General features: G+C 34.4%; 2 protein-coding genes across 3 annotated transcripts; one reads left to right on the top strand and one right to left on the bottom strand.

Moving 5' to 3' along the window:
* Positions 1–14,624: 14,624 nt before the first annotated feature.
* Positions 14,625–94,855, bottom strand: MICU3 (mitochondrial calcium uptake family member 3). Of its 2 annotated transcripts, XM_081047209.1 has the most exons (16): positions 94,191–94,640; positions 68,638–68,791; positions 65,677–65,708; positions 60,322–60,400; positions 56,778–56,825; positions 56,110–56,205; positions 54,137–54,219; positions 51,479–51,550; positions 48,084–48,122; positions 39,379–39,474; positions 34,088–34,188; positions 33,423–33,594; positions 21,940–22,048; positions 19,787–19,944; positions 18,650–18,718; positions 14,625–16,929 (listed from the first exon to the last, which is right to left on the bottom strand). In XM_081047209.1, exons 1-15 carry the CDS (start codon positions 94,578–94,580, stop codon positions 18,650–18,652), a joined length of 1,698 nt encoding a protein of 565 aa, XP_080903335.1. In that variant the 5' UTR covers positions 94,581–94,640; the 3' UTR covers positions 14,625–16,929. The 2 variants fall into 2 exon arrangements, with proteins under 2 accessions (XP_080903335.1, XP_080903336.1); XM_081047210.1 differs by lacking the exon at positions 56,110–56,205 and having other exon boundaries at positions 94,191–94,855.
* Positions 94,856–117,737: 22,882 nt separating this feature from the next.
* FGF20 (fibroblast growth factor 20) lies at positions 117,738–125,508 on the top strand (the record flags this gene model as incomplete). The annotated part of the gene is made up of 3 exons (XM_081046391.1): positions 117,738–118,023; positions 123,420–123,523; positions 125,263–125,508. 3 exons carry the CDS (start codon positions 117,738–117,740, stop codon positions 125,506–125,508), a joined length of 636 nt encoding a protein of 211 aa, XP_080902517.1.
* Between the last annotated feature and the right edge of the window lie 18,671 nt (positions 125,509–144,179).

The raw sequence follows: 144,179 nt of genomic DNA on the forward strand, positions 1-144,179 counted from the left end.
GCCATTTCCTAGCTCTTTCATCTTAAGCAAGTTACTTAAATTTTCTGGCATTTCTTGAGGATATTTCTTGTTTCCTCAACAAATAAGCTGGGAAAGCAACATATGAAAGTCCTTTAATAAATCCATTCATCCATCCATTCAACACATTTCAATGACTTCCTGTGTTTGAGTTATTATGATGGATGATAGATAATAAGCAAAAAACCAAACCAAACCAAACACAAGGAGCATGCCTTAGTGAAGTTGACTGTATAGTTTAAAAAAAAGTCCACTTTTACATCTTTTTTTTGAATTGGGATAAGTTTATTAGGAGGTTCACTGGTGTGGTAGTCATCAAAAATGTCCTCCTGGTTTGTGTACTGTCTATACTTACATAAAACCTGGTATGAGACATGTACATCCAGATGCAGTATTTAGCTTGAATTGCCATGATCTGAAGTGCAGGCAGCCTGTGTTTGAAAGTGAAAATGTCCATAACTAGTGTGATATCGGGACATGTTTGTATGAACAATTCAATGCTGAAATGTATATTCCTCATACATTGCTGATGTCATTTTTTAGTATAAAAGATATAAATTGTTTGCAAGAGCCTTGAATCTCCTCACTAAAGCAGAGCATCCCCACAGCATTTGAAATTATCCACTCTGTTGAAAATTTCCATTTGTTTTTCCAGATCCATTCTCTACCCTTCTTTGTTATAGGAGGCTCACCTTTTAAGATCTACATCAAAGGACTGTCTTACACTCTGGATTCTGGTTGGTTCAATTAATGGCAGGAGAGCAGGTGATCTACAGGACCAGAAAATAACCAGGGAGAGTTTGTTTCACCTCCCCCAGGCTCATCAGTGACGATCATATCTTCTGTGAGCTACAGCTACTCTCTCCCTTTGCCTCTTTCAGGGTGGAGCTTTGCAAGTACCTAATTCCTGAGGCTGCTCCACCGTACCCTGTTAGTTTCCTTTAATTAAATTCTTCTCAATTACCACTTCTGGGTGTGTCATCTCTTCCCTACCTCCTCCATCACTAATGTAACCCCTAACAAATCTAGTGCAGTCTATTTTTTGCGACATAGCATAGAAGAAAAAACCCACAAATGCCTACTGAATCTTTATTTAGAAAGTCAGTATTATCTTTAATTATCTCTTTTAAAATAAAAGAATCATAACATAATTATACATTACAGAACAATTCATAACAGACATTTTAGAAGCAGCTACATAACAGAAATTTTGGAAACAGAGAAAGATAAAAACCTATGATTTCACCAATTAACACCACCATTGTTTTAGTATGTTCCCATCTGGTCTTTTTGTGCATATTTTTTCAACATACAATTTTGTGTTCTCCCATAAATATTTCATCACAAATTTTTTTTCATATTACTATACTGGCTTCAGAATAATTTTAAATATTGCACAATATTCCATTCTGTAGAAGTACTGGAATTCATTAAACTATTATTCTACTGCTAGATATTTTGGTGTGTTTTTTAATTTTTCACTAGTATAACATAACATATTTACCTCAGATTTTGTTTTCCTTGGATAAAGTCCCAGAGATAAAATTAAATCAAAGAGTCAAAGTTTGAAAAAGTTATGCAGACGTAGTGAGTTGAAATATGTCCACAAAATCTTTGATATGATTTCTTTCAAGAAGTGGAGGCTAATTCTCCTTTCCTTGAGTGAGGACTGGACTAAATGACTTACTGCTAATAAATAGAACAAAATAGAACTCATGGTGGATGACTTAGCTAAGCTGCTCCTGATTCCTGACGCTCAGGAACTATGTGAGATAATAAATGTTTTCTTAGGCCACTGCCTTTTGGTCTAATTTGGTATGCAATAGACGAATGATACAGCAGCAAAGGAAATATTGTATTGTAGCATTATTCTAAATAATTTTGAATATGAGGGCCTCAGTGAGCACCCCAATTCCCCGGCAATCATGGCAAATTATTGCCTCTCAAGGTAAGAGGAAAGAGTCAGTGAGAGACATACATACATAATATATCTGATGAATATATGTTAACTACTCTCAGCATTTACTATCACAGAAGGCAAAATCACCTCATTGAGGCTGAGGGATTTTAGCTGTTGGGACATTTTACTGGGAAACTCTCAAGTATGTGATTAATTGTATTCATTAGTTTTAATATTGGAAGGCAGAGCCATAGTTTAGGAAATGTGTTAAGAATAAAGTAAAAACCAGGCAATGACTATGTTTGCTCTTCAGGCTTGATATGCTGTACTTTGTTTATTCATTCACGTATTCAGGCATTCATTCACTAGGTACCAAGCACTCTGCTAATCACAGGCTGGAGCAATGCTTTTCAATAAGAATAAAGCTTTATTTCCACTTCTTCAAGAAAGATAGGACACTTAAGAAATAAAAGAGGTGTTGTGTGGGAATGTGAGTGAGTAGGGATCTGAAGCATATAAAAAACATATACCCAGTTTCCGCGAAAATAAGACCTAGCCAGACAATCAGCTCTAATGAGTCTTTTGAAGCAAAAATTAATATAAGACCCGGTATTATATTATATTATGTTATGTTATGTTATGTTATGTTATAATATTATAATATTATTCTATTCTATTCTATTCTATTCTATTCTATTCTATTCTATTCTATTCTATTCTATTCTATTCTATTCTATTCTAATGTGCCCCGGTCTTATATTGTATGATATAACACCTGGTATTTTATTATATTATGTCATATTATATTATATTATATTATACCCAGTCTTATAGTAAAATAAGACCGGGTCTTATATTAATTTTTGTTCCAAAAGACGCATTGTCCAGCTCGGTCTTATTTTGGGGGAAACAAGATATATATATATAAAATGGCCAAAAATGTATACACATTTTAAGAAAGGAAAAAAACTGTATTAAAATTGTAATACTCAATACATACCAATAACAAAAGATGAATGAGTACAAGTCATGTTTGACTTTTGCAATTACAAGAGGTGCTCAAAGTGGTTACCATCAATGTCCAGACACTTCTGATTATGGCGAACTACTGCTTGAACAACAGGTACCAAGTGTCCATTGTATACATTTTTTGGCACCCCCAGTATATTTCAGGATGACTGGATTTTATTTTAAATTAGCTTTGAGCAATAGAAACAATTTTCTGCTATAAAATGAATGTATTTTAGCTTTTGACTTTACTTGATTTTTTTTAACTAAGTGGGAAAATGCTAATTATGTGACTATATAATTAGGAGTCCTTGAAATATCAGTCAAAGGAGCTAAGAGGAAAGTGGATTTTTTTTTTCTGTAGGCATTCCTCTATTCTTTTTTAAGGAACAAGGAAAACTAGTAGACAGAAATAGTTCTAGGTACATGCACTATATATTTCACATGCACAGCATAAAATATTCAATAAAATATTCAGAGTTAAGTAGGTGCCTGAAAACCAAGAGAATTCAGTAGATAAAGATGGTGCCAATTAAAATAGAAAATATATACAGAATAGGCTTATAGTATTTGGTAATATTTACCAAAAGAAGTTTTTAAAAATGTTTTCTTTTTCCTATTTTCAATCCACTTTAATAATGAGCGCCACTTTACATTTTCCAATAGCCCATGAATTTCTACCTTTGTGTTAATCTTCAAGGTCACATGTATGAACATGATTACAAATAAACTGACTCTAAATGAACAGGGATATTATTTTAGGAATAATAATAACTAATACTTATTGTTTGCTGAGCTCAGTGCTTTACAGGCAATTTCCCACTGAATTTTCATAACAACACTAAGACTCAGTTGTTATCATTATCTCATCTTACGCATGAGAAAGCTGAGGCATAGACAATGTAAGAATCTTGCTTAATTACGAAGGCAGGGAGTGACAGAGTGAGGGTTTGAACTCAGGAAGTCTGACTGGAGAGCCTATGCTTAACCATGCTATCTGAATAGATGGGACAAGTGTATTTCACCTGTTATGCATATTTCTCAATTTGTCCTTTTAAAAATCATTGTCTTCTTGGATTCTGCTTTTCATCCTTGCCATTTTCTCAGTTCTATCCAAGGAACATTTAACTTTATAATTATGCAAGTCCACACCTGTCTGAAGGATACACTGACTCATTTATGTAGTTGAAAGGTAGAAACCAAATTGATTTTTAAAAATACCACAGGAATCTAATTGAAAATTTTCATGAATCACTTTAATGAGAAATTGCATCAGGGTCTCAAGTAAAGAGAACCTCAGACAATTGCTTTTTCAAAAGTGCTAATCAACTATACAGTCATCTTGAACAAAAATGCCTCTAGCAAGGTATTGTACGACAGCAGTAATCATTAAAGTTTAGGATATGAAAACTATTGTAGTAGCTTTTAAAGAATTGTTCCTCATTCTTTTGTGTTTGATGATGATCTGTCTATTTATTACTACAATATGAGGTGACCAGGATTCTTTCTAGCATTGGGTAAGTTAAAGACAAAATTGGTATCATTACTTGCTAGTTCTTGCGTTTTTTCGTCACAGTTGTTATTCGTCATTTCCTTGCCTAATCTGTCCCCGGACTAGGTTTTCTGTCACTGTCCTTTGCCCAACTTCTTCAGCTGTGCTGTAACAGTTGAGGGTATGTTCTGTGTGTCCTTTAAATCCCCATTTTCATCCAAATAGCTTCTCCCTCATGTAAAATAAAAAATGTTATAACATCTTGCTATCATTCTTCGTAAATTTACATTATACTGGAGTTCTGAGGTTAACTTTGTACCTTTTTAAAAAGTGAATACATTTGGAATTTTTAAAGTATAGCTCCTAAATCATACTGATGAAACTTACTGATGAAGCAGTCAGTTTAGACAGTTCATCATAACTGTTCTCCAGACATCACATTCTCCTAGAGCTTAATACTTTGTTGTTGGCCATATACTTTGGGTGTCATGAGCAACATACTTACCATCTTAATATTCTTTTCTCTTATTTTTCTAATACAAAAACTGTTTTCTCCATTGTAATTTTGAGAAAATCCATATCCATTTCCAAATAGCTGGCCTAAATTTCCATATCCCAGGGAAAGACTGCCTGCATAATTTTTGGAAGCTGGTGCAAAATGGAAACACAGGGCTCTTTGTTCAAAAAGAGCAGGAAAAAGTGCTAAGATATTAAAATATTAAGTTTTTTTCTTTTTTCCACATGGTCTCTTTTTCAACTTGCCTTGACGTTTTTTTGCTATTTAATGTCATTTTAAATAGAAATTTTAAATTATTAGCATAACTTTTACCATTTGTTATATTGTGCGAACCAGTTTTAAATGCAAATATCAGAGCCTTTAACTCCCATGTGGCATCACTAAAAATTACATAATTCACATGTCGTGGGCACAGCTGCTAAGAGTGCTTCCAGTTGGTCAGAAGACTCTACACAAGTCAAACTCCTGAACATTGGGAGGAGGAAGAGAATTCATCCAGTACAAAGGAAGCGAGGTACGTTCCTTTGGCCATGGGGATACTTGCAAGGTGAGTGTGGACAGTCCTAGGTGCCTCGGGAATCCCATCCCGTGACTCAGGATGCATTTGCTCAGGTCTGACAGCTGCCAGGTTGCCTCTTGTGTCAGCTGCTGAAATGATGCACCGTGTTCCAGCTAGTGGAACACCCTGGGGAAGTCATCTCTGCTTTCCACAGGCCTGATACCCCAACTCACAGTGGATGGGCAACTCCTTAGGGTATTGCAACATCTGTGTCAGAATGCTCTAAGTACTTGGCTCAGGAATTGGGTGGAAGGCTCATCTCCACGAAGCTGTGGCCTCTGGCTGGCTGCCAGCTGATGCAGCATAGCATTGCCAGTCTACGGCAAGATGACCTCCACTACGCTCTGTGGGTTGTGGGTACTTGGCCCCATTCCTATCAATAACTGCACCCAGGCCCCTGCAAGGGGTTGGAGGGTGGAGGTGGTCGCTGTGCAGGGATGGGGAAGGTGAGACCAGGCAAGGCAAAAGGTAGCCAAGAACTCGTCCGAGGGAATGGTAAGAACTGTGTGTGAGTAGAGAGACTCCAAGCCCTTGCACAAGCTCCACTGTCCCACTGACTTCATTTACAAAACTTCAAAGACAATATTATTAAGAATTTCAAGATGGCGACTGCAGAACATTAAACCACACACGTGGGGACCTTCTGTTGTGGGGCTTTGTGCAACTGTACTGGTCAGATAACCACGAAGGCAGCCCTTCCCAGGAATGTTTTGAGGGAGTTAGTATTTGACCTTGAAGGGGGTAGGTGTAAACAGACAACATGGCTTTAAAATGAGAGAATAACTATTTTTATTGTTCCTTCCCATGATTCATACATAAAATTTTTAAAATGCTTATTTTGTTTTCTTTAAGAAAGAAAATATTTTTTAAGAAAGAAAATAAAATATTTTCTTTAATATTGCACTCATGAATACAAGAAAAAATCCTATGAGAAATACAACCTTCCCCATTCAACCATATTCAAGCCTCTTGGTTAATAACAATAATGGTACTATTTGCTGAAATAGCCTGTATGCCAGACATCGTGCTCGGCACTTAATTCATATATAAATGTACTTTATGTGAATCATCTAATCCCTGTAACATGGTAAAGATACAATTTTTTAGCCCCAATTTAGAGATAAGGAACCTGAAGTAAGGAAGATAACTTGTGTAAAACCAGGAAATGAAAAGAATGTGCTGCCATGATCAGCCTTTATTATAATAATGTAGAGTCATTTAATATTGGGAAGTCTATAAAAAAGATATATCACATCTGGAGGTCAAATTGAAAAAATGGTATAACCATGTCAGTGGAAGCTGAAAAGGCATTTGAGATGATTCAACACTCATTTCTTTTTCCAAACTTCCAAATGCAGGAAACAAAGGAATCTCTCTTAACAAGATAAAGTATTTATCTCAAATCAACAGCAAAATAGTAAGATTAATTTGAAACATTAGAGATAATCCTATTACAACAGAAAACCAAAATATTCCTGCTATTGGTGTTAATATTTCACATTGTTCTGGAAGCTATGATTAATGCAATAATACAGGTAATAGAAATAAGAGCAATAATGTAGGGATGTCAAGGGCACATTTACCATCATTTGCATGTAATATAATTGTCCACCAGAAAACTCAAGAAAATCAATTGAAAAAATATTAGAACTACTAAAAGTTCAGTTAAGTGGCTGAATATACCAACTGCTCTTCTATATACCAATGGTAATCAGATAGAAAATCTAATGGGAAAAATTCTGATTCTTAAAAGCAACGAAATATATGTAGGATCTAGAAAACACCCTATGAAAAGTAGTATGACCTCAATAATGACAGCCATAAGTCTTGAGAATAACTGGAATAATTGTTCCTGGATAGGATGAAAATATCACAAAGGTAATAATGATGGTTAATTTTTGTGTCATCTTGACTGGACCATGGAGTACCCAGATATTTGGTCAAGCATTACTCTGGGTGTTTTTGTGAAGGTGTTTTGGATGAGATTAACATTTAAATCAGCAGACTGAGTAAAGCAGATTGCCCTCTCTAATGTGGGTGGGCCTCATCCAATCAGTTGAAGGCCTGAATAGAACAATAAGGCTGATTCTCCCCTAAGTAAAAAACAAAACAACAAAAAAAAAAACACAAAAAAAAACCCACAAAAATAAATGTTCCTCCTGCCTGACTGCCTTTGAACTGAAACGTCAGTTCTTCCCAGTGTTGAGCCTGCCAGCCTTCAGACTGGAAGTACACCATTGGTTCTCCTGAGTCTCCAGCTTGCTGACTCCCCCTGCAGATCCTGGGACTTGTCAGCCTCCATAATCTCGTGAGCCAATTCCTGATAAATAATCTCTTTCTATGTGTGCATCCTATTGATTTTGTTTCTGTGGAGAGCCCTAACATGTGTCACTTCTTTCCAAATTAATTCATACTTTTAAAGTGGTTGCAATAAAAACCCTATTTGGAGGAGCTATGATAAAACAATTCTAGAGTTCATCAGGAAGGATAAACAAGAAGAGTTAAGAAAAAGTCTAAAAACAAGAGGAATTTAAGTGTGACTATTGAGGGGGGAGACAGACTATAATGAAATATGAACACATATTATAAAGCTAAAATAATTAAAATAATGTGGTTACAAGAATAGCCAGAAAATCCAAGGGAAGAGAATAATATCTTTAAAACAAATTAAAGTTTGTAAAATATTTAAAATACAATTTGCATTATATTAGGTAGCAAAAAGGAAGAATTATATTGTAAACAGTGCTGGATAAATTGGTTAGAAATGTGCAGGGAAATTTAGAGTTAGGCCCTCATTTTTCTTTTCTTTTTTTTTTTACCATGTAACAAAATTAATCTTAGGTGAGTTTTTTTTTATTTAAATGCAAAGAAAATATAAACTATAAAAATATATGATAGACTATCCAATTGAGAGAATAATTTCTAAGTGTAAAAACAATGGAGAAAATGGCAAATAAAAAATCATTTAAATACATTAAAATTAAAACCGTTGATATATAGATATATACATGTCCTATATAACTCAAACAATACATTGAAAGAATATTTGTAATTTATATGACAGTCAAATGATCCATATATTTAATATACAAAGAGACTGGATGAATAGATTTTAAAAAGCTAAAGACCTTATTACATGGGAAAAAGAATAGGAACAATCTACAAATGATGCATTGTTGCCCTTACTCTAGAGTAGCTTTATTAAGGCATGTCCTTAATTTAATTCTGGGACTGTTTAGGGAGGCCTTACACTCTGGCTGATCCCAATTCCGAATCTCCCAGCACTGTGTCACCTTCACTAGCTGTTTCCTGCCAGACCTCCTGAAGCCTCACCCGGCTCATGTGCAGTTTAGTATTTAGCCAAAGACTTCAGAGTATTCTTATGCAGATTTCTGGTGCCCCTTTTCTGCATAGCTCTGTCTTCTCTGGTACTCTGTCCACAGATTCCAGCCACTTGAGCTATGCTTAACTCTTCTCTCATTTCTTCCGTCTCATGGAACTTTTTTTTTCTCCCCCGTTTGGGCTTCCCTTCCCTCTGCTGCAGTCTGCAAAGTGCTGCCAGGCAGAAAGCCAGACTGAATGTAGAGGTCACATCAATTTCCTTTCTCTCAAGAATCAAAGCCCTGAAGTGTTTGTTGTATAATGTAGTTGTTTATGATAAAGGATGAGTCAGTTACTCAGACATGGCTGTGTCCCAAACTCTCCATTGAGGTTTTGATTTTAGCAATTACATTTTTTTTTTCTAGAAATTCTGTCTGGTAAGTCTCTATAATTTTTTTGAATTTTTCTGGTTTAGTCTCTATAATTTTTTTGAAGTTCATTTTTGTAATTTCATAGTTCATTTCATATGCATTCTGTATTCAGTTCCAACATCTTCATTCTTTGGGGTCTAAATTTATTGTCTCTGTTAACTCTCACTGATAGTGGCTGGCCTTAACGGGATTTGGTAGTCTTTATATAATAGGTTATGCTTGATTGTTACCTGAGTCTTGTGGGGTGATTTCTTCTGCTTCAGCCAGTCCTGTGTGTGTGTGTGTGTGTGTGTGTGTGTGCACACTTGTCCTAGGACCCTTCAGGATCTCCTTGAAGATTTTAGCTCAGAGGGGAGGGTCTTGGATTCAATGTGCTAACATTTGTAACAGTAGAGAACTCTGGCCTCAGCCATCCTGCCCCTCCACATCCTGCAGGCTCCCTCTTGTTCTAATTTCAAGGACCTTTGAACTCTGGTGCTCTGGCCTGAGATCCTCACCTATGTTCCTTGTTATTTCCTGCAAGACCAATTCAGGTTCCCAGCTACCTAGTCTTCACCCCTGGCTACTTGGGGCTCAGCTCTTGGGTATTTTAAACTTTATTTTACACTTTCTTCTTTCATTTTGATGGGAGAAATCCCTGGAGATTAGAAATGTTCCAATGTATGTTATATTTGGGGGTCTAGCTATTGTGGAGAAGTTAACCTCTGAGCTTTCAAAACCTCAAGTATCAAGGAGTGAAAGCACACGTATTAATTGCATAATCAGAAAAATAACAAAAAAGGCAACAAATATCTGTATCTGAATTACTGATGCACATATTTATGTGGTCATTAATCACTATGAGAAGCTGAATTATTAGTATAATCTATTTAGCATTTTCATGTTGCTTAATTTATTTCTCAAGTCCAAATACTGCACTAGCTAAAGGATACTTTCCATAGACTTAATCTGTATAAATTTTAGAAAAATATTTAAGCTGACAAATGAAAGCTAACAATTGGTTATGCCTTAATAGGCTGAACACCAAGCAAATCCTAGTCTTTTATTTGTTCATTTTGCAATAAGTCTTGACATCATCTTCTCCTCTTTCTTAAATTTGCTTATTTAGCAGGGCACAATGCAGTTTTGATGTGCAATCTGGTTTCAAAAGACTCTTTGAGACAGCTAATCTTCTGTACACTCACTGTAATTAAATATTACAGCACAACGGGTATATAAGATATGCACTTTCTTGAGAACCTCTTAGCACTGAAGAGCAATGACATAAAAAAGTATAGATTTTCAGAGTGTTTTGCAGATTTTTCAGCTTGAACTTTTAACTCTTATAGCACCTAGAGCTTTCAGAAAGCAAAGTATTATATACCATAGACTGGAAATGTCTTTATTAATTGTCTTTCATTCTGTCCTAAACTCTCGTTTCACTTCAGTTTAAAATCTGCTAGTAGACTTACCTTCACACTTGCTTCATCCTAGAAAATACCATATGCAACAGGAAATGTCGTAGTGAATTAGACTAATAGTCACGCTCAGTTCTTTGTGTCTTACAGTAAATGCCACCAAAATATGTTTTGTAAGAAAGTATGACTGCTATCTTTGACTGTTAAATCTAGTGATTTCCACTGATGTCCCTTTATCAATTAATCCCCTTCCCATCCTTATCAGCCAAACTAAATCATGTGATAGTTCCATAAATTCACAATCACAATTATACTTTTATTTTTCTTAAAATCATCTCTATCTTCTTCAAGAAGATGCGAGCTAACTCTGGATTTGGTGAGTAAGTCCACCCAACTCATGACCTTCAAGATTTATTCCCGCTTTTTCCAGACTGAGATCCTAAGTTTAAAAAACGTGCTTTTCTTAAAAAAGTAAACAAAGACATGGCATAAACAGTCAAACAGTTCAATAATAGCTCATTAAATATATCAGCTTATAGCCCCCTTCATTAAATATACCTGTGGCCCCATCTTCAAAGGGCATTCTGAACAAAATAGCAGCTAGGCTTTGAATTACCAGGCAGGAGAAATCTGACCAAAGAGAAAAGACCTATCAATACCGAAAGTCAAGATCTCTCCTGTGAAATGGCCCAGCCAGAACAGGAATGAGTGAAACCTATCAGTCAAAAGCTCATTCCATGCACACGGAGCTTCCACTTTTTTAAAGATATAAACATACAGCGAAAGATTACCAGACAGTTGAGGAAAGCCTCAACTAATGTGAGACACTCAAAATACATATAGAGGAAAGGAATGAGGCAATGAAGGGAGCAGAAGAAAACTTTAAAGAAACTAAAGTTAATAATCAGAGAGAGAATAAAAGCTGCTGAATACATGAAACAAAAACAGGAGACAATAAGAAAATAAAAATCAGAGAAAAATTAAAAAAAGAAACGTATGATGGAATAAATAAACTGGAGAATGGATAGAAGGTAAGAAAGTCCTCAACAAATTCATAAAAATCTTTAAGAAAGGTACAATAAAAAGACAAAGAGATGAACACTAAGAAAGAAGAAAAGGAAAATTCCAGGATGAGTATAGAAGACTCGGCATCTAAATGCAGGTATCCTCCACTTCTTGAGTTTGCATTTTGCTACTTCACTTTTACCAAAGACCTATATTAGTACCATCACAGCTTTTGTCAAGAAAGCAAAAATCCTCTTTGGATTTCTTTTGGTAACTGAAAACTGGTACTAATATAGGTTTTCATAAAAGCGAAGTGAAGTAATGTGAACTTTTGGAAAGCAGGGTGAGAAGGGGGGTACTCTTAGCAAAGCGGGAGAATCCTGTAATAGAAATTCCAGAAAAATGGGACTGAGAATTCAAAAGGGAAGGAAGTTCTCAAAGAAATAATTACTTTTTTTTTCTAGAACTAAATGCTGTAAGTTTTTAGATTAAAAGGACTATTGAGTGCTTAGCAAAATCAATGAGTAAAAGATCTTTACCAAGTTATATTAATGTGAAATTTTAGAACAGTGGGGACAAAAGAAGATTCTACTAAATTCCAGAAGGAGAAAAAAAAAAAAAACAGGTCAAGAATCAGACAACTGATTTCCTGAGAACAACATTAAAAGTTGGAAAACAGTGGGGCAATGCTTTCCAAATTCTGAAGGAAAAGGCATCATTTTAGGTTTGTACCCCTGGACAAATTGTTGCCCAAGCATGAGGGTAGAATCAAGGCAATTTTAGGCATACAAGATCAACATTTATTTACCACGTAGCCTTTCTCAGGAAATATGGAGGATTGTGCTCCACATCAAGAATGGAAAAGATAAGAAAGGGGAAGACCTGGGAGATGGAGAGGGTAAAATAGAATGTTTGAGAGATGGAGAAGGGAGATCGATCCTGTGACAGCTCTGCACCAGGACTAGGAACCACCACTTTAGGTGGGAAAGTCAGATGGAGAGCTCCAGGAGGCATGTCCAAAATTACAATAGAAATTGACACATTACTTGATGTGTTAGAATGTATTAACAATATATGTTTAGTTCGGGAGATGAGTCTGGGGATGAATTAATGATAGGTAAATGAGTAGTACACAAAAATTAAGCTAACTGAAAGGGAGAAACTTGTTAATCTAGGGAAAGTAAGAAGATGTATAAGGAAGGAAACAATGATGTGATAATTGATTTAACAAATTATGTTCTAACTATACTGAAAGGATGGGAAAGTGTGTGTGTGTGTGTGTGTGTGTGTGTGCGTGTGTGTCTTGGAGGAGGGTTTGTGTAATAGAGTCAAATCCTCATCTTCTATTATAAGAAGTCAACAGTTAATAATCTAAAAATTAAATTAATCAAGAAATATTGGTATACGCATGTTTTCTTGAAATATGAGAGCAGATACCAAAAGAAAGTGCTAAGAGATTTGAAAGGGATTGTCTCTGAGGAGCAGAAATGAGGGAAGAAGGATGCTGTATTTTATTTAAACCCTCTAGAGTTCTTTGATTTTTAACAAGTTGTACACATATAACTTTGATAAAGATATATTAAAATATAATTCTATGCAGTGAAAGTGTGTTTGGAACACGATCAGTAGCGTATTTTGCTGTGTTCTCATAAAAATATCTTGTAGATCATCTCAGATCTGCATGATAAATGGACTTCATTCTTTTTCATAGTTACATACTGTTTCATTGATGACATAAACTTATAAATATATGGATTAGGGTATTACAATCCCAGAAGTAAAATCCTAGGTCAAAACTTTGACATACTTCTATTTCCCTCCAAAGACGTTACACCCAAATTTACAGCCTCCCCAGCAATTGACTCATACATTTACCAATACCATATACTACAGAACCATTCTATCTTTTCAATCTGGTATGTGAAAGGACGTATTGACAGTATTATCATCAAGAATTTAACTTACATTTCTTTAAATTTATTTTTTTAAAACTGTCTACTCAATCCCATCTTAAAAATGTCTTCATTCAGATTCTTTCTCCATTCTCTTCTTATTTTCTCTATTCTATTTCTAAAAAAAACCACTGTCTTTCTCTTCCTTTACAATACTGCACAAAATTTATCTTTTTCAGAAAACTTCTATAATAATGCTTTTACTTCCTCTGAGCATCGTGTATTTATATGAATACAGTCACAATTATAAATACGAGTATATTCCTTAGTTTAAGATGTGTGCCAAAAATACTGATTGTGATGTATAAAGAGAATTATAAATATATAAAGATGTAAAGAGAATTACATCTTGGCATTGATTTTCATCTTGTGATATTTCACAGAATTTAAAATGTGATTGATTGCAAAATGTACCATTATTTCATGAGCTACTAAGTAAAAATACTGCCAATTAAAAGAAAAAAAACCATAATGCTTTTTTAGCACTTAAAATTTTTATCTTGTTGAATATTATATAATTCATATTTTCACATTCTTTGGAAGTAAAAGTAGCATGTAAAATGTTAATTTATTGTATGGCTATAAAAAGTAGGATAATTACTGAATTTTGAAAACTGGTCAATTTCTAGGAGTTGCCATAGTAAGAGGATGCCTACAAAATACCCAACGTTAGTACAAAAGGGGCTGCTGCAGTGGTGGTTTAATTATCTTAAGCCATTTAAGCAATCAGGTCTGTAAAGCAAAACTGATATTCCATTAAGTCACATGTAAACTTTCTGAAAAGCTTCCCAGTACCAATGACTATAATTGTACCAAGTATGAATTCCTATTATACACTGACAGGCTTTATGGCTGTGATTTATTTACCTACAAAGGTGCTGATGAGATTAATTTCACTGGCATGTATTGTTATGGCATGTATAAAATCAATGGAGGTTTGGTAACCAAAAACGAGTCCCAAAGTTTGGAGGTGACGTTTCAGAAAGACATTAGTCCACAGATATACATAAAAGCAAAGTTTCTTGATACAGAGCAGGTATATTTATTTAAGATAATGTAAGAATGGTAGACAGGTTGCTTTATAATTACATTTTACAAAAAAGAACAATAAACTGGAATTTCAGTTAAATGAATTTCTTAATATGAAATGATTCTGAGAAGTATCACAAGACTTTTATCATGTAGACTGCAAAGAGTATGATACTAAAATTTTATGTATAGCTTTATCTTTCTAAAGAATAGCTTATAGAAGAAAATAAAAGGGAATAATAGCATACATGTATATAGTACATACATTATTATTTTAATACATTCAACATGTTTTCAATTGATGTAAACAACAATCCAGTGCATTATTTTTACTTCTCATTTTATAGAGCATAAAGTTCAAGAGTAATAGTATGTAGGGAATCATTGTAATTTACTACTCTTTTCCATTTTTATTGACCAGAATATTTTATTTATTACCATTTCAATATGCTGCAGTCTTATAAACAGATGACTGTCCATTTATTCTGCTAATAAGGAAAAAAGATTGCACATGTAGTATTCCTTGGGAGAATAGCAGAATTATAAATAATTTTAATGAGCTAATTCAGTTTTTAATGTACATTTATAGGATTGTTCTAATATAACTTACAGTCAAAGATAAAAGTACATTTCATTTTTTTCAAGTATTTTAGATAGCAAATAATATTGAGAACATTCAGTGTATGGTAAAACAGACCTGGGGTATGTTAAATGAGTTGGGAGGCATTTTCATTTAGTCAATCAATTGAATCAACCTTGAAAACAGGTGAAATTAAATTAGTATACTATGTGGGATCCCCAAATTATGAATCCTATATATCAATGTAATAAATAATAATCAGATAAAGAATGTAAAAACGTATAGTTAATGCTAATAAAAACATTTTCTTGGAAATAACACTTTTATAAATAGGCTGATGCACAGCTATCAATTTCACATTTAATAACTTATAAAAACAAAGTCAGTATTTCCTATTTTCATATGCAAAAGCAAGGTAATGGAGTGTGTGCGATTTACATTAAATACTTCTTGGAAAAGAAGATACATGAACACATCTTCCACATACAATACATTGATATGTTAAATTCACTGTTCTACTTTTGTACAGTATCCTTTTATACAGTAACTTTTTTAATTGAACAGACTTAACCATTAAGTACTAGTACATTATTTTCTCCATGTGAAAATCTAATTTTGTTTTCAATAGAAAGTGTTTTTTTCCCTCTTTTAAGACATTATTTTGAAATACTAAATTATATTTAAATTATGATTATCGGCTGTTTGGCATCACTTTTGCATGTGGTCCTTTTGCAAGAAACAAAATATTAACTTCTACTAATGTTTACATCATTCTTCTAAAGCATTTTCTATTAGTCTGTTAGAGTACTCATTTTGATGCTCCAGGCATTTACTAACAATATGAGTAAGGTACAGGTGCTAAGATATTATTGTGACTAGTGTTATTAACATATACCACTTACAATCAGGAGCAGCATCATGTTAAAACAAGGATGACGACTCTGCTTCAACTACCACTATTTTACCATCACTACGGGACAGTTTTTGAGAAAAACAAATCTGCATTTTAAATTTCTTTGTTGTATACATAAAAGAATACCAGACATTCTGTTGACTTTGGTAAATGAACACAGACTTTTAAAAACCTGATTCAAGTGATTCAAACAATGTATGTTAATTATGTACTTTTAAAAGTTAAAAGAATAATGTAAACCATCGTGTTGTATAGTAGCTTAATTCTATTTGTTTTTCAAAACAATTTCAATATAATTAAAAACCAGATAAGTAATAGAGATTTATCAACAATTCTAGGGCCCTAAGATAGATAAATCTTAGGGAATATTAATTTTCTTAAAGTAAGTTCACAGTCTAAAACCAAAGAAAATATGTCGTTCTTCATTTTTAAGTGACCTAGATTCCAGAAGCCATACATTAATTCAAAGTTAGGCAAATTTCTAATAAAATTTTTAAAATATTTAAAATACATTCTTATATAGTCAGTGGAGGTATCTATATACTTCTGAAAGGAATGAAGAAGTGCAGAGTTCAGCAAATCAAGGCAAAAGCTCAAAGTGATAACACATAATTTTTGTAGTTAGTAAGAAGATGCATTTTATCTGTCTTACATTCAAGAATTCAGTTCAAGAAAAAAATTTTAGTGTTTCACCTTCTCCTTCATTTCTACAATTTCTGATCTCAAACCTGCTTCTGTTCTCTGAAATTTTTGCTTCTTGCATTTGTCATGTAGATAATAATCCTTTAATGTTTGCTTTACAAGTACCTAGTCAAAAAAATGTATATATATATAAAACATATACACACAAACACACATACATGCATACATATATGCAATATTTATTTAGGATGAAATACAGAGGTAATGGTATGTCAAATAGTATTATGATAATAATATGAAACAGTAAGGTACATAATAAAAAAACCAACAGAAAACATAAGAATCAAAGACTTAATCATAAAACATTTCCTTTAAAGTTCAGTGTTTTGTTTGGTAACTTGGCTAACCCTTAGTCTTACAAAGGTTTAGAATAAATGTAGTCATTTTTATCTGTGGGTCTATGTACTACTACATAGAATCAAGTGTCAGTGTGACACCACTATATGACGAATTAGTTGGGAACACTATTTATATGGACACATTAGACAGTACGGTCTTACTTTTTAATGCTTAGTTTAAGTTCTTACAGGGTTGTATAAAGTTCTTCAAGAGATTAGGAAGACCTGACTTCTTTTGTTAGCTTAATCACAACTGTTACCACCTTAGATAAATAAATAAGCCTACTTGCTGCTAAACATTTTAGATCAACATTGCCCAAAATGGGTTCCGTAAAACATTAGGCCTCAAAGCTATTTTGGAAAATACTGAATACTGCGCTTTTCTTTATGAGAGACAAATAAATAAATAGAGCCATATTAAGATCTCATAAGTTCTAAGAAACCTAATTTAACATTTTTTATTATGGTATTTTTCAAACTTATTTGACTAAGCAGTTTCGTTTTTTTGTTTTTAGAATAATATGCATTGATATCCCTTGGGACTACTTTGGTAATAATGCTATAGACTGATATAAATGTTTCAACCTTGAGAAAAACAGCAAGAAATATATATTTGCAAACATGTAGAAATGAATAAAACCTTCAAGTAGAGACTTATTTAATTGGAACCCATAATAAACCATAATTTCATAGTCCCAGTTGACTTTCTTTTTAAAAGAAAAGAGAAAAAATAAAACCTTCATTTTGGAGATCAGCAACAAGTTTGAGGCATTTCTTTGGGTTGATACAAATTGAATGGATCTCCTGTATCTTCCTCAACTACAGTGATAGTTAATAAATAAGATGGCTTTCCCATTAGACAGAATGAGGCTCGATCCTAATTTGCGACTTACTATCAAGCTATCTTGAGCAAATTATTCACTAAGCCTCTCTTTTCCCTGCTGTTAAACGGGATTTCTGTCAGTGAGGATTAAATGAGATACCGCATGTGGAAGCACCCCTAATATAGTGCCAGCACTTCAAATAACTGAAAAAATTAGCTGCTATTATTGTAGCAGATGTTTGGAATCACGATCCTAAAAAATAGTAGCAAATACTCCTTAGACATTAATAATCCTAGATTATAAAAATCCAATCTAGAGTCATTATTTTGTATCTGCTCAGGTGCAAAGCTGCAAGTTAAAAAAAAAATTTTCAATCAAGGCACTCCAAGAGAATTTCAGTCGGATGACTATTTATTCCAGTTCATTTTTATGTTATAACTTAATTACAACAAAGTAGTCCTTTGCTATAATGATTAATTCTTAAATTGAATTACTGGTCTAAAATAAAATCATTAAAAGAGTAATTCTTAAATCGAACTAGTGACCGACCTAAAAATTAAAAATAAATTCTATTTCTTAAATGTCATAACAAAAAATAAATAAATAAATTGCGACTCTTCCTTTACTGATACTGAACAAATTTAGACAGCGAAGCTTACATACTTATCTGCTATGAAGTTCCTTCTTCAGACAGGATTTGAAAGTGGTATACTTCTGAATTGTTTTATAACCCTGTGAAACAGAGGATTAAAAATGCAAATGTAAATAAAATGTTATAGGGCCACAGGTATGCAATAAAGAAAGCAAAAATAGAAACACATAACACCCAAGAGAGAAATACAGTGTCAGAGGTTTATAGCATAGTTTATATTTTAATTTTATCTTGTTACTCTAGAATTTTTGAGGAAGAATAAATGATTTTCAATATACGTATGCCCTTTCAGGTATTTGTGCCATCATCCCAAATGTTACCAATTAACCACTAGATGGCAGTTAAGTACACAGTATCTTATTAAGACAGCTTGGCTTTAAAAACGTAATTACAAAAATCTTTAAAAACATTTTCTAACATGAATCTTGATTCGTTTGTATGTGTAATTTTTTCTCTTTTTAAATGTACTATACTTAGGGGTATTCTTACCAAAGAGGGAAGATTGAATACTCCAGCTGTCATTAGCAATTTTTTTTCCTTTTTCCATTTGTGGTACCATCCACAAATGTTAGATGTGTAAACACTTACTGATTCACGTTATATTTCATTCTTTAAAATGTTCTTCTGAGGAAAAAAATCACTGAATTTCTCATAATTACTTTTCAGTGTAAGATGTTAGGAGGAAAAATGGTTCAACATACAAAAAGTTTTTTATTTTATTTTCCATACAAAAAGTACTGAATATGCAGTGACTTAAGTGTCTCAAGCTGCCTTGTGGAAATCAGCATCATATAAAATGAGAAACAGTGATATTTCTTTGTATACTAACAAGTTTGGCACTCAGTGTGCAGACTGAATTAATCGAAAATATTTGGCATTTCCCCCCACAAATTGGGATGAAGACATTAAACTAATGGAGTATAAAAATAAGTTATTAAAATTCAAATTGGTTTTATATTTTTAAAAAGCCTTATATTTTATTACTTCAAATTGTTTTTGAAAGTATGTAGGGCCTTATATTTTTCCTTTTCAAATATAACATTTCATGTTTATATCTGTAAAAATTTATATTATTTCTGAAACTTAGATGGATTTTTTCTTTCAGTTTTTAAAAAGGATAACAATAGGCTTGAAATTTATAGGTTTACCCGGAATCCTCTATGGAGTCTGTCTTTCATAATTCCAATAAATTCTTTGTAACTTAATTGATCATCTTTGTCAACGTCAAAAATCTTGAAGACTGTGTTCACTAAATGTGGTGACAGTTTGAGGCCAGTAGCTACATAGACGGCACGTTTAAATTCATCTAGATAAATGTTACAGAAAAGGAGTAAACCATTAACATTACTTTTATAATATGTATTCATTACTAGCAAGGTTATAAAAGCTTTTTCCTAAACATGGGTCATTACTTATGTAACTTGACTTTCCATTAATCATGCTATCTTCTAGGGAACAAAATATTTTTGTAGTTTTAATTTAAGGGACCAAGGATAACTGTATCTTAGTTTAACAATACATTCATATTCACTGAATGTTTAATGAGCACCTACTATCAAAGACAGATACTTCAGAGGTTATTAAGATGAGCAAGTTCTCAGGAAACCTACAGTTCATATGGGAGATGAGACAAGTGCCCTGTATTACACAGGATCATACAAAAAGTACCAACCAAGAGCTACGAGAATTTCGAAACGAGTGATGCCTTGTCTGTGTACGGAGAAGAGCGAGAGGAGCAGTGACTAGGAAAGGCTGTGACTTTGTATTTGAGCTGAGCTCTGAAGGTAGATGATGTCAGCTTGTAGAGATGAGAGAAATGGCAGATGATACGACATGAATGAACAAAGGCGTGGAGGGAACAGAAAAGTATAAGGCACGTTCTGAAAACAATGAGCCATCTGGACACATAGGAGCTGGAGCTTGTACAGGGACTTGGAGGTGAGGAACCTGTGCATTCTTCAACATGCAGTTGGGGAACTGAAGAGTTTTCCGAAGCAGGTGTGTTGTAGATATATAATCTGTGTTTTGAAAGAATATTCTGTGAGTTGTCTAGGAAACATCAAAGAGGAAGGTGGGTAATGGCAGGAATACCACTGAGGTGGCTACTGCAGTAGTCCTTTTGAGAGGTAATAGTAGTGGCAACAGAAAAGGAAGAGTTATATTCCTAGCACCTCCAAGAGTACACAACTGATTTTTTCCATTTCCCAGTTCCACAAAGTAAAAGAGCAACTTCCATTCTGAACTAAGTTAACAGATATTGAGGGTTTTTTTTTCTTTTTCTTTTTTTCTTGGTTGATTAGGTTTATCATGGTAGTAAACACTGGTCTGGGAAGGCAGGGTTCCTAAAGGTTCTGGTTTTAAAACACTAAAATGGGTTGAGTTGAGAAGATGGCTTATCTGAACACCTAGACGAGACAAAGGGTGAAATATGACACATTTTTGGGTTTCTCTTCCTCAATGAATGAATGAAGCAAGGAGGAAGTCAATCTCTATGTTTTTGGGAAAGATATAATTACTTAGATGCTGCAGATTGGCTTCTCTTAGAACTTGGCAATAAAATAATGACTGTCCTCTGAGATTATGTTTGGGAAATAACATCTAATAGATTATGACAGACACAGGTCAAATCACCTTAGAGACATGAACAGAAAATCCTCATATGTCAAGAATACTTAAAAAGGATATCACCATGAGGGAAGAAGGCATAGCAGTCATAGCCACGGAATCCTAGAAAAAGGACTTGACTTGTTAGTCTACCTACAGGGAAAGAAGGAGCTAGTCCTGAGGTCAACAGCATTCTGAGTTCTATAACAATTATACTGTTCTGTAAATTAAGCAAAATCGGCATTCAATTTTATTTATCGTTCCTAAAACTCAGTTAATTTAAGTCTATGGCTAAGAGGTGATTCTGTTGACACAATTCAGGTTGCTGAGCCAGCAACTGATTGTGGGTAAAATCAGTAATATAAATATCATTCTATGATGTTTGAGGCATGACTAGCTGGTTCTTCTATAGGTAGACACACAGCCCTCAATGTTACCAAGAGGTTTCCTCCTCTTTGAACCTTTACAAACATCATTAGCTTTTCCCCATAATATGAAACGGGGATAATGAGTTTAATACAAAAATTTAGTATATTTCCCTAAACTTCCCTTAGGGAAAGCAGATTTCCCATTGAATTACATAACAAACTTTCAAGCCAGATGATGGCTAATATGCTATATCTAATTTGCTGTCAAAGTCCCTAGAAACAATGTAGAATTATTTTTTGCTTTTAAGTTTTAAAAGATGATTACTTACCTTGCCCTATAGAACGACTTGCAAAGTTATACATATTCAAGGCTATTGCAAAGTCTTCTAGGTTGTTCAAAAACTGGAAAAATGACCTGAATTCATCAAATGTGATGCCCTATATTGGGAGAATATATGTAAATATATTTAGTAGTGCCAAACTTATTAAAATAAGTATTTCTACTTACTAGAAGTAAATAGATTAAGCATGTGTAATATGTCTTGTAAGTAAACATTTCAGGGGTACATTCTGAAACCTTCTTTCTCCAAATGGAGTGTAAAATTCACTCTCATTTTTTTCCACTGGGCAGTGTTGCTACCATTACAATGACAAGTGAAAATATTTTTAAAACACTATTATATCAGCACAAAGTTTTTTAAAAAACATGCTAAAATAAAAATGGATAAATAAGCTGCAATTTTGTACTCTGTATTTCAGGCCGGAGTTTTTTAAACCTTGAAAGTAAATACAAGGATGAAGAAAAAAAAAAAAAGGATGAAAAACAAAAACCCACCTAAAAAAATCATTCTCCTGTACATGTACTCCTTAAGTATAATTAAGCATTAGGTCATTAATGTCTTTATAATGACAAAGCTAAATCAAAATGTTGAATAAGGCAACAGTAATGCATTTTCACTTATTTCTGCCATGATAACGTTGCTAGGACAGCAGGAGGAAGTACAATGACGGGGGGTGTCACTGAACTTCCAACACAGGGTCTGGTGTGGAACCACTGGAAAGGACTCTGAAATGTCATTTACATAAACTGCACTTATGATCACTGCTATTATTTCAGTTAAACAGGAAAGTTATTTAAACCAAGCGCAATGTAGCTCCGATAATACAAATTTGGATATGAAAAGTTGCATTTAATTAATGAGTTCTCTTCTGCAAAATAAAAGTGATTGGAAAAAAAAAAGTAAACAGAAAAGAGCAGAGGGCCATATTAAGAGCTTATGCTTAACAAGGCCCTAATGTAGTATTAAAAATGGAAAGGAAATTAACAAGGCAGCACTGGAAAGACAGGGAGAGAACCAAGGGCGTCTATTTTCATAAAAATCAACTATTGATTGATTTATAATCAAAATAATATTAATTATCAATTTATTATCAAAGTAATAATATCCAATTTTGGTATACATTATTTCCACTTCAATTACAACCCTTCTTTACTTGCAAGGAGAATCCTCACTGTCCTTTCTCTTCACATTTTTCTTTCTCTTTGATAGCTATTCCAACCCTAGATTCTGCCTGGGGACACGATCCCACCTGCTATGGTATGTATTCCGGAGAGGACTGTTTGAATCAGTTAGGGAGACCAAGCCAGAAGACAAACCTCTTCTGGTTTGTCTTGAGGTGGAGAGCTTGTTGCCTGGGAAACTGGTCACTGTTCTAGTTCTGTACTAGTTTATGTGACCCATTGCCACAGCAACAGTCTCTGTCTTAGGGTGACAGGTTAATGCTGGTAAAAGTGAAAAATAGGAGGATGAGATATTTTTAAGCAAAGTGTAAACAAAATTGTTATTACTTTTACAAAGCATAAAGTTAAAAAGCAAAGCAAAGAATGACAGGATACAACGTTCACCCTCTGAACCTTTAGATTTTCAAAGCAGGGTTCTCATGTTTAGAAAGAGAAATTAGAAACCATACAATAATTATCTTGTGTAGATTAAACTTTTTTGTGTCTGGAAATATAGAATTATAAGTTGAAAAACAGGACAAGCATATTGATGGACAAGCAATCCATTCTTAACAGCAGTGAGGAAAAGGGTCTGGGGAAGTGGTGGAGAGAGGGGATATAGACATTTCTTCTTTTCACTCTCACCCCCAGATTTACTTCTGTAATGAACCACTGGGACTTGAATAAAATGTGTCCTAATTGTTAGAAGTGGAATGAAAAGAAGTAGGTTACATTTTAACAAAAATAAAATGATAATAACTGAAAATTTTAAAACATCAAAAATACATACATATTGAGAGTCCAGAAAGAAACCCAAATATCTGTGGTCAACTGATTTTCAATAAGGGTGCCAAGATCACTTATTGGAGAAAGAAGAGTTCCTTTAACAAATGGTGCTAAGACAACTGGATATCCACATGTAAAAGAAAGAAGTTTGACTCCTATTTCACTCCATATATAAAAATTAACTCAAAATTGCTCAAAGACCTATATTTAATAGCTAAAATTAAAAACCTGCATGCAATGAAGGATACTATCAAGAAAGTAAAAAGACAATTGACGGAATGGGATAAAATATTTATAAATTGTGTATCTCATAAGAGTCTAGCATCTAGAATATACAAAGAACTCTTGCAAATCAATAACAAAAAGACAACCCAATTAAATCATGGAGAAGGACTTGAATAGATATTTCTTCAAAAAAGATATACAAATGGCCAACAAATAAACACAGGAAAAGATATTCAACATTGCTATTCACTGGGGAAATGCAAATCAAAACCACAGTGATACCACTCCGCACACACTAGGATGGCAACAATTAAAAAGGCAGACAATAGCAAGTGTTGGTGAGGATGCGGTAGAAATTAGAAACAATACATTGTTAATGGGACTGCAAAACGCTGCAGCTACTTTAAAAACAGTTTGGCAGTTTTTCAAAATGTTAAACATTATGGTAGCCATGTGACCGAGCTATACACTCTGAGTATATCTAATTCTTTGGAATTTAAAACGTGTCCACACAAAAAAATTATACACAAATATTATAAAAGCATTATTAAAATAGCCAAAATTGGAAACAACTCAATGTTCACCAACTAACTAATAGATAAAATGTGGTGTATCTATGAGGTGTTATCAAACAATACAGTGAACGTTTAAATTAAAAAACAATTATTATAGTAAAAGACACATTGCCATTAATCCCCCTCAAATTACTCCCTCTCGCTTTGAACACACTTATCCCATCATTCTTGCCACTTTCTGAAGCAGTTCTGGAAGTCTTCTTTTGTGAGTATCTTGAGTTGTGCTGTCGTGGCTGCCTTGATGCCCTGAATCATTCTGACTTTGGGGAAGAGCCAGAAGTCTCACGGTGCCAGATCTCACGAATACAGTGGATGAGAACACCCCATAATGTTTTTATCTGACAGAAATGGCTGTATACCAGGAGCAATGTGTGACATGGAGCGTTGTCATGATGGAGGATGATTTATGGCACACTTTAAAACACACCTTCTCTCAACCGTAGCTCACACTCAACTGACTGCACCAAACAAGTTGAAACTTGTCACATACTGTTACTAAGGTTTGAAGCGCTGCTTATCATATTGAAGATCGCTGCCTTTTTGTTGGATGGCACTTGGCAGCAGCATTCACAATATTGTATGGTCACAATGGAAAGTCTCCATGTTACACATCGCTCTGGTATGGCAATTTCTGTCAAATAAAAACATTAAGGTGTGTCCTCATCCACCTTATTCGCTGGATCTGGCACCGTGCGACTTCTGGATCTTCCCCAAAGTCAAAATGAACATGAAAGGTTAACAGTTTTGAATTGATTCAGGAGCAGCCAAGACAGTGCAGCTAAAGACACTTGCGAAAGAAGACTTCCAGAACTGCTTCAGAAAGTAGCAAGAATGATGTGATAAGTGTGTTTGAAGTGAGGGGGAGTATTTTGAGGAGGATTAATGACAATGTATCTTTACTGTAATCTTTTTTAATTTAAACATTCACCGTTTTTTGTGATCATACCTCATATATAATGCAGAATTATTTGGCAATAAAAAGGAATGAAGTGGTGATTATTTGCTACAACATGGATGAACCTTGAAAAAATTATGTTTAGTTAAAGAAGCCAGACACAAAAATTTACATGTTATATAATTCCACTGATATAAAATGTCCAGAATAAACAAATCTACAGAGATAGAGGCAGACTAGTGGTTGCCAGGGGCTGAAGGGAAGGGAAAAAGGGAGTGACTCTCTTTAATGTCTATGAGGTTTCTGTTTGCGATGATGAAAAAGTTCTGGAACTAGCTGTGATGGTTACACAACACTGTGAAGAGGCTTAATGCCACCGAATTTTACTCTTTAAAATATTTAAAATGGTAAACTATATGTTATGTGTATTTTACCACAATAAAAAAATTACATATGCTTACTGAAATATGTCATTGAAGATGTAACCCTGCATATATAGTTGCACTTGAACTGAACTATGGCAAGGCATAAATGGACAAAACTGAGATAGTTAATAAGACATAATTCAATAAAAAGACAAACCAGAAAATGTTGTACATATCAAACTGCAACTGTAATTACACTGGTTGTACAGGTTGGCAATGTACTCCATCTGTAGCCATGACAGTGCTCCCAATGTGTGCACTTGTTTATTAACTTTGGTTAAAGTACATAAGCCTGAAACAATTAGATTAGGAAGAGAATGGGGCAGTAATGTCATGGACAATGGTGGAGTAGGGTGCTTGAAGATTTCATCCCTCCAGCAAAACAACTAAAAGCTGGGAAATACTGATAGAATCAACTTTGTGGAACTCTAGATTCTAATCCAAAGTTTACAGCAAGTAGTAGGGACTGATTAATAAAGAGAAGGGTGCCTGAAATTCAGTGAGAGAGTATTGTGGTGTTTTAGTCTATTGAACTACCATTTTTATCTTTCAATGCTGTGACAGCTTTTATGATGGTAGCTGGTGTTCGTCGTTTGGCTTCCTGGTGAAAGAGGGCTAATACGGGCCAATTCTTAAATGTTGTGGCGTGCAATTTGACTTGTCTAGGGGTTCCCTGAGGGATCAGCACAGAGGCTGACTTTTGTTTCATGCCCTTCTCCTCGGACTGGAGTGGCTTTCCTGGTAACATGGTATCTAGCAAAAGATTTAAAGACATACACACTCTGTGCCAGTCTGAAGCAAGGAGTGACAGAAGGAACAAGCGCAGACAAAATACAAAAGCCTGGAAGAGGCTAACAAGAATGGTATTGAGAGAATAGGGGCTCAAAGGGCCACTACATATACCCGAGAAATTGGACATGCCCAGGAACTGATGCATGCTTTGAAAAAACCTGAGAGGACACTAGCTTACCACCTCTGGCAGGTCTATAGGCTCTGTGGAAGCAGGAGGTGAAAGCAAATGAAGAGGCTTAGGTAGCTTGGCTTAGTGTTAAAGGAGTGCTCCAACAAGGAGCTGAGCTGCAAATACTGGGAGAGTACTGTATTTTTTTCTTTCTGGCTCTAGGCATTGAAGGAAATTTTTGTCAGTTATCTGTCTAACTACTAAGATAATGGAACAGAATATTTGCGACTGTACACAACAAGGAATACAGTCTTTCCCATTTGTATAGTGACTTTTCCTAGCTACTTTACAAACTAACAACTGTAGGGGAGAATCTGATTTCCAGAGTTACTACACTGTAATATTCAAAATGCTTATTTTTTAGTAAAAAATCACAATGCTGCAAAGAATTAGGAAAATATAGCCCATTCACTGGAAAAAATAAATCCACATAAACCATTCCTGAGGAAGCCTAGACACTGGACTAAAAAGACAAAGACTTTAAATCAACTGTCTTAAATATGCCCAAAGAACTAAAGGAAACCATGGATGAAAAACTAAAGGGAATCAGGAAAACTATGTGTGAACAAACTGAGAATATCAATAAAGAGACAGAAATTGTAAGAGAGAATAAAATACAAATTCTGGACCTGAAAATATAATAACTGAAATGAGAAAACTAGCTAGAGTTTTTCTGGTTCAACAACAGATTTGAGCAGGTAGAACAAAGAAACAGTGAACTTAAAGATAAGATAATTGAAATTATTCAATCTGAGGAGGAGAAAGAAGAAAGAATGAAGAAAAGTGAACAGAGCCTAAGGGACCTGGGGACATCATAATGTGTATCAATATATACATTATAGGACTTCTGGAAATAAGAGAGAGACTGAGAAATAAAGGAACAGAGAGAACTATTTAAAGAAATAATGATTGAACACAAACATCCCAAATTCAAATTTGAAAGACATAAGACTATTCACCTAAGAAGCTCAATGAACTCCAAGTATGATAAAGTGAAAAAGACCCACACCAACACACATTATACTCAAACTGTCAAAAGACAAAGACAAAGATAATCTTGAAAGCAGCGGGAGAAAAGAAACTCTTCACATGAAAGATCCCCATAAAATTAACAGTTGATTTTTCATCAGAAACCATGGAGGCCAGAAATTAGTAGGATACAGTATTTCAAGTGCTGAGAGAAAAAAAAATCTGTCAACCAAGAAATCTATATGTGCAAAACTATCCTCAAAAAGGAAGAAATTAAGACATTCTCAGATAAACAAAAGTTAAGTGAGTTTATTATTAGCAGATCTGTCCTACGAGAAATGCTAAAGAGAGTCCTTCAGGCTTAAAAGAAAGGAAACTAGACAGTAACTCAAAGCCATATGAAGAAATAATTTTGGTTAAGGTAAAGGTAATTACAATGATACCACTTCACATTCACTATAATAGCTATAAAAAAGGGGTGGTGGTGGAATATATACACTATACATATCCCAGCAATTATACGCTAGGTATATACCCCAAAGGACTGAAAAATGGTACTGAAACAAATACATATACACACATATTCATAGCAGCACAATTCGCAATAACCAAAGGGTGGAGAAAAGCTCAGATGTCCATGGCCAGATAAACAAATAATGGTATACACATACAATGGAATGTTACGCAGCTATAACAAGACGTAATGTACTGATCCACACTACGATGTAGAGGAACCTCAAAAATATTACCAAAGAAGCTAAACATGAAAGGTCATATATTACATGATTATATTTATATAAAATAGCCATAATAGGTAAATCCACCAAGACAGAAAGCAGACTGATGATTACCAGGGATTGTGAGGGCAGGGAACACTTATTAAGTATAGGGTTTACTTTGGTATAATGAAATGTTTTGGAAATAGGTAGAGATGGTGGTTTCACAACACTATATACTAAATGCCACAGATTGTTCAGTTTAAAATGGTTAATTTTATGTTACATGCATTTTACCTTAAAAAAATGATTAACTCGAAAAATCCAAACAAATGATCAGAACACATTATCATCCAAGTAAAAACAACCATCTAGAAAACATGGTCTTATGAGCACCTCAAGTGTATAAACCATACTTGTTCTCAACTCAAAATTCATGCTCATCTCATAAATTAAGTATGTCACTATTTATACTAAAGTTATACTAAAGTTAAAGTTATATAGGTAACTGATCTAAATGGCAACTATATATTAACTTTTAGAAATATAAACAACTTTAAAAGGTAGAGAGAAATGTACCATTCTGGAATAAACAGAAAATTCAAACTGAAATTTACTGGCTGAATGAAGATAAGTCACTTAAATCTTTCTGAACATCAGTTTCCTCAAAGCTTAATAATGATAATTTTATTACTTTCTTGTTAATATTTACATTATATGGCTACTCTGACAAGCCCTTTCCCTTCCCTTCTACAGTCGCTATCTACATTCTCTCCTAGAAAAGTTCACCTGGTCCCATAGCCTTAAAAAAAATAAATTATTTATTTTATATGGCAATGTATTCTATTCACCTGTACAAGATTCAAAAGGCACGAGAGTGGAAAACACAAATCTCCCTCTCCCCCCTCCTTGTCCTCAGCCATGTAGTTCCCTTCTTTGGAGGAACCAATGTTTTTCTAGTTCTGTGGGTCCTTCCAGAACTAGCATAGGCTATTTTTGTAAATAAGTAGTAGTATACTATATACATTGTTCTACATTGTGCTCTTTTTTACGTACTATATCTTAGAGGTTGTTCTATATTAGTACCCAAAGAATTTTCTTGGTCTTTTTTTCAGCTTCACCTTTTTCCATTCTATAGATATGTTACAATTTATTTAACCAGTGACTTACTGAAAGACATTTAGGTAGTTTACAACTTTTTGCTATTGCTAACAACACTAATTATAACACATAATTTTGTAAATCTGCCATTTCATATAAGTGAATATATCTGTAGGTAAAATTCACAAAAATAGAAAAGCTTTAAGTTCTACATCTTTAAATAATATCTATCAATTCATTCAATAGGGGTTCCAGATACTTGGATATAGCAGCAAATAATAAAGACAAAAATACGAGCCTTCCTGGAGCTTTCATTATAGTTGGGGAAGACAGACAAAAAATAATAATAAAAATAAGTATATTCTATTGTTTACCGAGATAAAAAATAAAAATAAGCAAATTATATAGTGTGTTAGAAGACGGTAATGCTAAGGAAATAAAAATGGATTAAGGCAAGAAGGAATAGGGAATGCCAAGGGAGAGGATTATAATTTACATAATAAGCTATTATATTACAGGTTATATATTATGTGTATAATAGGTCATTATTTATATATTAGATTGGAAGAGTAGAAATCATTGAGAAATTACATAGTAAGCTATGTGGTTATCTAAGAGAAGAGCATTCAGGGCAGAGAAAAGAACATATACTAAACCCCTGAGATTTAAGATTACCTGGTATTGAGAAACAGTAAAACGGCCTGTGTGCCTGGAGCAGAGTGAGCAAGAGGGAGAATGATAGGAAATGAGGTCAAAGGTAAGGAGCGAACAGCCTCTGTAGGCTCTGTAGGCCACCAAAAATTTTGGCTTTTACTTTGAGAAAAATGAGGAGATACTATGATAAAATCTGAATCATGGTATAAAGCATTTCCTTAAATGTGAAATGGAGAACAGGTTGTAAGAAAGCACAGTTGGAAGCAGAGAGATGATTTGGGAGGCAACTACAATAATCCAGGCAAGAGAGAATGATGACTTGGGTGGTAGCAATGGAGACGGCAAGAAGTGGTCAAATTCTGATAGAGACGGTGTCAAGAAGATTTGCTGATGAAGTGTATGTAGAATGTGAGGGGAAGGAGTCTGAAAATTTTGGCTGGAACAACTAGGAATATAGTTTCCAGTCATTGAAACAGGGAAGATGGTGTGTGGAGCAAGATTTGTTGGGATGACCAGGAGTTTAGTTTTGAAACTATTAAGCCTGCGGTATGTATTACATAGCCAAGTGGAGAGGCGCAGCAGGCTGTATGATGTAAAAGTTTGAAATTCAGGGGAGAAGTTTAAGCTGGAGACACAGCTTAAGCACTAATGATTACGAAAAGTAGCCCTGGTTTGTACCCTGATTGCGATAGTCAAACATCCGATTGCCTGCATAATTTCTGAACTCAGGTATCTCATAGGAATCTCAAACTTAACTTGTCCAAAATAAAAGTATTGATTCTTCCCTAACCCCAAACTTGTAGTCTTCTTAGCTCAGTAAATAGCACCTGTGGTTCAGGCCAAAACCTAGGAGTTCTTGATTCCTCATTTTCCTTTATATTAAAGTCTGATCCAGCAGACTTTAATATAAGAGCTGATCAGCTCTAGTTTTTAAAGGATCCAGTATCTGACCATGTATCTCTTTCCTGCCCTCCTATAACAACATCCAAATTTGTCTTTTTCTTTCAAAGTGGGTCTAACTAAAGTCTATTCTGTACCAGCCAAGACGATCTTTTGAAACATGAATGAATCAAATCATATCTAGCACATGAGTCAGATCACATTTGAATGTCACGGTGTACAGAAAACACTTGCTAAATAAATACTTGCTCAGTGAACAAACATCACACCTATGCTCTAAAGCAAGGTTGGCAAACTTCGGTATTTGCTGTTTGCGTTGCTCCTCATCCAGGTCTTTGCACAAGTCACTCCTCACCGTCTTTCCTCAAAAGCTACCACTTCAGAAAAGCTTTCCCTAACAGTGCATCTTCTTTCCCACTGCCCACAACTTTTGGTCCTCCTCAGAATATTTATCATTATCTGAAAAAAGGTCATTTACTTATCTTTTTGCTTACTTGTTTATTGTATCTCTCCACTAAGTAATTCAATGACAGGAATATTACGTATCTTCTCACTTGTTCCACAGTGGCTAGAATAAGGCCTCTAGTAAATAGTAGATGCTTAATATCTAGTAGACAAATGAGTGAAAATTAAAGTATTTTTGAAATGTAAAATGGAATCTATTGAAAGAGTAGCAGTTGTTATTGTTTTGGAGAGAAGGGGATGAGGGGTGAAAGGAAGGGAAAGACAAAAGCAGGGTGTGATAGCAATATCATTGGCTTAGGGTCTTGGGTTTGAAACCCTGGGCAAGGGTTTAAGTATCGGAGAGCCTCAGTTTCCCCTTTTATAAAAGAAAGATGTCAATATCTGGAAAGTGTTTTAAGGATTGATGAGACAGCGCAAAAAAAAAAAAAAAAAAAAAAAACCAAATCAATGAGAATCAATGCTGGTTCACTTGCTAAATTTTCCCATTTTTATTGTAATGATTTGTAGTGCTTATGATACCTCTATCAAGTTTTTAAAAGCTGAATTTAACTTGAAAGAAAACTTTTTATTTTGAAATAATTTTTGATGTGGAAAAAAGTTCCAAAAACAGTACAAAGAGGTCCCATATGCTCTTTACCCTGGAATTAAACTTTTTGAGTTACAGATTTCTATAAATTTCCACATGATGAAAGAATAAAAAGATTCTTTAAGGTCCTAAAAATACCCAAGTAGTTTGACATAGTATAGTTATTATAACTAGTATAATTTCCACTATTTTCCAATTTATGAATTGAAAAAATCCAGTTTAACATGTAAAACAGACAAAAATAGATTATGTAAACTAACGGCCAAATGCATCAAGTTCTGTTTTCTCATTCGGTAGGGGATGTGGAGAATTGTTAGCACTGTCGGTGTATCCATCTTAAACAAAGTCAAACTATTTGCAAGTTTTTCTTGGATACATTAACTTGATCCTTCTGCAAACACAAATATAAGGCAATATATCCAAAACATCCCATGCCTGAGGGGGTACTTTTAACACCAGTTCCATTTGGTTGCAATGATGCATTTAAATACCACTAGATAATGCACAACTGATCAGAATTGCTGACAAAACACTTTACTAAACAAACAGACAATCAGTTGTCCCAGGTTCTTAAACACTCACACCATCCAAACTCTGAAAAAAAAACCTCACTTCAACTGCTGATAAGATCACTCACTCATCAAGTTGAAGGCCATCTTCAAATGACCTTTTATTAAGTGTATTATAGAAATGAATAAAGTATAACTGAAATGATGTCAATATAAAGTGCTTTATATCAGGTGATGTTAATATAGTAGTAAAAGCACAGAGGTCAACAGAATTCTCTTGGAAAATGATATTCATAATCCAAGTAAAACAAGTGCTCACAACCTTAAAGTTTTTAGAATATCTCAGAAAAATATGGATTATCTACCCAGAATATTAATCAATTTTTAAAATTTTGCCAGGGCACTTAGGATACATAGGAAAAAAGAATGAAATATATCCAAATATCTCTATTAATCCACAGAGCAAAAGAACTAACAAAAGGACAAAATATTTTTTTTGACCTACATAACATGTTAACAAAATAAATAATGGAGGATTAGATACCTTTTCTTCGGGTATACTGTAACGCACATTTTCCAAAAATACTGATGTATTTTCCACATTTGTATATCGTAAAAGAATATGAGCAAAATCTTCTTCACTGATAGTATTCATCCCATTCGAGTAGGAAAGGAATTCTATTTCTAGAACTTCTGTTTGGAGGTTATCCATGAATCTATGACAAAAATATATAAAGAATGAATAAGACAAATGAAGAGTGACAGTAACAGATGGTACTTAGCCTCTCAGGGTTTTGGCTTCCTCATCTGTAAAACGGGGATAATAAAAATACCCTAGTGATGAGATTTAAAGGAGTTAATGTGTAGTGTCTAGTGTTTCCTGTAGTAAACAGTATATACATGATTATTATTATTTATTACTTTGGCTTATTGAGGCTAAGAAATTGGTAATATACTTTCTTCTGAATGTATAGGAAATAACAATCCAGCTAGTCAGACATTTTATTTATCATTCAGTAATTTCCTATTACACTTATCAATATAAACACTGGTATACAGAACTGATAAAAGTGGGTATTTGTTATACATAGTACCTTCAGTTGAGATAAAAGCAGAAAAAGGTGTGTATCACTGCACTGGATAATTTTAAGGACCTTTCTCACTTTAGCATGTTAACATTTTTCAATACAAATAAAAAAGTAAGCTCACCTATAAAAATCTTCAAAGTTGAGCTCAGCTTTTCCTTTTTTTCCAAAAAAGTGTACAAGAAGTGTAGTATCTGTTACTAAACTTGTAATGTCATCAGCACGCTTAAAAAAAATCACAATTTAAAAGTTAGCAACAAAACAGAATAGGGATACCCAATATCCCTCAAAGAATTTTATCAACACATAAATATCAAGAAGGTAATATATTAACATTAGAATGAAAAGCATAAGGCTGTATTAATAAATGCCATTATAGTTAAAATGAAGTTCAAAATTAGATAATAGAAATATGAATAAAATCTATCTTTATCTTCAAAAAAAAATTTAAAGATATGTTAGGAAGTTTTCAACCTCAAATTGTGCATTTAGAATATCTATATTTAAATTATCTACAATAGTTGAACTCCTTTAGTAATCATGTAAATATTTTATTTTTATTTCAGTAATTTACAGTATAAATTTTCCTAATCAACCTGAAAATTCCATTTTTTCAGGAATTTCAAACGAGGTAAATTCTTCAGATGTATTGAACATATGGGCTGACAAAAGAATGGTCTCAAGTTTTACAAAGCAACTTCTTTTAACCATGGTTCTTTTCTATTCTATTCCATATTTATGATACTTTAAATAGAAGATACTATATTCTGAAAGAGAAACTACAATGGTATTACTTTGTAATTCACATCATCTATACTTTTTTTCAAGGAAAAGTCTAACATTCTTTTTTGAATGGATAAGAATTCATTCCAGTGGGTTTTTCCTTCCCCACTCAACTTGATAAACCAAGTTCCAACAAGTGTATTCTTAAAATAGCTTAATTATAGTCCTTTCAAAGTTCATCGCCTATGGAAATCTTCCTTTCATGTAGTTTTAGAGATTTTTCCTGTCTTTCCCTCCCTCAATTCCCTTCATTTGCCTAATCTTTCTGTCTTTTTTGAGTTGGCCATTAACTCATACCTATCTTATAAACTCGAGCACAATAACGTTCACATGATTATAATTCTCCCATATACTCCATAGGAAGCATCAGAAACAGAAAGCATATACTTCTCTACAAGGGATCAGTTGTCTTACCCCTCTTTCATACACTAAACTTTGGTAATCCTTTGATTCCTCATAGCCTCTTCCCAATCTTTCATGAAGATAGCTATTTCCTAACTTTTATAGGATCTTTATTTTTTCCTAAACCAAATATTATTCTTTTTTAATGATTAGTATGGGGTTATAGAGACTACGTCTTTTGATTGGTCTTTTTCCCTCCAACATGTGCTTTTTTAATTCATGACACTTTTTCTAAGGTAATCTCTCTGCTACATTGACTAACTCATGTCTCTCTTAAGAACTCCAACGTGTAGGGTATCTTGTACTTTAAATATCTAAAACTGTTGAAATTCTTAGTTATCTTTTAAATACTCTATATTTAAGTAATTTAGCTTGGATTTTTCTAAATAACCTTTAGCATACAGCCTCCTTATAACGGGTTTAGAAGATCTCTACTATTTCTCAGTTTAGTTTGCTGACAAGTCCCAAGTATTCTCAGGAGTTGGAATAACCAAGGAGTTCCCTGTAATGTAACCAACTTCTTTGAAGATCTGATTGCTGGTGGGGGTGGGGGACAATAACAGGGAGGAAGCCAGGTGTCATCTTTTAAATATACCTTCTTGAACAAGCCTATTATGGATGTTGAGGAATATGGTGGTGCTAGTGTTTCATATGACAGTAGACTCATGTAATGTTAAGTCGTGCTAAAAAGGCACCACTACCTTTACCAGTAGCTTAAGGTTGAGGAGGGAGGCTGCTGTAACAGAATCAGGGGAGGATTTAAAATCAGAAGACCTAGGTTCACTGACTTTTTTGACCTTCAGCTACCTTATCTGTAAAATGGGAATAACCCTATCTATAACAACAATTTTGAGGATAAGATTAGAATATGATGTAAATGAAGTATACAAATGTTCTTATTGGTAGTCATAAGATGCTTTGAAAAAAAGCATAAAACCTTTGGGGAGGGGTAAGATATTTCATTTTAATTATAAACATTCTTTTGTGATTGTATATAATTAAGTCTAATCAGTCTATCATGCATGGAACAGCTTAAATTAGTAGGGAAAGGAAATATTTGAGAAGGCGTGCTTAAATGGGGCATAAAGGTGGACACTCTAGACAATCAGAAGTCAGCATGAAGAACTGGGGTATCCATTTGGAAGCTAGAGAAATGGAATGTGGAGGAGGGACAAAATGGGTGAGAGGAGAGGGATGATGTTTCAGAAAAAGTTGCTTACTTTTGTAAGCAGTAGTGTGGTGAGCAAATAAGATGATGACCTTGAGAGTCAGACTTCTGGCTTTGAATTCTAACTTTTTTCCGTATTAGTTAAGCGACTTTGGGGAAGTTAATTTCTCTGAGGATATTATTATCCTCAGGAATAACAACAGTACCTACTCTAAAAGGTTGTTGTAAGCATTAGGTAACACATTTGTAAATCACTTAGCACTATAACTGGCACATTTTAATGCCTAATAAATGTCAGCTATTATTACTTTTTTTGCTGTGTCAAAATATATTAAAAAGTTGAAAAAGGACCAACAAGATAGAAAATAATGGTGAAGATTATTGAGAAAAAAAGATTTTTAAGTGGTGCATTTTTACTTCTGTTATTGAAACTACACGTTACATGGATCTGAAAAAAAAAAGTCTTAAAATGAGAGGTTACAGGACAACAAAAAGTTAGTGAACTCAGATACCGTAATTACGGCATGTTCTCTCTAATGCTGTGATGTCCTTTACCTCAAGACATACACACGGAAATAAGATGGCTTTGTTTTACACAGGTTTTAAATAATGACCTCATTCAGCCAGTTTTTCTCATGCCCACTGAGCAGAGCAGATCTTCATTTAGTCTTTCATCATCAAAATCTTATTAGACTTAGGTTGCACTTATCCAGATAATCCAGACTCACAGAGGCATAACCAACAGTTTGACATTAGAGAGAAAAAATTAGAAAATGGAAATGGTGAAAACTTCTCTCCCCATTCAGTGAAACACAGTACTGTTGGGAATCATTGAAAACTATACCACTGTTCCTGGTATCCAAACAGTGTTATATAACTTAACTCACAGGACAATTGAGACAAAAATAGACTTTATCCCTTTGATTCTTACGCTCATTGTTAAAATAAAATGAATTCAGGTATTTTCATAACAAAGCCAGAAAACGACACAAAAGAACCCCATGGGTCATTTACATGAAAGGCCATTATCTAACTTTGTTTTGATTAGAATTTATTTTAAATGATTTAATCAAAATTGAAATAAACAAATTAGTAAATTTGCATGAAATGAAAATATGTCCAACTATTAAAATAAAAAGTTTTAAGGATATTATTTCAACATATTTTTATTGATTACAATGTGGTAATTTTATGAAGCTCTATTCAAGGGCTGGAGGAAATCTTCAAACTCTTGATTTGTTAGTGAAGTTTCTGAATAATTGAAATTTATTAAGGACAGTAAGGTAGCAAGTAAAAAATTTTTAATTTGATCTATAAAACTCAAAACAGTTTCTATAATCTGATACTCAGACTGTATTCAAGTTATATGAGAGGTTTATATTGTACTATGAATTTATTATCTATTATTTTAATTAGAAAGTGGTATCAGCTGTGGCATATTCAAATTTTCATTATAACATGGTTTTACCATAACTGAAAAAAATCTATTGTTAGAAACAGCCTTGGAATAAGAATGAGAGGCTAATCAAGTTTACCTACAGTATTTAAACAGAAGTGCTTTATCTCAATATTTACATTTTAAATATATAAGAAACAAAGACGTACAAATATATTTCCAAGCTTTCTTTCCTAACCAAGTTGAATCCTGAAATACTGATACTCTATAAACATTTCAGTTTTACACTGGCATCAGTAGTAACCTATAAGGAAGTAGAATAAATTGTAACTTAACTACAGTCAATTTTCCATTATTGAATTAAGTTCCATTAATGAATTAAATTAATTTAGCAGCTTATGATGATGGTGTGGATTGATTACAGCCAATGGTGTGCTAGTAAACTGGCAATCGGGGGTGGGGGTGTGTGAGGGAGGGGAATAGCCTGATCTGTAGTGTTTGCCAATTTCTGTGGTATTCTAAGAATGTGTGAAATAAAAATTCTATTCACACCTTATGTGAATTCATTTGTAGAAGATTTTGGTGATTTTGTAGCAACCTAAAAAATCCTGCTTAATTTAAAAATGAATTATTGTTGGCTAGCATACATTGTGTTAGTGCATCCAAGAATCTAAATGATTATAGCCACACTAGAGAAAGAAAATTTAAATCTATCATAGCCACTATCGTAGCCACTTCCAAGGTACCAAAGGGATGTTACAGAATGATGAGTTGAGAAGAGATGTGCAGAATTAGCTATGTGACGCTATAAAAGCCAGCTCCAGCACACGTCCGACAGAGTGATAAACGTGTTCAAAAGGTCTTATCATCATATCATATAAACTTTGAGTGTGATAACTGACTTGTCTTCTGATATCAAACCTCTCAAGATTTAAATTAAATTCAACATCTAATTAGCAGATTGTGTCTTATTGTGAGAATTTCTAGCAGAGTTAAATGAGAGTAAAGACAGGTTGGAGGCTAAGAGGTGGATGGGGAGAAACAAGTGACATGACTTAAATTGAAGCTAGGCCACGGTGGCTTACTGTGGAGACTTTAAGGGCCAGTGTCCCCAGTTATGCACTGGCAATTCTAAACAATGTCAAGGAGAAATGTTCCTCCCTTCCTTGAAAAGGATACTGCTCCATACCCCACTCTTGGTAAGCGACTCACCATTAATTATTAGGAAATTTAATGGTTTAAATCTACTATAACTGTAAAGCATTAGCTATCTTTTACCAAGTTAAAAGTTTCAGCATTTCATGTATCACTGAAAATTGTAAGGTTAAAAAAGTCAGTGAAACTATATACTAAAACAGTATTTTCAAATTTTCTGAAAGTGATCTTTAAGTAAAAAATATTTCCTTTTAATTAACTTGGAAAGCTGTGCTTTCTACAATAAGCATGTTGATTTAATATAGACTATTATAGGTAACCCTGCAGCCCCTGCCAGCGCAGTTGACATATTCAAATACACCATTTATATAGAGAAATTATTGCTTTACTGGATTAAAAGGAAAACCATAAAGTATATTTTTGGTTTCATCATTGTGACTCTCAAATGAAATGAGGACTAGATTAACAATATGGCAAATAGTACAATGACCTGGTTGAGGTTTAATTATACCTCTGCGAGGTCTGAAAAGAGTGCTTGGCTTGTATTACGTCTCAGTGTATCCCAATAGCTTCTGGAGACAAGTTCCTCAGCATCTGTTTTAAGTACCTGTAGAAGTTTTAAGAAGCACAACTGAAATCTAAAGAATAGTCACAAAGAATGATAATTTATACACTTTAAATCTCTTCTAGCCAACCTTGAAAAGAAAACACATTAGCTTACCTTTTTTGTTTTCTGCCGCACACAACAGTATTATATTACATTGCTGGTAAACCCAGGGTATTTTCAAAGGTGTAATGGTATATAACCACTATTTCTAAGTACAATGTGGCTTTGTCAAAGAGAAGCATAGTCTTCACCCCCACCCCCATGTCATTCTACTGAAACATGCGTAACTTCTAAGAATGTGTGAAATAAAAATTCTATTCACACCTTATGTGAATTCATTTGTAGAAGATTTTGGTGATTTTGTAGCAACCTAAAAAATCCTGCTTAATTTAAAAATGAATTATTGTTGGCTAACATACATTGTGTTAGTGCATCCAAGAATCAAAATGATTATAGCCACACTAGAGAAAGAAAATTTAAATTAATCCAAAACTTGTCAAGAAGAAACATGCCAGTTTAAGTCACTCAAAACTACTCAGGGATTTGATAGGTGTGTCTGTTGTGAATAGATAAGGTATATCTAATCTATTACCTGACAGAACACTAGTTTTAATCTCAGTACTGTCTAGTCTGAAAAATGTGGTATCAAGATTAAGAAGTGTAGTGTAATCTTGATATGAAAACACAGAACTACAAACTTAAGAGTTTGTAGACAGTCTATAAACTTACAAGTTTATAAAGACTTGGGTCTCTATAAACAAAAATAAGTAAATGCAGTTTCTGTCAGGATTTATCAGGGAAGATTTCATAGGTTCTCGGGCTTGGTGTTCTTATGGTTAACGTGAGAAGAAAACACTGCATAATATACTTAGGAATGAGTGGCTGATGATGAGAGAACTTTTATTTCTGTGTGTGTGTTAATTTTTTAAAAGTCCAATGCCACTAATAAAATTATAATGCACTTGAGAATTATTTTAAATATTTTTAAATTCATTATTAACTAGAAAATTCTGCCTACCGCCCGTATTTTAATAAAATCTTTTAAAAAAGTCAATAATACAGTAATTTAGCAGGAATCACTTATATGACATAGACATATTTAATATCATAAATGTAAATGTAGCAATATGACAGAGAATCTGCTCATCACTTCCTTTAGTAACTAAATAAGCTTTGACTGAACAGTTATAAACTAAATAAGTAAAATGAGCTGAGTATAGAATAAAGTTCATTTTCTTTACACAGGAATGGTAGAACCTCAATAAATGGTAGCTAGATTATAAATACTCTGCGAATATTATGTAAATAGTTCGAATGTGGATATATTTTTAAATTATAATTTAGAAAGTTAGTATATGATAAGGAAAGGAATTATCAAACCTATCAAACTAGAAAATAAGGCTTACTACACTAGTATTAGGAGGGTAACGACAATGATTTGCTATGTGAAGCCATGCCTCTTGCCTACTTTCAAACACTGGTCACCATCTCTCTCTAATCTTTCTATTTCTCTCTCTCTCTCTCTCTCTCTCTCACACACACACACACACACACACACACACACACAGATGACATTAGAAAAATATTTACAACATATTAAGGGATAAAATTAGTTTGACAAACTATATTGACATAGATCTCTACAGAAAAAATGTATTTTTGAACATAGAAAAGAGGTAAGTATGCTCAAACATACTGATTGAATGGAGGCATTAGAATATTTTTTTCTTCTTTTTACTCACTTATACTTTAAAATATTTTAAGAATGTATATTTATCACGATAATATACAACTTTTTACATAAAAAAGTCTTATTTAGAACATAACAACTTACTAGTCCCCTCCTACAGAAAGTTATCCCACTCTTTCTTTAGCTGCAAAGATGGAATTGTGATAGGATAAATAACTGAATTCCTGCAAGTGGCTATATTCGTTTTTGTTTTATCTTATACAGTCTTTTAAATTATAATGTTTCTGAAAGAAGGACATATTCTCACAGCAACTATGTCATGCCTTGTGTTAAATAAATACGTGATACATAATTAACAGGAAAAAATAGCCAATATATCAGTGATTTTCCTGGCAATGTCGTAGATTCCTATATGAGTGACTGCTAAGGAACAAATATTTAATTTTTAATGACTTGGATTGATGAAATTAAGAGTAAATTTTCATAACATGCAAAATTAGTAGAAAACTTTAACATCAGAAAAATAGGATATTTAAAATAAACTTAAAGTAGCCATAAAAATCAGAATAGATTGCGATAGCAAGAAATGCAAAGCAAATACAAAACCACAACATATGCATACAGGTTAAGGAAAGACTGATAGGGGAAAATGCCCAAATATAACTGAGCACTGTGATGGCTACAAAACAGGTATTAGAATGTTTGACATAAAAATAGTAAGAAAATTTGCGAAGACTTCTTGAAGACTTCTTCGTGTCCTTGATTACCATATGAGCTTTAAGCCTCCTTATCAGAGTATAAATCAGGTGTAGACCTTCATTAAAAGAGGTAAAAGAAGAGATGTCCAGAAGGACTTTAAAATAGATGGGACAGGTAAAATGATGTCCCGAATGTACTGTCTCCTATAAATATATATATTTTTAGCCTAAGTTTAGTCTGTTAATCGTAGAACTTCCCTAAACTTTGAAGGTTTGGTCAAGTATTCCCTATTGCACTTTTGGCTGACCCAAAGTAGGATCTTATCCAAGACATTCCATGATACTTACGATAGGAAGGAAGGAAGGAAGGCAGGGAGGGAGGGAGGAAAACACACCCTTAAACCAGTTCTTAAATAATCCACACAGATGCATTACAACCAATATATGCTCACAATATAAAATTACTAAACACAAAGAACATAAACTACCAAAGGTGAGAAGCAGCAAAAACAACAAACAATAGAACCAGACATGTAGACTTCAGATATTCAAATTATTAGATATGCAATACAAAATAAGTTTGTTAAGTTTAAAGAATATGAAGCTGTATTTGAAAGATTTTTCAGGAAAAACTGACAATCAATAATTATTAGGCTGATTAGAAAAAAACAAACAAATAAAACTTCTAGAAATAAAAAAATGGAACCACCAAAATTTAATACCATATTAAATATAGCTAGAGAGAGAGTTAGTGAACCAGACAATAATATGAATAAATTATACAGAATACAATGTGAAAAGATAAAAGTATGTCAAATTATTAAAGAGAAGTTTAGAGACATAGAAGAGAGCATGAATATTTATGAAAATAATAATAGAGAAAATGGGAAGAAACAATATTCAGAGGTACTGGCAGTGAATATTCAGGAATTAATGAAAGAAAATAATCATATTATTTGAGAAGCTAATAAATTTCATGGTAAGAGCAAAAAGAGACATACTACAGTAAAATTGTAGAATACCAAAGGCAAACAGAATCTTAAAAGTAGCAGAAAGATTAACTACAAAAGAATAATTAGACTCAGCTGACTTTTCAACTTCAGCAATGGAAACCAGAGGACTGGTATGATATAATTTGCTGAGAATAAATGTCAACATACAATAGTATATCTAATAAAACTATCTTTCAAAATAAGGACATGTACATATATTGAATCACTATGTTGTACACTTGAAACTAGTATGTTATATGTCAATTATATCTCAATTCTTAAAAGTAATAAAAATTTTAAAACCCAAATTCATAGAATCAAAACAGATTGGTGATTGTCAGAGGCAGTTGGGGGTGGTGGTGGGAGTGGGGAAATGGGTAAAGATGGTTAAAAGGTACCAACTTTCAGTTATAAGATAAATATGCCCTGGGGAATGCAATGTACAGCCTGGTGATTATTGTTAACAATACTGTATTGTATATTAGGAGCTGTTAAGAGAGTAGATCTTAAAAATTCTCATCACAAGAAAAAATATGTGTAACTATTTGAGGTGATGGATGTTAACTAAACTTACTGTGGTGATCATTTTACAATACATACATATATGAAGTTATGTTGTACACCTTAAACAAATACCATGTTATATGTCAATCACAGCTCAATAAAACTGGGGAGAAATAAGGGCAAAATAAGAGGGTTTTTAAATAAGGGCAAAATAAGAGGGTTTTTAAAAAAATTTACCAGTGGACACTCACTTGAGTATATACTTTGTGAGTATAAGCTTATGAGATTTAGGAAAGGTTGAGACTAAAGAGGGAATTAGTGAGTAAAGAATGGCAAATATATAAGTAATTATAAATAAACACTGATGGTATATATTTAAGAAGCCTAATTTGTGGATTAAAAGAAAGATAAACATTGTGCAATTTCAAGTACTCATGCCAGGAAGGGAATGAAAGATATTATAAGTAAAGCACTTTAAGACTCTATTTTTAAGAAAGAGAGTAAAGATATGGCCCAATTTAAAATTTTATTATTTTAAGTATACTTATTAAAATTTCCAAGAATAACTACATAGAGAATAGAAATATGATGAATGTCTTCTAAACTAATATAGAGGAAAGTAAAGAGAAAAATAATCTTCAGTTAATTCAGAAGAAGGTAGGAAAGAAGCATATAGAACAGGTAAAATAAACCCAAGTAAATTAGTAATCGCATTCATGTAAATTGACTAAATTTTCCAATTAAAAAGCAATATTATCAACCCAGATAGAAACAAAAACAAATATGCATAATATGCTTATAAAAAAGAGAAACCTAAAGATATAAAGAAAAAGAGAGGTTGAAAAATATGTACTAGGTTTCTTTTAACAAAAGGCTAGTAAATATCACCAATCTTCTCTGAGAATAACTGAAAAAGCTGCAATAATATAAAACAGATATATCTTCTTAATAGCATCTTCAAGACATTATTTTGTCTTTGATACTGTGTTGCACAATGGTGCAAAAGCAATGGTGGGTAAAACTGTTGGAAGCCTTAGACCAAAGCCATTATCTTCTTCAGTTCCACATAACCATATTAAAAAAAAAAATAAGCTTCACTTAAGAATGTACTTGCTGAAGAATAAACTTATAATTTTGTTAAACTGACTTTTGAGCACACATCTTTTTAATATTTGGTGGATGAAACTGGAAGTATGCAGAAGGCACTTCTGCCTACTGAAGTAATATAGTTGTCTTTAAAAAAAACATTTGTGTGACGGTTTGTATTGCTAAATGAAGTAGCCACTTTTTTCATGAGTAATCATTTTTACTTGAAAGAACAACAAATAGAGAAACCATGGTTGTTCAGACTTTGGTATTTGGCAGACATTATTTTGAAAATGAGCCAAGTGCGCCTGTCACTCCAAGGGAAATGACTGATCGTATTTGTTGCCAAAATAACATACTGCAACAGATTGAATGCAGAAGTATCTATGAGGAACCTGCTGTCCTTTATTATGCCAGACATTAAAGAGATTTGCAAAGAATGTAAAATTCCACTCTCCTCACTACATTTTTAAGTTACTTTTTATAAAAAAATGTTTATGTTAACGTGAGTTTTTAACTTTAACAATGAATATAAAAAATAAAAAATAAATATTTTTTTAATTTCTTGGTTTTATTTTCTAATATGGTAAACACAGATAGGTAAAACCAACATAATAAGCAAAAGCTCTTTTGGGTCCTCAATAATTTTCAACAATGTAAAGGCATCTGGAGACCAAAATGTTTGAGAACTGTTGCTTTACAGCAATAAAAGCAAATAAACTAGAACTAGATATAATAATGAAAATAGAATTGATAATCATAATGTTGAGCCAAAGAAGCAAGACACAGAAAACCTCATAATGTGATCTCATTAATATGAAGTACAAAAATGGGTAAAACTATGTTGCTTGTGATGCGTAAGTAGGTGGTAAAATTTAAAGCAAAGAAGTGATTTACATAAAAGTTATGCTTGTAGTTACCATTTAGGAGACAGGGAAGGATTATGATTGGAGAGACGTAAGAAGGGGCTTCTTATGGTATGACAATGGTTATTTTTGATCTATATGGTGGTTAAACTTTTATTATTTATTTTATTTACATTTTATCAACAGTAAATTTCTGAACTAAAATATATATTTTAAAAATCAGGGAACACTTCATCATCAGTAGATAAAAAAACAAAATAAAAAAACGTAAATTAGAAAAATAACACAAAATTTTAGTAAAAATAAAGGTAATATATTTATTCTAACAACAAAATAGATTTTAAGGCAAGAACATTTCTAGAGATCTAGGGATAATATATAATAGAAGATTCAATGCATTAAAAATATAAATATATTTTTATATAGCCAATAATGCTTCAAAATATACAAATTAAAAAAATAACAGAATTACAAGTAGAAATTGACAAGTCTATCACTGTAATGTATAATTTAACATACTAATTGACAGATCAAGCAGACAAAAACATTAGTAATGATATTTAAAACGTATAATTATCATGTTTGATCTAATATATATATAGATATATAGATATGTATCCTCTATCTTAGAAATATAATCTATATCCCAAGTTGGAAAATAAACAACTTTTCAAACACAGATCATTTAAGAATATTGACATTGTTTTAGTCCACAGAACAAGTCTCAACACATGTCAAAAATTAGTATAAAAATTGGTACATTTTCTGACTACAGTGGAAATAGGGTAACTAAGATAATCTTTATAAAACTTTAAAAAGTCACATAAGGCATGCCAGAATCAAATATAATTGACTTTTACATTATTTATTCTTTTGAATTTTTTGTATTTCTTTTCATTACTTTGGAAAGATAATCAAAGTTGGCTTTATGAAAAATATGGAAAAAATCAGAATTGCTTGTAACAGAAAAGATTATCAGGTAACTATCTTCATGAATACTAAAGCAAGAAATGTAACAAGAAATAATTTGACAGAACACTGGCAGAACCTACTTACTGTACGAGTGATTAAATTTTGGAACAGGTTATTACAGAAGCCACAAAATCTCTCCAGTATAAGTCAAGAGGGGCTCTGCCTTTCCTGAGAACTTCTTCCTAAAGGCAGCATCTTAGGTTATATTCAGCTCCATGAACTGGACTCAAATTAGATACTTTTTCATTCCAGTTGATCTACAACTCTAGGAACTAGCAGATAATTGCCAGTTAATGCATATTATACTGATATATTTGTGCAATAACATACATCAATGATATTTCATATAAATTTTCAGGTTGTCTGAATTGTTTTCTAATTTTAAATAAAATTTCCTTTTTTGCTTCATTTTTTTGGAAAATCATTTATGAGTTTAAAGGAAAAATATAAATTGCCACAATTGGAAAATAGCTCATACAATGACATATTAAATTAACAAAATAAATAATGAAGTCATAAGAATGAACATTTATTAAGTTTCACAGGGCATATGGCGTTATAATTTATGAGATTTTTCATCTTGCACATTCTTATAAATTTCTGAATTAAAAGAGAAATCTTTTTAAAATTTGAAGAAAATGGTAGACTTTATTTAAGGGGAAACAGTAGTAAATATTGTAGAAAAATTTAAAGTATCTCATAAGGGATCAAAACGATTAGTCCATCCTATGGGTCCCATGGACTTGGCTTGTTTTCCAACCCATTCCATGTCCAGTCCTTGTGACTTGGGCAAGAAGATATCTTAGGTTTATTTTAGGCTGAATCGGCGTCCAGCATGGGTTCAAATCTAGAACAGAATTAGGTTTTATAGTTTGGACTTTTGATTATCCAATACAGGAAGCAGCACAGCCACTTTTAGAGTTGTACAGTATAACTGGAACACTTTCAGCAGGATAATACTGAGTCAGTCACCCTGAATTCAAGGGCTTCCCTCAGGCAGAATTTGTATAATTTGAGGGATCCTTCTAACCTTGGAGAAATTAAATGAACTGTGCATGTTTACGAGTACATTCCAATGGAGTCATGGCCTATTCTTAGTTGTTTAATAGCCGGGATAATGAACAAGCTCCAACTTTCCCGGAGAAAGCAAAGAAGAAAGCTTAGCATGAAGAGAGTACATTTTGAAGATCATTTGCAGGAACTCTCAATTTTTTCAGGACAAGAAGAGTCTGCAAATCATAATCCTCTTTGAGAAATAACACGATACATAGATATATTAAACATATCAAATGTCATCTTACACCAGACTTTTGTATAGGCCATAAGCAGTGCCAGGCATCAAGGTTTTAGAAAAAACTGGGTAGAAATACTGAAAACTAAGAAGTCTATCCATTAATATACCTCTTCACTAGAATTGAGAAAAGAAAGTATCGGATGGGTAGATTTAGTTCTTAAAATATCTGAGTTCTGCAGGAGCATGGCCTGAAAATCTGCTCCATGATTTATATTTAACTCTTCCAATACTGCTGAAAATATAAAATTTCAATTGTTCTACGAGAGTTTTTGGTTGTTGTTCACTCATCTTTTCCTTATTTCAATCTGAATTTAAAGATATACAATTGCTCTGTAAATTTTAGTTGTCTCATAAATCTAGGAAGGAAATACAAAATTCACCTTATTATATTCAATAAATTCCTAAACATTTTCAACAGCAGATACAGCACTATATTACGAAATAACATTATCAAGTACAACCAGTGAGGGTTATTTACATAAAGAACATTTAAAGTATTGTACATACACTATTAGTAGGTGAATGGTATCCATAAAGTTGAACACGCTGACATAGAGCACAAAGGGCCAAATGAAGTGTCACATTTCAGAATGAACCCAAGTATCGCAAAAGAAAAAAAAGAAAAAGAGGACAAAATCATCAATTAGGAAGGGCAAATCATTATGTTACAGTCTATATAGAGCACACACACAATACAAGTGGGATAAATGTTAAAGATGAGCAGCAAAGTTTTAAAAATCTCATATAACTACACATTAAATGAATCTGTGCTCATTTCAACCATTTTCATTATAACTTTCTGATAGAACTATTGCTTCAAATAATATGCTCCTCAGAAGTATGCCATTTTATTTAGAGATGCTTCAGCAATTCTATATGGGATAGGGGGGAAATCTGGATATAGCAGCATGGCAGTGGAAATGGTATGAGAGACCTGTGGTGGAATCCTGTTCTCTTCTTATTAGTGCCATCACCACAGGCGAGTTAATGAATCTAAGATTTTCTCTTCTGTAAATAGGTCTGATACTTACCTGGGAGAAACATAATGAGGACTACATGGGAGTAACATTTATAGTGGCTATAGCAGAGAGCTCAGCACATAAATGTTACAAGAAATGTTATGTTCATTTCCCCATTTCCTTTTGAAGCAGTTTTAGTTTGGTATATAAATTTTTTAAATTTAGTTTTGATTTAATTTTGATGTAAATATTCAATTCAAAGTAGCTATGTGGTTCTACTAATTAAAAGAGAACTTTAGGTTTTACAATTAGCTAAACTTTTTGAATGTTTATTATATTTCAAGTACTGTTAAGTGACTACATTTTAGCTCATTTAAGCCCATAACAATCACATGTGGTCATTACTCCTATTATTCCCACGTACAAATGAAGAAACTGAGGCACAGCGAGGTTAAGGGCCTTGCTCAAGGTCACCTAGATAACAATGAATCAGCAGAGCTAATATTCAAACCCTGAAAATCTGGCTCCTGAGCCTGTGCTACCCTGTCTCTCTAATGAAATCCATACATTTTCACTCTAAATTTCAGTTTCAAAACTCAAAAATCTCATCAGTTCATACTTGCAAGTATTCAAAATGTGACTATTACTAACAAGTTACCACTAATTGTCATGATTGTTAAACATAGTACAAATATTAGGAATGAGCTCTCTTGTCCTAGAGTGCTGAGGCTGTACTAGCGATTATTTCTGAATTGTTTTCAGGAATAGTCTGATAGCTAACTTATGTAAATGATATTTCAGGAGCACTAATTAAACTATGTAAGATAAACACACCTCATGTACCTGTGGAGGTCAATGATTAAGCATTCCTTTACATAAAACAAGTTATATATTATTTGTAAGTTATTTTTATCTATACTTTAAAACAAGTCTCCTTCTCCATATATTTGCTAGGGAATGCTTCATTGACCTATAGGCATACAAAATATACAATTCAGTATATTGATATGTAAGATTTCACAATTCAAATAGACTTTCTCCAGTTAATCCAAGTTAATGAGGTTTTACTCCATCACTATTATAACTATTTGCATTAAATCACTGTTAAATTTACTTTACTTGGGCTACAAGGAATCTCAGAGTCAATTTTTGCGCTGACACTGTAGGTTTTCCCAGTGTGGGTTATCTGCTATTATTTCTCCCTTTCCCCTCCCTTTGTCACTTGACTTATGCATTTTAGTAAATATTAATGAATAGAATAGTATTGTATTTTTACTGGAAGATCCATAAATCCTTTCTGGAAGTAGTATAAATAAACAAATAAAACAAATTTCTATCCACTGAAATATGATCTACTTTATTACTAAGGTTTATGAAGATTAATTAACATAATTCAACCTCTTAAATGATATTTATGAACAACTTGTCTATCCAGTTAATTATAGTTAATCTATCAAAATTAAAATAACTGTTTGCTCTTTCAATATATTACATTATCTACAGAAAATAAAATTTATGAAGGTATTTAATTCTCTAGTGTTATTTGCTAATACTCTAAAAAATTGCAATTACGGGGCTAATTCGTATAGGATTTATTGATTACAATTTGAAAACCACGGGACCTGAATTAGAAAACTCTTTAATGCCCCTTTAATACTTGGCTAACATTACAATCAGCTCTTTGAGTTTTTTAAGTGTCTTCCATAACCTTTGCCAATTAGTATACTGAGTGGTTAAAAAAATACTGATCATGTATCAGTCAAATATCCTATGAAATAATACGTAGTGCATAATCCCAATACTCTGCTTTTATTAATATAAATATAAATACACATTTCAAAAATCTATCGGGATTGAATGTGGCACCCATCTGCTACAGATAATGTTTTTTTTAAAAAAACTAATACATATCCTTATAACAATGAGAATAAGAAAAAAATGTAACTCTCTGACATTAATTATTTAATTTCTGGTAGACCAATGCAAACCACTAATTTGCAAATGAAATAATTATTATTTACATGCCAAGAAAATTCACCATGTTTCTGCTATTTAAGTATTAGATAAAAAAATATGCTATAGTGGGTAAAAGTGCAGATTTTGGAGCTGGCCAGCCATAGGTTAAAATCTTGGCTTGCCGTTTAAAAGCTATGTAATTTTGGACAAGATACTTAACCTTTCCAACTATTAGTTTCCTCATCTATAATTACAGCTAATAAGAGAACTTGGGTAGTTTAATTGAGAAATTGCATGCAAAGCATCTAGGATAGCGCCTGATAGTAAGGTCTAGTAAAGTGTCAGTACCTGGTTGTTATTTTTTATTATGTGAACCTAGAATATTGTTAGGCTGAAGTACTTGGGACAAGCAAAAAAGATATCTGGTAGGAAAACGGAGTGAAATGTTGCTTAACTCTACCTTCAGAATTAGATGAAAACATCACTATCTCAGAAGAAGAATCTATAATCTATATTTCTAAGATGAAAACATCACTATCCCAGAAGAAGAATCGATAATCTATATTTCTAAGAATGCAAAAATACGTATCATTTCCTTGTTTTCGCTTCAACATTCATATTGTTATAGTACCATTAAATTCACTCACATGTGTAATTAAATCTTTGCAATTCGTCTTTAAATTTTTACATGCATAATGATCTGCATTAATCTATTATATGATATACCCTTCAAATCTCATGGGTAACAACAATATGAATAAAAATGATTTAATGAATGTAATATGGATACAGATGTTTAATATCAATAGTTGATATAAATATTGATATTGATGCATATAAATACTGAAGCAATTTTTCTACATAAGAACTTTAGAAAGTTTTCAAGGGACAGCTCCAAAGCTACAGACTTTGTTCACTGTTTTTCAACATGAATAAAGTAATTCTTACCTAGAAAACCCACCTGAAACTACTATAAATTATTCTTACCAGTATTGCACGCTTTTCTTCATCTCCTTTAGTTTCCCTCTTTTCATTCTTTTTCCTGAATATCTCTTGAAGCTGGAAATGAAACCAATCAAGAATCAAATATCAAACATGAATTTCTGGGTACATATCTACCGTGCTATGCTAGGTATGTTCAAAAAACAAAGAAAACTGCGTTATCCATGAATGACATTAAAATTACTGTCAGATATATTTTCAGATATATTTTCTGATACCAATTTTCTTTCTGAGAAAAAGAAAATACATCCTTTGTTATTAGCAACCCATGGTTAAGTTAAATGTACAAAATTACAGTTTTACTTTATCTCTAAGACACAAAGCCATGGAGCCTGTGACATACACATAGAAAGGGATGAAGCCCACTGAGGTATAAAGTCACTGGAATAGAATTCAGGGTCTCTGGCTTCAAGCTCATCGTTAGTCACACATGAATTTTATGGTGGTGAAGTGGTCACTCAACCCTCTCTTGGCTCCAATTTGCTCATAAATGAAATGAGGATGGGCCAGATGACCTCTAAGGTCTTTTTAAGGTAACTGAGCATTGTGGTGGGAACATGGATTCTGCACATATAGCCCCTTGAGCAAGTTACTCCAATTATTTAAGGATTGTTTTCCACATCAGGAACATGGAGATAATGCCTTACCTTATAGGAAATTTTTTTTTCTCCAGCTTTATTGAGGCATAATAGACAGGTCTTATAAGAATGTTGTGCAGAGTAAATATTACAAGTAATTATGTAGCATACTGCCTGTTATATAGTAACTTCTCAGTAAATGTTAGCTATTATTATAAATGGTATTATTCCTTCTTTAAAATCCTACTTTACAAATGGAAACCTAATCCTACCTCTATTAAGTTTTCTGACGAGGTCATTGTATAATATGAACAGCTATGTCAACTCTTCATTTCATTTTGTATGGCAATAATTGAAAGTCAAATAAAATGCTATTACCTCCCAAAATGTGCAATAACAATTAAAAATACAGTATAAAATATACATTTATTAACACATAAATTTATTTCCAATTTTTCTTAGTGAACAGAGTTTTTTTTAGCAAAGGTTGTTACTAATTACTTATAAACAGGCATGAGAAGCATAGATTTTAGACCTCTAGAAATAATTTAGCAGAACTCCTCCTTTTGCTTTCAGGGACTCTTTGCTATTTACAAACAAAAAACAAACAAACACAAAACATGACATATGAGGCAGCAGTACAGCCATTGCAAAGAGTAAACCACTGCTTTAAAGCAAGGGCAGCTTTTATAAGAGTGTCCAACAGTATTCCAAAAGATATCTATATAGGCAACTATCAAAAGTTGAGTGAGTTCCTTCCAAGTCAGTCGTTAAACCAGTGGGGTGGAACTTGGCAGTGTTGCCATAGAAAATTTACTGAAAATCATTTTGCTTTCTAGGACCATTACAAGAGTCGTAAAATACAGGTGTGCACTACCAAAACAAAACTGTGTTAAACTAAATCTGTCCACTCAAGGACGTGAGGAACATACTTCTGTGATTCCAGTGAACTGAAAACTCTCACCCTCTACCATCCTGAAAGTCACTAGAATGAGGGGTCCTTCATTGTTCCAGCTCCAATGGCTTGGCCCAGGTACTGTACACAGCTAAGGGCTACGTGGGTATGAGATTAGGTATGAGATTACTCTGCTTGCTTCCTTTTGAATGACTACTAATTAGCTTTTGACAAGGATTTTTTATCTCTTCTCTTTCCTACCATGGAAAAGAAGATTTCATAGTTTCTCTGAAAAAAATACTATGCTGTTGAAGAGGTTTTCTGAGGGATTTTTAATGGCTTGCTACAAAGGAGAAATAGAAAACAAAATGGCTACTTATGTCATCTTTCCCTTTTCTTTTTACTAGGAGAGTATACGTGAATATAGAGTTGAACATAAATGCTAAGATTAGACCTTGTTAATAGAAGGAATAAACTAATGTTAATCTCTATTTTGGAGGAAAAAAACAGAATAGGTCTTTTGCTTCAGAAGTAGATGCAGGATACATGGGTAAAAAGAAATAGAAACATTCTGAAAGGCGGGCTCAGGGGATATGATGAATGAGCAGCTGATGAAGTGGCCAGGCCAGTACCAACATTGGACCAATCAGGTGAAAAAGATGGAAAGGCAAATACCTAAGAGCAGTCTTACTACTCCCACTTTAGATCACCCTTTGGTCAAAGACAGATGGGAATAGAAAAATGGGAACAAGACTGGAATACAAAGCAGTAATGAGTGAAAGAAAAAAGTTGGAACAAAAATCATAAATTCTATAATGAGAAGGAAGGGAAATTCCTGTGGCTGAGTTATGATTAGGTGGCTGAAATGATGGGGACTGACTATTAACGGGGCAGGATTGCCTGTTATCCACCCAATGTGAAATTTTTGACACATGTTAAACTTTCAGAAAATGTGTAAACGACTAAAATCATCTTTATATACTGAATATAATTTATATTTTTATAATGTAAAGATTATTTAAAGTATGTAAGAATACACTTATTTATTAAATTAAGGTGAAAGCATAAAATTTTCACTTTCTTCTACAAAAATATTCAAAATAATGTAAAAATATAAAAATATAAGCAATATTTAATTATTGTTAAAAATGCAGTATAGAATATACATACCACCAAAAATTCCTTTTTATCCACCATCTCATTGCCATCCGTGTCAAACATGTTGAAAGCTATTCTAAAGCCTGCATGTGGCTCTGCCAGAAAAAAAAGAAAAGTATTTGTGCAGTGTGAAAATGTTTTTAAAGAACAAAATCTGTATTAGCTATAAAGTTATTCATAGTTTATACAGAAATACTTTCTTTAACAAAAAAATTAAAAGGAATATGTTACTATTAGTTAAATGTAATAAAAGTTGTATATAAGTACACATATTGCTGCTTCATATATTAGAAACAGAATTGATAATACACTTCAAAAGTACTTGTGTGATACTTGTTGCATAGCATTGAAAGTAAAATTTGACTACCTTCCTTTCAAAAATAAATATTTCTTTTCCTTATCCAAAGTCTGTCAGTTTGTTTAAAAGGAACGTATCAGCTCATCACATATGAAATATTTTCAGTATGTTCAACTACTAAGAACAGAAGAAAAAATGAAAATACGACACAATGGACCATCCAAATTTTTGAGAAAATTATAATGGACATGACCTATGAAAATAAATGTCAAGCATGAGAGATTACATATTTGAGTTTAAACTTCTAGAGGCTTCAAAAACAGAAATATGAAAGTTTGAATAATTAATTCCCAATTTCCCCCAGAATACAAGAAAGTATTGTTTTTCTGAGAAAGACAAACTTTCAAACCCTATGAACTGCTTTAATTTTATGAACTCCAGAATGAGGTTCAATCCCTTTCCTTTTTTCACTTCTAAAGCATAAAGAAGAAAATCTGGACAAAAGTAAACTTGAATGTGTCCTTCAAAGAGCAGCTCAGTGTACATGATTTTTTCCCCCCCAAACAGTTGACCTACTCTTTTGAGATGACTGGCAAAACATTAAAAATGGGACCTCCCACAGATACACTTGCTACTAACTGTTTGGAAGTCTTAACCTTGCAAAAGAGAAGCATACAGACATACTTTATTAACCAGTAACAGCTGTCTTTGAAAATAGAGAAAACGGAAGCCAGTCTTTTATGCAAGTTCATCTCTTGCATGTATTTTAGGAATCTAAACTTACTATCATGATTATTCACTTGAGAAAGAAACAAAAAATTATAACATTTTTGATAATCAAGTTTTAAGCTTTAAACAGATCTTGAAAATACACATAGAAAGGAAGTCCTTAAAAACATCATTTGGAAGGAAAAATGAAGTTAAAATAATAAAAAGTAAAGAGAAAACCATAGACAGGTAACAGATTATCTAACTCACTTCCTGCCAGCCCTCTATTCACATTTTTCTTGGTTTTAACCTAAACACATCCATAATTTTAAAATTCAAGCTTACAGAAGTTTCTAAGATGGGTCCAAAAGAAGATTCACAGCATCCAAAGATTCTAACTTTTCCACAGCAAGCAAAACCCACTATATGTGTTTTTTCCAACACCCTTAAATCATATCCTGTCCTGCCTGAACAAGCGGCTTTCTTAACCAGTTCTATTTTACTCTAACATATCACTCTGCTGGTTTAGATACTTATAACTTCTAATTTTGCATCCAACGTTGTTCTGACTAACACGGTAAGTTTTAACAAGTCTCTGAGGCACTCTTTGGCAACCACTCCAATAACTTTCATTTATCATTGATTAGATTTGAATCATCATAATTTTTGTTTCCATACATCTCCACAATTGTTAATTCCACTAGGGATATTTTCATCCATTCCTTTTTTCACTCATTCACCAACTATGTTTGGAGAGGCTACCATGTGTCAGAGACCATTCTTAATACAGAAATGGACAAAAAAGATAAAATCTTTACCATCATGGGCCTTGCATTCAAGTGTGGTGAGACAGACAAGAATGTGTAAACCAATAAACAAACACTTTCAAATAATTTAAGTGCTATGAAGAAAATAAAACATTGTGGAGGGATAAAAAGAGAGAGATGGGAGAGGGAGCTATATTAGGGAAGATGCTCACGTAAGGATTCTCTAAGAATTCTCATTTCAAAGGAAAGCTGAATGATGTTTATTATCATGAGGCTGTTGATGCAGAGGGAGCAGAAAGTACAATTTCCTGAGGTGGGAATAAAGGCACAGAAAGGTCAGGTGGCTGGAGTGCAGTGAACTATAGCAGGCAAGTTCCACCATTACGCGCAATGCAATTTAATTGAAAACCTTAGTAAACTCTTTACATAGTTCATAAAAACTACTGCATATGAAAGGAAGAGAATCACAAAACTGTTTTAGGATGCAGGAAAGGTATTCTGATAGACTCACTAGTTAAAAGCCTCCTTCTTTCACACTAGTCTTGTTGAGAATGTGATTTGAATGAATAGAGCAGGAAATTTACAAATCATTCCATGTCCTGAACTTTAGTCTCTCATGTAGATTAAACCACAGGGATTGATAAATGATTATTAAATTGACAATTTATGAGCATTTTACTACTGTATTGTAAGCCATAATATTTATAGTTTTGACTCTTGTTATGCCATGCTTAGCATTTTCCGTGGGCATTTAGACAAAACTGCATGGATTGATCTAAAGTGATTTTCAATAGTAAGAGAATCTAACAATGACTTGTTTTCCAAGATTCTGATTAAAAAAGAAACTTGCATCCAAAATATATTTAATGAGGACACTTACTTGTTAAAATACATAAAAGAAAAAGATATTCTGTGTAAGAAATCACACCTAGAAGAAAAAATGTATTAGTTATGCCATATATATTACTTTTTCTTATCAAGTAAAATATTCTTATAACAGTAATAAGTAATATTAATAAAGGACTTACAGTTTTAAAGAATATGTTAAGTATTGTTTTAAATGATACTAAACTATTATCATAAATGATAGCAAAAGAAGCAACAAAATTAATTTTACTTTGTTTCACGTTTTTATAGAAACCCATATAAAATTTCCATTAATGATTCCAGAGATAGTGGCAAAAAAATATCAAAATTATAATGTTTACTTATGGCTGTAACTTTTAAACTTGTTGCTAGTTTTCAGTACACAAATCTAACAAAATAAAAAACTTGGAAATGGTTAACACTGTAAAGTACTTAATTACCTCTTAGTAATACTTGAATGAAACATTTAGATATTCATGCTTAGAATTTTAATTTTTGTATTACATTAAAAAAACAAAATTCTGCAGTTGTCCCTTTTCTGCTTTCAAGTCATTATTATTGATGAATTTAATGCTTCTTAAATGTAATCTAAGAAGATTTTATTTCAATTGAACTGAATGGCTGATACTTTCTGTATATTGCAACCTGAGATTTCTGTCACCCCAGAATTACAAACTTTAAAAGGAGTTTGAAGTAAATAAAAATATACATTCTGTCACTCAAATTCTTGTTTTTGGAGTTAATACACCAAATTAGAATTAATGCCTTAATTGACTTGCCAAGTGGATCCTGAGAAAATTAAAATCAGAAATAAGCCAATAACAATTATCCAGACATCAGATAGTCCTGATATTTGGGAAGAGGGTATAAAAAATCCTTACATAATCAGATTGTGAACTTTAAACCTCCATTTTACCTGATGCTCTTTGAGGCTACCCTCTTTGTTACAGAACAAAGAGGAGTCACTGTCAGGCAGTTTGTCAGAAGGGAACAAGCTAGGAGGCCCTGAAAGCATTCCCTTCTTTTGTTTATACTAGAATATTGTGACCTATAGACATAGTTCTGGTTGATTGCCATGAATGTTATGGGAGAAAGATTCTGGAACGGTCAATGCATATAAAGATACAATACTTAGATTCCATGGGGATCCCTCAAAAAAAAAAAAAAGAAAAAAGAAAAAAGAAAGCATAAATGCAGGAAGAAAAAACGGAAACTGGATGAGGAATAGGCTGTCTGTTTCCACAATCCCATTTTACTGACTTGTTCTATTTGATTTGGTGGAATACACCAAAGAGATGTTGGTTGGTATAAAAAAGTTTAATAACTGCTACACATCTTTTATTTGATAATTAACTCAAGATTTTGTTCATTGAAGGATTACTTAACATAATTACTTAACGTGATCATAATTATCATGGTAGGCACTTGTCTGTAGGACTAAATGGTTTTTGAAGTTGTGTAATTCACAGGGAAGGAGACAAAGTAACACATGATATAATCAGTAAAAATGGTTCAGGAAAAGAGAAAATACTATACTAAATATACACTGTGGATTCTTAAAGCTTTCCAAAAAAATACGTAAAACTGTTAAACTAACTCTTTAATTTCTGTTAAGGCCACTTAGGGTTAAAAACAAAACAGCAATAAATGCTAAGCATATAGTTATGTTGCAATCTTTAGAAAAAAAGGATGCCAAGATGCTAACTAGGTTTCTTTTGAAAATTCAATTTTAAAAAATTCTAAGGGAAGTCCTTTAAAAGCATTACACTACTTAGTTCCTATATTATGATATATTACAGTTGGCTGTTATAACTAAGACGATGGTTTCATAAATGTTGAATACCAATTAATTTTTTGTAAAATTGAATAACATTTTCTTGCTAGGTAATATTTTAAGCAGATAAAATTCATCTGTAAATTAATCTTAAATAGCTCAAAAGATTTAGCTTTAAAATTCCTCTGCCACCGAATCCGTTATAAAAAAAGCAAGGGCTCTCTGTAACTCTCTACTTTACCTAATCTAGTGGTTCTGAAACTTTTTGGGTACATGGATTACCTAGATAAGCCAATCAGTATGACAGATCTGCACTGTCTTACAGGGTAGCCATTGGCTATACATAGCTATTTAAGATTAAAATAATTAAAATAAAATAAAATTTAAAAATTAATTCCCCAGTTACAGTTTCAATATTTCAGGTCCTTAACTTAATAGCCACATTAGGCTACCGGTTACCATATGAGACAATACAGAAATACAACACGTACATTACTGCAGACAGTTCTTCTGAATAACACTGAATAGATCATCTTCCTCGAAAAAAAACATGTATATAATTTAAGGAGAATCGAGAGAAACCTAAACCCAAGGTTTCCAGATTTAACCCTCCCTTTAACTAAAAAGAATTTCCTTCTTCCATGCATTTCTTTTTCTCAGATTATATTTGATCTAATTTGCATTGCCCATGATAGGTATTAAGGAAATATTTTTTTAAATTGACCAATTTACCTAATCGGTCTGAGCTTTAAATTTTCCTGATCTTATCATCCCCCTCTAAAATTTGAATTGCAATCTTTAAGACAATTTCCAGGAAAAAATTTCTAAGAGCTTTAAAGATACATTGGCCCAGATTTCACAAAGATTTTAAAACCCTAGTTATGAAAAGCCTCCAATAAAAGATAAGGTGTCTCTTCCTTTCAGATTCCATGAGAACCATGTGGAAGCAATTTGAATTTCTAATTCTTCTTAGATAAGACGTATGGATTATAACTACTCCTTTAAAGTATTTGTCTTCATGCCAAATGTATTTTCAAACCAATGTCAGTTAAAATGGATGAAAAAGAAAAAGGTAACTTTATGTAATTCAGTATTTTTATTCTGTCTATTCTCATACTTGAGAATATAAAAAGGTATACTTCAAAGAAACATTCCTTTTTAAGATTAAATGAATCTTAAATATTTTATTAATTAGGTTTTGCTATAAATATGTACAAAAAGTACACTGTAAAAGAAAATTGCAATAAGAGTCATATAATTTGATTGCAAGGAAATTACGAATTAATGAAATAAGTTAGATATATAGATATGGATACTAGAGCAAGTTGAAAAAGGTGAATTTTGCAGTGAGCATTATTTTTAAAAGAAACGTGTTCAAATTGAGTAGCCAAAGACATATATATTCAGTAAGTTTTCATATTGATTAAATTAAAGCTGTAATTCCCTAGAAATAAAATGGACATTTGAGATCAATATTTTTGAAAAATGCTTTCTGTGGGTAAATATAGCCTATGGTTATCAATATGGTTAAAAATGTTTTTATGTATAAAAGTTCACTTTGTCGTAAAATATTTGGAATATATAAATAATATATATAAAAAGTAAAATAACAACCACCTTTAATCCCATTACCTAGAAACTATTAATATTTTGGTGTTTTTCTCTATGCACACATACACACAGTTGTAAAATTATTTTTAAGTATTAGGAAAATATGTATATGTGAATAGTACAAGTAATTTGTGTCAATATTAAAATGCGTTAAGTACTCATGTTAACTTACCTCTTTCTTTAAGATTTCGAAAGAGCTTTGATGATCCTTTCCAAACTGGTGGTGTTTCTGAGAGCATCTGATTTAACTCCTATGACATAAGGTACCAAGATACTGATTGATAGGTAAACCGGTGCTTATAAAATAGATCAAAAATATTTAAATGCCTATGCAAAAAAAATTATCCACTCAGAGGACCAGAGACATGGCTATTTTTATCCTATTCTATACCTGTGGTTCATTCAACCACAAACCCAATATTTGCTCATAGTCCAAACATAAACTAAACAATAAAGATGCTACATGAAATTCAATTAGACTACCAAAAATTTCAGATAAATTTTATAATTGGAATAACATATATATGATGTTTAAATTAAGATACAACTGAATTTAAGTTCTGGAATCAGTTAGAAAAGGACAGTTTCATGAAAGATTTCCTAATTAAGGTTGGAGATGATTACCTGGCTTCACTCACTGTCCATTCTCTGTAACCCTCTTGGCTTAAGGGGCCTTTGTGGTAGAAGTAAATGGACAAAAGATTATATTGGGAAGGAATGAAAAGTATTTTAATAGTGACTCAAAGAATGATGACATGAGATGAAGTGGGAGGACAGGGGTATGGAGTTATTGTGGACACTGTTTCAATGTTTTTTTCTTTTTTCCTAATTTCAACTTGAACATTCAGTACAGAACACAGACTTCAATTACTGATTAGTCAGTTTCCTTTTTAATCAAAGTATCACAGTTGGGAGGGGGGAACTATTTTGGATAATTTTAAACATTTGAATCACTGCTCAGATACTATAACAATTTTGAATTTATTATACATGCTGTATTAAAAATAAGTGAAAATTATAATTTGGTTAAATGTGAAGGAAATTATTAAAGGATTTGGTGAGATAACTTGAAATAACTTGAAATTCAAAAATTAGTCTACTAGACTGGATTAAGAAACTGGTACATTTATACAATGGAGCATTACTCAGCCATAAAGAATGAAATCTTACCATTTGCAATGATATGGATGGACCTACAGAACATTATGCTAAGTGAAATAAGTCAGTCGGAGAAAGACAAATACCATATGATCTCACTTATATGTGGAATCTAAAGATCTGAATAAACAGGCAAAGTAAACAGAAATAGTTTCGGAAATATAGAGGAAAAACTGATGGTTGCTAGATGGGAGGGGGGTCGGGATAAGGAAGAAGGGGAAGGGATTAGACAGCATAAATTTGTAACTACAATATTGCCACGGGGATATGAAAGACAATTTGGGGAATATAATCAATAATGTTGTAAAGATTTTGTAAGGTGTCACATGTCTTATTAGGGAGACCACTTCATAGACGATGTAGATGCTTGACCACTGGGCTGTACACCTGAAGCTGAAGCTAAATAATATTGTATGTCAACTATAATGTAATATATATATAGTCATGGGATATGGAGTACAGCATAGGGAATAGAGTCAATGGAATTGTAATAGATACCATGTTTCCCCGAAAATAAGACCTAGCTAGACAATCAGCTAATGTGTCTTTTGGAGCAAAAATTAATATAAGACCTGGTATTATATATTATATTATGTATCATATCATATCATATGATGTCATACGACCCACTCTTATATTATAGTAAAATAAGACCGGGTCTTATATTAATTTTTGCTCCAAAAGACGCAGTAGGTCTGGCTAGGTCTTATTTTTGGGGAAACACAGTATATACAATGTCAGAAGCATAGTAGCTTGGGGGAAGGGGTTATCTCTTTGTGAGGGGTGAAATGTCTATTATTTGTTTTGTACACTTGAAACTAATAATAAAAAAATAAAATTAAAATTAAAAATATTAGTCTACTAAATAACACACTGTAAAAAAACTAGAAACCACTTCTATTTAGTGGTTTGCTTCTTGCTACTCAAAATGTGGTTCCCCAATAGCCCAGGCATCATTACTAAGGAGCTTGTTAAAAATGCAGAATCTCAATTCCCATCCCAGAACTGCTGAATCAGAAACTGTATTTTTAACAAGACCTGTGGGTGATTTTTATGCACATTCAAGATTGAGAAATACTTTAGACAAACCCTTCCTGATGCAGCTGTACCTAAAAATGTTCTGTGATATTTATAAACTATCTTTTCCATTATAAGGCAGAATTGCCATGCAAATAAGGAATCCTTGTATGCCAAAGGCAAGAGAGGTATTTTTAGGGGATTTATGGACTCCCTGAATCCCATCTGTGAATCCTGGCTTTCATTTCTTTCACAGTGTTATCTCTGCACTGCAGGTAACAGATGCCACCAGGCAATGGGTAGCAATGGCACAGACGTAAAAATTCACGTATGAATAATGAGAAGCTGTGATATTTATTGTCTAAACAACAGTAAACTCATAAATATTTCTGTTAGAGCAATAGATTAAATAAAACATTTTGAATGCATTTTATATACTTTAATTTATACCATCTCTATTATGTAAATATTAACAAAGAGATGTTAATATTTTAAATGTTTCCATGTATTCGACTTAAACTCAGTTACAGTTTACGACCAAAAAGTCCTAGCTACCTTTTATTAAATGCCCTCTATGTGGCTGGTAGTGGGCTAATAACAATATCTCATTTCATTTTAGTAGACAATCATTATTATGTATATTTCACTGTCATAAAGAAGATAAGTAACTCACCCACGGTCACACAACTAGTGAATGACTGGCCAGATTCTTACTGATTCTAAGCACTTTATTTTAGTAATAATTTAGTTTCCTCTGGTCTAGATCATCCAACTGACACACTGATTTTCTCTGTCTTCTGTTAACTTTAAGGACTTTTACATTTTATTAAAATCTGTATTTCCACTCACGCTGGGAATCTCTCCCCACCGCCAGTGCCTATCTTTGTCTCTCATATGCGTACATATACTGGCCAATCTATTAATAACTATGTTTGTCCATTTTTTTCTTATTGAGCTGATCAACTTTTCTATATTGGTTTACCAGAGTTTTATATAACTACAAGATACTTCAGCTTTTCCGTTAATATCTTGCAATTCTCCCATCTGTCATACATTTTTTAATATTGTTGATACTGTCTTTTGGAGTGCCAAAGGTTTTGATATTTAACTTAGTAAAATTTGCACTAATTTCCTTGAGTTTTGCGTTATGTGTACTGTCTAACAAAACCTCCCAGGCCCCTCAGTTTGCTTTTAATATATCAGAATTATTGTTTGCCCAAAATCAGAACTTAATCCATCTGAAATTTGCTGTTGTATAGGGTTGTCAGTTTGAGATCTAATTTTACCTGCCCCCATGTTGGAAAGACTATTGTTCCAATACCTAAAGGCCAATCCTTTCTCCAATGATTTATAGATCTTCTCACACATGCCTGGATCTGTTTCTGGACTCTGAGTCTGTTACTTTGATCTAATTAAAAAAATTCTTATACTGATACAATACTATTTTAATTATTATAATACTATTATCAATCTTATATGGAACAAACAAACCCAATTGTTTTCATCCCAATTTCTCCCCACTTCTTCCTTTTCAGAGTTGTTCTGAAAATTCTGGGTCCTTACTCCTCTAAATGAATGTTTATAAACATGATATATTTCTGTGTTTACTCATATCTTTTTAAAAATATGATAACATTTTTCACCTTCGTTAGGAATCTAAGTATCTAATAATTTTTGTTGCTATTATAAAATGTATCTTATTTGATAGTAGTTTCAAATTGCTATTGCTGGTACAGAAACATTTTATTAACTTTGGTTCACAGATGTTACATCCAGAAGCAACCTTGCTAAACTTTTACTAAATTTGAATAAATTTGAAATCTATGTATTTTTACATTTTTCTCTCAATCGTGTTGTTTGCTACTGTTCCAGTCCTTTTTTTTTCCGTCATACTACAAGGTATAGGCTGAATTGTGTCTGCCTCAACGTCACACTTGAAGTCATAACTCTCCGTACCGCAGAATGCGACTGTACTTGGAGATAGGGCCTTTAAAAAGATAATTCAGGTTATTAAATGAGGCCATTATGGTGGGCCCTAATTCAATGACTGGTCTCTATAGTAAAAAGAGATTATGAAATAGACACGCACAGAGGAAACATGTGAAAATGGCAGTGGGAGAAAACGGCCATCTACGCCAAGGAGAGAGACCTCAGAAGAAACCAACCCTACAACACCTTGTTCTTAGACTTCCAACCTCCTGCACTATGAAAAAATAAATTTGTGCTGTTTAAGCCACTCAGACTGTTTAGTTGTTATGGCAGCCCTAGCAAATTAATGCACTACAATGGCTTACACCTGTAGGAAAAGAGTTGAGTAGTAGTTGTGAGAGCTGACTATATGGATTATATCTAATTTTATAGAGTACCTCAAGTTTCACAAGTAAATTGGATGTTTGCTGTAGGCTTTTGGAGGATTCTTTTTAACTGGTTAAGGAAGTTCCCTAGGTTACTAGGCTAATACTGCTTCCTCTTTTTACATTGAAGTTTATAATACATATAAAAGTACAAAAAAGAATATAATACATATAAAAGTACAAAAAAGAATATATGTAAAATTTAAAGTTAGAAATTGTTAAGAAATAGAAAATAACCAGTACATTAGAAGCCTCTTTGCACCCCTCACTGATGATGTTCCCCTCCATCTCCCCAGAGGTAAATACTATCTTGAGTTTTATATTTCTCATTCCTTAGTTTTCCTACCTATGAATGTATCCTTAACAATATGGTTTCATTTCCTCAGTTTTGGACTTTATATAAGTGGAATTATACTTTATCTATTTTTGAATTGCTTATTTTGTCGCTATATTTCTAAGACTCATCTAGTTAAAGCATTGCTATAATTCATTTCTTTTCACTGTTCATAGTATTCACTGTACAAATATATCAAAACTTATTTTTCAATTCTACTATTGCTAATGCATCATAGTCTTACACTGTATTAGTTCTTTTTGACCATCATTTTGAACAATCTATGGGCATTCCTGTGAATCTCTCCTGTATATAAGAGTTTCTCTGGGTATATACACTGGTGTGAAACTAGTAGATCATAGGGCATATTCAAATTTAACTTTACTAGGTGCATATGCATGCACTGTTGTACAATTTAAAGCCAAGACTAGACCTGCTAGATATAGCATATGTGTATTTTTAATTTTAGTAGATATTGCCAAATTGTTTTCCAAAGCAGATTTACTAATTTACCTTTGCCATGAGAGTTACCATTGATCCACATATTCAAATGGCACTTTGATGTGATTTAATTTGCAGAAAAATTACATATATCACATTATATATATATGTATACAGAGAGAGAGAGAGGGAATTTATCTGTTCACCAAGAGCTTTATCTTACCTGTTTGGAAAGTGACTTCCATATTTTAGCAACTATAATAAAAAAACATAAAAGAATCAGACAATAAATATTTCATGTAATATATATCCAAATTCAGTAACTATCTATAACCATTATTCATAACACCAAGCTTTTATGTCTAAAAGGCAAAGTTTCTTTAACCTTAAGACTTGGATCTATGATATGATTTTATTTATGTTATGCATTTTTTTCATGTACTATACACTATTTATAATATATAAGTGGAATAGGAAACACATTTTCCATAATCATCATCTTATTTTGGGGATTTCTGAATGTTAGTTAACTTACTGCATGTCAAATAGCCTATGGGCTTAAAACACAAATAATGATATTTATTAAATATTCATACTAGGATATACAATATTAACAATTACAATTTTACTTTATTGTAATAAATTACAATAATTACAATTTTAAGGTATTACTAATGATCTCTGCTCTATCAATTACTCATGATCTCTGATTATAATTCAAAGGTCAGCTCTCTGTAGGGTAAATGGGAAGGATGGGAGCAAAGGGAAAAAGGGATGAAGGAGAAAGCAAGTAATGTAAGATGGAAAGTCTCATCCTGTTTTCCACTGTTTTCCTCTAAGAATGTTACAGTTGAATAAAATACCAGGGATCAGTTTCTTTTTCTGATTCCTCTTCACATCCCTTAAGATCTCAAAAACTATAAATCTTGTAATATTAAAATAAATGTGAGTCATATTGCTGTTTACTTTGCTCAGGTTTGAACACTGAATATCTAATGACTGCCCAAGAATTATCTCCAGGCTTATATGTGATTAAGTCCTATAAGACATCTGCATTAAAGAACTGCTAAATTATTTCATCTACATTACAATGACAACCAATAATATTTCTACATGGCAATGTGGTTATTTCTGTATAATTAACCACAGTTAAGGTAAACAATAAATCAAATTGAAGATTTTAAGATAGGCATTTTTTGCTGTATAACTAACTCTCTTTTTAAAGCAATATGTCATTTTAAGATCAAAAGAAGTATGTTCTAAAATTTAGCAAACTGATTTTAATGCAGATAGATTTCTTTACCAGGTAGCAACAACATCCTTACTTTACCCAAGATAGTTTATACAAATGTGTAATCAGTGATTAAAATCACAGGCCTATAAAGCAGAATTTAGCATTTAACCTTAATTATGATAACTGCATATATTCATTTTTAAAGACATCCTCCTTCCTCACGAACAGAACAATGCAAATAATATTTATATTCTGTTGCTTTTAAAAGATATCAGTACGAAGAAAAATAAATGGTACAGAAGTACATGCACGTGCTCTTATGCAATGTTCAGGGGCTATTTATCAAAAGAGGAAGTTAGACACGCTCTTGAGTTTTGTAGGGTTTACGAGATTTCCAGGGTAAATTATTCACAAAAGACATATTCATTCTTCCAGATATGTCTCCATGTTCAATATTATTAGCTTTTTTTTTATAAAGACTAAAGAGCCATTAAGATTGTTCTTCAAAGGATTTTCTGATTTTCTAAATTCCTTATTTCATATGAAGTTACTCCATATATAAATATAACTTGGGTCAAGAGGGACTTCAATTCTATTGGATATATTTTATTTCTTAAGCTATAGATTGATGTTCATTATATTTTTAATATTTCTATGTAGATCTGAAATTTTTTAATACATTTCTGAAACAAATTAAAATAATATTTGAAGCTATATGAGAATAATCAGTTATTATTTTAGTTCTGTAAGGGAAATTCACCTTTTAGGTTCTATTTAAGTAGGTAACATAAGAAATTTTTTTGATTTCAAACACAAAGTTATAATCAACAATGAGACGTATACCTCAATTAACATTTATTTAAACTACATATAATTATTAAGCAAATGTTTACACAGCACACCATTTTTGTTTTCTGTTGAGGTCACCATAAAATTATATCAAAGATTGTTTAAAACCTTGGTTATGAATTCAAATGATAATGATGATGATGAGAGCTAGCCACATTTATTAAGTGATTATTGTGTGTCAGGTACTACGCTAAACAGTCAATCCTCACCTGATATATTCAATCCTTAAAAAACTTCATGAGGCTGTTATTACTTTTTTATAAATGTGGAAACAAAAAAATTAAATAAATTAACCAAGTTCCCAATGCTAACTGAATTCCAAGGTTTTAACACAAGTATGTCTAATTTTAATATACTTTCCCTAATTTTCTACCTGTGAGGCATATTTTGTTCATATACTTCATGAAAAACAACATATTATAAGAGATTGAAAACAAAAGCAGATATGAGAATCCAACTGTCTTCTATTAAGTGAGACATTAAAGAGATTTGCAAGAATGTACATAATGCCCAAAAGTTTGAGAACCACTGCTCTAACATATGGGAAGGTGAGAAACAATTAGCCTATATTTACACAGCAAGAGCCATGAGAAATACAGAAGAAATACAGGCAGAACCTTTGCTCAGGTCTAACGTCAAAGCTGGTCCTCTGAATTACTCTGTTCAAGATGAATATAAAAATGGAGCAGGCAGGATATGAGTCTATTATAAAGAATATCAAGCATAAGGTGGTGTTTAAGTTTAATGTACTGAGAAACGGGACAACAGGAAGTTTCTGAAAAGAGAAGAGATAGTAGTAGGAGTTTATAAGAAATATTAATCTGGTAACACTGTATAACATAATGTCTTCCAAAATACTGTACTACTTGTTTAGTTGTTCTGAAAAACTTAAACAGCTCCACACTGTTACAAACTAGAGATAAAGAAAACAATCTTAAAAATTATTAAGAGAACTGACTCTGGGTAGTGAACACACAATGTGACATATAGAGATGATGTATTACAGAATTGTACACCTGACATCTATGTAACTTTGCTAACAATTGTTACCCCACTAACATTAATTTAAAAAAAAATAAGATAATTAAAAAATATACTTACATTTGGGCTCATCTGTTGTAACAGCCAAAATAAAATCATATGGAGTCATGAATAACTGCCCTTCACATTCTACAGAAGCAAACAAACGAAATCGCCTTTCCCGAGACGTAGCATAGAGGTCTAAGTCTTCAATGTCTGTTCTGCCAATAGCAACCTAAAGTTAAGAAAGCACATAAATTTGAACTGTGTGAAATAATATCTCCTTTTAGGATATAAATGCTTTTAATTATGTTAAAAGTGAATTAACAAAGTAAATGAAAATTTGAAAATATTGTCTTCTAAAGAACTCAATCATTTTATAAATTACCCAGATGAAATACCATGAATCAAGATTTGAAAGCTTCTACAATGAATATTATTAAGGGCCTGAAGATTTTAATCTGATATTTTGAAGTACTTGTAATCTATTTCTTCAGTTTTAGTCTTGGAGAACATAAAATTTCTGAGCTAGAAGTTTCTTTAAAAGGAACACTAACACTTGCTAAATGCCTACTATGCACCCTCTATATAGGCTTATTTATTTAATTACAAGTCTATTCACTATAGTTTATTAATTTTCTAAAGGAAGAAGTGAAACCACGATAGACTGTTCATGGCTACCACTGAGGAAACTGTTTAGTGGCAGTGTCAGAACTAAAGTTGCTAACTCTATATCAGTATATAGTACCCACCAGTAGTTATTCTGACTTCTACCTAAGGTTACGATGAACAGAATTAGAAGGAGAGTGTATATGAAGAGCAGCAAGTCTCTTTTGCTTTCCTTAGTTTCAAGAACTTTCTGTATAAATAATTTTTCACTATTATTTTTTCTTTCTAAACTATTACAAATTTATTTTTAATATGATTTTTTCTGAATACAAAAGTAACAGTTATTGTATATAATTTAAAACACACAAATCTTTAAAATTTAGATATAATTTTTAAGTTTTTTGGAGGCAAAAAATGGGGTTTATACAATACTGTTCAGAAATCTCATCCTTTTTACTTATTAATATATCACGGCCATTTTCCCAATTCACTAAATAGCCCAGTAGACCTTTTTTAATAACTGTGTAATATTTCATGGTTAATGATTACAGCATGACATAATAAAAATTCCAAATGGCTGAATATCTAGGTGATTCATAGTATTTTACTATTATAAAACAACGTTACAATGATCAACCTTGAAAATATTCAGGAAGAAGAAAATATGAATTTTAATGTCAGGAAGAGGTATGAACATTCTAGGTTTACACAGCATATCTAAAAGATGAATAATCTTCCTGTAGCAGAGGATTTACATTCATGGAAAAGGGTAAATTGATAATTTTTGAATGCCAGACTAAAGCACTGGAATTTAATCTGAAAGAACACAAATGTAAGATTTAGGGTGATTCTTAAGTGGTGCAATGAAACAAAGAAAATGGTGCTTTACAAAGATAAAGCAACCTGGTACCAGAGACCAGCTAGGTCAGCAGTATATTAATAACAATACTCAGGTAATCCATAGGTATTAGGAAATTGTTTGGGCCCTGCCATGGGTGATAAGTGAGACAATGAACAACTTAATGTCAATAATGGGCAATAATCTCCCTGAATATTCCTCAGGGATCAGTCTACCCTTTTATGTCCCCTGTTACACCTATTTCCAGGGGTTTCTTCTTCCTCCCAAGCAGGGAAACCAATCCTGCCCATGGCCACAGTTTACTTTCCTACTTTCTTCTTGCTAGGCCATTTCCTTGGGCCTAGGTGGCCCCAATCAACCATGACTCTTCTCCAGGAAATTTCCTGGAGGACTACTCACTATGAAGCTGTTTTTTGCACCACAGTGTGAAGACATGCCTCCGGCTAACATCCTGAAGTACAATTTCTACCTTTAACGTCTGTTTGCTAGGACCTAATATGGACTCGATCTGGGACTTCTACTACCTGTACTGCCATTACTGCTCATGAGGTGCTGGTGTTTTCTCATCCAACTTTCCTTCCTTAAGCACAGTCTATCATTTGTCCCAGCATGCCAAACCTGCTAGACCACTGCGGCTGGGAATTGGATCCATCTATGAGCTAATGCTCACAACTCCTCCTTCTCCTTAACTTCTACTAACAATCAATTAACAAAGCCTGTTGTTCTCCCTCTATTTTCTCACAACCACCCACTGCCACTAAGCTTTCTTCAAGTACTCACTACTTCCCTAAAATTTTGCAATAATGACACAACTGTGATTTCTGCCTCTAATCCATCCCATACTGACAGAAAGAAAAAACAGGCAGAACTGTAGAACAATTTGTATTCTTTAACTATCTGAGAATGCGTATCAGAAGAAATCTCCCAAGTAAAGGTTTTCATTAAAATTCCACTGCATGAATTAATACTCATCTTTTCTGATAATAGCATTAGATGGTGCCCACAGTTCTATTTAGCATCACCTTAAAATAAAGTCTGGGGAGGTATTTGGAAATGGTTTGTTTCCCAGGGGGAAAAATATATATAGCCTAAAAAGTTAGAATATGATTTATGTATGACAAAGATAACCAGAATCTGGGTGCTTAAAGGGACCTTCTGCTACTGCAGACTAATTTGTCCACTGCCTCTGCGCGCTTTAGTGTAATATATCACATTGGCAATGCTGAAATGAAATATGGACTGGTAAAAAGTGAAAACCAATCTTACCGTGATATCCCATTAAACTGGCCTGATCCTAGAACAGTCTAATTATCATCAACTAGGAGAATTTGGCTCATCTAGTTGGAGAATAGGATGGATGGAGAGCATAACAGGAAATCAATACTTGGGTCGGTTTTTATATTCTCTATTCTCTTCCACTGACTAATTTGTCTCTTCCTACTGAAATGTCAGTGTTTTAATTACTACAGCTCTTGGTTATGTTTTTTATTTTTATTTTATTCAAGTTTGTTTTTGACATTAGGTAAAACAGTACTCCATCTTATTGTCAATCCTTTAAAAATATTCACGGTGATTGATATGCAATTCTCTCTTCAAAGTAAACTTTGAAATCAATGCATCAAATTCTATTTTAAAAATCTTACTGATACTTTCTTTGGGATGACACTGAATTTTGGCGTGATTTAGGAAGACTTGATTTTTCCCAACTGGGAACATGAATATCTATTCAGGTCTTCCTCTATGTCTTTCAGTAGAATCTTACAGTTTTCTTCATTTAAATTTTAGATACTTTTGGTAGATTTACTCTTACAAATTTTATAGTTTCTATATAAGTGTGAATTGGGAATTAAACCTTTTATTCTTATTACATTTTCAATTGGTTAATTCTTGTATTTGAATGGGAAAGCTACTGACTTTAGTATATTTGCTTTGTATCCAACTAACCTTATTAAATTCCTTCATTAATTTTAATAAGTTTTCTTGGATTTTCTAAATAGATGATCACAAGTTCTTTTACAATAGTGACAGTTGTTTAGCTTATTCTTTTTAGTATTTATATCTTGTTTTCATTGCCTTAATCACTAAAAGTCTAGGTCTCTAAAAATGATGTTGAATAGTGTCAGTAATATTAAGCATTCTTGTCTTGTTCAATGTTTTGAAGAGAATGCTTCCAATGCATTGCCATTAAACGCAATGTTTGCAATTGGTTTTGATAATTATCTTCTACCTTAAATCAGGACTGGGTTGTTTACCTAGTCTTCTTTGTTCGCTGAAAATAAATGAGTTTAGAGTTAGAATTGTCCTTAGAGATCACTTGGTCCTCTTGTTTCTTTACCTTTTTAACCACAACAAAAACATAAATGTGAATCCCTAAACAAAAGTTAAAATGCATTGGGCAATTAGAAGCATAAATAAAAATCCCCCCCAAAAAACTCAAGAGGTATTGGACAAAACTCTATTATTTACACATCTTTAAACTATTTTTAGTTTCTAAGATGAATATTTAACATCAACTAATGAACTAATGTAAATTATTCATTTATTCAACAGATACTTGGTGTGTGTTTACTATATACAAATGAATCAACTATAAAATTATCAATAGGGAGATGACTTTATAGAAAATTGTTTCAGGGAAAAAATATGAATAAGCAAGTTTGGTTTAATCATATCTAACTACTTTCAAACCTTTCCACAGTCCACATGCTTCTTTCTCTACAGCTTATGAACTATTTTCTTAACTAACCATTTATATGTATTTTTAACTGTGGTACAGTTCTAACCAAGTTAAACTTTGCAGTGTTTGAGAGGTTGACAGGGAGCAGCAATCCATGAAGTTCAGCTGAGGATACCTAACCTGACCTACTAGAATCTCTGAGGAAACAGGTGGCATCAGGACAGTAGATGACCAAATGTTAAAAGGAACTCAGATCTTTAAAAGATTTAGCTTTGCTTCTGAATTTTCCAAAGTTTGGAAAATCTAAGCCTTGTGAAGTTTTAACATCACTGTTATGAACATTCAGAAACAAGAATCAGTGAAAGTGGAAAATGATATTCAAACCAGTTTACTAATTCTCTTGGCAGTCTTGCTTACCTACACTTGACAATGATCTTGTATCGTTTTAATGTTCTGGGACTTCAGAAAAAAAAACAAATACGCACAGCCATTTCCCTCGAGCACACTGGCATGAATCTGTATGTATAATCCCTATATTACAAGGAGCAGGTTAAATACACCTATATTCACTGGCTGACCTACTTTATTTAACCTTTTAGGCTCACCTAAATACAATATATCTTTTAATTTCTAAAGCCTAGAATTAACCTAGGCTTTATTCTAGCCTAGAATTAAGCCTAGAATAACCTAGAATATATATTTTAATAATATATACTGTCTCAGTAAATGATTTTTTGTATTACAAAATTGCCATGACAATGTATAATGTATAATGTATCTAAAACTAATAGGAAAGCTAACCTGAAACCCCCAAAACCTGAATTATATCCATGTAGTTGTTAAAAATTGATAAAAAATCTTTACTATCAATTCAACATAATGTACTTATAAAATAAGCCTTTTAAAGTGGTAAAGTATAACTAGACTATTTCTGAACTGCAGGGAAAAGACTGACAGGAGTTACAGAAGTCATGTTCATTTAAGAAAAATTCTTAATATCTTAGGTTGACAAGTTAAAAAAACCAAAACACTTATTTGGGAAGTTGAGGAAGTGACAGCCTTTAAATTGTTAAGAAATATTAGAGAGAAAACCCTTGAGCTTATAATGGCTACAAAGACAAATAGCCTCTATAAGAAGCTGTCAGGTAGTAGAAGCACAGATGGAGCGGAAGGCTGGCTTAGCTTTTAAGAAATGCTCTCTCCAAAGTGAACAACACAGAGTTTCCATGTTCCATCTTTTCTGGAGCTGCCTCTTTAAAATGGACCATTATAAGGTGAAATTCTTTTTCTGCATGAAACCATCTTTCCTTTTTTGTTTTGTTTTTGCTATTTGATACCTGATAACCCACCGAGGAAGCTCTTAAATGCAGGAAGACTGAAAAACAATTTTTGTTAGGAAATAAAAAAATCAAACCGGAGTATGGCTTATTAATTATCGATGTTATAAAATTGCTCTAATTAAAAATACTTAGAGAGTAAATATGATTAACATTATCTGTACCTTGAATTCATATTTTCCCTGTTTTTTATAAGAACCAGAGTTCTTATTGTGAGAACTCTGATACTAAAATAGTGCCCTTGACTTCCTCTTCCTATTAGCGTCTGAGGTTGAAGCTACTTAAGTACTATTTGTGGTATTTGCTTCACATCTGTCTCTGGAACCGATCCTGTCCCAAGCTAGAGGTAACCAAAGACTTTCAGGCCAAAGATTTGGGTGGTGATGTCTGTCCTGTTCTGGAACAAGGTACTTAGTTACTGATTTTGCTCCTATCATCAGAACCCATCCTTTATTTCCCAATTTCAGTACTTGGGTTTCTACCTGTCAGACTATGCCTGAGAACTTTTCCTGATATGCCAGTAGTTCCCCTGAACTACAAGTGCATGCTTACCTTCCCCTCCCATGCTTGGTGTTAAGGTGCTATTTACCAGGTCTCCTTGGTGCTTCATACGAGACTCTCTGCTATAGAGATCTGCGAGTTATCACCAATTCAATGGCTGTCTTCTGCTAGAACTTCATGAAACCAACTGAGCTAGTCCTAACCTGTTGTTAAAAACAAAATGAGTCTAATTTCACTCTGTGCCTGGGGTGAGCTCTGGGAACTGTAATGGTCTCTGAGCTATGGCCAGCTCCAGCAATATTTTAGATCACCTTCAGTTTTCTGCTTAGCTTTTCAATTTCTCTAGAGGTGAACCCTGATAACTTTGCAGCTATTTGCCAAGATGAATCTTTGCTCCATATCAAATTGTCTTTGTGATTCTTCCACTCAGACTCTTAGGAAGGCGACCTGCCAGAAAACTTCTGCTGCTGTGCCCTCTCTACTGAGTAAAATATTGCTCCAAATCAATCCTAATTAATCACATCTCTTGTAATTAACATATCTTAGACTGTGACAACACACCTTCCCTGAAAGTCAACACGGTACCTTGGATACTTCCTAGTTATTTCCTTTGTCTATCCCTGTTAGATCATTTTTTCTCCTTTCCCCCATTCACACTGTGTTGCACTTAACTGTTTATATACTGGTCTCTTGTCATTTAACCATGAATTCCTTGAGAGGGGCAATATTTCTTCTTCCTTACAATATTCTTACTTTTAAGAACTTAACCAGTGATTAACACAGTGACTGGCATATATAAGAGGATTGGTAAATGTCTACTGCATGAATGAATGCTTATGGATGAAAAGATAACTGGCAACTGGGCCAAAGAGATACTTAGTCTTGGTGAGGGGGCAGTCTAGGGGAAGAGAGCAGAAGAGAGGCTTCTGATTACAAGCTAGTAATTTAGACTGAGATAATCAAAGATAATCTAAAACTTTAGAGAGAAAGATACCACATTATAACTTATGTGGATCTCTTTTAAAAGTTGCTCGAACATATCATCTTCAAGACTAATGTTGGTGATTTTTTAAGTTTAGCTGTTATAATAAGGCTTATGGGTTTTATTTTTCAGTTTAACTGTTAATTATTTTAATGGAGTAAACAGTCTGGTAAAATTAATCTCTTCTTAAGCAGGGATGTAGGCAAAAATAAAGTGTGGCTTAAGTCTTGAAATTTGGAGCACTCAGTTCCTCAAGCACTCCTCCCAAGTGATTGCATAAAACATAAAAAACATAAAAAAACTGGGTATTTTCGTATTTATATTTTAAGAGTTCTAGGTACTTCAAATTTTAAGTAATTATAATGTTACTAGCTCCATATTACTTCAGTTGGCTACTTTCAATTCTACATTACCATTTTTTTTACAATAAAGAGTAATTTTTGCTTCTATATCTTTCAAAAAAAGAGTAATGAAATTCACTAATTCTTCTAACCTTTGACTACAGGAATAACAAGAACAAACGGACAGTATACCTGGTGAGAATTCTATCAGTATATGAATTAGGGAAGGCCTGAAAATGGAGAATACAACTTTCAAATGAAGACTGGGTGTTAATATACAAGAAAGTCCTCGGTTATTATTGGAGAAAAAGACAAACAGAAATATGATTTGAAAGAGGCCCCCAGTTTGGTAGATTACCCTTTTGTCTACATGAAAGACTGCAGGAAGGGGCAGTAGTGGAGGGGACAAGAAGCCAGAACAGGAAAGGCATAAGAGATGTAGCATAGGATTTATTTGACACAATCCTAAACCAAGTACAAGACACAGACTGTAGATTTCAGCCAGGAATAGAGGTGGTACACAGAGGTTCAAGCTGCAGGCCAATTGGCTGAAGACCATTATTCAAAGAAGAGATGAGCAGACCAAGTCAAAGGAGCCTCGGTTCATGAAGAAGAAATTAGTCCGCTGGATACTGGCATAAGTCATTGGGATATAAGATAGGCCTCCATAAGACTGGGGCTAAATCACAGGGATCAGTTACATTAACAATGCCAAAAGTGGCCAATTCACCATTAATCTGAAGCTCCTTATATTCTCCTGTTGGTCTTAGTGTCTGTGGTGAGGTTGAACCTACAGGTGGGTGGTCAGCTGAACTCTCAGACCAGGAGAATATAGGAGATTAGTACAGATGACAAAGTTAATCCACCCTCATCAAAAAAACAATCATTTCCTTCTGTCATTAGATGAATGGATAAAGAAGATGTGTGTGTGTGTGTGTATGTGTGTGTGTGTGTGTGTGTGTGTGTGTGTAGATACAGATACCGATATACAGATATAGATATAATTATCCTCTAGGTCCATCCATATTGTCACAAATGGCAGGATTTCATTCTTTTTTATTGCTGAGTAATATTCCACTGTGTACGTTATGCTAAGTGAAATAAGTCAGACAGAAAGACAAATAATGCATGATTTCAAACAAAACAAACAAACAAAACAAAAACAGACTCACAAAGAACAAACTGATGATTGCCAAAGGGAAAGAGAATGGGGATATGGGTGAAAAAGATGAAAGGTAATAGTCAATAATATTGTAATAACTTTGCATGGTGACAAATGGTTACTAGAATTAGTTTGGTGATCACATCATAAGGTACGTAATAATTTCGAATCACTAGGCTATACATCTGAAATATAATATTGTATGGTGACTATACTTTAATAGAAAATCTAAAAAGAAACAAAACATTATTTCCCTTCATTATAATCAAGGCCTTTACCAATTAAACCCTTCTCTACTATATTAGAGAAGGGTAGGCTAAATTCCGCAAGTGTAATGGCTCAAACATAACAGAAATGTGTTATTTCTCTCTCATAAGAGTCCAGAGAGGACATGCTAGGCCTGGAGTTAAGGGTGGGATAAGGGAGCTCTTTTCAACACAGTCATTCAGACCCCAGGTGATGATGACAGCCATTATCCACCAACGGGGCAGCATGGAGGAAGTTCATGTGAGAAGCTTTTATAGGTCAGGCTTAGAAGTAGTATAAATCACTTCTGCTCACATTCAATTGACGAGAAGTGAGTCACATGTCCATACTTAAGTGCAAGGGATGATGCAAAATGAAGAACTGGGCATCTGCAGTCCTAACTGTTATGCGGGAAGAGAAGAGATGACAGTCAACAGTTTGCAGTATCTGTCACATTAACTTCTGGTGACATCATCAAGGACTCGGGGAATATAAAGGACTAGCAGAAAAAAGGACTAGAGAAATGAACACATTTCTGTTATGTTTGAGCCATTACATTTGAGGAATTTAGCCTACCCTATCTAATATAGTAGAGAAAGGGTTAATTGGTAAAGGCCTTGATTATAATGAAGGGAAATAATGTTTTTGTTTCTTTTTAGATTTAGAATTATATATAGCATGTTTAACAAAGACATGGAGAGATTCACTTCCAAAACAAACCACATCTGTAGTCTCATGGGAGGTTAGATTTCTAAATCACCTTCATCAATTTTTAGGAAATACTAAACTATTGTGATTTACTTAGAGTGACAGTTCCACACATTTTATCCTCTGCATATTGTATTTCGCTTTCCATACGCTTGAAATTTAATGTTGTTTGCACTTGCATTCTCCCAGCTTTGTTTTCCCAAATTTGGCAAAATACTTCTGTTAACTCTGACCTTTACACAAAACACTGCAATGAGATTAAGAAAACATTGGGTCTGGTCCTCTATCCTTGAATATTGAGAGATGTTGAGTGTAAACAGATGTTTTGTGCTCCACTTCACAGACCTACCCATGGTATATCTGTGAGAGGTTGAACAGTAATTACTATCCAAGAGCTTAATTTAGAAAAACTGAATTGAACCATGTATAGGTTAAAAAGATGATGGTCTTCAAATTTTTGATCTGTGATTATAAAACTGAGTTATTCCTAAACTAAATTTGGTGACAGATTGTTATACTCAAAATATCCAGAAAAAATAACTAAAAACTCTAAAATTTAAGTAACAGAAACTAATATATAAAATTACTCCCAAAGTCACATACACACACATATATATATAAAGTTAAGTTTTAAATTCTAACTTCATTTCTTTCATTTATATAGTAAAATTCATTCTGAAAATAAAGCGTCATCAAACGTCACAATAATGAAACTATAGATTGTGTGATTTTGACAAACAGTACCTTATTAAATCTAATACAATTATGATTTCATGGCTTCATGTGGGCATATTCTAACTAGATATGTTAAAATTTTTTACAGAATGGGAAAATATAGACATCCTAAGTTTAAGGGAAAGTATCACCACAGTATAATATTTTTAGACATGGCAAATTTTTTTGAGGAATGGAATTCTTCATATCAAAAATAATCTTGCAAAACTACTATTGAAAGAAAAGTACCCAAGCATAGGTCTCAGAGGTTGGCACACAAATTATCTTAATTGTAAGTGCATGGCCACACACCAGGAAAATTAAGTCGTTGAAATCTAGAGGTAGAAGAAAATTTAAATTTGCCTTTTTTACTCCTCATTTACTCCTTATTTCACTCCTTCTAGGAAATTATATTTTATACTTTCTAGGAAATTATGGGAATTATTTTCACATTTGCTAAAAAATGTTTAGGGAATCTTCTTTCTAGCCATTTGTATTAGCCAGAAAGCTCCATCTTTTCTGTTTTACTGAGAAATTGAGAGCTACATTCTAGTTTTTAAATTTCAGTTTCCCTATTTATGAAAATGGAGAATTTCATGGAAACAAAAATTTCAAACACACACCTGTAAAATAATATACTTTATTCATAAAAATAAGTAATGATAATTTTCAGGTAACTGTGAATCTTCCAAGTCATTGTGACATAAGTAAGATGCATGTCTTAAGACGTGGTAGAAATGACAAAGTTTACATTTTTTTAATTACCTCATCTTTACAAAAGAAATAAAAATATGTGTCAATGCAATTATATTCTCTGGAATTTCCAAACTCAGACCTTTGTAACTAGTACTTAGATGTTACTTCTTAAGGTAGTGAAACCAGGGCCTTCAGGCAACAGAGTACATCATTATCCTTCCTAAGAATAACAGAAAGCAAAGGTTCACTGCCAAGGCACAGTCTCACGTTACTTCAGGTCAGCAATTTGAAAATTTACTCTGTGGTAAGGTCTGGTTTTCCCAGGGAGGCAAGATTAAATGCCAGATAAAGGATTCACTACTTGACAATTAGAGAAACTGATGCCTACAAGCTGATAATATCCTAAAGAGGTAACTTGAAACAAATATATCAATTATCTAAACACTGTATAATGCATTACCTTTTAGCAGCTGAGAAACAGAGACATGAGAATGAAGAATGGAAGAAAGAAAAATAAAAACCATTCGTATTAACCAAAATTACTTAGATTACTCAACTAATAAGTTTCGTTTAAAAAAAATGTTTTATATTAAAACAAATACTAATTTTTAAAATAAAGAATGATTAGAAAATTTACTTGACTACATGTAGGAAATTGCGAATTTGGTATTACACTCTTCCTGATATTGGCAACTGTGCCAACATTTTATAAAACATTAAAGAGCACATATCTTTTAAATGTGAGTTTTTATTTTATGTATTTCTGGGCAAGAATCTAACGAGATGTATATGAGATTTTATTCACATCTATTTTTATTCTAGCTAAAAACATGTTCGTGGAAGTATTACACTTGGCTTTCTCAAATGGCTTCAGGCTTACTTAAAAGCTTCTAAGAAGATAAAAGGGGTAACATTTTCTTTGCTTGTTGGGTGGTCGAAAGGTTAAACATCAAATTCCCAGTGTGGGAAAATCCCAAAGTACTCTAGGTGAAATGTTTTGATGCTTAGTAAATGTATCCATGTGGAAATACACACAGCTGCAGACCAGCCAATAGTATTTCCCTGCCCGAGATGAAATAGTAAAAGAAAGTTGTAAAATAGGAAAAAAAAAAAGTAACTGACCATTTATGATTTTAAAGTCTCCAATTGTGTTGTTATAGTAGCTTACATTGTAGGGTTCTTCACACCATTTCTCTTCTGCTCTTTACAAGGCTACTGGAAAGAGCTCCCGACACTTCCTGTCTCTGATTTCCTCTACTTCAGCAGGTTCTCCCCTCTACCACTCCACTAAAACTGCTTGTCAAGGTCATAGATGACCTTGTTTCTAAATCCTAAGGTCAATTCTCAGTTTTCATCTTACAGCATCTGACACAGTTGATAACTCTCTTTTCCTTGAAAATTTTTTTCTTGGTTTCCAAGACCACACTGTTCTGATTTTCCTACTCCTCTGGCAGTTCCTTCTTGATACATGTGCTGGTACTTCTCATCTATGAAGTGCCCTACGCCGAGGAATTCCTCTTTTTTAAATCTATAATTACTTCTTCGATGATCTAATCTATGCTTTACATATTATATACTACCAATCCAAAATGGAGGTCATTTGCTTGAGACAGTGCAGGTACACCGGAACACAACATTTTGGAATAGCTTATGTGAGGATGAGAAATGGAGGTATCAGGGACATCTAAAAGGATTGTTGAACATGTCTCCTTGAGCACATGTTTCAGTTTCTCAAGTATGTATACACCTAGATAGAATTTCTGAGTTAAGAGGCATAGGATCTTAACATGCATCTTCACATGCACAGGATCTTAAGTTAAGATGCATAGGAGCTTCAATGTAACACATAATGTCAACCTATTTTCCAGAAGTTTATACCTCTACCATCAGAGTATAAGAATGTTTGTTGTTCCATATCATTGCCAACATTATTGTCAGTATTTTTAATTTTATCCATCTAACAGATAAGAAATGGTGCTTTATTCTGGTTATAATAGTATTTCCCTACAATTAGTGATGCTGAACACCTTTTCGTGTCTTTATTGGTTTTTTTAATATATTTATCTTGAATTTCCTGTTCAGACCCTTTGTCCACTTTTCTATTATGTTGTCCTTTTTCTTACTGATTTGTGGATCATTGCTATATTATATTCTTGATGCTAAGTCCTTGCAAATGTTATATAACGTACGTATCTTCTTACATTCCAAGACTCCTTTGTATTTTATTAGATATTTTTGTTTTAATGAAGTGAAATGTAGCAGTATTTTCCATTCTAAAATGTGATTTTTGTCTTGTTTTGAAAATCCTCATTGCTAAATTATAATTTACCTAGGTATAGAAATATATGTTGGCAGTTATTTTCTGTCAGCACTTTGAAGATATTAATACATTCCACTGTCTTCTTGTTTCTATCCATTACCACAGATTAGCCTTCAGTCAGGCCAATGACTATCCCTTTGTGGAAATCTGCCCTGTTTATCTTGGATTTTATAGTTTCATTATAATCTGACTAAATATATATTTATTTTTATTTATCCTGCTCAGGACTGTTTGCATTTCCCAAATCTGAGGATTAATGTCTTTGCTACTTTCTGAGAACTGTTCAGCCATTACTATCTCTTAGAATACTGCCTCTCATTCTCTCAAATCTCCTAGTCTGTAACCCCAATAGATGAATTTTCAACCTTCTCAATATATTTTCCACGTTTCATAAACTCTCAATATTTGCCATTTATTTAAAAGTGTATTACATTCTCTGTAGTTTCCTCAAAATTATCTTTCAGATTACTGACTCTTCAGTTATATTTTATATGTCTTATTTTACTATAAGACTGGGTATAATATAATATAATATAATATAATACAATATAATATCGGGTCTTATGTTCGTTTTTGCTCCAAAAGACACCTTAGAGCTGATTGTGCAGCTAGGTCTTATTTGCGGGGAAACAGGATAGATCTTATCTGTGGCCAGTGTTCAGGGCCTTTCTTCCAAAGAACTTTTGCATTTTGTTCTGCCAGAGACATCAGCTATTTTTCTCTGCTTGGGTAGTACTAATACAAGTTCTAACTTTGAAACCATATTAGCTTGTATGGGACCATGTTTATACATTTTCAGGAGAGTCCTTTTTTCTACTTAGAGCCTGGACAGACATCTTCAGGATTCCTTGTCATCAACTTGTACTGGGAGGAATGAGTTTTTTCTAATCAATTCTTTTGATGAGGGCTCTAGCTTTAGGAAGGTTTTGTCTCCTGTACCCATATAGGCATTAATTCAAGTCCTTAGAATTCCATGAAAAATGACCCATAACTCCCCCAAGTAAACCACAGCTCATACTGTTCTATTATTAGTTTCCACTTTATTTCTGCCCTTGGCAGTTTTCCTTAATTTATTACAAGTACAGTATGGTATTTAAAAGGATGTTTAAAATATTTTAATGACAGATTATGTAGTACACTGTATTGCTAGAACCATAAATCTAAACCATTTATTTTATTAAATGGGCATTCCATAATTTCTGAGCATTTTCCTTTCATTTAAAAGCTATTTTCCAACACAATACACTTCAAAACTAACAAAGACTGATAACCTATTACTTGTTCTCTAATTTTTCCTTAGAAAGAGAACTCTGATTTTCAGCAAGGCACAACACCACACAGAATAAAAGTTACATTTCTCAGGCTTTGTTGCAGTTAGATTAAGTCAATTAAGTTCTGGCCAGTGAAATGTAAATTAAAGAGTTTTTTATGAGACTTCCTGGAAGGCCAATTAAAAGGTACTGACTCAGCTATACAGGGCACAGGTAAGTAAAGGCAAAGGCATTATCTTGACTCATTTCTCCTGACGCCAAGCCAAGTGCTTTTTATTACACCCTGCTTCACTTATTTCAACCTGTTATTTCTATAATCACTTTAATCTCTGAATTTAAAGCTGTTGTAGAGGTTAGTCAAAAGTAGATATGGAAAAACGTCTCTTCGTGTCCTCTGCCCATTTTTTAATTTGTTTTTTTGGAGTTGATTTTTTTATAAATTTTGGATATTAACCTCTTATCAGATATATCATTGGCAAATATCTTCTCCCATTCAGTAGGATCCCTTTTTGTTTTATTGATGGTTTCCTTTGCTGTGTAAAAACTTTTTAGTTTGATGTAATCCCACATGTTTATTTTTCTCTTACTTCCCTTGCCCAAGGAGATAGATCAGTAAAAATCTTACTCTGGGTAATGTCCGTAAACTTTCTTCCTATATTTTCTTCCAGGAGTTTTATGGTTTCGGATCTTACATTTAAGTCTTTAATCCATTTTGAATTTATTATTGTATATGGTGTAAGGAGGTGGCCCAGCTTCATTTTTTCGCATGTATCCGTCGAGGTCTCCCAGCACTATTTATTGAATAGACTGTATTTACTCCCCTGTAAATTCTTGCTTCCATTGTCATAGATTAAATGACTATATAGGCATGGATTTATTTCTGGGCTCTCTATTCTGTTCCACTGATCTAGGTGTCTGTTTTTATGCCAGTACCATGCTCTTTTGATTACTGTAGTCTTGTAGTGTAATTTGATGTCAGGTATCATTATACCTCCCACTTTGTTCTTATTTCTCAAGATTGCTGAGACTATCTGGGGTCTTTTATAAATTTATATGGGTTCCATATAAATTTTAGGATTATATGTTCTATTTCTGTGAAAAATGTCCTTGGTAGTTTGATAGGAATTGCGTTGAATCTGTATATTGCCTAAGGCAGTATGGACATTTTAATGATATTAATACTTCCTATCCATGAGCATGGTATGCGTTTCCATCTATTTGTATGTTCTTTAATTTCTCTCTTCAGTGTCTTATAATTTTTGATTACAGATCTTTTACTTCTTTGGTTAAATTTCTTCCTAAGTATTTCATAATCTGGAGAAAGACAAATACCATATGACCTCACTCATATGTGGAATCTAAAGAAAAGAATAAATGAATGACATAATCAGAAACAATCTTAGAAACATAGAGGAAAAACTGAGGGTTGCTAGATGGAGGGTCGGGGTACGGGGGAAGGCAAGGGGATTAGAAAGCACAATCCGTAACCACAAGATTGCCACGGGGATATGAAAGTCAATTTGGGGAATGTAATCAATAATGTTGTAAAGATTTTGTACGGTATCCAATGGACACTTGTCTCATTAGGGAGATCACCTCAGGGATGATGTAGATGCCTGATCACTGCACTGTACACCTGAAGATGAATAATAATGAATGTCAACTATAATTTTATATATATACATATATATAAACATATATAATTACAGGAAGTAAAATATATATATAAACTATATATAGTTACAAGAAGTACAAATATATAAATAAATTATGTATATAGTTTACATATATATGTGTGTGTGTGTATATATATACATATATATATATATATATATATATATAGTTACAAGAAGTGGAGTACAGAATTAGGAACAGAGACAATGGAAATGTAATGGCTGTATGCGATGTCAGAGGGGTAATAGATGGGGGAGAGGGATGTTATCACTGTGTGAGGGATATAAATGATAAATGTTTGACTATTACATTGTTTTGTATACCTGAAACTAATAAAAAAGGTGAAAAAAGAAAGGAAATACCTTCATTTTCTCTTTAAAAAAAAAGTAGATATGGGCAAGGAGATCACTGTAGAGGGAGGACATAAGGGAAAGGAAAGGGAAGAGGATCTATATTTTCCCAAGCATAAGCTAAACAACATGAAGATCAAAACTGCTTTTGAACTAGAACGTAGTGCTGTAAGTGAATCAGTACGTATACCACAGTGTCTTCACCAATTTTTCTAGGTGAGGTACCTCTGAGCCCTCTGTCCTCTAAAGGAATTAAACTCCCTAGGGGGCCACTCTGCTTTCCTAAATTAAGAAAGCACACTGCAGATACTTGTATTATACAGTACATTTAAGAATGCCACTTTCTCTGTAGATTCTAAGAGAACACTTCTTGAATAAAACATATCACCAATATACGAAAGAAACATGTTTCCAGAACTTCTCTATCAGCCTGTAATCAAACAATACACTTCTACCGCTGAGTAACTTCTCTTACATAATTGATACTCAGATAATCCCTTTGTGGTTCACTTCTGCATATCCATCCAACTTTCATCATTCTACAGAAGACTAATGTCCAGCCCAATTTATGACTCTAGCCATATTCCAAATTCTGTTGGGTAAGGGTGTGGGTAGAAGACCAAAGAAACAAAGTGCTACTCTCCTATAATTTGCCAACAAATGGCAGGAACCTTGAGAAGTCATCCTGCTTGCCTACAGTTTTATAAAAATTAAAACGTACCTATAATAATAATTCAGGATAAGTTCTAGAGTTTAATTATTTGGTGATATATATATGTATAATATTTTTGATAAATACAAGCATTTAGTTCAAAATAGCACCCAGGATTTGTACTTTTGACTAATAAAATTTAGAAGATTAGATAAAAATATGAAGTGTAGATTTTAACCTTACTTCCTAAATTTAAGATGTCTTGACTTTGACTAAGTCACGTGTCATAAAAGACTTGAATCAAAACATTTACTCGACTTTTATGATGATCATCAGGTACTCACTAGGGCTGACAGATCAGAGGAGAACATGACAGACATGTGTGCTAGCATGTGTGCACAGTGCTGGGCCAAAAGGTTGCTAAGACTGCACTGTTTACTATGAGGACATAAAATCTTGCTGTGACTCATTTACATGGACAGGAAACAGTCTGGAAGAAGCCATGTGACAACAAAAATCGAATGGTTGAAAGGAGGGAAAGTTTAAATCACATTGATCTTTTCACCACAGACCCTAGTCCAAAAATTGCCTATTATTGTCCTTAGGATTCCATCATTGAGCTTGATGGTAGTAATATCTCAAAACCTTTGTTAATCTCCTGGGGACAACGATTGAATGTACTTGGATGTGCATGGAGAATTATAAATCATACCCCATCTTTAGATTAGTAAGAATAAATTTAAAGTGGTTGGAAGAAATTTAGACAATCCTATTTAAATAGAACTAAGTTAATTGGTTGGAGCTAGCTTAAGCTGGACTTAACCTATGAGAACCTTTCTGACATGATATGAATGAAGCCTTTTAGAAAAAGTTCTCTTTGACTGTTGTAAGCAGTTTGAATAATCAATTATAAACTTTCCAGGAAGAGAGGTAATCCAAATAGCTCACCTAGACAGTACCTACAATATCAACTGGATTGATATCTTTATGAGAAAGCAGGAAAAAAAATGGAATTATTTGAAATTCTTTTATATACACTTCCTGTATTCTAAATTCTGGACCTAGAATTGAGTATTAAAATGGTTAAAAGGCAATTTACTGAATGGACAAAAAAGCAGAAAACATGGATTCTACTTTTCCAATTTGCAAAAGAAAAAATTCTTTAATGAGTAAACACTCACTATGCTAGTCAATTAAATGATACAGCACTTGAAATTCCATAGTTTACTTAGCTTATATAATCTATCAATACATCAGAGACTAAAAGAGTAAGGGTTATATTACAGAAAGAGGAAGATGAAGAAAGCAATTTATTTATGAAATCCTGTTTAATACACAAACGAGTAGGCATTTTCTTTAATGCTAGATAAGTAATGCCATAAATAGAAGTTGTTTATTTTTTTAAATACATTCTTCCCCAACACAAGAGTATTTACACTACACAAAAGAAAGTTACTCAAGTTCTTAGTGTTTGGCACAACAATGACAGAAGATAAGTGAGAACTAATATTCTCCAGTTTAAATTTGCCTGTCAAGTTTAAACAAAAGAATAAAATAAGTTTGGTGTATTTTCTATGCAAGCTAAACATTTGTTTTGTTTTAAAGATGCTTATTCTCCTATATAAGGTGTGATCAAACAATATGGTGAATGTTTAAATAAAAAACATTACAGTAAAAGACACACTGCCATTAAGCCTCCTCAAAATACTCCCCTTCGCTTCAAACACATTTATCCCATTATTCTTGCCACTTTCTGAAGCAGTTCTGGAAGTCCTCTTTTGGGTCTTTAGTTGAGCTGTTGTGGCTGCCTGCATGTCCTGAATCGATTCAAAATGTTTACCTTTTGTGGTCATTTTGACTTTGGGGAAAAAGAAGTTGCATGGTGCCAGATCCGGTGAATAAGGTGGAGACACTGCAATATTTTTATTTGACAGAAATTGTCCTATGAGAAGCGATGTGTGACAGGGAGCCTTTCCGTGGTGATCACAAAATAAGGCGAATGCTGCTGCCAAGCACCATCCAAAAGAAAGGCAGGAATCTGCAATATAGGAAGTGGTGCATCAAACCTTAGTAACTGTGTGTAAGTTCAACTTGTTCGGTGCAGTCAGCCGGGTGTGAGCTACGGTTGAGAGGTGTGTTTTTAAAGTGTGCCATAGATCATCCTCCATCATGACAACGCCCCGAGTCACACATCACTTCTGGTATACAGCAACTTCTGTCAAATAAAAACATTACGGTGTGGCCTCATTCACCTTATTAACCAGATCTGGCACCATGTGACTTCTGGCTCTTCTCCAAAGTCAAAATGACTCAAGATATTGAGGCAGCCACAAAAGCACAACTAAGGACACTCAACAAAAGAAGACTTCCAGAACTGCTTCAGAAAGTGGCAAGAATGATGGGATAAGTGTATTCAAAGAAAGAGGGAGTATTTTTAGGGGGATGAATGACAATGTCTTTTACTGTAATAAACTTTTTTTATTTTAAACATTCACCATATTTTTTAATCACACCTCAGTATGTTTTATTCTTTACCTAGAATACATTTTTTCACCCCTTTGACTACTTCTACCTAATAATTCCTTCAGGAAGCCACATTTAAGGTCCAAAGTCTGGATTCTATGTTCTTCCTGCAAGATTCCATGGTATACTCCATTTTTCCCATCACATCACTTTACCATATTACATTATAATTATTCTGTAACCTTATTAGATTGTAAACTACAAAAGAACATGAATTTTATTTCATCCACCACTAAATCCCTAGTACCCGCTATACTTCAATAACTATTCCTTGAATAAAGTATTTGAATAAATAAATGGATCAATGAGTGGACAGATACATTTACTGTTTCCAAATGGGATATGGTATGGAAATCTTGATTTTATGGCTATTAAACTGAAAGAAAGTACTTAACACATAAGTCTTAAAACATATTAATCCTTTAGAAAGACTCATGTACTCTAACATATATGATTTTCCCTAATCCTTTCCAGGACCAGAAAATACAATATTCTTCAGAATATTAAGGACCACTAACATAATGTATATTATTTAATAATAGAGTGGAGGGGCAAGAGGTTAAAGGAACAATTTGTTGATGGAACTGCTATCTTGACAACTAAGCAACTTTTGAAAACTGATATGGGAACTGGGTGGTCAACAGTTCAGATGTGTAATTTTACATGTGTAACCATCTCAAAATAAGAAAAACATCGAAGCGTTTAATACTAAAAGACTAAGAACGCCAAAGAGAATAAATTTGTTATCTTCTCATATGCTTAGAGGGACAAAAACAAAAATGCATGCACTCTGCATCTCCTATCTCATAAAATTGTTATTAATTAATAAATTCACATCTACTACTACTGCTATGACCATTGTCCAATCATTAGTCCTCACAGATAACACAATGAGGTAATACTTCCCTTATTCTGCCGTGTGTTAAGGTGTTTAGATGATCTTCTAATCTCTAAGATCAAATGAAAATTTGCATGGATGACTTTGTAAAAGCAAGAATTCTAAAGAACCGTATAAATAAAAATATTATAATTTATTTCTGGATTTAGAATTCAATCATTTAGTCATTTAATTAAAAATTAATTAAAATCTTACAGGTTATAAGGGGGATGAATGAAAATTTCCTCAAAGAAGCTTCAAAAATTATTAAAGATATACATTCAATCAATAAAAGAGTGGCTATTTTACATTATTAGTATTCATAAACAATCCAACCCAAAATTATATAAACAGAATTATATGCAAGAATCAATTAGCAAGTCACCTTAAACCTATATACTATTTCCTGAATTCCGATTCAAAATATAATTCAGCGTTTTTATTTATTTATTCATTTATTTATTTATTTATTTATTTATTATTATTATTTTTAAAATTTATTGGGGTGACAATTGTTAATGAAATTACATAGATTTCAGGTGTACAATTCTGTATTACATCATCTATAAATCCCATTGTGTGATCACCATCCAGAGTCAGTTCTTCCATCACCATGTATTTGATCCCCGACACCCTCATCTCCCTCCCCCCTTTATTTATTTTTTTAATGTGGAGATTACACAGACCAAGAAAAAAGAAACCTGTTATACACCTTTACTGAAACTGATTACTATGCATCATTGGGCAACTTCTAAGTCTTGGAAGAGAATTACAGATAAAAATTTTTTTAAATTTAATTTCAAGGACATGGCAGTTTCATTTCCTAATTCTCTATGTGAATAGGAATTAAAGGATATCCACAAAATGCTGTAACTATCCTTCACTGCAACCCAGACAAGAGGTGCACGCAATTCTGTAACTCCTGGTTTTTGTGTAACCAGAGAGGAATTTCCAAATTCACCCAAATTTTATTCTGTGATTTACTAAGGAAAAAAACCTGCACTCAAATTATTGTACGTGAACCAACACGATGGTCGGGCCACCAGAAGGGATGCAGGTAGAACCTGGTGGATTTGTCACAGAGAGACTCAGAAAACCAAGAGGGGATCATCTAGTTTAGCTTCCTATTCAACGTTATTCTACACAGAATTAACCCACCTTCAGTTTCACATCTATATCACTTCCCTCACTCTATAAAAAATTAGGACTTCTCTATATTTACACATCTGGAAAATTCTTCAATACATTGGAAGGAATAGGCATAACCTCATGTCTCAAGATGTGCTGCCTTAAAAAGAGGCTGGAAAAGATACGACGTGAAGGCAACTTAAAAATGTATGCTTATTGGCAATTAATAGAGAAATATACAAAAGAGATACAAATATTGTTCTCTTTTCCACTTAAAACTAACTTGCTTAAAGCTTAAGATGAACAAATCATAAAATAGATCATCTGTTCTGTATAATAAGTAAAATACTGGATTACAGTGTGTTGAGCAATCTAGTATTTTTTTTTTTTTAATTCTAGACCTGAAACAAAAAGGCAGTTACAGACCCAAAATTTTTTCCACTAATAAAAATAATGCTGTAAGGCTAAAACTGTAACGTTCTGAACAGAATCTTGTCAACATCTCTTTATAATATTAATAAAGTTCAAGGCCATGTTTACTGAAAAATTTTGGCAAGCCAAACTTGCACAATTAAAATAAATACAGTGTCACGTGATTTGGTCTCCCAAAGCCTGGAATTTTGACCTTGACTGAAGTCTTCCCCATTCATAATGCTATAAATAACTACTTTAGCCGAACAAAATATTAAACTATTCTCACAGAATGTGGTTTTGTCTTTTCAACATGTATAACCCCTGCAAATATTTAGTATGGGCTTACTCATTCAACAAATATGTATTGCACATCTACCAGGGTTAGGTCCCATAGGTCAGGCAGGAATGATACAAAAGTGATCAAGACCAACACTGGAAGGGCTAAGACAAGGAGAAGGCCTTCCAAAGGAAGTTCAGAGGCAATGTCTTTACACAAAAATCTTCAAAGGTATGGTAATAGAGCGGTATGTGTGTAGGTGACTGCTGTTCACTGCCATCAGTTAAATAATTCTCATAACACATACAGGTAATTTATGTGCTAGGTTATGTGCAATAAAATATGCTTTTTAATTAAAAGAGGCTTTATAAATTAAAGGCTCTTAGCTATAGTTTTAAACGTCAAAAGTGATCATTTCTACCATTTCAGGAAAATGAAATAAGCATAGTAAATGAAATGTCAACACAGGTTTAAAATATTTCTGAAAAATGGCAGATTGACCTTATGAGTTTCTTTCAATGTCTTCCTCCCAAAACCACATTAAAATCACAATGAAGGAATTTTTTTAAAGGTGTAAACATACAGGAACCAAGAAAGAGAAAAGGAGAGAAGACAAAACACTCAACAGAATTCATCAAATTTTTATAAACTTGAAAAAATGAAGGAGTGATAATTGACCAGTGGAGCAGAGGCAAAACCTGGGTGCTGTGGAGAAGGAGACCAAATGGAAGTAAGCTAATTTCTGGTATAGATCCCAGAGAGGGTAAGGCCTTGGAACACAAGGAACTGTGGAGGCAGAGCAAGTGGTGGGGCTGAAAACAGGATTACATGACAATATGTAAGTACACCATTGGATACTCCCCCAACAGACATGTTCTCACACATATGTGCACGTTCACCTACAGCCAGAAGATTACTGCTCCTCCCACCTCTCCTATTCTTTGGAGAAGCTCAATGACACCAAAAAAAAAGATTTATAAAATACTGAAATCTGAATGTCACGCTAATAAAAAGCCCAAAAATAACCAAATGAAAAGCCATGCTCACGTACAAAGAGCTTCTGAGTGGCTCTCAAATATACATAGGCAACAACCACAGATATATGGGGAAAACCTCCAAAATCAAAGTGGGAGCTTAGAAAATCAAACATAATAAAAAAGAACATGGGGGAAAAAAAACAACACAATGCATGGAGCAGAAGACCAAAAACAAAACTATGATTAATATTTTGATAGTAAAAAGAGAAATTTAGCAGCCATAAATCAAAATAGAATGCTATAACGCATGAACATCAGAGAACAGAGAACAGTCCTTTGAATTAAATAATTAGAATAGCTGAGATAAAATGTTGAATCTAAGAAAGATCAGAATTAGAATTAGATTAGGATCTGTCAGACTAACAGAAAAAGAAAACAAAATGGAGAAAATAGTCAAAGAAATACTACAAGAAAAGTATACAGACCTTTCAGACATGAATTTTCATACTGAAAGGGCCCTCAAGTTCCTAGCACAATAAATGAAAAAAAATGCCCACAGCAATGTTCGTTTCAGACATTGTGAAATTTTCAGACACCAGATAAGATTACAAAAGTTTTCATAGGGAAGGAGGGAACGTCAAGTACAAAAGGAATAATGACCAGAATGTACAACTGGAGACTTGGGAAGGGTAAGACACAGGACTTTAATGTTTTCAGACTTCTAAAATAATGTACAGGTATTTTTATAAGTAATAAGCAATAATAATGTAAGTAAATAATGGGTACATAATTAAATAAATAAAACAAATAATAAAACAAGTTGATTGAATGCAGACTACATGCTAGAGGCGCCATTCTTTTTTGATATCTAATTTAACTCTCATAACTCTATGAGGAAGACACAACAACATTTTACAAATGAAGAAACAGGCAGTGAGAAGTTAAGCAATCATAGAACTAGTGAGTGGTGGAGCCAGAGACCCAGCTTTCTGAGTGTGGTCTTTTACAAACTGCATGATACCGTCTCTCAACTTTAAAAGTAAAGTCAATTTCAGAAAAGAAGAAAATACTATTTGAATGTTTCCTACATTCCCAATCTGATCCCAGATCAACTATGGTTGATTAAAAGTTCTGTCAATCGGCACAATTTTAATGTATGTAAGTGTGTGTCTGTGAGGGGGTGAAGGTTTAGGGTATTTGCTAGTATTTTAAATATTTGTTGTGTAAACGTACTGCACACGAGGTACTTGTGGTTTGATGCCAAAAGGTCCTTAAATTCCCTGACCTTAATGCATCAACAACATCCACTAAAAGAAATGATGTACCTACATCAGATCACTACTGTGTATTTGAGCAAAGAATAAAGGGTATATAAATTTCATTAAAAACAGAATAACTGCCTTTTCCCCCCTAAATTATTGTCATCTAAGCCCTTCACATTCTTCTTGTCTTGCAAGGAAAATTTCCCTAGACGATTTTCCCAGTTATTTACATTACTACTAAGTAAATATACTGATGTAACACAAACATGGTTCCCCTGTACTCACTCTTGCCTTACACTCACATTTACCTCATAGTAAGTACAGAATGATAGTTGAACATTTTCATTTAAGATTCCTCTGTAGGAGTTAGCCTCATTCAGTTTTGCTGTCCTGTCGATCTCACTTATTGTCCCTACTTATGAGGTTCTAGCTTTGGGGGTGATGGGGTGGGTGGGATACCTTATTTTGAATAATAGTTTTTGTTTCTTTTCCAATCTTATGACATCTTCTTTCTGATCCATGATCAGAAAGGACGCTACACAGTTTTGCAATTTTCGTGTCGCGGGACTGATAAAACTTCCACGCAATAATGCAGGGGCTTTCGATACCTCAGACCACCGCACTGCACTGCACCTGCTGGGTCACTTGCTCAGCCTGGTAGTTCCTTTCTCTAACATACGCAACCCTCCATTTTCTGCCTGTCATGCCCCTGACTTCTTCTGAGTCGGTTTTTTTTTTTATTTGTTTTGTTCTGGTTTGGGGTTTTCGTAGATAAGTGGCAGCTGCAGCAACGTTTAAGGTTCTCCTGCATCAATGACAGCATAAGCTATGTCTTCCCACCATCTGGGTGACCAGACCCTGGGCTGCCTGGCCTAGGAGGTCTCGGTCTTGGTCACAGGAGGTTCCCACCTGCGGTCGCAGCGCTCACACTGCGACACTCTCCGATGTCACAGTCTCAGGCGCACCGTGCACGGACATTACACCGTCCCTCCCCGAACTCAGGTAGAACACCTGGCGGCCCTACCCTCGGGCGTCACCTGCGGGCCGCCCGGCGCGCGCACGCGCTCGCGCACATACCGTCTCCTTGGCAGCAGCGACCGGGATGGGAAGCAGCCCCCGGCCGCGGGGCGGGTCCTCCGGCTCTACGTCCGCACTGTCGGAGGGGCGCCCGAGGGTGGGCACCTGCGTGGAGTCGGCCCTGGGGTCCCCGTATAGCTGGTAGCACACTAGGCCCACCAGACCCCCGCCGGCAGCCGCTGCGATGCTCAGCTCCCCCCAGCGCCGCCGCCGCCTCCAAGCCGCCTCCGCCACAGCCCCGTCCTCCTCCTCCCGGCAGGAGAAGGGCCGGCCAGGAGGGCCCGGGGCTGTGCACACGGGCCGCCCCCACGGCCCAGGGACGGGATGGTGATGGGAGGGTGGAGGCGGGAGCCGAGGCGGCGGCCGCAGGAGCCTCCGCAGCGCAGCCATAGCGGGAGCCGCCGGCAGCAGAGCTACGAGGGGGCGGGCGAGGAGGTTGGGGGTGGGGGCGGGCGAAACCTCGCGAGAGGTCGGTGCGCCGAGGTTCGCCGCCGTGCGAGAGCGACCCCTAGAAACGCGCGGCCGGGGGGACCCTCGGAGCCGGTCGTCGGCGGCGGTGGCCGGGGGTCTCGAGTCGGGGAGAGCCTGGAGGAGGCGGCTGCCGCTTCTCGGCCGCGCACTCCCGGCCCAACCCCGCGGTCGTAAAGAACCGCTGCTGCCCCTGGGGCACCTGACTGCGCGAGAACCCAGCGCCGCGGGCTACGTCCAGCCCGGTCCGCGGCGGGCCGAGGTCCCCGCCGGCGCCTCCGCTTGACCGGGTGGGTCGTGCATCCGTGGTAGCGCCCCTCGGTGCAAGTCACCTACCCTAACGGTATCCTGACCGTCGGACACAAGGTCAATTACATCTTCAGGTGTACAACCAAAATGAAGGATAACAATTTGGCTCAAGTCGTAAGGATGGCAGATGAAGTTGAAGGATGTTTTGACTGCGCAGTGAAAGCTGCTGGATCTCGGATGGGGGAAAGCTAATGCTTTTTTTCCGTTACTGCTGTATTTAAATATTTTTTTTTTTTAAAAAAAAACATTACCATACCTGGGTCACTTAATACAACAAATCAGAACTGTCTTGAAATCAGAACTGTTCCCCCCCTTACTGCTGGGGGAAACCTGTTGGTATAAGTATGAAAGAATTGAGTACTGTATCTGAGTACCGTATCATCATTTTTTAAATTTTTATTGTTGTACTGGTGTGTGGCTACACTGTCAGTATCACTGACCTTCTTATCAGTTTCCCATCCCTGATCCCATTTTTGGCGACTGAGTTACGCTGGCTGTGTTCTTTATATTCTAGAATGGTGCTGGGAGCCCCTGAAATATTTTGGGTGTAGGGGTGTAGACAACTAAATCCAGGATTAGCAGTGACAGGAGATTAGATCAGTTGATTCTGGCTATTCTCATGAAGACTAAGGGTTTGCAGAGGCAAACAAAATGAGGTTTCTGGGCCAGATTCTGCTATTCCCATTCCTTACTCACCACTTGCCTCTCAGATACACCTCAGACTCTTAATATAGGTTAATGGAATTTTCCTTTGTTTCAGACGCTAAAAGTGATAAAAAGAATTCTCAATAACGTATGAACAAAATGTGTCTGTTTTACGATGCCATCTCTGTATCTTTCACTTTAGCCTGTTGCTTTTATATAACCAAGGCCATAAGGAAGACTCAGTGGTAGCTCCTTGCTTTATCGCTAAGATTCCTTCCACTTCTGCCTTCTCTGAATTACGGACAATTTTAGTACTCCCCAGGAAGCACTCTCTGCATATATAACAACAGTTCTTCTGACATGGTTTATTTTGAACTGAACACGATTTCCAGATTTTCTCATAAATTTCCAACGTGAACTAATGGCAGAAATCTTGAACAGACTGATGAATTTTTATTAGTTGCATATTAAAAGCTGAGTAGCTCTAAAGAGAATTAGGGAGGTAATAAATAACGTCATGTTACAGATAACGACAGCAATTCTCCATGTAAGTGACTATGAATATGTATATAATTTCTCGCTAGTCTTAACAAATTTAATACAGCTACTGGAAGTCATTTTTCTGACTAAAAATACAAGTTCTGCTGCGAGAGATGCTGGGTTAGGTTTGTTGAGTACTCAGAGAGTTTTGGATAAAGGGTCTCTGCAGTGGGGAAAAGTTATTCTAATTATAACTTTTCACAGTACCTTTCCTCTAAACGTCAAATTTCCTTAAGTATAGTTATGTTACCTTTTTATATTTGATGCTTTGTAACTATAGCTACGTAAAAATAACTAGATTTCTTTATTATCTGTGTACTTTTCTGAGTTTAAGTCTCAAGGGGAAAAATTACAAGGAAACATGATATCAAGAATTTGGAAACTTTTCTGAAATTACAGACAATATTGTTAGATCAATATAAATTTATTCCAGTTTTCTTCATCTTTCATGTCAATTCTGAGTATTAATAATATCCATAAAATGTCCCTACTACACAGTGAGAGCCCACATCTTCAAAAAAGAAATATTTTCATATTTTCACTAATGGTCTATGTAAAAAGAAATGCTCTGAAACATTTAAAATGTTTACAACAGCAGGAATTAAGCCAAAGAGGGTTTTCAGAAAAGCATATATATCAGTGGATAGAGTGATAAACTAGAAGGCAAAAGATCTGGAATCTTGGTTTTGCTACATCTTAAATGTATAAACTTAAAATGCTTTGGACGCCACAATTTCCCATAAAGCAGTGAAATTAAATAGGTCATCACCTCTGAAACCATAGTCCTAATGCACCAAAATTCTCCAAGCTTATCAGTTAACCATATATAGACAATTCATAGTATTTTTCATATATCATTTCCCTTCTCAAAATCTACATTTCTCTATTCTTTCCAATTCCATTATGTGACCTCATTATTTTAACCTTTTCACACCTTTTAAAATTGAAAATAAATGCATGACTTGTACATTTTGAAAATGTGAAATGTAAGTGTAGTATGTGTTATGCCTAGGCAGAAATGTCTTGTTTTACAAAACTTCTATTAAAACTTCTTATTTTACTCTTTTAGCACCAGAATCTCAATTAGTTGAAAGACGAGCATCTATATGTAAGACCCTACATCTGGGCACGTGAGTCCCCCCATCCCAGGTCCACTTAATTCTGATAGAGTGAGATAAACAGCCAGAGAACAAGTCTGCAGCAAGCCCCTTCTCTCTTGGGAAAGTGTCAAACGTTGTCCCCATCTTCAATGCTGTTTTCCTTAGGGTACAATTGGCAAAATCAAAGGAGAAAGTGGTGGGGAAGGCATACTCTGTGGGGTCGCAGCCTTTTCTTGGTTTTTCATCTTCAGTGCGAGACACTAGGAGTCTGGACCTCAATTCCCAACTTCCCGGGCTATGGAGATCAAGTTACCCAAGGCCCTGAAGATCTGTTTTCTGTTTTGACTGTGTCCCATTCCCAAAGACAGATTGGCAATGGTTTATATCCCGCCCTTTCCCCTTAGTCAAACTAGGCTGTGTCTAAGCTCCAAGAAGTCAGCACATATTTAGCCCAGTTCCTGGAACATAGTAGAACCTCAGGAAATTTATATTAAATGAAGAACGTAATTTATTATTATGGGGGGGCAGTAAGAGGCCAAGATCAAGATCGGAAGGCAAATTAGGAGATAAACAAAGTTGCTCATAAGACATTAAAGAAGATGATAAACCAAGCAGCACATCTGGAAATGCAACGAATGCAAATGGAAGGCCAAAAGGAGAAAGCAAGGGGTTGGTTAGGAAGGATTCAGAGACAGAGTGTGGTCATGGAGAAGGGTTGATTCAGGAACAAATTTTATGATTTTGTTATCTGAAGACATCCTCTTACGTTTTATAATTTGGGATAATCTTGCTGGATTGAGAGCCTTAAAGCAATAGGTTTCCACCAGGTTCTTATGGTTCTCTGAGGAATTCCAGCATGATCCATAGCCAAAGGTCAGTGACTTGACCTTGACACCTCCCTTTTTTTCTTACATATCTCACTGGTGACAACAATCAAGCAGCCAGTTGTACACATTTAATTACCTGACTTCAAGACCCATAATAATTTCTTTGACCATTACATCTGTCCAGTCCGATTTATATAATTTCTGTCTTTATATAATTTCTGCAGTATTCAGGGACTTGATGTAATTGGGAAACAAGGAATAGCAGCTCAGACTTGCTACTAGCCAAGCCTCCTGCCTAAAAGCATGTGAGCCTTTCTCAATTGTCACGTCCTTTTTTTCATGCCAGATAGTGATTCAAGCTTTTTTGACCATCAAAAGCTGTCTTCTGGTGGAGGATAATAGCCTCAGAGCAATATGATGATCATCCATTGCAAGCATGATACCGTGGTAGCAAAACAAATAATGTTTCTGAAACTGTTGGCAGTAGTTACTAGGGTTGAACATATGCATATCCTACAACCAACCAATTTCACTTCTAGGTGAAATACACATCAGAAATGGTTACTTATTGTAGGGCGGATGTTGAGAAAATTTGCCTTCGTTGGTTGATGTGAGCTTTTGTCTATCAGCTTTTATCTGCTCCTGCATGTGAGGAGATTTCTGTGCTGTGATCAAGGATTGAGTAAATTCCCTCTTTGGTCTCATTCTCCCGAGTAGGGGAGATACCAGATGATGTTGCTTTCTGGGTCTCATTGTCCCGAGCAGGGAAGATATGGGATGAGGTTGTTTTTCTGTCCCCCTTTGGTCTCATTCTCTCGAGTAGGGGAGATCTGAGATGATGTTTGTTCTGTCCGTATTGTGAGGTGATGGTTCGCTTAGGGTTAAAGAAATTCTTGATCAGGGGTTGAGAGAATTCCCTCTTTATTCTATCTGTTTCCCCTACATTGGCAGATCAAGTGAAAGTAGTTAAGTTATATCAGGACAACGTGACAGACACTTTGCCAGGCCTTGTTGCTTATCTGGATGAATTAGCCCTTCGGCCTGATGGACAGTATTCATATCAGTAACTACCGGACCCTCCCAGAACTGGCCATTCCCCGAGGGGGAGGCAGGAACAAGAAACTTGGCTCTAAGGTACATCTGAGAAAATGTGTAAGACAAACCTCAGTTGGCAGTAATAGAATAATTATTGTTTCATCATTTGGTCATTTGTCATTGGTGATTTTTCATCATTCTAACATTTTGAAGACTTCCAGCAACATGCAGCTTACAACACCAGGGGATGTCCTGACATCCAGCCGCAAACCTGGTGAGGTCTGGCTGTTTCCCGACCTCTCCCGTGTTGTTCCCCACGGTTAGCCTTCTTGAGAACTGGTTAGCATCTAGAAAACTTGTATGCAGCTTACAGCTGACATCAGAAGACATCCTAACTTCTAACAATAGCAACAACAACAATAGCAACATTCTTCAGACTGTTAACACCTTGAAAACTTATGTGCAGCCTGTAGCTTATAGTATCAGAAGATACCTTGGCTTCCAACAACAACAACAGCAGCAGCATTCTGGGGAACTAGCAAGCAGCGGTGTGGAGACGCCTGATTTATGACTTTTCCAGTGCCGTTCTCCCCCAGTTTGGTGAGTTTTTGACATCTACTGTAATAGTTACTATCCTGTAGAGCTTATTACTGCTTTTGGATACTCCTTACTGATGTTATTTGGTTATTTAGCCAAGTAATTTTTGATCAATAGTAAACAAATGTTGGGATTCCTTAAACTTATATGTATGTATATTTCTTTGACATGACATTGGTATCAAGGTATATAGTTTAGTCCTAACCACCTTTACTTTCTGTCATTAGCACATTCTATTAATTGCCTTTGTCTTTTGCTATCGCATGTTGCCAAATAAATTGATTAGATATTGCTAAATAAATTCATTAGCCCCACTCTAGCGTGTGTCCCTCCTCCTTCTTTTCCCCACTTGTCTTTATACTTATGTGCACCACAAGACATACAGAAAAATATTTGTAATTGCCCCCAAACTAGAAAGTATTCTCAGGCCATCAACAGTAGCCTGGATTTTATTTTTAAGTGTGATACATTCACACAGTTGAATGCTACATAGCAATGAAAATTACTGAAGTGCAACGATAGGCAATCATGTGGATAAATTTCACAAGCGGAAAATTGAGTCAAAGAAGGCAGACACAAAAGAACCAACTGAGCTATTCTATTTATAATGTCAAAACCATATATATTTATATTCAGAAATGTGTTCTTCCTTTGGGTCGAGTGTAGTGACTAAAAGAGGGACAAAAAGGAGAAGGGGAGACTTGGAGTTCGTGTTCTGTTTCTTGATCTGCGTGCTAATTACCCAAGTGTATTCACTCTGGGAAAATTCATAGAGCTGTTTACTTACAATACGTATATACTTTTAATGTATGTTATACTTCAATAAAAAGTTTACATAAAATAAAAAGTAGATTTTTTCTTAATGTCTTATACTAATGTGTTATTTACTAGAGTACTTGTTCAGTTATGAACTGTACAACTGAGAAGGCATGTATAGAGCTTGTAAAGAGTCAAATAGCAGCAAAAAAATTGAGTTGGAAAATAATGAGAAAGTAGATAATCTTGGTATAGCCTAAAGAGATTTAACCAAGGAGTTTCTTTTTTATTTTTATTTTATTTTAATTTATTAGTTTCAGGTGTACAAGACAAGGTACTACTTAGACGTTCATCATTTATATCCCTCACACTGTGAACCCCCCACCCCCCTCCACTATCCCTCCAACCTCGCACGGAGCCATCACATTATATATATAAAATTATAGTTGGCATTCATTATTGTTTAGCTTCTGGTGTACAATGCCATGATCAGGCATCCACAGTATCCCTGAGGTGGTCTCCCAAATAGGACACATGTCCATCGGATACCCAACAAAATCTTTACAACATTACTGAATACGTTCCCCAAATTAATTTTCAAAAAACCCTGAAGCCATTTTGTGGTTACCAGCTGCTTCCTAATCCCTTCACCTTTCCCCTTATCCCCACCTTCCCCTGCCCATCTAACAATTCTCATTAACCAAGGAGTTTCTTAATAAAAGTCTTTGGTACCTGAAAACCCTTAGGAAAATGCTCATTAGGTATTTTCCTTATTTACTAGGGAAAGGCCAAAGGAACTGGTGTTTTAAGCAACCACCTTAAAACACAAAGTGTTTTATCGTCTTTTACGTGTAGCATTTTCTCTTGCAAAATGTCCATATGGATAGACGCAGTAGGTATCTGATAGTAAGGCCTAGTACAACCAGTATATACCCTTGTCTCTGGCTCTAACCCCAGACTGTCAGGTGTTGGATGGGAAATTGCTTTAAGGGCAGATAACCAAACAGAAGGGCAGCCTTCAGAACAGATGGAAAGCTCAGCACTAAGAGGGAGCCATTAGAGAAATCAAGCATAGCATAAGGTAAGTCAGTGCATATACATGCAGAATCTTTGCAGGATAGCAAGCCAGTTTCCTTTCTTGCCAATTCCAATTGATTGGTATTGATTACACAGAACACTGCTGACCCAATTTTCAGACGGGTCCAGAATTTACAGGAAAAACTGCCTTGGTAAATGAACATGTCTACTAAAAGTGGCTATCAGACTGGGCTAGGCTGCATTACAGAAATTGGAAAATGTTTAAGTGTTTCTGTAATATGCATGTGAACGTTTTGTATTAACCCTGTAAAGATAGAGCAGTCTGAAAATAATTTAGAGATAGCTTAGCCTGGAAATTTTTTAACCTTTTAAAGTTATTTTGGTAGGATGGGGAGTCCTTAGTGGAAACTGTCAAAAGAAATCTTATACAGAAGCCACAAAATACAAAGTAAGTAACAGCAGAATGTCTCTAGTTAAAAGCAGGAAGGGATCCGGACCACATCCACTTAAAGTCTCCCTTTAAATTCCCATAGCCAGGCTGAAGCAACTCTATAGAATCTTAGGGCTTAAAAACCACTAAAATGCACTAACCTTTAATTTTTTCTGATGATGAAATTGAGAGGCTGTCACCTTAAAGAATTTTCTCTGGGTCACACAATCAGGACTTGAGCCTCGATATTCTGCCCTATATCTACATAGATTCTATACTGGAATCAGAAACTGAGAGAATTTCAAACAACTTTTTTTTTAAGGCACATTAATTTGCAAGAAATAGAATAGAAAGAGAATGAGCTCAAATAAAAGACATTTTAAGGATTAAATCATTGAATCAAGGAAAAGTGGTACTATGAGGTCTTAGGCCGTGTGGTAACCAGATTAGCTCTAGAGACCTAAGTAGTAAGAGTTCAAAGACTTTTATTCTAGCATACTGCTGTGAACATGACTTGTTCTATCAGTGTCTGTGAATCTTAGTTCAGATTCTAAAGAGAAAGCATTGGCTTGGTCTGGCCTATGTATGTTTTCTACCTTCCTTAGTTTTTATTCTTAGGCGAATCAGATATGCCTGGGATGAAAGGGGTGAAGTCATATGGAGGAGCAGTTTCTGAGAAATGGGGAGAACAGCTTCTCTTAAAAGGCCTATGGGCAGATACCACAGGTGTGCTGGTAAATGTTTAACCTGTTTCCTGGGGTAGAAGAGCAGGAGTCCTGATTTGCAGTGTTTGCAGATTTCCATGGTATGAATACCCCCACCATGGCTGATACCAAGCTACCAGCATGACATTACTGATTGCAGAGTTGTGAAAAAATGCACAGTGCCACATTATTATACAGAATTGCTACTATAAACATACAAAGGACAGGTAGATATAGGAAAATAATTGAGAAGTGATGCGGTTTTAGTACTTAATGATCTTCAATTTAAATATAATTTATCTAATTATAAGCTTATATAACTTAATTTTTAATAATGTCTCTATTTGACAACTGGCTCACTGAATTCCTGAAGATTTAACAATCAGCTTTATTGAGCTAGTGCAAGCTGGCTCCAGCACACTACTAGCAGGTACTTAAAGATTACCGTATCCATTAGAGAGTTTGGGAGCTCTTGAAGACAGGTGTTTGACATGAGAAGGAAACAGTATGAGTGGGACATAAGACTAAAGCAAAAAAAAAAAAAAAGAGAGATCAGGATTAAGAATTTATCTTTAGCCACAAATGGCAAAAACTCACCTGTTTTTATTTATTTTAATTTTTTTTTCTTTTTTTTAGTCAAGAATGTGGTTAACAACCTCCCCTCCCTTCCTGGGTTGTTCATTGGTTTTAATGAACCTATATACAAGACATTACTATGGAATTATTTTTACTCTCTCCAATTAATTATATTTGTTTTTCTAAAGACTTGGAGTTAAAGAATCATCTCAGGCCTTGATGGGAACAACTGACTACCCAGAGCCCAGTCGAGACTGTTAAAAAAACTGTGCGTTTACCAGCTGATACCCAGGAGGGCACACTTCTCATTTGATATGGCCAGATCTGGTTTTATGTTAATGTTGATTATTAGGTTTGATTAAAATATATTATTCAAATTTACAATACAATACCATAATACATCTAGCAACACTTAAATTTGTTTCACTTCAAATTTATATTTTGTCCACAGGAAGGTACACATTCTTAGCCAAAGTAAATAATCAACTGATTTAGGTCACCATGCAATATCTTTTTCTGTTAAAATAAATCAATTTGCTTCAAACACCTGATCTAAAAGCAAAGTCTTAAAGACATGGGTGTTCATAAATTCCTTGGCAACTGAAGTATATCCAAATTCATGCATTTTGGAAATGATTTCAATTTTTTCAGGGTTGTCTCAAATCTTATGTTCAGGGACTTGTAAACCTCAGACCACCACATCAAGGGAAATAAAGAGAACCTTTCACTTGATGATAAGACTTTATAAAAACCACTAAATGAGCTACTATAACATCGTCATGCAGCTGCATGGGTCTCCTTGAACAAAATATTCTAGGATAAGCAGGTCTGCTCCTCCATCCTTTCAGTGTTATACAAGGAAACCATGTTTGATCAGGATTTTATTGTGTTCCAGGGCATATGCTATGATTGAGATCTATGTAATGGAGGCCTGTGTTCTATGATATCTAGAATTAATCATTGAATTCTTGGCCATAGCTAAATATACTTATATAGACTTACTTATTAAATACCTATGTGCCTGTGAAGAGTGTGTACCTAAAGTAAATTTTCAATAAAGAGGAACATCAAACAATGATGAAACTAATGTATAAAACTTAAGATCATTATTCAAACCAAGTGCTTTCTCAAACTGGAAATAAACTGAGCAAAAAAGGACGAGCTAACTGTTGAATAGAGTAATTCATCATTTTAAGTCTTTTAAAAGTAGAAACAAATGAGAAATGAACTTCACAACACAGTGTGAATGTGCCTTTTTTCTTATTTCCAGTCTGTAGATTAAAATTAAATTTTCTTCTAATCTTTCTCTGATAATTATGAAGGACTAATATGACATTCAACTGGAAGAAGCCACTAGGCAGTTAGAGATGTGAAACTAGAGCTTTGGAAGAGAAGTCTTACCCTGTTTCCATGAAAATAAAACCTAGACAGACAATCAACTCTAATGTGTCTTTTGGAACAAAAATTAACATGAAACCCGGTATTATATTATATTATATTATATTATATTACATTATATTATACCCAGTCTTACAGTAAAATAAGACCGGGTCTTATATTAAGTTTTGCTCCAAAAGATGCATTAGAGCTGATTGTCCAGCTAGGTCTTATTTTGAGGGAAACACAGTAAATGTGGTAACTGCCCGCTACACAGCTTGTACTGAAATATAGTGGGGATTTAAATATGATGCTTGTAAAAAACACCATACTATGAAAGACAGTTTACATATACTGTAAGTGGATTATGCTGGAGTCAAAAATTATAAATTACATAGCATTTACATAATAATGGGAACTTGCAGGTAAACCTACAGAAATATATATTTAAGAGAACTTCAGAAGTTAGAAGTTCATGTACATATAAAATATCTTTATTTACATATTTGTTTTGATAAAAGATCAGTATTTGAGTGTCACAAATAGAACTTCCATATTTTCACTGAAGCTGACTTTAAGAGAAGGAGAAGTTAATTTGAAGAGAGTGGTTTGTAGTATCAGTCCATGAAGCAAAGTTACTGAATTCCACTTTCCAATTAAATTGTACCTTGAAATTTAAATGGAATATCATAAAATGTTAGGTGAATGGGACCATGGACATAATCTAGTCTGTGGCTTGTGTTTAGAGAAGAGGAAACTGAATGGGTCATGCCTTACCAGGAGATATTTCCTGATCCTGGCTTCTGTTTGCTTTCCCTCTTTTCACTGGCACTCTTTAACAGGACTCTGGTTAGATGTAACTTCTTCCAAAATGCTCCCCCCATTCCAAGGCTAATTCAGTCTACTCTGCTACCTGCTTTCAATGGACTACTTTGAACTTCCTCACCATAGGACCACCACAATAGTGTTCTCCTTGTTGTTCTCCTCTACTTGTTTGTATTCGCCAACTAGACTGGAAGCAACAGGAAGATCAAGATTGTGTTTTGCCATTTGACAAACACAGACAGTACCTGTTAAGTAGTAAGAACTTATGTGTTTTTTGAATGAAAGACAAATATTCGTTTTTATAAAATGATCAAAAATCCATGCGAATTTAACATGGATAGAAATTCTTTCTTCAGAATAATACAGGTATGAACTGAATTATTGTTCAAATTTTTGAAACCCAAGCCAATAAACTACTAGATGAAAATGATTGCCCTGAAATATACATTTCAATAGTTTTAGCTCATTAGAAATATTTATAATATATTATATTGGTAACTTTGAGGAAATAATAGTGGATCTGAATTTTAATCATAAAAGGCGGCTGTCTGAAACTTTCACCTCTTATTTAAAAAATCCATAGAGAGGTTATTTGCTGTTGTGATCACGTCTTTTGTTGCAGGTTCTGGTACATGCAGTTTTATGTGTGATGCAATTCTCAAAGAGCTGCTCTTTTTATTTGTGTTGTATGACTACAAACTACTCCGAATCCAGTTTCTTGCCATTTCATTTACTCGACTCAGCTGCTTGTCCTTGAACTCATTTCACAATTTCATTGCCAGCTAGAAACTTATAGCCTTGTTCACAGGAATAGCTGCGAGTCAAATATTTTCAGCGTCAACACTTTCACAGTGTCCTGACAGCTGTACAATATCTGCTGAGCTGCCTTTTATTCCTCATAAGATTATTGACATTTTCAGTTCTTCTTTGATTTTTATCTTTGCCGATGACCTACTCATTATCATTGTGCTGTTATTCTGTTTTCATTTTTGGAAATGAGACTTGCAGGAGGAATTTACCAATGACTAGAAGCTGGAGAAGTGAAACTTGGCAGTATTCATTCCTGTCTATCAAGGGCCCTGTTGGCTTCATCAAGGGTCTGGCAGCGTATGTGTCCACACCGTCCTCTAGTGGCTGACACCCTTGAGAGGCCGGCAGCCACTCGGCCACGGTGGTAAAGACTGTCCTTTTTCTCAGTGCATGGCTTTTATGCTCAGGGGTTACTATTTTTTAAGATGAAGGATATTTTGCCTAGTGGGCACGTGTTTTCTAACAGTCCAATTAAATTCATGTCTTTGAATATACTTCTATGACTTAGAACCATTCTTATTTAGGGGAAATATAAAAATAAATTCAAGAATCAAAACAGGTACTTCAGGTTTCTGAAAAAATCTGTAAGTGTCTATCAATCAACCAACAGATATTTATAAAGTATAAAAAACATGCCAGGCACTGTTGTCAGTGCTTGATATACATTAATGAACAAAATAGACTGAGATTCCTGCCCTCATGGGAGCATACATTCTAGTATGAGGGCTATAGCAATGAACTTGTTTCTCCTTAGGATAACATTCAAACTAGGCTACTTGCCCACTCGTATTTCAATACGATTATGTACGATTATGAAGTGTATTCTTGACATTCATTCATTTCTACATCTACAATTAAATGTAGGTGATGTTTGTCTTCCCTTCTCTAACTTGTCTTCAGGGCAAGTTGCAGGTGACCTGCAACATGTCACTTATTTAACTGGTACTAGCCCCAAGCTGTACTTGCCATACAGATGCATTACTCAGCTCCGTTGTAGTAATGTTTCTCACTCCAGAGTGGCCATTATGAAGAGCTATTTATGTCTTCATAAATTGTGTGCCATAATGTAAGAAGTATCCTTCTAGTCTCTCCACATCCATTCTCCCTGCTCTCCTCCCTACAGGGGTGAAGGCTCATTCTACACCAGTGGACTAAACTGAGAAGGTTTTGCCTGGGTCTAAGTTCCAGTTCCCCATAACATAAGCCAGGCAGTTATCTCAGGCCTCCAATTAGGAGAGAAAAATGGGTAAATAAGGCTTTAGTTACTCTTATCCCATGACTTTGCTTAAAAGGTATGAAATTTCAAGGTAAACTACTTTTTCATTTTTTGACTTTTAAAGGGAATGTAATTCATCCATATTATTGATGTTATGATAGTTTAAACATTTGTATCTCCACTCTTGTAATGGTGTTTTTTTTCTAACTATATCAATGGAGAGACAATCAACAAATTCATCAATTGTTTAAATACAGTACTGATGTCCTAAATTTTATAGATTTGGAAAAGTGTCATTTAAAAAAATCAGAATGTTGATGACGCTTCTCTGCCCTCAGAAAATGCAATTGCTTGAATATTGATGATTTGTTGTTACTTATTATAATCAAAATATTCTTTTAGTGTTCATATGATATTATGTTTCTATAGAATGAAGCACATTTAATTTAATATCTTGTTTCTTTACTTTGAAAATGGAGAGATGAAAAACCAAGAGTCTTAGTGTAATCTGTGTAAACATTCATAGTAAGGAGGCAAAACAGCAATGAAAAAACACCAACCATAACAATTTTTCTTCCTCTACTGCTCAATTGCTGATTCTGGGAGCAACCACATAAATTAATGAGTATGAGCAATGATGTTGATTTGAACTACATTTTTTTAAAAGGTATACTTCAGTTGCTCTAGAGAATCAAATTTTATTACTATTTGGATATTTGTAGCATTATTTGGTGGGAACATTATTGAAAATGGATGTGAAATATTTTAATTTAAATTATGGTTTTTCCATTAGCTATGTAGCATTTTTCTGAAAGTCATCTTCCTCATATGCAAAATGGAGGTGTTTGGTTGAGGTGACCTGGCAAATTCCTTCCATGAGATACAAAATATAAAATATATAAAATACCTACACACTATAATTCTATGATATATTCAAATTGTGACAGAAGATCATATAAAATACAAATTAAAAATGTGGATTAGCCAGATGCTGTGAAATAGGCTGCTTCCCAAAGAACTTGTTTATTTTGGAATTATATTTCTTTGAGGCCTATCTCAAAATACTATTTGTTAAACATTTCATTGCAAGAAACATAAAAAAAATTTCTTCTATGCTCCAAATAAGGGCCACCATTAGTGTTGATGACGCTGTAAATCCCACAAACCATCTTTATCTTCTTGCAACTTGGAGCAGAACACAGAATTTTAAGTGGTCTAACACTCAGGGAAAATTACTAATGATTATTATCACTAAAATAATAGTTTAGATGTTGTAGCAGTAATTGATTTTCATATACATTTACCAATATGATTCCTACAACACTTCAGCAAGTTGGATAAAACATACTCTATTATCCTGAATTTACACAGGAAAAACTGAGCTCCAGGGAGGTAATATCTTTTCCCAAGGTCTCATAACTATTGTGTGGCAATACCTTGCTTGTATCTAGTAAGATGAATAAGGAAAGAAGAAAAATACAAGGCAAAGATCAAACAATGTGTTGTTTATTACTCTTCTTGCTCTTTGTGGTGGGTAAAGTGAGGAGTGGGGCTGGATTAGAGTAGTTGACATTCCTGAAATAAGTAGGCAGTAACAGTGAAGTCCAATTTGTGCCAAATTTACATTCTGCCTGAATTTGGTCCCCCCAAATTATATGACTTCATGGTCAATCATTATTCATTTTTCCATGTGTTCAATACTGTCCACAGAATAGCCAACCGATTCTGGTCAAGGTTTGAGATTTTGTGCAGACTGGAACTCTCCTATGCAAATACATAGTTCAATTTCAGGAATTCTGATTTATCTCAATTACCTTACATAATAGCTGTTGAATTTTGATTTTCTCTCCTGTAACTAAAGTTGTTCAAATATCTAAGTTGTGGCCTTTAAAATTTTACATTAAAAACTTTTGTTTTGATATAATTTCAGACTTACAGAAAAGTTACAAGAATAGTACAAAGAGCTCTTCAACTGTTAACATTTCACTTCATCTGCTTTATCATCTATCCTTTCTTTTTCTGCATGTAGTTGCATATAATTTTTTTCTGAACCATTTGAGAATAATTTTGCAGATATCATGCCTCTTTATCTACAAAGTTTTATTTTGTATTTCCTAAGATTTTTCCTTATATATTTATGGTAAAATTACCAAAATTAGGAAATTTAACATAGATACAATACTATCATTCACAGTCCATACTGAAATTTTTTCACTTGTTTCAACAATATTCTTTATAACTTTATTTCATTTTTCTGGTTTAGGCTTGACACCAGGATCATACATTAACATCTCACTTAGTATTCATGTTTCTTTAGTTTCCTTCAATCTGGAATAGTTCCTTAATCTTTTTTTGTCTTTCTTGATTTTGACATTTTGGAGGAGTTTAAGAAAGTTGTTTTGAAGAATGCCCCTCAAGTGGGGTTTTGCTGATCTTTTCTTATGATTAGAGTCAGATTACACGTTTTTGACAGGAACATGAAATAAATGACATTACATCCCTTCGAGGGTATCAAGAGGCACATGGTTTGTCCCATTATTGTTGTTTACTTTTATTATTTGGTTAAGATAGTAGTCACTAGATTACTCCACTGTAAAGTTACTATTTTCTCTTGGTGATTAAGAAACAGTTCATGAGGGGATATTTGAGACTTTGTAAGTAGCCTCTTCTTCATCAAACTTTTACCCATTAGTTTTAGCATGCCTCGTGAATTTTTTTTGGACTAGCAATGATCTTATGATGGATGCAAAATGGTCATTTTCTAATTCCATCATTCTTTTAGTATTTAATAGTCAGTATTCTACCATAAGGAAAAGTTTTCCCTCCTCCCTCATTTATTTGGTTGATTGGTCATTATTTGTTTGAACAGTTGTACTCATAGAGTATTATTTTATTCTATAAACACCTTACTCTTACCATTATTTATTTTGATGCTCAAGTTGTCCAGGATATAGTCTATATCCTTTTGACATGTCCTCACTACCTTCTGAGTACTTCTTTGCCATATGGCACAAAAAGATGCCTCAATCCAGGAGGGGTACTTCCTCAATTTTATCAACAATATTTATTATAAAAACCCTACAGCTAACATTATACTTAGTGGTGATAAACTTGAAGCTTTTCACTAAGATCAGACACAAGGCAATATGTATCCTTTCATCATGTCTTTCCAACATTGTGCTGGAAATACTAGAAAATATAATAAGACAAGAAAAGGAAACAAAAGCTATGTAGATTGAGAAGGAAGAAATAAAATTGTCTTTCTTTGCACATGACATGATCATCTATGTAGAAAACACAAATCAACAACAACAACAGCAACAACAAAACCCTCTGGAACTTATAAGAGAACAGCAAGTTGCAGGGTAAAGTTAATATACAAAAATTGCTTTCCTATATACCAGCAATGAACAAGTGGAATTTGAAATTAGAAACACAATACTATATACATTAACAAACCCAAAATGAAATATTTACGTGTAAGTCTAACAAAATATGTACAACATCTATATAAGAAAAACTACAAAACGGATGAAAGAAATGAAAGAAGAACTGAATAAGTTTCTATTTATTTAGTTCTTTCATTTCTTTCATCAGTTTTGAAGAAACAAAGAACTCAGAGACACAGACAATAGTTTAGTGGTTACCAGAGGATAAGGGGAGAGGGCGGTGACAGAAGAGGGTAAAAGGGATCAAATATATGGTGCTGGAAAGAGGACTGACTTCGGGTGGTGAAAGCACAACATGATATATATAGAGGAAGTATTACAGAATTGCATAATTGAAACCTATGTAACTTTACTAACAATTGTCACCCCAATAAAATTTAATGAAAAAAGAAAGAAAGAAAGAAAGAAAGAAAGAAAGAAAGAAAGAAAGAAAGAAAGAAAGAAAGAAAGAACTAAATAAATGGAGAGACTAACAGTGTTAATGCTTAGGAAGATTCAATAATGTCAAGACGTCAATTCTTCCCAACTTCATCTATAGATTCAATGCAATCCCAATAAAATCTCAAGTTATTTTGTGGGTTTTGACAGATTGAGTCTAAAGTTTATATGGAGAGGCAAAAGACCCAGACTAGCTAACACAACACTGAAGGAGAGGAACAAAGTTAGAGGACAGAGAATATTTGACATTAATATTAAGACTTACCATAAAGCTACATCAAAGCAAGACACTGTGGTATTGGTGAAAGAACAGACAAATTAGATCAATGGAATAGAATAGAGATTCTAGAAATTGTCCACATAAATATAGTCAACTGATCTTTGACAAAGCATCAAAGGCAGTACAATGGAGCAAAGATAGGATGTCTCTTAAATAAATGATGCTGGAAAAACACGGCATCCACATGAAAATAAATGAATCTAGACAAAGATCTTACATCCTTCACAAAAATTAACACAAAATGGATCATATACCTAAACATGAGATGCAAAACTACAAAACTCCTAGAAGATAAGATGGGAGAAATCTTAGATGACTTTAGGTATAGTAATGACTTTTTAGATACCAAAGGCACTATTCATAAAATCTAAATTTGATAAGCTGGAATTCATTAAAATCAAAACCTTGTGCTCTGACAAAGACAATATTGGGAGAATGAGAAGACAAAGCACAGAATGGGAAAAATATTTTCAAAAGATACATCTGATAAAGGACTGTTATCCAAAAGTATTTTCAAAAGATACATCTGATAAAGGACTGTTATACAAAGAATTCTTAAAAATTCAACAAGAAGAAAGCCAACAACCCAATTTAAAAATTGGGCCAAAGACTTTCATAGACACCTCACCAAAAGAAGATATAGAGATGGCAAATAAGTATTTTGAAAGATGCACCACATCATTTGTCATTAGGAAATCACAAATTAAAACAACAGTGAGATACTACTACTCACCTAGTAGCATGGCCAAAATTCAAAACACTGAGAACACCAAATGCTGGTGAGGATGTGGAGCTATGGAAACTCTCGTACATTGCTGGTGGGAATGCAAAATGGTACAGCTACTTTGTAAGACAATTTGACAGTTTATTACACAACTAAACATACTCTTATCATACAATCCATCAATCACATTCCTTGGAATTTACTCAAAAGAGTTGAAAACTATGTCCACACAAAAACCTGCATATGGATGTTTACAGCAGCTTTATTCACAATTACTAAAACTTGGAAGTAACCATTATGTTCTTCAGTAGGTGAATAAATAGACTGTGGTGCATCTGGAATATTATTCAGTGCTAAAAATAATGGGATCTAAAGTCATGAAAATCATGGAGAAAACTTAAATGTGTATTACTAAGTGAAAGAAAGCTAACTGAAATGGCAATGTAATATATGATTACAACTATGTGACATTCTGGAAAAGACAAAATTATGGAGACAAAAAAAGATCAATGGTGCCAGGAGTTGGGTTGGGGGGAAGGATAAATAGGAAGAACACAGGACTTTTAGGGCAGTGAAAATACTCTGTATGATATTATGATGATGGTTACATGCAATTATATATTTATCAAAACTCCTAGAATGTGCCACACTAAGAGTGAACTGTAATATAAACTATGAACTTTGGACGATGATGTATCAATATAGATTCATTAATTCTGACAAATGTAGCCCTCTGGTGAGGGCTGTTGATAATGGGGAGGCTGTACAAGTCGGTATCCTCTTATGGGCTGTGAACCTAAAACTGCTGTTAAAAAAATAGTCTTAAAAAGAAAAAAATGTCCCAGTCCTGGAACCGGATATTTTCCAGGAGTCGTGGGTTGTTTTACTGGTAGACTGAATTGAGAAACTAAAATCTAGGCATTAGGTGTGCTCGGTTGCCCCTGGTGTGTGTTTGCTTCTAGGCTCCTTTATTGTACAGAGCTAAGATACACACACATACAACGCGTTCCATACGGTAATTCTGATAACTGCAATTTCAATTCAGTACTAAAGGATTCATTCTAATCTTCTCTGTTTTCATGTTTGTAACTCCATTCTCTAACAATGAAACACCTAGCTGTCATTATTGACTGCACATTTACTCATTTGCTCAGTCTTACAATGCACCAGTCTAACTCCTACCACTGAGAATAACAATCTTTGTAACTGAAATTCAACATCTGTTTATGCAGGTTTTTGATTTTTAGACCTTGATTACGTAGCCAAAGAACTGTATTCAAAAGTTATTTATTTATGTATTTATGTATGTATGTATGTATGTATGTATGTATGTATGTATTTATTTATTTATTATTCCCTTCTGTGTGGTTATGTTATTCACTTGAATTCAGTTAGGTTCATTTGTTCCTGGTTTTATTCCATTTCTTTCTCATTCTTGTTTATTTTACTTACAAAAATCTAAAACTAACATTTCTTCAAAAGTCAAAACTCTATAAAAAGTTGTTCTGAAAGAAGCATCACTCCTACTGCTCTTCCACTCCACTTTCATGTATCCTAGGTTGTCAATTAACCACGTAACAAATTTCATTAGTTTTTGGTTTATCCATCATGTTTATTTTTGAAAAACAAAATACCATACAGGTGTAGAAGTTTCTTATTTTTTTTCTTTCTTACGGAAAAGGGAACACACTATACATAAAGAATGGTAAAGCTTTGCTCTTTTCACTTAATAATATATTCCATATTAGTTCATCGAGATCTTTGTAATTCTTTTTTTTTCCAGCTGTATAATGTTCCACTGTGTGAATATACCATAATTTATTCAATCAGTTTCCTATGTGTGGAAATGTATATTGTTGCCGATACTTTGTAATTACAAGTAAAAGTAATGTGGGCAAATGTACTTTTATTTTATTGGTAGTGTCAGTCATGACTTTTAAATCAGCTCTTTTTCTTTTTTCTCAAGTTAAATGCATGTCGAAGTATCAAAAGGCATTAACTCTTTTTCATGTGTATAAAGATTTATGACAATATGCCTGCTGAAAAGTTACATAGAAATTATATGGTCTTGAAAACTGTAACTACATTTTGTGGAAGTAGAAATTGTACCACATATTTGTATAACAGCAAGGCAAGTGTGGTCTCTAGGAAGCACAGGTAAAGTTGATTAGATTGCAGTGTATACTTAAAAGTTGAATAATGCACTCTTGTAAAACACTCTTCAAAATTATTTAACTTCCCATGATATCATCACAGCATGTGCAAAAAATCTTTAGTGTTATCTTTTCCTGTCACATGACTAGTGCAAACAAAAGAAATCCTTATCTTTTTGTTTCTATTCTGGCCCTTTATAATATGGCACTAAGCACCATTCAAAACTTACACATTAAAGGTTTGGTTTGGGGAAAAAAAAAGATTTATTTTGTATTTCAAATGAATTATATTTGCTAAATTATGAAGCAAAAAAAATTTTCAACTGAAGGTGTCTAACTCTTCCATGCCTGGAAAACTTTATAGTTTTAAAATCATTTTCCTAAATATTTTCACATTTAAGTCTCATAGCAACCTTACCCACGGTGAACTAGGCAGGAATTATATCGAACTTATTTTACAAAAGAGGCAACAGAGGCATTTAGAGAGTTTAAGGAAATTGCACTGGGATGTAGGGCCCTAAACTGGAATGCAGGACATTTTTTTTCCCTTATAAAGTGGGATGTGCCTATCTCATAACGTTATTGTGGTTATCAAATAAGGCAATGCATTTGAAAATGTAAAGTTGTACAAAAAAAGGTAGTTCTATTATTAAAGTATTTAGGCTTTGGTAACTATATATAAAGTTTCCCCATATTTTGGTACATATACATATGCAATACAAGAGACTTAAACAGTTTAAGAGCTTAAACTGTTCATGTGGAGAAATATTTTATAGAATTAAAATATTTGATTTAGTACTAAACTAGTACCTCATGGAGCAGGTGACAATGCTGTAAATCCATTGTGCAATTATTAACAGCATTATATGTTGTACAGAACTTAGACCTTGAAACAAACCTCATTAAAAGGTATTTGATCTTTATTTTAAACCTTTAAATATCTCTTCTTTAAAAGTGATCAATGTATGTACTGGCTATTTTAGTTATCCCACATTGAGATTCACACAACTTTGATCTAACTTTCTTTGATTTAACACTGCAATTAAGAAGATTTTGTTCAAAGTAAAAGCTCATTGGTTGATGTTTTACACTGATGTGATAATGTTTACACAGATGTGCTTTGAAATCTTGATTATGGTGGATTTGGGGGTCCCACCACAAGACAGACTGCTGTTATTTGAAAGGTGAAATAATATGACATTTACCTGGTACAATCTTTAGACAAGACTTAGCAATATACATTTCTAAAGTGATTTATCTGTTTATTGTTTTTAGCCAGTATTTTTGTTTTATTTCATATCTATCAACAGTAAATCACTCATTTTAAGGACTCTTTTATAATTTGGTTATACAAGGGTCAGTACTTAGGGCCATAGTGATGAAAAGGTGTAACTTTACCTGCTTTAAAGCACCTGCCAATTAATTAGCAAAAAAAAAAAAAAAAAACCCTTCTGAGCAAATAAAATATAGCAGTCACATCCATTTGCACTCCCAGGTTTAGGCTTTTATTGAACAGACCATGAAACAGGACTGAAAAACTAATCTTTAGTGATTCCCTAACACTTTTTGCTCAGGGGAAGCATAAATATGCCAAATGATTGATTCTCAACTATTCTACAACTGAAAAAAAATTTAACGGTAACACCTTGAATTTAACTAGTGGTACAAAGCCAAAGTTTTAAGGTTCAAATGGACATGTATCCAACTCTTTCACTTCAATGACTTCTATTTTACAAATATGCACAGGCACTCTTACATTTTTACCAGTAACTGTTCATGTCTCAAAAATACATCAATTTCCCATTTAGTTGTTTTTATAATTGAAATGTGAAGCAAAAAAAAAAAAACACAACAAAAAACCAAAAAAACAAACAAAACCCTAACCTTAAAGAAAATACAACCGAGAAAGGGAAATGCTTTTAGATTGGATAAGGGACCGAGAAGCCACTCATCATTTTTGACATTATTACAGATATTCATTTTCTATTCGTGGCAAATATAAGAACGACAATCATCTCTTTTCATCCTATTTGGATTTACTCTTAATCCCTAGACTCATGATTATACTATGTTACGTTGATTAAAAGTCCATGACCTTAGCACACAATTTAAAACTTCCATATAGATATACGGCAATCTTGGTTGTATCATGTGCTGAGTAAAGATAAACATTAAAGAGAACCTGGCGGAGGAGATATGCGTGTTTCTAACCTAACCTTGATTATGTAAAGAAAATCCCCCATCTAAATGATAAAAGAAAAGAGTAATGCTTGTACATTTTATTAGTGTTTTAAAATTAGCGAGTTAAACTGTCAAAGCTTTGATTTTCCTTTCATGTGTGTCTGGGCAGGTCTAAGCCTCAGGTAACGCCCTTTTTCCTTTTCCCTCTCTTACCTTTCTTTGCACCTGTCCATTGCAGGCTCCCAGCAGCTCCCAAGGAGTCCAATTCGCCTCCTCATCTCTCCTTTTCCTCTCCTACCCATCCCCCACCCCCAGTCTTCCCTCCCTCCCCACTTCCCCTTCTTCTATATACCTGCCAAGCTGGGCTCCTTTTAGCAGCCATCTATCACTGCAAAGGAGCTCACATCAAAGGCGGTTGCACAGCCGCAGCCGAACGGCATCACGGTTGTTCCAAAGACAACCCCAAAGAGGGGCCTTGACTGCGCCTCCCCGAAGTAGCCGGCCAGCTTTGGCCAAGTGTGGGAATGATTTTTGCGACTGCACGGATAGAGAACCGTCAAGGGCCCCTTCTGGTCACTTCCGAAGAGCAAAAACGTGTTGAGAGGAGGCCGGTTTAAGATTTCAAACAGAACCTCCCCAGAGCGCATGAAAGGACTTGATTAGCATATGTCAAGAGGACCCGCATATATACTCGGTGTGTATGTACACAGGACGCTGATCTGATCAGTTTGCGGTGTTGGAGCCCCAGCCCCCAGGCCCAGCCCCAGTATTGGCAGCAACAGCTATAGATGTTTCAGCAAAGCCGGCAGCCAGCTCCCACCTACCCAAGGAGAGAAGATCGCTCCAAGGCAGGGAAAGCCTCCCTGCTATCTCAGTACAAAGTCCATTCAGCGACCTCACAGGAGTAACCGGGTCTTAACTTTTTGCGCTGGTTTTGCTATAATTTTTCTCCATTCACCTCCCCATCCCCGCTACACTTTTTTTTTTGTTTGTTTGTTTGTTTGTTTGTTTTTGCTGGTGGTGGGGTCTTTTGTCTTCCGGATCCTCCGCCTCTCCCTCCGGCCCTTCCATGGCTCCCTTAGCTGAAGTAGGAGGCTTCCTGGGAGGCCTGGAGGGCTTGGGCCAGCAGGTGGGCTCGCACTTCCTGCTGCCTCCCGCCGGGGAGCGACCCCCGCTGCTGGGCGAGCGCAGGGGCGCGACGGAGCGGGGCGCCCGCGGCGGGCCGGGCGCTGCGGAGCTGGCGCACCTGCACGGCATCCTTCGCCGCCGGCAGCTCTACTGCCGCACGGGCTTCCACCTGCAGATCCTGCCCGACGGCAGCGTGCAGGGCACCCGACAGGACCACAGCCTCTTCGGTACGTACGGGCACACCGGCACTCTCCCTCCCTCCGCCCCCCGGCTCCGTTCCTTCACCCCGGGCGCCGCCCTCCCCGCCTGCGCGGGGACACGGGGCTGCGTGGAGCCCGAGCCCCTGGGACGCTTCCAGTGCGACGCGCGGGCTGCACCGAAGGGCGGGCCGGCGCAGGGACGGCGAGGACTTTCCTCCTGTCACCCCGGCTAGGCCTGCTGCTCGGGGCGCGGGGGCAGGAGCAAGGGTCGGGGCTCCACGCACCTTGCTGTCCTGCCCTTCCTGCCGCCTGGGGTCCTTCTCGCACTCCTTACCTCGCGGGCAGCTTCCTTTTTTTTTTTTTTTTTTTGGTATGTATTTCTTTTTTTAAATCCCTATAGTATTTCCTCCTACGTCCTCTCCCTTTTCCCTCAGTACCGTGCACCGTTTTGTTACTCACAAAAATTAAACGGGAAGCATTTCGCCCTACGGTTAACGCAGTCGATTTTGTATTCAAGGCTCCTGCTCAGAGGCCAGCTCTCGTACAGCTCGGGATGCGAGCGCGTACGTGTCCTCCCAGAAAACTCAATGTTTACCTGAAGCGCTAACCGATTAACTTTTCGTGGGCACCGTCGCTCCTGTCAGGTCACCTGGGTGCAGTTCTAGGCACTCTTAAAGTTCTATTTGGGTGAGAAAAGAAAAGAAAAAAAATGGAAAAAAAAAAAAAAAAAAAAAAAAAAAGGAGCCTGGTTACTGAGCATGCCCAGTCCTTCACCCAAGCTCCTCTTTAGAAATTGTGAAACCCGAAAGCCTGGATCTTGGTATTGACCGCACGTAAGAGGAAATGGGGAAGCGAAAGAAGATATGGGTGGGAACACCTAAGGACAGGTTTCAGAATACCTCCAGTACTGTCCGGGAGCAGAAGGGGTTAAAGAAAAGAAACAAGCGAATGATTGTTAGACAGATTAAGACAGTAGATTGGGAAATCATAGGGTCTCTGCTGTTAATTACTCCCTAACTAGCTATGTGACTAGCAAGTGCTCTACCAGTCTGAGCCATAGTTTTCGTGTCGGTACAATGATGGAGTTAAATTAGGTGGCCTCTTTAAGATGCTTTCCGATTCTGACATCCCAGGATCTCTCCCGCATTGCCAACGTTTTCATCATATTAGAGTTAATTGCCTAGCACTCTCAAAGGATTTTGATCATCAAACTTGGGGCATCATTGGAGAGATGCATTGTACTTTTAAAAAAGATACCATTTACTTGTCAGCAGCAATGTGAAAGGGCCCCATACAGTGTCAGGTTTCCTTTTCCTTCTTCAACACTGTGGGATTCTTTGAAAATCTCATCTCTGAATGGCCCTCTCTTCCCTTGTCCTCATCCCCTTGTTCTACTCCCATTCCATTAAAAAAAAAAAAAAAACTTTGGAGAAGTGTAAATCTTGGGTTGAGGGGCATTTGTCACTCTAGATGTAGAAACGAGCATGTGGTGGTCATTTGGTAGCACTCAAAGGCTTAGAAAATTAACTTTTTAAAACCCATCTGTTTGAAGCTTCCACTGATCTCTTCCAAATTCCTGTTGACTATGAGTCAAGAGTGTCATGACCTAGTGGGCAACCTTGGGGTCACTTTTGGCAAGTGGTTTCTCAATTGAAGAGGCTGAGATTCTGATTCTAAAGAACTTTGCTGACACCAGGTGGCTCAGTTCCCTTGCCTTTAAGAATCACTGCGCTTTATTCATTACAGAAAAAATCTCCAGCTAGCAGAAAGATTTAGAAATGGACACAAGTGAGATAAGACCTAAAAGTAGAGCAGGTAGACATCAAGCTTAGGTACTAGTCAGACTTCCCCTTGCAATATATAATGTTGCATTGGAAATTCTGCTTTTAAGAAAAATAATTCAACGTAATCTCCCCAAGGATAAGAGTTGCTTCTTCCACGTTGTGTCTCCTCATAAGACAGACCCTATGAGAAGAGATTAGTAAATATTTGTAGACTTGATAACATTTGTTGAACTGGTATTTAAATCCATTTCTTAAGAAATGAATGTTGCATATTGGAATTACCATCTTACGAGAACATTTTTTTTGCTCAAGTTTTGCATAATTGTTTAGCAATTATAAAAATATGACTTAGACTAATTTTGTGATGGTTTGTCACTCTATGGTGGGAGGCTACACATCAGCACAAAATATTTACTGTCACACTAAGGGGAGATAATGCAGATTAGCCTGGTATCCTAAAGGAGTGAACAGACTACACAATGCATTACAGTGCACCCTAGTGGTCTTTGATAGCTAAGACATCATCATTTACTACAAAGAAGTGTAGGTGAGAAGAAAAGTCACGTTTAGCATGTATAACATTATATGCTTTTGTATTTTCCTTTTCTTAGTATTTCAATTATTAATTATGAAATTATTTTTCTATTTTTCTTTTACACTCATTTCTGTGTAATCAAAATAAGAGTTTTGAAAAAGCTTAAGATTGGCTATTTTAGATGTTAAAGTAAGTAACATGTTGATAATTTGTACTAATCAGAATCCTGGATTTTAAAATTTCAAAACCACATCAATAGACAAAAAGGTTCCAGTGAGGTTAACATAATTTCCTATCTAAGTTAGCTCTATTTTTATAATAGAGTTTCTCTGCACAGTAGTACAGTAGGAAGACTTGATCTAATACATAAACATGGAATCATTACTTAAAAAAAAAGTTTAGCCTGAGATCAAACATATTTCTTTAAAGGCTTTTCCTTTATTCTCTCCTATTCTCCATAGATTTGTCTGATGTGGTTGCATTGTGGGTTGACTCACCTGTTTATTATGATTTTTAAAAAGGCTGGCTTTGAAAATGATACCAGAAAGACAAAGTACCTCCACGTCTTTTTATGGGACACTGGGCATTAGAAAATCTATCTAAAATCTGTGATTACCTCTCAAGGAAAGTTTTTCATGTCTACTCTTTGTGAAGGAATTAGCTTAGTTGCCACCTCATATTATAAATAAGAAAGACTTGTCAAACCTCATTTAAGAATCAAATGATTACAAATTACTATGTGGTATACTATTTCCTTGAGAAGAAAAAGGATCAGAATTAAAAAGTGTGGCTAAAATCTTTAAGAGGAAAAGAAAAAATACATAAACGTTTTCCCATAAACCTTATGAGCTATGGCAAAATTATTTCTGCCTGGTTATGTATAAAGTTTTAGATGTTGTTTTAAAAAGTTGAAACTTGAATATAATTATTCTAAGAATATATGTAATTTTTTGTCTTTCTACAGCTACATATTTTTTTGACATGGTAGCATTATTCTAAGATGAGAATTAAAGTATAGGAGGTTTTAGTTTTGCTAGAAAAATGGATACCTTGTAAGATCTGGTATATAATTGGTCTATGTGGAAATGAAACATATTTTATTGTATTTGAAAACTGATTCTATTATACATCCTAATCAGGTAATCAGTTCCTGTCCTTTGAAAGACAAGAGCATCTTAATGTAAATCAGATACTTAAAAAGAATTAAGTTACATGTGAACCATAGTACACTTTTCGATTCGAATTTAACATTCAATATGACGTGAAGTAATTATACATTTGTAAGTATATCTTGGATAAAATTCCATTACTATATCTACTTCTACCAATCATATTTTGGCATGATTTTTTTTTTTAATTTCTAACAGGAGTCACTCACTAATGAGCTTGGCAGTAAATTTAATTGACGTTTACTCCCTACCTACATATTTTTTATTGTAATGGCTATCCTATGGAGTTCATGTCTTCCTGCTACATCTTATCTTCTCTCTGCCTTAGGCTCTCAATTAGGGATACTGATTCTTTCAAGCCACTTATAGATTATGTAGCAGTGTATTGGTGCTGTAAGATCCTTGATAGTTCTAGTGTTCTACATGATTTTCTAACAGTTTGAAAGAGCTCATATGAGTTGTTAAGCACCTACATTTACAGCTTAAGAATCTATATTTCTGCCAAAGAATGAATTAGGCTCTGGACAGAATAGAGCCCTCCATATGGCAAGTAGCCAGATTTTGTACTTTCCCTTGGCCTTGGGAAATCACGTGTCCAAACAGGAACTTGTACAATAAATCAAGAAATGACTTAAAAGCAAGAGTCAGGCTAAATGGTGCACATTTATACTGTTTATAGAGCTTAAGAGGGGGTGAAGGGGTGAAGGTAGAAAGCTATTGAGAAAGGAAGTTACAAGTATAGAAAGTATATATACTTTTTCAGTGGAGTCTAAAGGGAAGAACAAGACAAAGACATTAGTCCAAAGGTTAGCGTATACAGAGAAAACAAGTGATGTAGAGGTAAGCATGAAGGCTTTATTTATTTATTTATTTATTTATTTATTTATTTATTTACTACAGTGTTTTAGTGTATTAAGTAGAGAGTTTTCAATACTAGTTTACCTACTGATAATGAAAATGATTTTAGAAAGTAATTGACAGAAAAATTGACTTGCATGCTAACTTCTTGGTATTTGGCTATCACATTCAATGAATTATAAAGTTCTTTTGTTTCTTTGAACTATAAGATTTATTTTTTTGAATCATGTGACAGAAAACAGAATATTATGTAATCTATAAAGTTTTGAAACTACTGTGTTGTCTTCAAGAAAATATTTTGAAGTATATTCAGTGGATTAGGCCTCAGGAGATGATTTCAAGTTTCAGTTCTATTAATTACAAGCATCATGTCCTTAGGCAAGTCAATAAACCTCAGTTTCTTTATATGTAAATTGAGGGTAATATCTTCCATACCTATATTAGGGGATTGTTTTTGAGGACCAGATAGAAAATATAAATAGAAGCCTTTTATAAACTATAAAATACTAATGTACATTTGGCTGCTTCTAGAAGAAGATTGACTTGATTCAGAGTACGCAAAAAAACCCAAAAAGCAAAACAAAACTATAATTACTAGAACATGGTTATGCTTAACTAACAGAACATTAGCAAACTGAGAACACTTTTATACTAATTTATGATAACAATGGCTTCCATTTGTTCAATGCCTAAATGTGTTAGTCCTTACCTCTCTCCTGATGGGAGGTATTTTACCCATTTTGCATACGAGGAAATTGAAGTTCAAAGAAGACAAATGACTTTCAAAGTCGAATAGCCAGTAAGTTACTGAACTAGAATTCAAACCCAGGTTAGCCTGGTTTAAGGTTTTACATCCTTTACATTATATCATGATGAGTATTTTTTTTCTTTTTAGTTTTTTTTAATCTGTAAAATGGGAGGATCATTATAATAAGACAGTTATATTGCACTTTTTAGTTTACGAAAGGACTTTCACATACATCATTATATTTAGCAATATTGGTCTACTATTTGGAAGACTTTCATAAGTCATACGTTCATTATTAAATACAATCATTATTTTGTTTGTAAATTTAGGTATCCTGGAATTCATCAGTGTGGCAGTTGGACTGGTCAGTATTAGAGGTGTGGACAGTGGTCTTTACCTTGGAATGAATGACAAAGGAGAACTGTATGGTTCAGTACGTATTTTTTAAAAATTATATAATTTGTAAAAATGATTATCCATTTTGTAAGTAAAATATCTACTAATAATGCATGTCAGAAGAAATATATAAAATACGCTCATGTGCAAATTAAAAACATATATCCTGGTAAGTTTCTATGTGTCTGGTAAATAATATAGTAACTCAATTTTATTTTTAAACCCTAAACCCTTATTGCTTTCAGCTCGCTAGTTCTTCCTGTCTGTTATCTAGGGTCTTTCCACTTTTCTCCATAATTTGATCATTTCCATCACAGACAGAGAAAAAAGAAAGTACTTTCTCCCTGCTGTGTTAGACTCTTTTCACCTTTATATTCTTTGGGTAAATTTTCTCTACCCATTATTATCTTCTATAGCTAAGTATGTATCACTTATTTGCTGATCTTTGTATATAGGAAATGAATGAATGAAATCTTAGGATACTGTAAGATACAACAGATAATGGTAACCACACTAGTTTGACCATATCTGTATATGTGATAATTACACATATACATTGTGATAATTACAATAGCCATGAGCTCACTCATAGTTGTATTGGACAGTTTTTACCTTGCCAATGAGTATAAAAGCACATTTGTGGGTCTACCATAAATGTCTTAAATATGGGGCTTGAAGTAAACTTTTCAGGTTAATAGTTCATCAATATGAGAAGTATTTATTTATTTATTTTAGAACAACCCAAGGATTAGAGTAACAGGATAATATGAAACTCAATCTGGAATATAATATAGATTTTTCATTTTCACTGGTAATATCTTTAATTTGTTCACAATTGCTTATATAATCTTAAGAAAATTGGTATAGTGTAAATGTGTGCCACTCTTCCACTCATCCTTTCATATGAAATCCCTTCTTAAAGTCAAAGTCTCTGTAACTATTTACAAAGAGAATTTATTTTTTAAGATTTATCAGATGACACTGTGTGGTATCTTCTTTTTCTTAAAATTTCAACTGAGAATACAATATACAGTTAGGATCTCAATATATACTGAGAAAAACTGACATTAATATTTTAGTAAGTGGTATTCCACTTAATAGCTGTCCTTTGTAAGGGCAAACCATGCCCTTTCCAGGCTTTCTATCAGCTCATAACAAAGAGAAATAATGCATGTGTAATAATCATAGGACTAGAATTACAGTTGAAAGAGAAAAACGTGCACATAATCTTCCTTCTTCATCTATGTGTTGGATTAAAAAAATCAGCTGTGGTCTAGCCCTTACAATAATATACAGTCGATCTTGAAAAGATAGGAAATCACTGGGCTTTTACTATGTTTACTTAATAGTAACATCCAGATCAAAGTTAATCATAGGGAATGTATCATCAAATAATTAATAAATTCATAAAGTTTAAGATATATGATTTGGAGTGATGATCTTGAGTTAGGAATTTTGATGTTAGCAATATCTTGAAATATTTCAAGATGTAGTAGAGATATGCAATGTAGAACTTTGGCATCTAATGATGGAAGATAAACTAGAGGTCTGTTTGATGATGATGGTAGTAGGAGGGAGATAAAATGGAGCATGACATAGTTCAGAATAGTTTTTAAATATTTGAAAATAAAATTGAGAACTGACATTAAGCAAAGTTTTTATATCCTTGACAAAGATATAATTATAGACAAAGAAATAAAAATATAAAGTTGAAATTTTTCTAAGGAAATTCTCTGAAAGGTATTTTTTTAATGGTAGTTATCTTCTCTCTTTTAGGAGAAACTGACATCCGAATGCATCTTTAGGGAGCAATTTGAAGAGAACTGGTATAATACCTATTCGTCCAACATATATAAACATGGAGACACTGGCCGCAGGTATTTTGTGGCACTTAACAAAGATGGAACTCCAAGAGATGGTGCTAGGTCTAAAAGACATCAGAAATTTACACATTTCCTGCCCAGACCAGTGGATCCAGAAAGAGTTCCTGAATTGTATAAGGACATACTGATATACAGTTGAAGTGTGATAGTGTCTTTACTGAAGAACCAAACTGCAACTATTCTTTCTTATTACAGTTCCCATCATAAATAATAACCCAGGAAGACATTCAGAATGTTATGGAGTCTATTTTCCACTGGGAGACTGAATTTGGAAAGAATACTGAGAACAAACAAACAAAACATTTTGCCTTGACGTAGATCAAGATCTCTCTTTATATGTGGATTAAGTTCCCTTAGGTACACTGGCTTGGTCCTTACTAGTAGATTGAAGCTGAAAATCTGTTAAACTATGGATGATGGGAACCCCACCTAGTTTGCTGCTGGTGCTTCTCTGGATTATGTTTACTTTACAAGTTACATTAAAAATAGATACTTCATGTTGAAGTAATGGATTGACACAGTTGGTCAAGATTATTGCTACATAAATTTTGAGGAACTTGAAGAATTTTGCAGGTTATGGCATTATATGTAAAAAACCTGGGTGAAATGTGGACTATGAATCATGCCACACCAAAACAGAACATTATTTTTAAAGGATGGACCTATTTATACATTTTCAATTTGCAAATATTTATTATATATATTTATTTATTAAAGAGTTTATTTTTTACTGGTATATGAAGATATGACAAAGAGAAAAAAAAAACAACAAAAATTCCTTTATTGTGCCATTATCACTTTGCTGTGGTGTCTTAGGCTATAAAGAAGACATCATTATTGCAACACATTAAACATAGAATAAGATCTTGAATTTCTTTTTAAAAATAAAGTATAGCATAGACTATTTCTTTTGCAGTCAATTGCCTTCTAAATGTAACATTGGTTCTTTTGACCTAGAAAAATGCTTTGTCAATTTGTATGGAATTCAACACACCTTCAAAAGGGAATTAAACATTTTTATTTTATGTTTTGGTTTTCTTCCTTTTCAGGTGACAGTTGTTCTACTTATATAATGTAATTTTTAAAATAACAAAAATTTAAGTGCTCTAGAGAAAATCTGGTACTCAGAGAACTTCTAATTTTGAAAATTAACAAACATTCTAGGCAACTTATGCTTACTTATTTTCTTGATTCAGTATGCAAAGACCATTTCTTTCACCCACTATGATCACAGGAAGAATTAGTCTTTGTGGCGCCACCACTAATAATAATAAGACTCCATTTACCCATTTACCTATCTGAGTCTAGCATCTTTTCCATTATATCTCCTACTTAGTCATTTATTCAATAAGTATTATTTAAAGCCTGCGATACAGAAGATATTGTTAGGTACTAAGAACAATGTGGTGATCAAGACAGAGGTGGGCCCTGCATTATGGGGTCTAATATCTAGCAAAGGAAACAGATGGTAAACAAATAAATGAACAAATACCATCATTGTGAATTGTGATATTGTGCTCTCAGAGGAAAACAAGGTTTGGATTCAGAAAAAGAAGACTAAATTTCGATATGATGAGTCTGAGAAGGTTTCTTTAAAGATGTGACATTTTTGATGGGCTCTAAAGGGTAAAAGAGACCCAGGCAGGCTAAGAGGAGAATAAAAGCCTTACAGGAAGAGGAAACTGAGTCTGGAGTGCCTAAAATGAGAAAGAGCTTTGGGGCTGGAGCTTAGTGATCATTTGGGAGAGTGACACAAACGATTTTAGAATGCTATGTAGATACAAACCCTGTATGTTCTTTAAACACCTTTCTGAGGTTTATTTATTTTTTTTCTGTCCAGCAGCTGTCAATGTCACAACTGTTAAATGTAGGAATCATCATTGGGGGGTGTGGTAATATGAAGAGTAGCAGCTCTCACCAGTTCCCAACCTGGAAGGCCTGGTAAAACAGAATGCTGGCCCCAACCCCAGGGTTTCTGATGTGCAGGTCTGGGGTGGGGTTCAGAAGTTTGTACTTTAACAGGTTCCCAGGTAATAATGATGCAGTGGGTCTGGAGACCATGCTTCGATAAACACTACTCTAGAGCAGTGTTTCTCAAACTTTAAAGTACCCACAACATCACCTGGGGTGGGGGGCTTGTTAAAGGATGGATCTGTTAAACTCTAGGTTGGAGGGATGTGGGGGAGGTGAGATTTTTGCCTTTCTAACAATGTCCTGGATGGTGCTTGATGCAGCTACACCATGGACCACACTCGAATGGCAAGACTGTTGCTTTAATACTGTCTGGCATTATTCCTATTTATTCATTCTCTCATTGCTTAAGTGAATTAATGATGATAGGTGGGAAGAAGGTAGGGAGTTCAACATATAACTTGAATAAAGTTGCATGAGAATATGTGTGTTTACTGTTTCAGCTCCAGACATCTTGGTTTTATGAATGTAGGAACAGCAATAAAAATGGTTTAATAGTCTTCAGCGTAAAATAATTCCTATTTTTACTAGTGCTAGAGAATCATAGGGCCGTAAAGGTATAATTCTGGCCAAATGAAAGCAAATCACATTGGTGACCAAAATTAACAGGGATCTAAAAACATACATTTGCTACATTAGTGACCACAGATTACCAAAAGATTGATTTAATGTTCATCTCTATTTTGGACTAATCAAACCAGGGAATTAAAGGGGTAAGTGGTGTACGAGGTTATTCCCTGTTTCTTCAAAACCTCTATTATGTAATTTGGTAGATTCCTACTGTATCTTGGTAATAGTTCATATTTATAATTGTGGTGACACAGGGTTGTTCTAGAAGTTCCCCTTTGGCATGCTCAATTGTTGGGGTCCTACCCTTTAACCTTTTGAAGACTCTTTCCATCCCTAGAACTGCAATAAGTCCCTTGCAATTATAAACTCAGGGAAAGGAGATACCATCCAGGAGAACTTCTTTGGTCTCCTATGTCTAACAATGATCACAACCCAGCAACCTCAGCTACTTCCTCCTCCATATCCTTCAATAGTCAAAATATTTTTTCTCCTTATATTCAAGTTTCTCAAAGTTAAGGTTTTATATGATCCTGAAATTCTTGAATATTGTTATTTGTGCGAAACAGGTCACAGTGGTTAGAGTCTCTCCAGGCAGATCTAACGTTTTAATGGACCTGTAAGTTAAGGACTTTGAGGCAATATGTCCTTCCCCTTAAAAATCGGGCCTGATCTGCAGACATTAGGGCCAGGCTTCTTAAATTAAGAGAGATCAGAAGAAATCAAAAGAAATGCTTTGGAAGTTGTTCTTTGTTTTTCATGTGCAGGGAGTTTATCCTTAAGATTTATGAAGTCCTTGTCTCAGTGTTCCCTCTGTTGGCTCAGCTCCCAGGGATTTTGAAGTGGCTTGTTGCTATCTGTGTGGAAGGTTTGCCAAGGTTGTTGCTATGGCTGCAGTGCCTGCAAGTTTAGCTGATTCTTGTGTCCTATTGATCTGCTCTGAATCTTAGCAATTTGCCAGTGTTCCACTTAGGAAGTGGGGGATGTTATCCCAAATCTAATGACCCTTTGCCTTAGCCCACAGGGAAATTGCTGTGCAAACAGCAGGCCCAATCCAATCCCAATCTTTCCATTAGTCAGTTCTCCATCAATTTCCCATGAAATTTATGCTCCCATGAAGAGCTTTTCAGAGTTAGAAACAACTCTTCAGGAGAGACCGAAGATGTCCATTTGTTTGCATTTCAGCACAAAGACAATCATCTGGGCCATTGGGTTCTCTTACCCTGTTGGTCAGGATGGAAGCTATGGGAAGTTCTTCTTTTCTAACCCCCTTGATCCCTTGCTTATCAATTTTCCATGGCCAGTGTTGTTCCACTATTCCTTGCAAATCAGCTCATGTTGGTTTCCATGACTTCCCTATCCATAGAAATAAAGTGTTAATTTCAAAGAGGTTTCTACTTTTTCTTCTCACATATTGTATTCACTTCCTCTCTTTTTTATTATGGTAAGATATACAATACATAAAATCTACCTTTTCAAAACATTTAAAAATGTACAGTTCTATGGCATTAAGTACATTTATGTTGTGGTGCAACCATCACCATCATTTCTCTCCAAAACCTTTTCTTCTTTCCCAGCTGAAACTCTGACCTATTAAACACATTCTCCTCTCCTCTCAGCCCCTGGCAACTACCATTCTACTTTCTCTGTTTATGAATTTGACTATTCTAGGAACCTCATGTAAATGGAGCTTAAAGAATATATGTTTATTAGGCAGTGACCTTGGGATCAACAACTGTGGAAGGAAAGGTGAGGAAATAAGGTTGGGGAGGAGAAGCTAAGCTGTGATGTCAGACTTGGCCATCTTGATTAAGCTCTGGAGCTAAAATGGCCCTAACTCACTGGGATGAGTTGGCTGAAACTTTTGAGTCATGTTTGGATCAGTTGCTGAATGTGGCCCTCCACAGGAAGTGGGGTTCTCTGCAGCTGAGGCAATTCCTGAAGGGGCTCCTAAGTATCTGGGCATTTAGGGCAATAAATCCTTCCTTGCAGAGGCATGTAGACAATGAATCTCCATGTCTATAATTGTCTACCTGTTGTTACTCAGATTCACATTTTCACGAACGTCTTATAACTGCTATATCCCTTTGTGATGGGCTTACTCTGCTGTATTGGGATTCTGTGCAGGTAAAACAAGCCCTTGGATAGTGATGCTATAGGCAGGAAAAGCAATTTGCCCAGAAGATCTATTCCTATTTGAATCCATCACAAGATTTTTCAGGGTAGATGGAGCCCAGGGAAAATAACATGCCATTAAGTGGACACATAGTCTCCCTGAAACAATGTGCCAAATCATAGGCTCAGCATTGGTCTTTGTTGCTGGCAGGTTGCGCATTCAGAGGAAGTAGGAGCTAGATTCATATGGAAAGTAGTAGCCTATGCTGGTGGGCTGATGTCTAACCTCTATCTTTGTCACCATTGCCGCTTTTTAATATGTCCATTATTCCAGCACTGGAATGACGAATCACCACTGGCTGCCTTCAACTGGCTAAACCATTCTATCTACTTGGTTGTTTAGTGCCTCTTCCATTGGGGGAGCTCTTAGATTCCTGTTAATTTTTAATACAAAGATCTTCACTCTTTATACTCACTCACATATATGTATTCCTTTCTGCCAGACATCTTTGTCTCTCATCTTCCAATCTTTTTTCTTCTAAGATCTGGTCAACTAGCCAGACTATCCATGAGTCCTTATATGTCCTAATTTCAGGTCTCTGCTTTTATCACACAAAGTAGATGGCCAGACACATGGTCCCAAACTCTGACAATTGGGAGGATTTTCCCTGAGTTAGGCTGTGGTGGCTTGCCTCCACATACTGAGCTGACCCATCTGTAAACCATGCTTCATCAGCTAGTCCTCAGAGATGCCCCCTATGGGCCATGTAAGTAAGCTGAGGATGTTAGTGCAGTTATGATGGATTACAGAAGTCTGGGTTATCTGATTTGGTTGATCAGGCAGAATTCAGCTCATGATGGGAAATTTTAGCCATATGGTTACTTGGTGTCCCATAGTCAGGCTTTCAATTTGTACCATGGCTCAAAACCATGCCAAGAGTTGCCTTTCAAAAGTCATGCGTTCTTTCTTGCAGATTGTGTTACCTTGATGTAGTACCCCAGGGGCATATATTGTGATTTTCCCACTGGGACTTCCCGTAAATTCCACACAGTGTCTTTTCCCACCACGGATATCTCTAACATAAGAGGGTCTGTTGGCTCAAGTGGCAGGCTACAGCTTGGACCCAACAATAGGCAGTACTGGAATATCTTGTTTGCTTAGGGGCATCTTTGCTTTGATTTGATTTGAACTCTTTTACTGTGTAGTACCATTTCCAAGCCTGTGAACAAGGATCTGAGAAAAATGCCTCCATAGTGCAACAGCTCTAGCTGTGCTGTCAGGAGAGACACCTGAAATGGATTCTAGGAAAGTATTTTTCTACTCTGTGGTTCCTGAGGGTGCTCTCTGCTGCTCTTAACAGATTAGAAAGGTTATATCCATAATGGACTGGTGGTGGTGGTAGTGGTGTGTGTGTGTGTTTAATAGAAGAGGGCGATATAGAAAGAGAGAGTGGAGGAGTGGCAGAAAGTTCTCCAAAGTAGCTGTTTATTCAAGCTAAGAAGTGGTAATACGTTACTCTTTTGTATTTCTACTTCTCAGAGAGGTAAGACTGAGCTCAGCTCTCCAGTATACAAGTTCAACACACTACACACGAATAGACACAAAGTAAAAATATAGAAATGGTTAAATATAGTTACTATTAACGTTCCTTATGAGAAGAGTATGTACTATATTTAGTGTAAGACTAAAAAAATTGGAATTTTTAGAGTTTGGAGCTATCTGTCATCTAGTTCAATGTCCCCATTTTATACAAGAGGAAAATCTTTTGTTACTGACTCTGTTCAATAAAACCATGAAACATTTTGTTGTTTTTAAGTTAGTAAATGTATCTGTACACTTTTATGAGTTTTTTTTGGGGGGCAGCGATGATGAAATTAGTACGTTTTGATCTTTGTGCAAGTTGTTCAGAAAGAACTTAAAAGAAGTATTTAGGAAAATCCAAGTGCTGAAACATTTAAGATATGCTTTGTGGTCTCGATTTTGTGTGATTGTCAGCCAGGAAGTTTTCTGATTAAGATGGCTTGCCAATTCCCTGACAAATACATTATTTATTATACTAATGGGGATTTCCTATTTGAGATGTTAAAGACAAAATGTTACTGATATTTCCCTTAAAATAACTGACATACAGCAATTGATGCATTCTAATAAATTAAAATCAAGGACAAGACAGTGGTCCATAAACACGTACAGATATTTTATTGGCAACTATTTATCAAAATAAATTATATTTCACTGGATTAGATATTTCTCATTCATTATTGAGAGTAGAAGCTGAATGTTATTGAATTTATATTTCCCTTTTTTGCATCTGATATTGCGCAAGAATAAAATAACTTTTAACAAGGACTGAATTTTGTCGGATTAAAATGGTAGTTAGAATTCCATAGTTATGTACACACATTTTAGAATTTCATTAACTTCTATGACTTATAAAGAAATTTCTGCATACTTGTGTGTGTGTGTGCATGTGTACATGTGTGTGTGTGTGTGTGTGTGTGTGTGTATTTGTATTTCCACATAGTAGTCCCTACATTGGGAGATGTGTTCTAAGCATCTAGTAAAAAGTATATACTTGCAGGTAAATTAACAAATACTCTAAATTTCACCTAATTTCTACCAGGCAGCAAAAGCTTGAAACAAATTTTAATAATTGCACATTTATAATTTGTTGGTAAAATTAAAATAAAATTTAAAATACAGATTGTGTTATGTACTATGAAGAAAAAGAATAAGGTACTATAAGAAAGAACATGGGCATTTCCCTTGGTTGGGGCAATCATAAAAAGCCTTTCTGAAGAATAAATAGGAGTTAGACAAAGAATTGGTGTGGGTTGCATATGGGACGCAGGATGTATGCGGCAGCATAAAAAAAAGGCCTTGCAATTGGGAAAGAGTTTTGTATGTTCAAGAAACTAGAAGGCCAAGATGGTGAGAATACAGTTAGTAACGACAAGCAGAGCCTGAGATGAGATTGAAGATGTTGGCATGGATGGACCACATCCACACCCACGTGGCAGGGCCATTGAGGACCATACTGAATTGTTTGAGTCTGATTTTAGTGCAGTCACAGAAGGATTTTAAGTAGGAGAGTGACATCATTTCACCTATATTTTTTAAAGACCACATGGTTGCATTATGGACATTGCATTGGATTGGGTTAAGAGTGGAAGAAAATAGATGATGTTAGGAGATAACTGTATTAGTCTTGGTGAGAGTTGGAATAGCTTGGACTGGGATGTTGGATGTAAATAGAGAGTAATGGATAAATTCAGGATACTTAGAGAGTAGAATCAGTGACTCTTAGGATAAGATAGAGCTATGTCAAGATGTGCCCAGATTTTTTTCACTTGAGTAAATGGGTGTGTGGGTGTGTGTGGGGTGATAGGAGCATTTATTGAAATAATGTGATACTGGAGGAGAAACAATCTTGGCAGAAAATCAAAACTTTAGTTCTGGAAATGTTAATTTTGTGATGCCAGTAAGATTATCAAGTGAATAGGCCGAATAGGTCAGTAACAACTCAACATATAGGACTAGAAGTGTAGGCTAGAAATGTAATTTAGGAGTTATTGGCATACATATGATAGTGATAACAAAATGAAAGTTCTCAGTTACATCATGTCAAGTGGAAGAGAAAAGATCATCTACAGAGCAGGAGGGAGATGTTAGATAAGAACATCAGTAAAGTTTCGCATCACACACCAAGAAAAGAGCATTTCCAGGAGGAAGCAATTAGCTGTGTTAGGTGTTACTGAGAGGTCAAATAAGATGAAAGTTAAAAAAATAAAGATTAGATTTTTGGGAATGTAGGAGTCAATGGTCACTTCAGAATGTGACTTTAAAAACAAGAGGGACAGATGTTATAGGGAGTAGACTGAAGAGAGAAAGGGAGATGTGGAAGTTGAGAAAAAAGGTAGAGACAACTGCGGTAGACATCATTAGTTGGCTACCTCACAGCTGTTTTCCCACTGCTAACAGAACCCCAGTTTGTTTTCAACGGTTTCTGAGTGGTCAAGTTTCTTAATGCAGTGAATTGATATTTTCCAAATCAACCATAGTAGTCTCATTCACCTCGCCATGTGATTGGGTTAACCATGAGCTCTTTACACATTCTGGCCAATATATTCCTAGTGTTAACTTATGATTAACACTAACGTTTTAAATAAAATATTATCACAGTTAACGAAATAACTTCAATTTTTGGATATTTCAACACTCCCGTACTGATAATGAGCAATTACTCTATTTAACTAAAAACATTTTTGTTATCTAACATAACAGTTATAATCATTACAATTTATTGCTCTCTTGCTATATGCCAAACATTGTGCAATGTGCTCTACATATACTATTCATATTTCAGCTAAGCCTTCAATAGCCTTGTGAGGGATAATTACTCTTATTTTTCAGATTAATTGTTCAAGACTGAGAAATTAAGATTGTGTCCAAAGTTACAGCCAGGTAATTGGAAGAAGCAATCAGAGACTTATGCAGCCTAACAGAATTTTTCATTCCCTACAGAATAGCACACACTTTCTACTGCATCTATTGAAGGGGTGTTTTACCCCTGTGCTCGTCTACACTTGCCTATTTTCTCCCTTGCTCAGACCTGCCCTTTTGATTCTATTGGCAACCAGCCAACCATTACACATGAAGATTAAATATGTTGATTTTACCAGGCAGACCCTAGTGGAATCATAATCTTTCTCTGAAGATACTGGCAGAGGGGATTGGGTTACTTAAAAGCTGACCATAATAGGGAACATTAATTAATTATTTTTTGCCATACAACTTGACATTAGATTAAAAGAAAGAAATTTGCTATATATTTATAGCATGGAATCAAAGAAATATTATAAAAAATTATACAGCACTGACAGAGAGCCTGATTTTGGTAGAATATTTACATTTTCTTTTTGAAAATATGCAAATATATGGTGATTTGAAGAAATAGAATGGTTAATTAGGGCAAAGTGTGTGCTCTGCTCGGAATCAGATAACTACAGTTTTTTTCAAGGCTCTAGTACTCTGCAACCTGAGCAAGGCTCATAACTTTTTTGAACCTGTTCCATCATTAGTAAAATAGACATAGAATGGCCTTGTTTTCAAGACTGAAGTTCGAATGAAAGAAAGTAAAACAAGGTTTTCTGATCATGGTAAATCATTCATACAACAAGCAGTAATTTAATGTCTATCTTGTTTCAGGTACCATGGTCACCTATGGTTACTACGAATGATGAAATAAATGCTTAAATACATAAGTATCATGTCAATAGGTGATAAGTGCTATAATATTAACATGTGCAATATCCTACAGGAGTACACGAAGGTGGATGTGGTGAGAAAAGGCTGGAATAGGACTTTGGATAGAGAGTGTGAAAGACATTAAAGATATTAAAGAATTTGGCTGCTATTCATAGCAATGCACTTATTGTAAGATTCTAAACATAGGAATGATATGATTATATGTGAATGCAGTAAAGATGGTGGTTTGGGAAACATTGGAAGAGGAAATGTAGGAATTAGGGAGATTGGTTATCTTTTTACTTCTAAAATCCAGAAGAGATTTAGTGAGCTTCCGGGAGTGCCATCAATGCATTGAAGGAAGGATGGTGTTTCTATTAACTATTATTGCCTAACGAACCACTTCAAACTGAGTGTCTGCAACAAATAATGATTTATTATTTCTCATAACTATATGGGTTGCCTGGAAGGTTCCATTGCTGCTCTTGCTGGGGCATATGCCTCTGACTGGAAATCCTGTATGTTTCAAGAGGGACACACTGATACGTGCACTTACATGGTGGAAAGTTCGCGAACTTAATTGTCCAACCTTGTTTATCTGGCTATTGGAGCTGACAGTGGGCTAAGGAATCTCTCCTCCATGTGACTTCTTATCCTTGAGGCAAGAGTGACTTTTTTACATCATGGTGGTCTCAGGGCAGAATTCCAAGAAAACAAGCCCCAAGGTACAAATGTTTATTAAGCCCCTAATTTGTGTCACTTTTGCTAATATTCAATTGGCCCTATGAAATCACACGGCCAAATCCGGTTATGGTGAGAGCAGTGGCAAATAATTTGTGTCCATTTTTAATGACAAATGGTTTGAAGACTTTTGAAGGCAACATTGATCGTACTGGGGGCGTTGAAACGAGATGTGGAAAATAGGAAGAGGAATGATCAAGGATGACTCATGTGTGGAGTAAATAGCAGTACATTAATTCAAGCAATGGGTAATATTTTTTGTGAAGTGTCCAGGGAGATTGGATTTGAATATTTTGGGGAGATGTTGAATTGATGCCATGGGGCATGCAAATGGATTACACAATAAGAATGTAGAAATAAAGATTAGAACAGAGAAGAATTTTTCAGGAAAGGAATAGAGATTTAGGAATCATTGGCTTATAGGTCTGTAATACCATAAGTCATGAAAGGCAAAACAAAAAGAAAAGTAGGCCAAGGATGAAGTTCAGGGAACTACTAACATTTAAGAGGTAAGCAGTAGAAAAAGCTAGCAAAAGAAAGTGAGGAACTGAGGTGAGAGAATAAAAAAGATATTCAGAGAGAAAGAAAGAGAAACATGACAAAGAAACACCTATAGAAATATAAGGTTAAATTATAAAACAAAAACAAAAACACAACATAGCTGCACAATGCATAATAATTACCTAATGATAAAGAGATTTACAGTTACAACTAAATCTGTCCTCAAAATTTTCTGTGTATAAAGGATTTGTATTAGTCTGAAGACATATTTAATTTGAAGAAAAATTTTGAAGTTAGGAATAAATTTTCAGATATAAATTCATAACTGAGAATTTCACACTGAAATAGAAAGTTAAAAGTGGTTGAGACACTAGGAAAGGTCATTTGGAAATTAACAGGGACCAGCTTGAGAAGACAACAGTGTGTGAATCACAACTACTCTCTCAACTACATATAGTCACAGCAAAGAATTGCTCCTAAATCTGACTGAACAATGTTAACAGAAAATTCAAAGAGATAGTGGATGTTGTCAGTATATAGCTGTTGGGTGTGGGGGCATGGAAAGCTGATTAAAATTTTTTTTAAAGTGCATTTGTTTCTAAATGCCTGTTGTTAAAATATTTAATCTTTAAAATTTATCCTTTAAAAAGTATGAATGGTAATGATGTGAATGAGATGATGTAACCCACCATGTAATATCCAAGGGTACACTGTAGACTTAAACATGAAGACAAATTTTGCAGAAAGTTGATTCAGATCTGGCTTGAGATAATTAGTTTCTTGGATCTTTTGATGTTGACTGCATGAGTGAGGGATTATAGAGGCTGAGGTTTGGTTTAAATCTCCAGCTATTATTGTTGAATTGCCTATTTCTGCCTTTAACTGTCAGTTTTTGCTTCATGTATTTTGGGGCTCTGTTATTAGCTTATGCATATGTGTTTATAATTATTATGTCTTCCTGATGGATTGATCTTTTTACTGTTATGAAATGTCCTTTTTTGTTTTCTAACAATAGTTATTGTCTTAAAAACACTCTGTCTGATATTAATTCAGCTAATACAGCTCTCTTTTAATTACTGTTTAAATCAGAGGTGTCCAAACTTTTTTCAGCATTTTTCACCAAGGGCCATATGGGGTAAAATACACAAACAGCCGGGCTACTCACTCGAGGTGAAGTACTATTGCCTCACCTGGTTTATTTAAGTAAACTAAATATATTTTTGGAATTTGCTGTGAGCCAATTAAAGATGGATTGCAGGCCACAGTTGGCCCGCTGGCGGCAGGTTGGACACCCCTGGTTTAACCTTTTTCCATCTTTTCACTTTCAACCCATTTGTGTCTTTAAATCAAAGATGTGTCTCTTCTAGACAGCATGTAGTTGGACCATTTAAAAAAATCCATTCTGCCAGGTATTCAATACATACTTGTTAATTGAAAAAAATCCATTCTGCCAATTTATACCTTTTCATTGGAATGTTTTATCCATTTAGATTTAATGTAATTACTGATAAGATAATTATCATGTCTATTATTTTGCTATTTTCTATATTTCTTGTCTTTTTTGTTCCTCTGTATCTCCATCGCTGCTTTCTTCTTTTCTAAATATATGTTTTCTAATGTACCATGTTAATTCCCTCATTGCTTCTCCTATTATGTCTTTTAAGTTATATATCAAATTTTAAACTAACATTTAAAAAGCATGATACTTCATGAGAATCACCTGGCTTGGCATAAGTGAAAATTTCTTGGCCTCATACAAGACTTACTGCATCAAAATCTTAGAGGATTTTGCCCCCAAATTTGTTTTTTTTGCAAACTCCACATGATTCTTATGTACCTTAATTTGAGAAAAAATATGTTTACGGGAAACTGTTCTCTGGTCTCAAATACTAGAAAGAGGAAATTAAGTTTAATTATAATTTTAATGCACCAGAGTCTATGCCTGATATTTAAAATACATTATTTTATTTAATCCTTATAACAACCCTATGATATCCATATTATTGTCTTCATCTATGGTTAATTAACTTGCCCAAGGACATATAGATAATAAATAGCAGAGTCCACATTTAACTTCAGGGTTTTCTAGTGAACAAAGAGAAAGAAAATACCAGACACTGTAGGACTAATTTACAAGAAAACAGAAGTACTTATAAGGATATTAAAAGAAAGGGAGTACATTTGCTTTGTTTTCTCTTCCTGGCAAGAGATTCTGATGATTATTTTATGCAAAAAGACTTATATGGGAAGTTTGAATTCTGGTACAAATCCACATGAGAAAAATGGGAGGGAGCTTAAGCTTTAAAAATTGTCTGTGATCTATAAGATTTAAAGTGCCTGTAAAGATTTTGCTCACATTTCTTTTTAAAGTTGTTTAGAAGTGATTTTTCATAGGCTTTCTTTTTCTATATTTTTATTGCTAATTTAATCAACAAATATTTGACTGTGTGCTGTAATAAGAAGTGATAACATTTGTGAGTGTTTACTACATGCCAGGCTTTATGTTAACTGCATGCACTTTTATGATATTTAATAATACTACTACTAGTGAGGTAGCCCATTTTACAAATGAGTAAACAGAGACTCAGAAATATTAAGTTAATATGACCAAGCCTATCTTCACAATCTATATTCTTTGGCACTAAACTCTCTATGCCTTGTTTCTACTCTAACCATCTAATGCTAAATATCCTTTGAATGATAAAAATGGACTTTGAAATCTTTGCATATATTTTCCACTTTCTTTATGTTGGAACTCAACTTAAAGCAACTTCTAGAAATGTAAACTTATTGCCTTCTCAAAGTCTCAGAACCAAGTAAACTAAGTGATTAAAACTCCCATGAGTTTTAGAGGTATATTTCCCTAAAAGTTTATATATGTATATGTAATACACTTTCTGTACCAAAAAAGAATCAGAAATTGGATGAAGTGCACTGTACTCTATATGCACCTACAGATTATAGGCGGGAGGGTCACCAGATGGGAGGAATTTTAGAGGGCAAAAAGGGTGAAAAGGATTAAGAAGTAGAAATTTCCAGTTATAAAAATAGTCATGGGGGTGTAAAGTACAGCATAGGGAATGCAGTCAAATAAAATTGTAATAACTATGTATGAGGCCAGAAAAATACTAGATTTTTTGGGGTGATCACTTTACAAGGTATACAAATGTCTACTCACTATGTTGTACACATGAAATTAGTATAATATTGTATGTCAACTGTAGTTGAAAAATACATTTAAAAAAGAGTATAGATTTGGGAGTGGGAATATGTATGAGTTCTTTTTTTATTAGTTTCAGGTGCAGAAGACAAAGTAATACGTAGACGTTTATCATTTATATCACACTGTGTGAACCCCCTTCCCCCCATCCACTATCCCTCTGACATCGCACACAGCCATTACATTTCCACTGTCTCTATTCCTAATTGTATGAGTTCTCGATTGCCACTTATTAGGTATAAATGTTGAGCAAATAATCTTAGCCTTAATTTTCTCATCGTAGAAAGGGGTATAGAAGTGATTCTCCTGTCTTTTTCAATGACTTGATGTGAGGATCAAATGTGGTAATAAACATTATGTGAAATTATTTTCTATTTATACATTTACTGGGTGCTAGTTGTCACTTTCTAAGTGTTTGAGCTTTATGCTTTAGAATCACCCTTAAAACAAGGGTTAATTATAATGGACTCTTATTCGGTAGTAAAAAGTCTAGAATTAATAACATTCAAGCCCATATACTTTACAAATCTGAAAATAATAATTTTAATCTTGCTATTGACAACATTCATTTCCAGGTAGTGATAAATTTTCTCAAAATTAAAAAAAATGCTACTCTATGCTTTAGTTTGTTTATTTTCAAATTGGGAATTAATCTGCATTGTTCATTTATTGTGAAGATTAAGTTAAATAAGGCATGTAACTGTACTTTATAAACTTGAAAGAGCACTACAAATACTATGAATTGTTATCCATGACTTTGGGAAAATGTATTTTGATAAGAATTAAACAGTGTTTTAACCTTTTGTATCATCTTTTTCATTCTATTAAACAACTATTTTTAGAGCAGTGTTGGATTCACAGAAAAACTGAGCAGAACGTATACATATTTCTCTTATCTCCTCTGTCCCCATATGTGTACAACCTTCCCCACTATTGACATTCAGTACCATAGTGATGCATTTGTTATAGTTGATGAACCTACAATTGAATATCATTATCACCTAAAGTCCATAGTTTACATTAGTGCCTACACTTGATGTTGTACATTCTGTGGATTTTGGTAAATGTAGATTTACATGTATCCATCATTGAAGAATCCTCCAGAATAGTTTCACTGCCCTAAATATCCTCTGAGCTCTGCCTATTCTTCTTCCCAGCCCTCGGGCAACCATTGTCTCATATTTTCGAGAATGTTGTAACTGGAATCATACAGTATGTAGCATTTTAAGATTGCCTTCTTTCACTTAGTAACATGTATTTAAGTTTTCACCATGTATTTTCGTGGCTTGATAGCTTATTTATTTTTAGTGCTGAATAATATTCTGTTGTTTGGATGTACCATAGGTTATTTATCCATTCACTTACTGAAGGACATCTTGGTTACCTCCAAGTTTTGGTAACTATAAATAAAGCTGCTATAAACAACCATGTGAAGGTTTTTTGCAAGGAACTAAGTTTTCAACTCTTTTGGGTAAAATAGAGGAGCACGACTGTTGGATCATATGATAAGAGTATGTTTAGTTTTGTCAAAAACCTCTAAACTGTCATCCAAAATGGCTGTACAATTTTGCATTTCTGCCAGCAATAAATAAAAGTGTCTGTTCCTCCACATCCTCATCAGCATTTGGTGGTGTCACTGTTCCATATTTTGACCATTCTAATAGATGTGTAGTGGTATCTTGTTTTAATTTGTGATTCCCCCATGACATATGATGCGCAGCATCTTTTCATATGCTTATTTGCCATCTGGATATTTTCTTTGGTGAAGAATTAAAGGAATACTAAAGATTGATGGCCACCAGCAGAAGCTAGGAAGAGGCAAGGAAAGATTATCCCTTGTAGGTTTCAGAAGCAGTGTGGCCTTGACACCTTGATTTTGGACTTCAAGCTTCCACATATGTAAGGCAATAAATTTCTGTTGTTTTGTGGTACTTTGTTACAGCAGCCCTAGGAAACTAGTACATCACCTCATGGGTTGTTTTGAAGATTAAGGGATGTTATGTCTGTAAATGACCCAGCCCAGAATCTGGTACATCGTAAACCTTTAATATAATAATTTTAATTGTTTTAATGGTCATCATACTGAATTATGATTATCTTTTTACTAATTTGTCTACTGTAAAAGAGACTCTAAGTTGTCTATTAATGTTCATTCTCTCTTTCATTCTTATTAATCAGATCCCAAATTTTATCCAAGCATATTATTCCTCTTTCAAAAGACCAACATTGATTAATTAGAACTAATCAGTGATATTACCCCCTTATCCTTCATTTTATTTTACTCTGTTTTCCACATTTCCCTGAAGGACTATAATTACTGTAATTGTTAAATGTTAAATTGCAAAGTAAAAGAGAATGTTAAAGATTCTGCAATAAAATATATCTTAGAAGAAAAAGTAGACTGCTGTTTGTTGTATATTTAGGAATATGTCTAAATTGGTATTATCATTAGATATGCTATTCTATTAACAAAGACATCAATAATACTCTTCATGCATCTGGTTCTCAAATCTACAATTAATTTTTGCTGACATGAAAAATTCAGTGTTCTTTAAATCAAAAAATTTTTGAAGAGTCATTTATATATAAGATTCCAACTTCATCTATTTTTCATCAGAAACTTCAGAAACAAAGGGACTTATTTTGAGAAACTCTGAAACTACTAACAAGAACACTTTATGTGCATATTGGTAGACCCCACATGCTGTTTTGCTATTTTAGATATTTATTTGTAAAAGAAATTCTTCTGAGTCCTGCTTTCAAGGAATGTTTTTGGACAGTGATGAAATCAGGTGATTCCAGGTTGAATTACTGCCTGGTCAATTAGGAAACCATCAAAGCACAGAACTGTATTGACTGGTGTCTTCCATTACAACATTCTAACAGAGCTCTAAGTCAGACTCACAACTCTGTGGGTAGACCACCTTCACTTTGTTCAAACACATCCTTCTCACAGAGAAAACGACTTTCTAGAAGCCTGAGAGATCACAGAGAGAAAACAAAATTGAAAGATGAGAAATTGAAATGAGGGTAGGGGAAGGTAATAAAAAGGGGAAGAGTGTTAACCTTCTAAAGAAACTCTATTGTTCTAACCCCAGAAGGCCATAAATTCAGAGACTTAGCCTGTCACAGACCCTAAGGGTCAAGGAAATCCAAGTCTTCTTTGGGTTACCAGATCCTGTGGGGTAACCTAAAATTACCAAGTAACACGTAGTAACTGAAAAATTCTACCAGCCATCCTTCAACATTAATAGGTTACTTAACATCTCCTGTTGCAACAATGCAATTGAAAATGATGGTTCACTCCCTGGAAGTAACATGAAGATGGTGAGGAGGAGGAGTTAGTTGGGTATAAACAGCTCTCTTCCCATCAAAGGCAAATTCTCATTTGCCTGTGTGTTCCAAATAATGGAATGATTAAGCTATACTAAAATGTGGATTAAAATTGTTTGACAAATAATTCACATCTGTGGGATTATTTACTTTCAAAATGTCTTTGAAGTTTTTTTTATATATATATATATATCAGTGGTAATAACTTATATAACAAGTATTAGTTATCTTGTGCTGTTAACCCGGGAAATACTTAAGCAAAAACCTCTGAAACCTCTAAAAAGGGACTAACCCAGGGGGGAAAAAAAGGAATAAAGGAGCAAAAATTCTCCTTTCTAGGTGCATATTTCAACAGAAAAGCTATAGATCACTAGTAAAAGGAAAATACACATGAAATAACAGGACTAAATATGGTTTAGATATAACTCAATGTGGGGAAAATGTTGTTAAAACACAAGTAGGTCTTTGAATAGTAGGAAGAGACTTTGGCTCATACGAGACGTCACATTTATCCTTATATAAGTTTGCAAACATAATATCATTCATCTGTGAGGCTGCCATTTAAAATAGTCACGAATGATAAAGGGTACAAACATAAGCAAATGCTACTTCAATTTTTCCTCTTTCAACAGCTAGGCTCTTTCAACACAAGCATCAAAGTACTGAGCTGTTTTGAAAGCTTTGCCTGACTGTAGACATTAGCTTCTCCTAACAGTCATGGCTATTCTTGTGGATATTATATTATCCCATATTCAGAAGAGAGAGTGCTACTTTTGCCATCTTGAATCGGGTTTTGTGAGCAACCCTGCAAGAGGGTAGGCACGAGTGCCATGTGCAAAAAGTGGGAATAGCTGAAGTAAATTGTTTGTGTGATGTGATTCAACCTTCTTGACTCATCCACATTCCCACTCTTCTTTTGACATCCTCAATTCTTCAGTTTTTATCTTTGCAGGCTCAAAAAATGAGACAATTGGAAGGACCATCAAAGACAAAATGAGGATTCAGTGTTCTCTGTAAGTAGAAGCAGAGGCAGCTCCACTACTGAAATGACTCTTGACCCTAGCTTCCTCTCTAGCTCTCTGCTGCTTTTGTCTCATTATAGGACCTTCACAAC

The sequence above is a fragment of the Rhinolophus hipposideros genome, assembly GCF_964194185.1.
Source record: "Rhinolophus hipposideros genome assembly, chromosome: 4".
Taxonomy (NCBI): Eukaryota; Metazoa; Chordata; class Mammalia; order Chiroptera; family Rhinolophidae; genus Rhinolophus; species Rhinolophus hipposideros.

Bases quoted from the DNA above. Each gene is read 5' to 3' on its own strand.
- MICU3 (XM_081047209.1), bottom strand. From the start codon at position 94,580: ATGGCTGCGCTGCGGAGGCTCCTGCGGCCGCCGCCTCGGCTCCCGCCT. The intron at 68,792-94,190 runs GTATGTGCGCGA...TCTTAACTTTAG, and splicing joins TCGCTGCTGCCAAGGAGACG to GTTGCTATTGGCAGAACAGA. The intron at 48,123-51,478 runs GTAAGAATAATT...GCTCTATGTCAG, and splicing joins AAGAAAAGCGTGCAATACTG to CGTGTTCAACTTTATGGATA.